Source organism: Cynocephalus volans, chromosome X (genome assembly GCF_027409185.1).
Source record: "Cynocephalus volans isolate mCynVol1 chromosome X, mCynVol1.pri, whole genome shotgun sequence".
Lineage (NCBI taxonomy): Eukaryota > Metazoa > Chordata > Mammalia > Dermoptera > Cynocephalidae > Cynocephalus > Cynocephalus volans.
The window spans coordinates 23,443,381-23,587,559 of record NC_084478.1 but is presented as its reverse complement, the minus strand read 5'-3'; the positions used below and the strand labels follow the sequence as shown (position 1 = coordinate 23,587,559).

Below are 144,179 nucleotides of genomic sequence, written 5' to 3'. Positions count from 1 at the left end.
CAGCACTCTTTACAATAGCCAAGAGTTGGAACCAGCCCAAATGCCCATCATCAGATGAGTGGATACGGAAAATGTGGTACATCTACACAATGGAATACTACTCAGCTATAAAAACAAATGAAATACTGCCATTTGCAACAACATGGATGGACCTTGAGAGAATTATATTAAGTGAAACAAGTCAGGCACAGAAAGAGAAATACCACATGTTCTCACTTATTGGTGGGAGCTAAAAATTAATATATAAATTCACACACACACACACACACACACACAATACCGGGGGGGGGTTGGAAGAAGATATAACAACCACAATTACTTGAAGTTGATACGACAAGCAAACAGAAAGGACATTGTTGGAGGGGAGGGGGGGAGGGAGAAGGGAGGGAGGTTTTGGTGACGGGGAGCAATAATCAGGCACAATGTATATCGACAAAATAAAAATTAAAAAATAAAAAAAATAAAAAATAAAAAAAAGTAAGGTAGATATGTGAGGGTACTCCAAAAAGTTCATGGAAAAATAGAATTGAAAGATAATACAAATCTTTCCATGAACTTTTTGAAGTACCCTTGTATATGGAAGAATATGAAAAGAGCTTCAAGATATATTAGCATGTGAAGAAAAAGCAAGCAATGAAACAATATTTATATTGTTGTCCACATTTATGAAAGAAATAAAAACAAAAAAATATGTCCATGTGTTACTGTATGTAGGTAGAAGAAGAAAAAGAGACTCAGAAGCCTGCATAACACACTTAACACTAGTTAACCCCACGGGCACTCTGCATGTGGGGGTGGAGGGGCCAGGAAGGAGGTTGTGGCATCCAGGGGGACCTTTACATTTGATTTTGTATATTTTTGTACTGTTTGAATCTTTTAAAAAAAAGAACGCTTTTCTATGTCATTATGTAATTAAATGTAAAGATAAAAAGAAAAAATAACTTAATCACCACTTATATTTTTCATTTCCAGGTGTCTTTCATATGCATAGTTTATACCACAAGGACACATTTCCATTTATTACTGCAAGATATAAATTTAAACCAAGTGCTTGAATTTTGCATGTGCCCAAATACCTTTTAACATTGTCTATGGAAGAAGTGTCATTTAAAATATGTTTTGTACTGCTTTTGAAACACATTTAATCTTTCTCCATTAATCTGCTTTCTCTAAACCTTTCCCTAATTCTTCTCAAGGATTTCCCACCTGCTGTGCAGGATGTACAACAGAGTGACTCTAATCATGTTTGGAAATATTTTTATCAATTTAATCCATATTTGGCAGTTATTTCCATTCCAAAGTCTTAGACATTTTAGGCTGTATGCTGATCAATTTCTCAATGTTATGTGACACTGGCAACAAATAAGATAACAAATGCAGAATTATCTTCTGAAAAATAGTAGCACTTCACATTGGTTAAGCGAAGCTTAGATCTATTTACTGAGTATGTTTTAGACCTTCCCACTGTGGAAGTTCTCTCCAGCCAAAAAAAAATACCCTTTTACCAGATTATATGCAAGCTGCATACTTTTTAAAGTCCTTTTCATGCAGGTATGCTTGTGGGTTCATTGTTTTTGCTGGTTTATGGGCTCTGTGATACAAAATCCCGTTTGAGACTTTTAATGGAGGAAAAAGGTCAAGTGGCACAACATTTGAGACTCCACCTCCCCAGATCTGGCCAGGACTCCCTTTTGTCCTCGTGGGGTGGGTGAACCCCTTGGTGGCAGATGTTGGGTTCCACCTTCTCTCTTCCTTGCCACATCAGGAACGTGGGGGGAAGGCATCTGAGAGCACTGGACCAGCACTGTGCATGTTGTTGGATTTTGTTTGTTTGTTTACTATTCTTTTGTCACTGATGGGAGCCATGAAATAACACCCGATAGTTCTGATAGGAAGCTCTGCAATTGGATCGGAGCCACAGGGTTCATTACTAATTTGACTGACTGTGTGATTTGGATACTCTCTGAATGATTCTCTCTGTGCTATGAATTCTGGCCTTCATAAAATTTAAATTATACCCAATAACCTTTTCCTAATGCTGTTGTAAAACACTAAAAATCCTTTCCGTAAGGTAAACCTCACTATAATGAAGTCTTTAGTTACTCTCAGCACCTGAGGACCTATGGGTCCATCCCTTATCCGCTGTGTGACTTTGAGCAAGTAATTTAAGATCCCAAAGGCTCAATTTCTTTATGGCTATGAAGTGAACATCCCTCATGAAATTGTCACAAGAAATAATTGAGATAAAAGTAATCAACCCCTGAACCCACCCTCCCTTTGGACTTCTCATCCTGTGAAATAGTAAATGTCCTCACTGTTTAAAGCACGCTACCTGGGGGTTCTTTTATTTGCCATCAGAAGCTGCCTGGCTAAGCTTGACCTTGCTGCTTCCTGCCCTGAGGTTCATGCCTCATCAGCCACAGTCTGGTCTCTCAGGACTCTTCCCTGCTCTTCTTTCTCTACATCCTGACAACAAACATCTGGTAGAATCTGGAACTTTTCTTTTTACATATTAGGTATCAGGCTCCTGAATTCTTACCCTGTGTTCTCTTTAATTGCTTCAAAGAGACAAACCCTTGTCTCTTCTCTCAACTATTCCACTTGGAATCCAAATCCTGGGACTTACTGAGCACCTCCCATAGGTTTGTGTCTCTGATCTGACATTTGGCCTCAAGTTCCTGTCACCTGGTTCCCTTCAAAGCTGCTACTGTGACTTTCCTGGCGAGCATCTCCTGCCTGACAGACTATCTTTCTCTGCAAGTGGGACTAAACCTCTTGCTGCCAAAACTTCACAATTTCTCCATAGCTCCACATGAGGAACACACTGATAGGGGAAAATTAAACCAACGATTACCTTGGCTCATAGATTCCTATCCCAAGGAGAGGGTCCAGAGGAGGGTCAGAATAGTGCCCCGTACAATATGAGGCACAAGCAAAAAGTTTGAACAGAAATTTCTCCAAAGAAGATAAAGTGGCTAATAAGCACATAAAAATATGCTCAACATCATTGGCCATCAGGGAAATGCAAACCAAAACCACAATGAGATACCACTTCACATCCACTAGCATGTCTATAATCAAAAAGACAGATAATAACAAGTGTTGACAAGAATGTGGAGACGTTTGAACCCTCATACATTACTACCGGAAATGTAGAATGGTACAGTTGCTATGAAAAACAGTTTGCCAGTTCCTCAAATTGTTAAACATGAAGTTACCATATGACCCAAACAAATTCACTTCTAAGCATATATCCAACAGAAATAAAAACATAGGTCTACACAAAACCTTATATACAAGGGTTCATAGCAGCATTATCCATAATAACCAAACAATGGAAACCATCCAAATGAGTGGTTAAATAAGACATGGCATATCCTTGTGTACTGATACTGTATATGAATACTGGTAATATATATAGTTGGTAATACATGTCAGATATTATTTTCCAATAAAAAGGAATGAAGTACTTGGTACATACTACAACATAGATGAACCTTGACAATACTAAGCGAAAAAAAACAGAAGGCCATGTACTGCATGATCTCATTTATTTGAAATGTCCAGAATAGAGACAGAAAGTAGACAGTGACTGTCTAGGGTTTGGGTTTGGGAGAAATGGGGTGACCGCTAATGGATACAGGGTTTCTGACATTGACTGTGGTGACGTGCACAACTATGAATGCACAAGTCACTGATCGTACTCTTCAAATGGCAAATTTTACAGTATATGAATCATACTTCAACAAAGCTATCAAAAAATAAATATATTTTCAAAATTTTATTCAAACTTTGTACCTAAATTTGTCTCTAGGTCAATATGTCTCCTTGTTATCTCAGCTCTGCCTCCGGTCATGCTGGGAGAAACAATATATTTTATGTATATACCACCCTCTGTCTTAAGCTCCACATGGCTCCAAATGCCACGTGGAAACCCAGGACCTGAAATGGCTAGTGAAAAGAAACCTATGCCAAATATCGCATAGGCCCTAGTTAGCATTAACTGATAAGGATTTAGATCTAATATACCAAGTTTTGGGCTGGGAAACCATAAATATGTATTTGGTAAATATAGCTAAAACTCAAACTGTGCTTTGTATAATTTGCTCTGATAAATGGATGCCTATTTACTAACCTGAATGTATAAAAATGTTCTTATCAGCACACATCATTGCCTGGGTTTACTGATCAAACAGGATTACTAAAGTTCTTTTCACTTAACTGCTCTTGATGCAAAGTTGTAAAAGGTTTTCTTTGTCCCTCAGATAACTGGTTCAAGAAACTTATTTCATGATAAGTTCTTGTGCTCTCTGCCTTTAAAACCCTTTGTCACTTTGCTTTTATTTTTTGTAGTAATTTGTGATCTTAAACTAAATGTTTTAAGCCTTTTGTTATTTAACAAAGCTTTCCAACATGAAATTCTGAAACTTTAAAATAACTTTGAGGAATTCCAATGGGCCTGGAGTTTCTCAAAGGATATTTAAAAAATGTATCAAAACTAATTGGCTTATTTAATAAATTAGACTATATGGGAAAGCATTGTCAGTACTGAAGGTGTTATGGATATGTGTTCCAAAATCTTGTAAGGTTCTTAAATATCTGTGTCTTGATATAAATGCTACCAGTCATAATCTTGAATTAATTATAATTTTAAAATGTTATGTCTTCAAATATTCCATGAAAAAACTCTGATAGGTACAGTTTTCCAACAAACTTTGAGTTCATAGCTTTAAACTAAAGTTCCAAAATTTTAATGAAGAAACTGATGGGTTTGTGAAATTGTTCACAAAGGTCAAAACAACAAAAGCTAATTGGTAAATTAATTAAAAAGTATTATGGGTTTTTATAATTTTCTTATTTTAAAACACTGCTGATGTTTTGTTTTCCAAATGTAAGAAAACTCTCTCTCTCTCTCTCTCTTAAGCTATCTATAACTAAGAACAGTTTGGTAAAATGTCATTTAAAACAGAGATAAAAGCACTTGTTTTCTCCCTATTTGATCCCCCCAAATTTAGTGACTTTAAGTATTCTTATGATTATTATGACAATGTGGCTATTTTTATAAGCTCAATGAAAATTAACTCTCTCTCTCTTTATAACAGGATATAATTTAAAACTTTGGATATAAGATAGCATGTCTCACCTCGAAGTTGCCGATCTCTCTTTCATGTTGCCAAAATTTGGCCTAACTGCTGCTTCATCCTGCTGTTCATCTTTCCCTCTGACGTGGGACAGACAGATCTTCACCTGGGAAACAGCATTCCCAGCAGTGTGGGACTTATACAAAGAAACGTAAGACCTTTTCAATCAAGATATTGATCATCAGTGCTTTTATGAGGATTGCCTTGATCATCAAGGGGGAAATAACGTCTTCTCTATAAAAGCAGTTCTCTAAATTTTCCTGGCTTTAAAGAGGGTTTGTAACTTGAATGAGACATCCTGCTCTTAAACAAAAGGCTTGTAATTGATCAAAAATTTTACATAAGACTAGACACTCTGAAAGCAGTAATGTCCTGGACAGATTAACATTAACAAACTCTCTGGATTCAGAATCAACTACTATATAGAGCAGATTCCCATCCTGGAGTTTCAACAATTGGTAATTACACCCAATTCACAGCACCTGGAATGATGCTGCAGCAGCTGCTCTGAGAGACGATGACATTATCGGTCCTCACCTGAAGTAAATTAAAAGGACGTGCCATGCTAAATGATACTAACTTTGCTTTATATGCTTTTGTCTTAACTATGCAAACCTGATCTATATCTCCTGCTTTTTCTTTTAAATAAGTAAAATGAGGGGAGATGTAGAAGATTCTTAAAGCAAATGCACTTCACAGGGCCTGGATTTCCAAAGCTTTGCAGTTTCAAATATTGACCTTGTGGAGGACTGGAAATTTTCCTCAGGCTATAAAGTCTCTGGTGTAAGATAAAGATTTGTGGCACAGCAAGGTTGCTGGCTCAAGGACAGACTAGTTACTGATTGTTATGTAATGATACTGAGAAATTGCTGTAAGAAGGAATGTTTGCTAAGATTAAGCTTTTGTTGATAGGACCACTTAATTGCCTTACTGGAATGTCATCTGGCTTGTTTCACTGAAAGTTACCAGCCTATATTGTTAAACTATAACCCCACCTATGTCTCTTCTTGTAACTTCCTGGTCTAAAAAATAAAAGCAGGAAGAGAACCCCAATTCGGGGTTAATTTCCCAAGGAAGGGATGCCTCTCACTGGAGGGTTCTGGGAAAGTTAACCACTTCGGGGCTTCTCACTGCTCAGAAGAGATGGGCTTTGAGCAATCCTTTGCAGCTCCATCACCCAGGGGAAGTAGGGTGTCAAATCCATGGGGGGCAAAGCAACAATAAGTGAGCTTCTCATGGTCATATAGCTACTAAGAAGCAGCGCCAGGTCTCACATTCAGGTTTCCTAAAAGATCAAGTTTCTTTCCATTAAGGTTGTTCTTTTGAGTCTAGGATAGACTAGAAAGATCTGCATAAGGAGAACGGTATGTAAGAGGAGAGTCCAGAGAGTAGTTTATTCTGGGAAGGATGTTAGGTTCATGTAAACACTGGGACTATATCAAAGTAAAAAGCTTCTGCACAGCAAGGGACACTGTCAACAAAGGGATGAGACAACCTACAAAATGGGAGAAAGTATTTGCAAACTATACATTAGGCAAGGGGCTAATATCCAGAATATATAAGGACTTAAACAATACAGTGGCAAAAAACCAAACAACCCAATTAAGAAAAGGGCAAAGGACCTGAACAGACATTTCTCAAAAGAAGACATACAGGCCAATAAGCACAGGAAAAAATGTTTGACATCACTAATTATCAGGGAAATTATTAATTATCACAAATTAAAACCACAATGAGATATTATCTCACTCCAGTTAAAATGGCTATTATCAACTAGACAGAAAATAACATGTGCTGGTGAAGATGTGAAGAAAGAGGAACTGTCCTACATTGTTGGTGGGAATGCAAATTAATACAGCCATTATAGAAAACAATATGGAGGTTCCTCAAAAAAATAAAAACAGATCTACCTTATGACCTAGCTATCCCATTACTGGGTATATAGCGAAAGGCAATTAAACTAATATATCAAAAAGACACCTGCACTCCCATGTTTATCACAGCGCTATTCACAATAGCCAAGAGAGAGAATCAATCTAAACGTCCATCACTGGATGAATGGATTAAAAAACTGTGGTATATATGCACAACGGAATACTACTTGGCTATAAAAAAAATGATATCCTAGCATTTGCAGCAACATGGATGGAAGTGGAAGCCGTCATGTTAAATGAAGTAAGTCAGGCACGAAAAGACAAATACTGCATGATATCACTCATATGTGGAATCTAAAAAAGAAAAAAAAGTTCTCCTAGAAGTAGAGAGTAGACTAACAGTTACCAGAGGCTAGGGATTGGAGGGAGGAGGAAAAGTGGTGGACTGTTACAAAACTGTGCTGTCTACCCTAAGTGAGTCATTGTGCAGTATATGAACGTATTGAAACAACACACTGTACCCCACACATATGTACAAGTAAATGTTAAAATATTTTGAAAAAAAAAAAGAATGTCCTGGAAAACTCAAGCGAAAAACAACAGCAACAATAAAGACCACTAAACAAAGGAAGTGAAAGGAAGACAGGCAAGAAGAAAACCATAGAGCCAGATGGTGCATCCAAACGGAAGGTGGGGGTGAGCAGGGCTTACATGAGGGATTGGCCACAGACTTGGTAGCCAGGAGGATTGAGTAGAATAAGGATTGAAGAGTGGGTCTGAGGAGTTGAAGAGATTTAGGATCTGACCGTCAAAGACTGGCTTCTGGGCCCTTGTTTTCAGAAAAGACGCAACTTCTTAGGGAAATGTAAGTTACTTATAATAAAAGTAATGATAGTAGTCATTTACTGGGTGCGTAGTGTGTGTCGAGCACTGCTCTAGATGCTTTACAGACGTTCTTTTAGTCGGTCCTCCAAGCAGTCCATTGAGGAAGATGTTTACTTAGAGCCTCAGCTTGTCCTTTTCTCCTTCTATTTGTTTCCAATATTCTCATAAAGTATGTGAAAATTTTCTCGCTTTTTGTGTTTTTTTCCTCACTTCTCCTACTTCCCCGTTTCCTGGTCCCTGCTCTCCCATCATTTACACAGCCAGGTTCTCAGGGCATTATGATACCCTCTGTGAAATTCCACCAGGCTGTCTGCCAATCCCCAACCTCTTTCTGTTAAGCTAACTGCCACTGGGGTTTAAATAACTAGTGGATTTTCACTGGATTTTTACTTCTCCCAAGGACACTACACTAAAGTATTACTGGAGAAATATGTAAGGTATTCTTTTAACTGGGTAAATGAATCTTTAACAATTTTATTTCAGGCAGAGTTGCAAGATATTTTTGAAGGGCAAAAGGAGTTAGTGGACCTTTGAAATTATATCCACACCTAGGTCTTTGCTAACTAGATCTCTTGGAAGATTGATTCCATCTAGGTCTTCTAGCTCCCCCCACTGTTTTCCCTGCACTTCTTTGTTAAAATTCTATGACTATACATGGCCCATGGGCATATACGACCAATTTTCTTTGTATACAGACAGCAGTTCTCTCCACTGGCAACTACTTCTTCCTTGCACCTAGGGGATCCTGAGAAATGAGAAAGCTAAGCTGTTTCCAGGGTGTGGTGAATTAGGGCAGTTGCTCTGTTCCATTTTCTACTGTGGAATGATTAGGATAACTGGGGGGAAAATGGTTAGCTAGGACTCACTTTTAGAATGTCTGTTACACACAGCCCAACAACCATTAGTGATCTTCTGATTAGTTGATTTGCAGTTCATTGGAAGTGCAGTTGGGGTTGGCCTGTGACATGAGTAGCTTTTCCCGCATTGTTTGCTGAGCTTTCAGGAGCTCCATGAAGAGCTTAGGAATGTTTTCCAGGACCCATTTGCTTCTCTAGTAGAAATCTTTTCATTTCCACATGGACTGGGGTTCTTGGTTTCTGAACTGTTGCCTCAGTCCTGGATTGTGCCTCTGGCCTCAGCCCTATGTATCAGCACTTTGGTTGAACTGTCTACTTGGCTTTTGATTTCACTCATGGATGTTGTCTCTTAGACCATCTTTGTTTCTACTCTCTATAGACCCAAAGATCAGTCTCACTGTACCCTCTGGTCATTGCAGGCTCACGGGATTCCTGTGTTCTGGGACTCGACTGGTCTGAAAGGAGAATTTTGACATGACTACTAAATGCTGAATATGGGTCTAAATATGAGGTGTGGTGAGATGATTCCCCTGAGCTGTTGGCATAAAGGTGAATATCATGTGACAAAGAGTGCCCAGAAGCAATCAAAATAAAATGCCAGGCTGCTGGATGACCAAGATGAATGTCTGCATGGCTGGGCCAAGAGGAAGATTCCAGAGACTAAGCAATAAAACCCGAGGATACCTTATAAGAGAAGGCAGAGACTGGAGACCAATCTTGAGCTGCTGAAAAGAATCTCCAAACACCTTTTTCAGGGTGCTTGTAGCCTCAGTCATGGATGTACAGAGAGCTAAGGGGCCAAACTTGTGTAAACAGATATGTGGTTAAGAGATTTGTATGTCGTCATTTTTCAATACTGGATCTTATTAGAAAATATCTTGTTAGGTTCTATTATGAGTGTATCGGTTAGCTATTGTTGTGTAGCAAACCCACTCAATGGCACAGTGGCTTAAAATAATTTATTTTATAAATTTATAAGTAACATTTATTGTTATAACTCATGCTTCTGGGGGTTGGCTGGGGCAGGGGAGTGGAGGAACCTCTGCTCTAGTGTAGGATAGCTCATTTAGGACAGTTCTACTCCACATGTCTCTATCCTCCTCCTGAGACAAGCAAGTTATCCCAGCATGTTCTCACAGTGATGGCAGAAGAGCAAGAGCAGAGCAGAAACCCAGGAGCTCTCTTCAGGCTTCATCTAGGAACTGGCATACTGTCACAATCTGCCTGATTCCATTGGCAAAAAGCATCATGACCAAACACAGGTCAAGAAGCAAGGGAGTACCTCCTGCTGGGAGAGCACTGTAAAGATACACAGCAAAGAGTGTGGATACAGGAAGGGGAAGAAGGTAATAATTCAATCTATACAATGTGCTAGGCACTCATCATAGGTATAATAGGTAGGTATTATCTTGATTCTATAGACAGTTCAAAATGTACATCATTCATTACGGTAACACAACAGTTAAGTGAGAAACATAGATTTCAACCCAGGTTTGTCTGGTTCTACATTCATGATCTTTCCACTACAGGATCAGGATTCACCAAATTATCCTCCTTCATTCCAGTTAATTTTTATACAGAGCATACATACAAACACAAATGTTATATTTGACAAATACTTTAATTCAATAAATAAAATGAAAATGAAATGAAAAAGAATTCTAATTTCATTGCATTGATCTTCCTATTTGCCAGTAATCTCCATGAGTCTGTTAAATTTTTTTCTGTCATTTATTCTTTGCCCTTATAACATTTTAGAAAGTTCAACATCCTGCATTGGTGATAATTTTTCCTGACATTTATTCAATACATTATAACATGGAGCTCATTAGTAAGACAATTCTTTCACAGCAAGAAAAACATTCCATTACTTAAAACAAAATTTTCCAACACCCTAGAGCATTAAGTACAACAATTGGCTATTGAGATGTCCCTTTAAAACATCATCGAGGGTTCATTTAAAGTCCTACTGCCATGGCCAGGCCAGTGGGATGTGCAATGACTAGAGAAGACTTAGAGAAATGATGGCCTGAACTATCATCCTGGGGACCCAGAGGGATTCATCTACTAGTCAAATGAGCTTTCTTTTATGCAAAGTCAAACAATGTAGGTTCTCATGATTATATCCAATACCACTGTCAGAAAGGGGCCTTGCTAGCTCTCAATTACTTAGCAGATATCTTCTGAGTAGCAACATGATGATGAATCTTACTTAACAGCCCCCAACTTACCAAGTCAAGAAACTACAAAGACTCTTTGCTGACCAGGCCTCTCGTTAGAGTGTGAATTCTCCCCAGGTGGGACTCAGTACCACCCATCAGTTGCAGCTAGTCTCATCTCAACTCTCCAGTGACCTTGAGTTAAAGCTTAAGACCAGGATAATCCATTGTCACTTTTGAACATGGGAGAATTATCATGCAATGACAATCCATGGTTGGCTTGTACAAAAGGCAACACAAAGAAGGGGATAGTGAAAACAAGAAACCTGGGTTCAGGCTCTGGTTTACCTACCAGCTAGCACTGAAACATTGAGTGCTTTATTTCCCCTTTCTAAGCTTCAGTATTCTCATCTGTCAAGTCTGAGAATAAAAAGTGAACACTTTAAAAAAAAGTCCTAGGTTCCAGTTCCACATCAACACAAAGAGCTGGAAATTCTTGGGCATGCTACTTAAGCTCTCTGAGCCTGAGTTTTTTCATCTACTAAACAGGAATAATAATCCCTACTTTTTCTTCCTTAGAATACTGAGAAGAGAGGGTACACAATGACTGTTTATTTACTCCCCAACTTTGTCGTCTAACTATAATGTTCTGTAATTCTAAAAACTAGGCTATTGATGATTTGAACAATTTTTTTATTCTATAAGACATGTCCACATAAAAAGTCCCTGGCAATAACATATCACTATGCAGCTCTTTTTAAAGTTTTTTCCCATCATACTCCACTCTGTCAAACTGACAAAAGATTTACATTCTTGTTGGAGACTTTCCCATAGAAATAGTCTCAAACCAATGGGAAGATAAAGTTGAACATTTTTTCAGTCCTTTGATCCCTGTACAGGGTCTTCATATGTTTACCTTTTCATAAAATTGTACAAGATGACAGTAGGTTTCACAGTAGTGAAGCTAAAAGCCACATTGAGCAATGATGCTTTGGTTAGGCTTATCTCCTACTTACCTACCTCATCTTAAAAACAAACAGGAAAGATCACATTTGTAAAAGAAAGCTTAATCTTTATTTTCCCCTTAATTATTAAGTTTCCTAAAAGTTGTAGGGGAAAGGATTATTCTTCATTTTAATTCTGAAAAGTAAAATACATTTATAAAGATGGGCTTTGGTTTGCTTGACTTTTGTCACTTCTGTCAGTCTGGATCCTAGTGGTTTGGTGAGCTGTGGCAGAGAGGCACAAAAGCAACAGAAACACATTGTCTGATGGGCAGGTGCATCAAGCACTGAGCTTTAACATTGTGCAGGTTGCTCTCGGTTTACCAATCCAGAAAGGTATTGCTCAGTGGTATGCAACACGTGGCAGACTATTGATAGCGTTTACACAGAGATTTTACAGATGTTGTCTCATTTCATTCTTACATCTATAGAATTATCATGGTGAGAGAGGAAATAAACAGATATATGATTCTTAATTAATACCTGTCATATATGTACTATTGTTGTTAATACTATTAAATTAATGGTGATAATACTTTCATTGAGAACTTCATGCCAGATACCATGCTAAGACCTTTACTTTTATTATCTTATTTAGTCCTCCCAGGATAGAAGTTATTATCACTTCCATTCAGAGGTGAAGACTTTTTGAAGTTACCCAGCCAATAAATTTGTGAAACCAGTGCTAACACCAAAGATAGAGGGTTTATGAAAGAAAGCATTGAGGTTCAGGGAAACCCTGATATTACACAGAGAGTAAATACTAGAGACGAAAATTGGGCCTTTTAATGTTAATACCATTGCTCATTTAAATACACTGAAGCTTGGCTTACTTTATTGTGACAAAGTACTCTGAAATCCCCTTGCTGGGAGAAGAAAAAAGGAATGTGGGTGGCAGCTATGTGGGCAGGTATTATGCAGTCAGGAATACTCAGTCAACTTTTCAGCGTGATCTTATGCTCTCATGTGGGGCATCACTTAGGTATAAATGTACCATAATTTCTCCCATCCCTTGAAAAGAGATCTTTAAAGTGACATTGAAAAAGAAACATACATAAGGTTGACTCATGAAATTGCCAATTTCCAATCGATGTTTAACCTACAAAAGTGGTAACTTTATATAGCTCAAATATAAAAAAGAAAATATAGCTCTGATAGTTTTGAATACCTACAGTAATTCTACTCCCTCCTAAAATCCCCCTAAAACAAGGCAAATGGATTGTTTTAAGAGATATAAAATAAACGTACAAGAAGGGGGAAACAGGAGAGGTAAAAGCAATTACACAACTTTGGAACCTGAAGAGCAGGCAGATGAGTGACCACTAATTTAGTGGGTGATAAAGGTGAACAGTAAGATGAAGTGAGAAGTGAGAAAATCTAAGAACCAACCCAAGTTGCATTGCAGACTCTTCCAGAGGCTCAGCAGCTGTCAGCCCCAGAACCTCTGGAACTGGGAGTGAAGAGGTGGGAAGCTAGAGCCAAAAGGGTTGGGAAAAGGGACTTTTTTGGAGTTCCCCATCCCCATTTCTTGTTCCTGGGTGACTGTCCCCTCCCTAGCTCATCAAAAGCTTGGAGGTTTATTCTCTGGAGCGGACAAAAAAAAAAAAAAGGGTCTTTGGCTGTAGTGACAACAGGCATAGTTGGTGACAGTGAGTGGCTAATTGCATACCCAGTGCTGAGAATTTCCAACCCTCTTCTGTGCTTCAGCTTCCGGAACGCTCACAGCCAGACTTTTGCCTTCCAGGCAGAGTTTTGGAAGAGTACTCCCTGGAGTATATGATGAGCCTAAGGAGAAGATGTAAAAATAATCACATAAGAGGTTCCCCTAAATAGCTCACCCAGAAAATGCTACAGTGGATCTCAAAGTCAATCAGCCACCACTTGCCTACAATCAGGAAAAAACAAGGATTGCATAACATCTGAGGACAACCTCTAACACAGAAGACAGAGGTCAAAAACCAAAGCAAAAAATGAAAACAAACATGGAAAACAGAACAACAAGCATACAATCAACTACCATACACATCCTCAGAAATAAAAGAAGATAGTATATCTAGTATATCCATGAAACAAGAGTAGAATGTTGTGAAAAAGGAATAGTTAACACACACACACATATACACCCTACTTGCAGAGATTTAAAATATCATAGCAGCAGTGAAAAATCTCAAAAAAAGCATTTTTTAAAAATATTTTTTTAAGTCAGAGAATCAAATGATTTGTTTCAAAATCCAAAAAAATATAGTTCTAGAGAGAATACAATAAATTTAGGAGAGGAAATAATCAATAAAATGATTTGAGAATAGTTCTTACAGTGGAAGAATTTGAGTTTCCAGATGGAAAGGGCCCACTGAGATTGTGGTGGGAGAAAATGGCCCTTCCTCAGTTCACACCATTGTGAAATTTCAAACTGCTTGGCTCAAAGATAACATCCTACAAGATGCCAGTGAGAACAAACAGGTGCACAAAAAGAAGAATCAGGATAACTTTAGATTTCTAAACAGCATCACAAAAAACTAGAGGGCAGGGAATCCAACCCAGGAGAAAACCAATGGAAATTTCTAGCATGGCATTGCTCTGCCAGTGTAGACAGCACTCAGCTGAGAGATAGGAAAGATGGAGGTATTTCAGATGGATATGCCCAAGAAAAAAATGAAAAAGATAAATTTCTTGATGTGGTTGACTGTGTGGAAAATACTGAAAACTTTTGAACAATGTAAGAAAAATTAGCAATATATGCAGACAACTAATAACATGGATGTGCATGTACTACTTTGATAAAATTAATATTGATTTAAAAAATCCAAGTTCAGCTAGTATGATGATACAGTCCTTTATAAACAAGTTTTTCTCATTTTTGACATGGACCTTTTATATTATTGCCAACCCCTAGAGTGCACAAAATTCGCAGAGCAGCTGCATTAAGTGCTGTTTCTAGTCACAAGAATGCATCATTTAAATGTATCCATCTTAGGAATTTCAAAGGTTTGACCTTAAAAGGTCAGTTGAAAAAGAAGGGTCAACACTTCATTGCGTGTTAACCACAGCTGTAAACTCAAGAAGCACTCAGGCTAGAGGACATCATACACGAGAAAGCAAATTTTGGTAAAATGAATATTAATTACTAGATAACTTTAAGAAAAAAATATTAAACTATCTCTTACTACTCTCTGCTGAGCTTTAAATCTTCATTTCTTTCTAAAGTGATCTCTGTGTCTGTGGAACTCTGTTGACAAACCATTTCACGTCCTCTGGGTAGGACTTGGAATATTCTCTTTGTGCTTCCAAGGAGAATAATAATCTTGGCAAGAAGCTGTGCTTGTACAGCATTCTTTCTCTCAGCTCTGGGTGATGTTCCTCCGAAGGCCCCTGCTCTGGGCCAACTTTGGATGGGCGAAGTGTGACATATTCTTATTTTTGCATCTGATTGCTTAGAGGAGCTTGTCTTTGCCCTGTCAGTTTCACGTCCGACAATTCCCTTTCTGGTGGTCTGTTTCTAAAGATTGCTGTTGAGAAAAACCATTAGCATAAATACCAGACACTTTGCTTAACTCTCCCTCACATCTCAGCCTCCTGTTTCTACATTCTTCATCACTGGCCCTGCTGGTCTTGGTTTCCTTTTGCCTACTTGCACAAAGTACACTTCATTCTTTTGCCTAGGTCTCTCATTCTCTTTTGCATTGTATCAATTGTTTGTACAATTTTGTGGAATTTCTGATGAAAAGTCCTCCATTGATGCCTTTGCTTCTATTATCACATTTACAAGTTCCGCGTTGTCTTTTGCTATCCCTGAAAGCTCCTATTTGTAGTACCCTCCCCACCCCCAATTTCTATCAAAGGATCTGGTGTCAGATGATTTCTGCCACCTTTTGGGAGATTGTGCCATTGCTGGTGTCTTCTCTGTTCCATGCGGCTTTCCATTCCTCTTTGGAGTTGTAATATGAGTTGGATTCATCAAAGGCTCCCCTCCCACTTCCCCCAAATTTACACATTGTTTTTGGGAGTTACATTCTGAGTTCTGGTTGGTGCATTTCTTCATTTTAGGTGTTTCATTTGGGTTATTTGTGATGGATTTACTCTCTAAGACTTTGCCTAAGTCTTGAATCAGGAGAGGAGGTCTGGAGGAACCAGAAGTTTAAACACAAGTCATGCTGAGGATAGGGAAAATACCAATAGACCTGGGAAGCCAATGGGGGTATAGAAAAGCTCAGAGAGCTGAAATATCACGTGCTTCCAACTCAGACCCAGGCTCCCAGCAGTTACCAAGACGGTGCTCATTCCAACCCATTCCCTAGCAAAGGTCTCCAAGTTGGTGTCCTAAAGAAAGTTCCTGTCTTGGAAATCCACAGTTAGCAAAACTAAAATAAATTGGAAAAGAATATCTGATTCTCAGAAATCCCTGTTTTCAGTCAATGTGATTAAAATACATTCATTTAATAAAGTAAAGCCGTCTCTTTTTAAAAACAATTTATATATTCAGAAGAAGATTTACATAAATTGCTGATGGCATTTATTCATGTATTCATTAAATATTTATTAAGCACCTACCAAGGTCTAGGTACTATATATTGGCCTATCCTTTTGTATTATAATTCAGCATCACATATTTATAGTCATTACTATTTTTATATATTTTATATCAGTAATCTGACTCTTGAGAATTTGTCCTAAGGTAATAATTCAGATGAAAAAAAATGGTATGTAAAACATATTTACAGCAGCATTATTTAAAATGGTAAAAATCCTAAATGCCCAAACGATAGGGGAATTAAGATAATGGTGGCATATTAATTCTATGAACATTAGTTACTTACTGAAAATGATAGATACAAAGGGTAGAAAATGGGAAAGAGTATATGGAAGTATTAGGAACAAAATTGAGACAAAAATTTTATAAAAGTACAATTGCAACTATGTAAAAACACATACTATATGTATGAAAATTTGTAGAGAACAATGAAAAATGTGAATAGTTATTATGATTGGGTGGTCAGATTATATCCTCATTTTCCTTCTTGAAATATAAATTTTGTCTTAATAGTAAGTAAAAATAATTAATGACACAGATTGAAAAAAATCTTAAAAACACCTAGTTTTTGTGGCATATGGTAATATGCACTTAATGTAGAATTCCAAGGGTCCTTAATATTAGTAGTGTGGTTACATATGGAAACAGTTTGATCTAAGATGTCAAGGGAAAAGATATTCTTAGAAACCAGTAGGGATAACTAATATCATTCCATATACGGAAGCACAAAGATCCCTAGCCCGAGCTAGTTCCTTTCCCTACCCAAACTTCATTGGTTTCTATAATGTTTTAGTACTTTAAGGAGATTTCATCCTCATCCGGTACTTTCAGAGCCTTGAACTCCTTAGAGGTCACTTGGGTTAATGGAGAATTCAAATCAAACTGAGTTCAACTTATTCTATGGCTGAGTTTCTATGTGACGCTAAACAAGTCACTATTTCTGAGTCTTGGTTTCCTCATCTGTACATAGAATGTGGATGATTATAGCTTCCCTCTGACAGGTCTGTAATGATAGGTATACAAAAGTCCTGATACAATAGGGGAACCCAATAAATAGGAGATTACTGCCTCAAGGTTGAAAAGCCAAGTGAGCGTCCAGGAGCCATGTAGTGCAAGAAGGTTGTACAAAGTTTTGCAAATAGCCTCCCCTCACTCAACTAGCACCAAGCATTGCCGTTGCAAGAATGTGACCTCAGCAGCAGGATGGACTGTGTCTCACAGCAAGTCCATTGGACTGCCTATTTTATCATTAAAAAGACAATATAATTTTATTTGCTTACTAAATAGAACTTGGAAAGGAGTGAAAAGAGAAATCCCAGAGTCTCTCCAGTTGAAGAAAATAGTCGTTAACATTTTGCGCTCTTTCCTTCCAGTCTTTCCCTATGTATAGGTTTTGGCTGATTTTTAAACACAATTGTAATTATGCTGCACATAAAATTTCACATCTTGAATTTTTCATTTAAATGTAGCGAATAAGCTATTTTTGTGTCATTCCATAGTTTTCAGGGCCATCATTTTTAATGGCTGTGCAAAACTCCCGTTTGGAAACTTACAAGCAATTTTCACGCTGTCCTTTCTTATGCCAGGAGCTTCTTGCACAGACTTTTCATTTCTAGGAAGACTTCTGCGTTTTCCAGGTGGCCCTAGATCACACAGCCAAAGGCATTTGGAAGCATAAACATTTTCCTGGAAAGATAGGAGAAAAGGGAAGTGGAAAAAGGAACAAACAATAAAAGAGAAAGGCTGAAAGAGGACGGAGAAAGAGATACAGGGAGAAAGGAAGGAAATAAAAGGAAAAGAGGGAAAGAAAAGGAGCAAGAAGATGAAATAGAAAAAAGTTTAAGGAGAAGGGAAGAGACGAGGAAAAGAAGGAAAGAAAACAAGGAGGAGCAGGAGGAGGAAGGGCAGGTGAGAGGACTTGAGAGAATGAAGAGGTAAAATGTCAGGTGTTTTCAGATAGAACATGGGCCACTTTGACTCTCACATAATAGATGCTTTCTAAGGAAGATAATGATTCCCTTGAGTTCTTATCCCATTGGCTGCTTCCAACACTTTGCCAGCCTCTGACATTTTTATTCTCAATAATTCATATTTAATGTTATGGCCATTGGACCTTTCGGCACTTAATAATTCTTGAGTTTGAATCACAAAAACATTTACCTGACATCCTTCTTTCTAAAGACTCATCATTACTCAACTAAATATATGATGGTCTTTGATTAATTCCTTGGATCTCCAAGGGCTGGGTCCTGCACCTGGCACCCCTTGAATTCCTCTTCAAGGGATTCTATTTTGCTCCACTTTGATTCAGTGTCTTTGGATGAAACAAACTCTGTCTTACCAGTATTTTGTTTCTGTCTCCATACTCGAATTTCAAGACTTGTGGTCCATGTGCCACATGCTGGCATTTTTACAGTCTCTGAGTGGGCCCTGGGTCCCATGTGCTGCCTCCTGTTTTGGGGAAAGTAAAGTTCATGGAAGACCCTGAAAGCCCCGTATCCTGCTACCAATTGATCAGTGCTGCTGAAGTGAGGGATCTGAGCCTGGCTCTCCCCAGTCTGCCCAGGGACCATCTGCATCTTGTGAGCCTTGGCGCTGCCATTGCCCATGGGATGAATATGAACATCAGAAGCACTGGTGGGGCCTCCAGTAAAGGCTGGAGCAGGATGTGAACAGCTTGCCTACACGTCCACTCATTCCATTATCTCAGGAAGCCAAATGCTGTACCTCAGTGCCTTGGCAGGAAGACCTTCCTGATCAGTAGGTTTGTAAGGCCCTCTTCATTACCCAAGGCCCAGCCAGCAGGCAGGATCCCCATTTCCACCCCCTCCTCTAACAACTGGACAAGGTAGGGACAGGGCTGTTTCTCCGCTAGGGAGGAGGCATGGTCAGAGAACCTGGGGTTGAAACTCAGCTCTCCCACTTAGGTGCTCTGTGACTTGAGTCAGCAAAATGCCTTTTAGACTCAGTGTCTTCATCTGTAAAATGGGGATGAGAATCCCTGTCCTGCCTACCTGTAGAGTTGTTAGAGTTGTACAGTAAATAACAGAGGGTAAAGTACATGGCGAATGAAATGCCCTTCACAGGTTGAGGGAGACGGTGCTGTAGTGGTGGGAGGAACATTGCTTTGGAACCAGGAGTCCTAGGTTCAAATGACCCCTCTGCAACTGACAACTTGCATTCCCTCATTCTGTAAATGGGGCTAACACTACCCTCTGGCCCTTCTTTATAGACTGTGAACATCAGATGAGATCATGGGAGTAAAACTGGGAAGTGCCTTAAGTGAGATATTGTTGGTGTCATTTGTATTCCTGTTGTTATGGGCGCTATTATCATCCTGGTGTCATGGAGTGAAATGTTTGTGTCCCTTCCAAACTCACATACTGAAGCCCTAATCCTCAAGGTGATGGCATTTGGAGATGGGGCCTAAAGGAGGTAATCAGGGTTAGATGAGGTCATGAGGGTAGAGACCTCATGATGGGTTAGTGCCTCTATAACAAGAGAGCCCAGAGGGTTTGCTTGTTCTCTCTCTCTGCCATGTGAAGACACAGTGAGAAGGTGGTCATCAACAAACCAGGAAGAGACCTCTTGCCAGAATCCAACCATTGGCACCCTATCTTGGACTTCCAGCCTCCAGAATCATGAGAAAATAAATTCTGTTTTTTAAGCCATTCAGTTTATAATATTTTTGTTATGGCAGCCTGAGCAGACTAAGAAACTTGGTGTTAGGCCCTGGCAAGATCCCTTCTCCTGCCCTAGATTGTGGACTTGCTCACATAATCCCTTGGCTGTCTATCACCCGGGGCCAGGACTAGGGTCAGGTAAGTAAGGCTCTTGCCTCTGCAAAATTTAAGGTGGTGCCCAAAACTCTGTCATCAAGATAAGTATTTCAATGCAATAGTAAAAACAGCAACAGCTTAATGCAAAAAAATCTAGGATGAACAAAATACCAGAATTTTAAGTAAAGACAAGGTCAGTAGCAGTGCTGGGCCAAGCCACATTGGAGCCTGAGGCAAAAGGAAAAATTCATAATAGTGATCCTATTTTTATTTAACAATTTTGATAATTTTGTTTACCATGGATTTTTTGCATAAATTTTGATTTTTTAAATATTGCATTAAAATATGATTTATCCTGATCACTGAGTTTTTTGAGCCCTCTGAGGTGCCTTGCCCTCCTAACCCTAGCCCTGACCCTGCCATCATCCATGTTACGTCATTTCACGGAAATTACTGGCCTGACTCTGACTCTACCTCCTTGACAATTGAAATTTACTGTCTACTGCCTCATTTTTCTAGGCCCTGTTCATCTAATCTATATTGAAAATTGACAAAGGATTTATTCTCCTCTCAGAAACTGAATATTGAGCAAAAGTGTCATAAAAACACAATGTCTGAAGCCAGAACAATGAATCTCATGGTGGGCTGTTTCAGCAAATATTTATTCAACACGTTTCATTCAATGAATACTTATTAAATGTCCAGTGATTGTATGCCTTGTGCTGGTACTGAGAATATTAGATAAAAGGACACTGTCCCTGTTCTGGAGAGCTCACAGCCTCAAGAGGAAGCCAGGGAATTACAACACAGTGAGAAAGTGCTCTACGGCAGCCGTGGGTGATGGGAGGACAGGGAGGAGCTCTTAGGTCTTGCCTTTGGAATCATCTCTTCACAGATGAAGAGACGCTTGAATGCTCAAAAGATGTTCACTGTTTCATTCTTACTCTATGTCATACATGCCCATTGTAGAAAGACCAAAAAAGAGAAAACATAAAGAAAATAAAAGTATTTATTCTCATATCCTAGGTATGACTATTGTTAACATTTAGTTTAATTTTCCCCATTTATATCCATATCTGTTTTTGTATCTGTAATAGGTATAAAATATATACTCATAAATAAGATATGTTCAAAATGTAGTCCTATTAAAACTTCCTATAATTGTCTTCACTTTTTTCTGGAGCCCCCATTCCCAGTGACAGAGTTAAAGAAAGAAAAGAAAAAAAGAAAAACTTAGCATTTCCACTAAGGTAATGCTGTGTCTTGAAATAGTTTCCTTTTTAAATAAATGTTCAGACTCAAAGTTCAGACTCCCCATCGGTACTTTTCTCTTCTTTCAAGTAGACCCCTACCTGCTCCTGCTGTGGTGCCAGGGTGCACAAGTTAGAGTGACTGTCCTCCGAAAGGCTGGGATCCCACATCATGCTTGGTCACTGAGGATCTCTTCTGAGTCTATCTGGTCCAGGTGTGCTGACGGCACCACTGGTGGGGAGCAGGAGCCTTGCCATTGTTCAGGTGGCCATGCCCCGGCCCCTCACCTGACCTCTGGCCTCTTCTGGATCACTGGTCCCATCAGTACTGCCATGTCCCCCAACCTGGTATGAAGCAACTTCCCTGACACCACCTAGTTTTATGGCAGGAGAAGTGCTTGGGGAGATGGACATGAACCAGATTATACAGCCTTACATGAAAGGAAAGGAATGTGGATTTTACTCTAAATGCAATGGGAAGCCATGAGGATTTAAGCTGGTAATTGGTATAAAGCAGTTCTCATTAAAAAGTCACATTTATTACTCTGTGAGGGTGGATTGGGATTGGGAGGGACAGAAGTGGAGGCAGGATGACTAGGTAGGAGGCTACTGCATAGTCCAGGCCAGAGATGATGCTGGCATAAATTTAGGTGGTAGCTGTAGAGATTAGAGATAAATGTTGGAGTCTGACTCTGCAGGACTTGCTGATGGGTTGTATGTGGGAAAAATCAAAGTTGATGTGTAGGACAAAAGGCAGAGTGATGGCAGTACCACGACTGAGATAGAGGAACCTGGGTTGGGATAGGTTTTGGGTGGAGGTGGGATCAAGTTTCAGATATTCTTGAGATCTTTAAGGGGAGATACTGAGCAGGAGTTGGATAAGCGAGCTTAGAAAAAAGGCGTGGGGTCATCAGCTCTGAGGGGCATTTAAACCCACGGGAATGAATTCAATCATGTGGTGACAAACTGCAGGGAAGGAAAGAAGAGGCTCCAGTAGAGCACCTCGAAGAGCCTCCACATTTAGAGCTTGAGGAGGAAGGAGCAGGAGTGGGGGGGTGTCAGGGTAGAACAGAGTGCCTCAAGCCAGGGGTGAGGGTTCAAGGACGAGGGGGAAATGGTGGCCCCCACGGACTGCTGAGAGGGTGGCCAAGGTGAGGCCATGCTGGGAAGTGCCCCATCTCCCCTGGCAGTCACAGTGCCTCTCCTCTATGTCCCACCCCCCACAGCCTCCTTCTACACTCACACATCGAATTATAGGTTTTGTTAACATTTCTGCTTCCCTGTCTAGCCTGACAGCAATCCTAACTCATCCGCACATTTCCTCCAGAGGTAGCCCGGTGTCTGGCCAACTCTAAGTTCCCAGTAAATGTTGAGAGAGTTAAAAAGATGAATCACCATCGTGAGTGAGCAGACTGTGTGTAGTATTTGAAGAGATACCCACGAAGGCTACGATGGGGCTGTGACCTGTCTGGGCAGGCAATGAGCAGGCAGACACCACTGTAACAGAGGCATGGATATTGCAGATGACCACCTCAGCGGGGCTGGCTCCTCTGGCCTCCATTAGAGAAGCTCTTCTTTATGGCTGAGAGGGGTTCTGCCTGGGAGTAAGCTCTACTAATCTTTGGCACTTGTGAGAGATTGGGATGGTGGAAGTGAGGCAGACTGAGGGCTCTCTGCTGGCAAACAAGGCCCGGGGATGTGCGATTCTTCCTCAGCCTCATACCAGCTACAGCTTGGGGGCTTCAAAGTGCAGTCATGGGGCAGTGACTTTCTCTCGCTGGGTCTCAGCCTCAGCTCCAGGGGTAGCCTACTGATTGGGGCAGAACAGGTGACTCCCCTGGTGGGTCAGTTATGCAGTGCTCTGGGGATTATGTGGGGAGGCCCTGCCTAGGACCTGCTCCTCCGGCCCTCCCAGCGGTCAGATAAGCAAATTCCCTGTATTAAAAGTCATTCTGATTGAAATACACTGGGAATTTCTGCTTTCTGTTCTCAACCCTGACTGAGAGCACCACTCCCTATCCAGTCTCCTAACCTGCAGCCAGCAAGGAGGAAGGAGCAAGCCTTTAACACGGTGAAGCAATTCCTTCATCGTCTGGCTGCCCACCCAGCTCCTTTGGGGCACGTGACCCACAGGTGCCTTTATCAAGAGTTGGTTCCCTCAAATGGAAAACCATGAAGGATATGGGACTGGGTAATATATGCTGATGTAAGGGTCAAACAAGAACAAACTGGAACTCAGAGATGAGGGTGAATAAGACAGCAAACAATTCTGTGTGGGACATTCTGTACAGGCCTCCAAATTAAATGGCAGTCGTGGGGATTAATGAGCAAGTCAGAGCAGGAATAGTGAAATGGCTCCTGGCAGGGGCCTGGATATGCTCTGCTCTCTATCATAATGCCAATTGTTGGGAAAAATAGGAAAATGGTTAGGGCCCCTCAGATGTTCAGAATCTTGCTGAGCATTTGCTGTAAATATCCGCAGGTGTTCCTTGTTACTACCTAATGTAAATTGCGTATGGGCACCAAGGTGTCCAGGGTTGTGGACTTAAGTATAAAAGACTAACAGCTATGATCCACAGTGCTTCTCAGAACTCTCAGAGAAGCCACTAGGACAGTTGCTCCTGATCTGAATAAAACCCATTCATTTTTCTATACCCATGGCTCCCAGAACCTTTTTTTTTTCTATTACATAGCTCACAGACCTGCATGTGGAGGGTTTGTGACCCAATCTGGGCAACAGACTCGAGGGGTCTGTAAGCCGTAGCTTTATACCATTGTCTGGGACTTATGAATTTTGCTTGTACTAGATTTATTTATTTTTTAAACTACAGAATTGCAAAAGATAGGACAAAACAGGACCCAAAGTTCTTTGTAGAAGCAGTGGCAGCAGGAAAGGGAAGGATTCAAAATGGCACATTGAAGGTGGTAAAACTTGTCTAATGAAAGGAGGAAAGGCTAATAAAGGATTTTCCATGATCTGGCTGCGAGTTTCCATCCTCATCTTCTCTTCTCTTATTGCTCTTTGTACATCTCCTTGTCATTCACACCACCCTCCTGGCTGACTGCCTCCCCTCCCTGTCCTCTCCAGACCAAGTGGCTATCTCCTTGCTTCCTTCCAGCTCACATGACTCAAACTCTGCAAGCCCTGGGTCCAATCCTCCTGCCTTCTTTGAGCCACTGACTTTCTTAGCCTCCTCTACCTGGCAGTGGTCTCACCTTCTCTGAGCTGGCAACACCTTGAGCTTGTATGCCTTTTAGATAGTTTCATCCTGCTGAGTCATGAATCTAGCTGAGTCTTGCTTATTTTGCTTAAAAATTTATGGAATGGAAACCCCAACCCACCTGGAGCCCATTTTACATGCCAAGCACTTTATAGGCCTTAACTCCTTCATTCATCCCATCATCCCCACAAAAGACATCAGGGCTCTTGGAGTTTAAATTTCTCAAGAGCACTCAGCTTGTAATTGGCCAAGCTGGAAATTGGATTTGAGTCTAATTGACTCTCAGACCTTGGTGTTCCCACTATTTCATCCTGCCTCCCCTGATATCAGGCCGTTTTTCACAACTAGACGTTAAGCCTCCTGTGGTCAGGAATTGAGTCCTTTCATACTGGTGCCAACCTCTGCTTATAAGTGTCCTGCACATAATAGTTACTCAGTAAATATTATTTTGCTAATTGGAATTATAAGACGGTTACCTTATAGTTGTATAGTACTTTAACCTTTTAAAAATATGTTTACATTTGGTAATTTATCCCCTGTGATAGGGATGCTGATGAAAAACTTCCCATTATACAGATTTAAAAATGCACACATGCACACACAGGAATAACATTGAGAGTGAATGAATTTCCCAAAGTCAATCTTGGCCTCTGATACTTAATTTAGTATTTCTATTGAAGTACTAGGCAAAAATACTGTAAAGAGATATTTCTGAGATAATTGGGGAAATTTAATTATTGATAATATAATGTTAAGGAATTCCATAGATTTCTATTTCTGGTGTAGCAAATTACCACAAATTTAGTGCCTTAGAAAAATTTATTATCTTACACACTTCTGGAGGTAGAGTTCAAAATGGCTTTCATTGGGTGTCAAGGTGTCAGGAGGGCTGTATTCCTTCTCAGGGATCTAGGAGAGAATCTGTTTTTTTAAAAATTATTTTTCCAGCTTCTAAAGTCCATCTGCATTCTCTGGCTCTTGGCCCCTTCCTCTGTCTTCAAAGCTCTCTCTGTTTTCATTACCCTATCACCTGCTCTTCTGCCTCTCTAAGTACCCTTGTGATTACATTGAACTCACCTGGATAATTGAGGCTAATATGGCCATCTCAAGATCCATAATCATACCTGCAAAGTCTTTTCACCATGTAAGGTAACAGATTTATAGGTTCTAGGGATCATGGTGGGGATATCTTTGATAGGGGAGACCCTTATTCGGTTTACCACAGGAATTATTGATAATTTTGGCAAATATAATAATGGTATAGTGATTACATTTTTAAAATGACTTCATTTGTTACAGATGCTTATTGAAATATGTATGGTGAAATAGCATAATGTTGGATATTCACTTAAAAATTCCAAAAAACTAAATGGATGTGTTTGGAGAGAAAAAGGATGGAATAAGATTGGCAAAGTGTTTATAATTATTAAAGCTGGGTGTTAGGTAGATGGATGTACATTTTACTATTCTTTCTACTTTTCTATACATTTGAAATTTTCTATAATATCTTTTCAAACTACAGATATCATTGAAGATTACTATGTAACTCTCTAATTCCATTCTCCTTTTCTCCCCAGAGGTAACCACCACTCTGAATATAGTGTTTTCACTTCCTTCCAGAATTCTAGTATTACTACACATTTAATTATAGTATTACTACACATACATGTCTTAAACAATATATAGAATTGGTTTGCACATTTTTTTCTGAATTTATGTAAATAGTATTATACTGTAGATTTAAATAGAATGTTTGAGATTTAATTGTGTTGATACATGAATAACTGCAGTTCACTCTTTTTTAGGTAATATAAAGTATTCAACAGTATGGCAATATCTAAATTTATCCCTTATGTTGATGTGTATTAAAGTTGTTTTCATTTTTAATTAACACAAACAATGCTGCAATAGACTTTCTTATAAATATCTCATGTGCATATGTGTGATATTCCCTCTAGTATACTAAGTAATGAAACTGCTAGTTTATAAGGTATATACATCATCATCTTTACTGGATCTTGCTAAATATTAAATAATGATGTGGTGCCAATTTATACTCTTCTGCAGTATATGAGATTTACCATTTATATTCTTATCCTTACCCACACTTAGTATTTTAAGACTTTAAAATTTTGCCAAATAAATAAATGTGAAATAGTATCCCATTGTTTTAATTTGCAAATCCCTGATAACAAGTGAGGTTGAGCATCATTTCATCTGTTTAGTACGCTCTCATTTTTCTCTTTCATTAATTCTTCCTTCAATTGTGTCCAATCTAAAATTTACCTACATTTTTTATTTTAATATTTTTATTTTGAAGATTAAATATATATATTTTTAAATTTCTGCTTTGCTTTGGACATTCCAAACATTCTTACTTTAAAGTCTTGGCAGATTATATGATTAATTTCATCCAGAGTGAAGTCATATCTTGATGACTGACTATTGATTTTGTTGACTCTTTTTTAGATTTCCTTGCTGGTTTTTGCTTATTTATTTTTTATTGAAACATAATTGATTGTACATGTCTGTGAGGTATGGAGTTGTATATCAATACCTATGTGCAATATGTGATGCTCAAATCAGGATAATTAGTATGTTTAATATTATGCAATGTAATCATTTTTTGTGCCATTCTTTTCTTTGTTGATTTTTGAGTTTAAGTGTGTAGGCTCAGTTTGAATGGGGGATTTTGGATAATATTTCTTTCTTCCTCTTTCTTCTGCTGTGCATATCCCTTTCTATCTAGCATTTGCCAGTCGCTCCTCCTTGGATCCTTGGGTTCTCAGTTTAGACACAGGTCTTATTGTGGCATTCTAGGGCTGCTTTCCCAAGGTGATATTAAAATCATTGTATATCCAATCATGGGGCCGGGGAGGGCTTTGGGTCAGATCCTGTTTTTGAACAATATCTGTGCCATCACAACTTCAGAGACTTGTAGCTTGCTAAAGGCAAAAAGCTCCAGGTGGTGGTCAGTAGTATTTTTTTTCAGACTCCTTTCACATGTAAGATTTCCCTACACCAGCCCCAGGCTTCAAGAAAATAGCTTGGCTTTCAGAGCAATCAGAGAAGAGAAGGAAATAAAGGGCATCCAGATTGGAAAAGATGAAGTCAAACTGTCCCTGTTTGCAGATGACATGATCCTATATATCAAACAGCCTAAAGCCTCTACAAAAAACCTCTTGAAGTTGATAAATGATTTCAGCAAAGTAGCAGGATACAAAATCAACACACAAAAATCAGTAGCATTTCCATTCTCCAATAGTGAACATGCAGAAAGAGAAATTAAGAAAGCTTGCCCATTTACAATAGCCACCAAAAAAATAAAATACTTAGATATTGAGTTAACCAAGGATGTGAAAAATCTCTATAATGAGAACTACAAACCAGTGCTGAGAGAAATTAGAGAGGATACAAGAAGATGGAAAGATATCCCATGCTCTTGGATTGGAAGAATCAACATTGTGAAAATGTCCATACTACCCAAAATGATATACAAATTCAATGCAATCCCCATCAAAATTCCAATGACATTTTTCTCAGAAATGGAAAGAACTATCCAGGCATTTATATGGAATAACAAAAGACCACACATAGCCAAAGCAATGCTGAGCAAAAGAAATAAAGCTGGAGGCATAACACTACCTGACTTTAAACTATACCATAATGTCAGGAGCCATATTTAACAATAGCCGCCATTTTTAACAAATAACAGCCATTTTATGTAAGCCTTTCTCTTCCTCCTCAGAAAAGCCCGCGCGCGCCAAGCCAACACCTCTCCCACCTCCTCTTCTCATACCACGCCACTATCACCCCACTGCTTTTCCGCCTATCATAAGCTGCCACACTCTGTGACAGCCCGCCCCTTCTTCACTATGTATATAAGCAATCGCCTGACAATAAAATTTTGAGGCTTGATCAGAATCTTGTCTTGCCTCCATTCTGTGTGTCTCCTGTCCCTTCCTCTTTTCACCAGCTACAGGTAGTCCTCCTCGAGCCCACGTTCTTACCTGTCCCGCAGGACGGGACACCATAAAGCTGTAATAACCAAAACAGCATGGTACTGGCATAAAAACAGACACACTGATCAATGGAATAGAATAGAGAATACAGAAATCAACCCACACATCTACAGCCATCTGATCTTTGACAAAGGCACCAAGCCTGTACACTGGGGAAGAGACTGCCTCTTCAGCAAATGGTGCTGGGATAACTGGACATCAATATGCAGGAGAATGAAACTAGACCCATACCTCTCACCATATACTAAAGTCAACTTGAAATGGATTAAAGAAATATACACCCTGAAACAATAAAACTTCTTAAAGAAAACATGGGAAAAACACTTCAGGAAGTAGGACTGGATACAGACTTCATGAATATGACCCCAAAGGCACAGGCAACCAAAGGAAAAATAAACAAATGGGATTATATCAAACTAAAAAGCTTCTGCCCAGCAAAAGAAACAATAAACAGAGTTAAAAGACAACCAACAGAGTAGGAGAAAACATTTGCAAAATAGACATCTGACAAAGGATTAATATCCAGAATATACAAGGAACTCAAACAACTTTACAAAAACAAAACAAGCAACCCAATTAAAAAATGGGCAAAAGAGCTAAATAGGCATTTCTCAAAGGAAGATATACGAATGGCCAACAGACATATGAAAAAATGCTCAACATCACTCAGCATCCGGGAAATGCAAATCAAAACCACATTGAGATACCATCTAACCCCAGTTAGGATGGCTATTATCCAAAAGACTGAACGATAAGTGCTGGCGAGGTTGCGGAGAAAAAGGAACTCTCATACATTGTTGGTGGGACTGCAAAATGGTGCAGCTTCTATGGAAAATGGTATGGAGGTTCCTCAAACAATTGCAGATAGATCTACCATACGACCCAGCTATCCCACTGTTGAGAATATACCCAGAGGAATGGAAATCATCAAGTCGAAGGTATACCTGTTCTCCAATGTTCACTGCAGCACTCTTTACAATAGCTAAGAGCTGGAACCAGCCCAAATGTCCATCATCGGATGAGTGGATATGGAAAATGTGGTACATCTACACAATGGAATACTACTCTGATATAAAAACGAATGAAATACTGGCATTTGCAACGACATGGATGGACCTAGAGAGAATTATATTAAGTGAAACTAGTCAGGGACAGAAAGAGAAATACCACATGTTCTCACTTATTTGTGGGAGCTAAAAATAAATAAATAAATACACAAAAAAACCAGGGGCGGGGGCGGGGAGGGAAGAAGACACAACAATTACAATTCCTTGAATTTGATAGGACAAGTGAACAGAAAGGACATTGTTGGGAGGGAAGATGCGGGGGAGGAGGGAGGGAGGTTTCGGTAATGGGCCACAATAATCAACCACATTGTATATTGAGAGAAAAAAAAAAAAAAAGCTTGGCTTTTGTCCCCTTCTTTGCATAGAGCAATTTTAGTCTGTCTTACCCCACATATGCAAAAGGCCTGGCAGCCCTCATCTGGCCTGGCTTCAGCTCCACTCTGTTTATCACTTTGATTTTCTTTTCTGTTTCTAGTTTACACAAATGTTTAACCAATTTTAAAATTGGTAAAACTGGATTGGAGCTCTAAAGTGCCCAAATCCAGTTCTGACATTTTAATTTCTTAATTCTTAATTGTATCTGTTATCAATATGTGCCTAGAGCAGAAAGAATGCTGCAGTTTGATTTCCCACAGCCATTGTCGTTAGAGACACAGGCTACTATGTTCTGGGAATTAGCTTTCTGTATCCTGTGTGTGTTCTCAAAGAGTTGTTGTGAGGGTTTGATGAGACAAAATATGCAAAATACTGAAGTCACAATTTTTTTTTCAGGTAGAGAGCTGCTCCAAGACAAGTTTTATTACCTGAGAGTTCTTTTTTATCTGCATAACAAGACAACCTCTATTTACCATACATTTCCTACCCTCATCCTCCCATAACTTGTGTGGCCACAGTCCCCCAGAACCCCAAGCCCCTATTCCTTTCTGTAGCTCAGGATGCTACAAAATCTTCAATCATCTGGCCTTTCTTTGAGTGTCATATTTTGTGGGACTCCTGTGCATACATACTTATTTAAATAGGATTTTTTCCTGTTAATCTGTCTTATGTCAATTCATAGCCCAGCCAAAGAAAGTGGAAGGGTAGAGGGAAGCCATTTTTCCCTCCCCTACACCTGATTTTTTTTTCCTGTAAAATAAATTTTATTTTATTTAATTTATTTTTTTTAAAATTTTATTTTGTCGATATACATTGTGGTTGATTATTGCTGCCCATCACCAAAACCTCCCTCCCTCCTCCCTCTCCTCCCCCCCAACAATGTCCCCTCTGCTTGTCGTATCAACTTCAAGTAATTGTAGTTGTTATATCTTCTTCCCCCCGCCCTGGTTTTTTTTCGTGTGTGTGTCTGTGTGTGAATTTATATACTAATTTTTAGCTCCCACCAATAAGTGAGAACATGTGGTATTTCTCTTTCTGTGCCTGACTTGTTTCACTTAATATAATTCTCTCAAGGTCCATCCATGTGGTTGCAAATGGCAGTATTTCATTCGTTTTTATAGCTGAGTAGTATTCCATTGTGTAGATGTACCACATTTTCCGTATCCACTCGTCTGATGATAGACATTTGGGCTGGTTCCAACTCTTGGCTATTGTAAAGAGTGCTGCGATGAACATTGGGGAACAGGTATACCTTCGACTTGATGATTTCCATTCCTCTGGGTATATTCCCAACAGTGGGATAGCTGGGTCGTATGGTAGATCTATCTGCAATTGTTTGAGGAACCTCCATACCATTTTCCATAGAGGCTGCACCATTTTGCAGTCCCACCAACAATGTATGAGAGTTCCTTTTTTTCCACAACCTCGCCTGCATTTATCGTTCAGAGTCTTTTGGATTTTAGCCATCCTAACTGGGGTGAGATGGTATCTCAGTGTGGTTTTGATTTGCATTTCCCGGATGCTGAGTGATGTTGAGCATTTTTTCATATGTCTGTTGGCCATTTGTATATCTTCCTTAGAGAAATGCCTACTTAGCTCTTTTGCCCATTTTACACCTGATTTTTTAATTTTTAAATTTTTATTTCATTTTTTAATTTTAACTTCTCAATATACATGGTAGTCGATATACAGTTCTATTGTGCTTAGTACTGAATGTTGCTGACAAGCCTGATGTGAATCTGATTCCTGTTCTCTTGTGAGTAACACAGACGAACACACACAGAGAGATGTATGCTTGCATGTATTTATATTTTTGTTTGAAAGTATTTAGGATATCTATGATCTATCTATCTATCCATTATCTATCTATTCTCTCTCTCTCTCTCTCTCTTAATCTGATAGAGTTTGGATATGTTGTCCCCCCAAAACTCATGTGGAAATCTGATCCCCAATGTGTTGGAAGCTGTTTGAGTCGGGGGGTGGATCCCTCATGAGTGGATTAATGCTGTCTCTGGGGGGTGGGGGTCCTGAGTGAGTTCTCGCTCTATTAGTTCCTGTGAGAGCTGGTTGTTTGAAAGACCCTGGCAAAGCTGATTGTCACTCCTGGTGGCATGACGTGAGGGCCAGATTTATACCGGCAGCATACCCATTACCAGAAATTGCATTTGTACCCCGTGTCCCCCACCCAAATATCCCCCCCCTTCCTCCCCCTCCCCCCCACTCCACATTGTATGCCAAGGATCAGCTTTGTATCTCATGAATATTCATAATAAAAGAAAGAAGAAAGCACCACAAATTATCTATTACTTTGATGGGGTGGGAACACTATCCATTGCCACTAGATGGCACTTATATTCAAATTTAAGATGACACTTTTGGAAAGTTATACTACTTGAGGCAAATGCCTTCCTTTGCTTCACGTATATAAAGTATATCCATTTTAACCATTTAATCACTCTATGTCTGATAGCACCTACCTGACCAATCTTAATCAGATATTAATTTGCTTTGTTTTTTAACCCAAAAGCAAATTATAGATGTGTATATGCATATGTGTAAGTCTCTCCTTCTCTCTCTCACCCTATATATATATATATGTATATATATATATATTATTTCTATCCAACATCCAATCTTGCTCATCTGGAGAAAATGGGGATTTCCCATTGTGTGTAGTGGTGATGGGACTCAGAGCTCTGACTCTCACTGTGGAAATCTAAAGTGAACTATCTTTTCTTTCCATCCCTGTTAATGTGGTGAGGCCACATCTCCTAAGCATATTCAAATGGATTCTCTTGCCCTTTACTTTTAACCTGGAATTAGCAAAGTCCAGATGAAGGAAGGTTAGGTCAGAATTCCTTTGTGCTGGAGTCTGTGTGCAGCTATGGCATAGTCCACTTGTGGCAGCTGTGTCCAGTACTGCCCGCCAGCTGGATCTGCAAAACAGCATCTAGTCCTCCCTTTGCATTTTTCTATCCAGCTCATCCAGCTTCCCAATGCCTTCGAAAGACTCTGTGAGGACTCAACCACTTCCAATAAATCTCCTTTTGGCTTGAGACAGCCAGTGTTTGTTTCTCTTGTTTACAACCAACACTCTTGTTTAATACGAGAAATTACTTTTGACTTACTGTGTGGGAACTAGGTTATGACCAGAACAAGCTAATTTTGGACATAATAGATTTGCTATGTGATTAAAGTATTTCTTCTGATTTACTTGAAAAATAATCACTTGACCTCAGAAGTAGCAATCTAAAAGAAAAATAACGAAGCCTGTAAATGTAGAATCCATTTCAATTTTGTTGTTATATTATTTCTTAATTTAGAAAATAGGTGTGATGATTTTGCTTTCCTCTCTTCAATGAGGAATTTGATGTTGTCAACTGGCTAAAATAAAACAAAATTTCAATACTCTAAAATACTTTAAAATTAAAATTTCTTTTAAAGTTATAGTTTTGTTATATTTTGAAATAAAATATTTGTAGTTTTTTATCCTTGGGAAAATCTGGCACATATATGAATGTTGTTATTATGATGAATCTAAATATTAAAAATAAATTGATTAAATAATAATAATAATAATAATAAAAGACCCTGGCACCTCCCCTCTCTTACTCTCTCTTGCTTCCTCTTGCCATGTGATCCGCCATGAGTAGAAGCAGCCTGAGGCCCGTGCCAGAAGCAGCTGTCCCAGAATCGTAAGCCAAATAAACCTCTTTCCTTTATAAGTTAGCCAGTCTCAGGTATTCTGTTACAGCAACACAAAACGGACTAATATGCCATCTGATCATCTACCTGTGTGCATTATGTGTTTATATTTCTGTTTGGACGTATTTATCCCTTTATTGGGATTTTCTTCTTATCCTTAATTCTGAAATTGCACAAGGATGAATCTAGGCATGGGCCTTTTTCATCCTTTTTTACTGATGCTCGGTGAAGCCTTTCATTCTGAAGATTCTCATCTCTCCAGTATTGGGAAAGATTTCCCTATCTTTCTTTTATTATTCCTCCTCCGTTTCTCTGTTCTTTCTTTTGATGGATGTTGACCCCTCTTAATTGATTTTCTGTGCTTCATATTTTCATCTTTCCTTTTCTCATATTTTTGTCTTTTTTTGCTCCATGTTTAGGGAACTCCTCATTTTCTTGGCAAGCATACCTTTTTTTTTTCTTTCCATGAGTTCTTCCTTGTTCTCTGCCTGATTCTTTTTCATAGTAGTCTGTTCTTGCTTTATAGGTGAAATATATTCTCAATTATCTCTAAAGATACTAATAAGAATCTTTAAAAAGTTTGCTTCTCTTCCCCAGATTCTCTCTTTACCTCTTAGGTGGTTGCTGTGAATGTTCACCTTCCTGCTACTGGGTTACCTCAGCTGTCTGGTGGTCCTTGGTCATCCTTCCATGTTTATAAATGAAGAATTCTGCTGGACATCTCACCCTAGAGAGCACTATATGCAGACTGGTTAGCACCAGATTCCAACCTGGGTCTCCAATTTCCCTGGTTCATTAGTTAAGGTGGCTTCATTCCCTTTACAGCCCTCCAGAAATTTCTCAAAATCTCCACTACGGATATACCTCCCCTTTCCCATTTTGATTGAAAAAAATGTGTTTCATTCTGTACGTCCTAAGCCTGATGGGATGTAGCAAGGAGGGAGGTGGCCCATAGCTTAAGGAATACACTCAATTCACCGTCCTGACGCAGAACATCAGCTGAACATCAACTGATGTTTTAAGAAGACCACTCTGGCTGCTGTGTGGAAAGGGGCTTGGATGGGGGCAGAAGTTACAGCTCAGAGTTCAGTTAGGTCCACCCATTTCAAGTGCTACATGCTGGGGCCAGTTCCAAACTGAGGGTGTGGAAAATAAAGACAGAGAGAAAGAAGTAGAAAGATGGAGGATATATTTTGAAAGTAAGACTGAAAGAGGTCTCCTTGGCCCTTCGTCTGAATATTTCTGGACTTGTGAGAGATCCTGGGATAAGAAGATCCCAGATGATGAATCTAAGGAAGTAGCATGGGATGGAGAATAGAGCACTGGGTTGGGACAAAGGCAGACCTGAATCTGAATTACATGAGTGATTTTTATAGACAACCTTGTAGACTCAGCATCCTCATCTATAAAATGGGCCTACTAATAACCACTTCTGTTAGTTAGGGAACAGAACTCCCTTGGGCCACCCTAAGAAAAAGGGAGTTATGGCAAGGATACAAACAGATTAGCCTGAAAGTGGGAAACTACTCATAATCAAGTCCACTGATCTCTCCACACCTCTCTATGGCCCAGAAGATTTCTCTTTCACAGCATTTCCATTTCTGTGCATCTGTTACAGCTCTGTTTTATGAATGCCAATTTGAAGAAGGGGATAGTCTAATTGAATTAGCTCATTATTATTGGCCCAGGTGGAAAAACCCGTCCCAGCAGATCAGTGGCTGCTGACCAGTGACTGAGAGGCCTTTCTCAGTTCAAGTGACCACCCTGTCTTAGGGGCCACTTTGGGTGCAAAAAGCAGTACAGTCCTGCTTTACTGGCCAGAGGGGACTTCACGTGTTAAGGTAACAAAGGAATCAGTAGGTGTAATTACCACGACGAACATGTCCATACCTTATCTCTTATAGTTTATATGAACGGCAAATAAACAAGACATGTAAAATATGTACTGTTTAATAGATTTAGATGTGCCCCACTTCATTAAAAGACAGACAAACAAGAAAACCCCACTTGCATTATGCAAAAGAGTGTTCAGTAATTGTTAGGTTCCCCAGCTTCCCTTATTACGGGGTATACTAATTAGCAAATTTGGCCTAATTATGGAAATGAAACTAGGCTTTGAAATGCATCTAGAAATAAAGACTGGAGAAATAAAGGAGCCCAGAAATTTGGGAAAATTACTTTGTTTCCTTGGTTTTGTTTCTTTTTGAAAATCTCTATAGTAGATTTGGTGGGTTGAGTTAATTATGCCAGCTACATGCCTTCCTCTCTTTATTTTTCTTAAAACTCCAAGTCAAAATATGATTTCTATTTTCAGCACCATGACTGTTCGATATCTATTTCTAAATCTGTCTGGTTAAAAATGTATATGAAAATGCAACCTGTTATACTGTCATTTAATTAATAAAGGCAGAATTCTCACTTTTTCCACCACATGCATTCTTTTGTTCGTCTGCAAGGTAGGTGCTATTTTCTGTGATCCTTTTTAACCTTTAGTAAACTTCCTTTCTGTAAAGTGTGGATAATGTTGTAAAAGAGTAGCTAAAACATATTTTCAAAAGAAAAACAATCCTTATCTGAAAAATGATCCAAAAGAATAGGGAAAAAGGAAAACCACCATGACCTATTCACATACACTTAACAATCCTTGTGAGTTGCTTATTTGACAGACAGAGTGGAAAAGACCCACTTTCTTTTTTCTGATTTTGCATGTTTGTCACTCAGGTCTTTTGATACTGCCTCATTAGTGTTTGTGCTTCTGTAGGAAAGTGGAGGCATGTGGGAGAGAAAACAGGCTGTGGGGTCTGAACACCAGGAACTGGGTACCAGCCCTATACTGACCAAGTAGGGGACACCCTGAAAGGCATTCCTCCCTTGTCCTTTGACCCATCATCTGAGGAATAATTGGGTTTGAACCAGGCCAGGGCTTCCCAAAAGGACAGGCTAACACTGCTAATCTTGGATTTATGAACATGTGGTAACATTGAACCACATAATAAAATGTTAACTCTGCTTTTGATTTTCTTTCAGTACTTTTCTTACATTATGTCATGGAGAAGGCCTCAGTTTGCTGCTGGTGTGTCTTTAATGCCTCTCTCAACCCTTAAAGATTGTCCTTTTTTGCAGAGCAAGCCTCAGGCTTTGAGACAGGCAGCAGTATTGAGCTAGAATTTAGAAACCAACTGACTCCTCCCATGGTATTTGATTTAAAGGTTATGTCCTAATTATGGCAAGAGAACCTGCTATTCCTTTTATAGAAATAATGCAATGTTTTCTTTTAAAATGAATGGAATTAAAATTTAAAAATATGTCTAATGAGTACTGTTGTGTGTACAAAGGCAGATGGACATGGCTAAATGGTCAAGCATTAGGACTAAAGGCCCTGGCAGCTCTGGAGTCTAAGCACTCTCCCTTTCATGCTCATCGATCGCTACTTCTGTTGATAATGCAAACGTATTTTCAGAGAAGAACAAAACACCCTGCTCTACCTCCTTATACAACAATGCACCTAGCTCTGTGGCCCCCCAAATCTTTATATAATAAACACAGGAAAAACCTATAGTTCATGACACTAGGTTGTCAAAAGAAAGTGAGAAGATAGCTCTTTAAGAGTTTCAGGAAGGCCGTAGACTCCGGGTTAAATGTGACAGATCTAGCACATATTTATTTTGGCTCTCTCAAAATGCAAGTTAAAAGGCAGTAAAGGAATAAAACAGGTTTAAGCGTACAAAGACAAGGAGAATGAAACAGGAGACGACAGTGGATCAGAGAGCCTAAAAAATTATTTTGGCTGGTGCTGCTGCCAGCTGCTTCCAGCGGGCTCACCTGAGCGGTGCTAGTTCGGGGCGTGGGGGTAGGGCCTGGAGCTCAGAGGTGGCAGGGTGAGGGGGCCGTGTGGAGCTGCATGGTCCAATACATGAAAAAATTCTCGACATCACTTTCATCAGGGAAATGCAAATTAAAACCACATTGAGATACCACCTCACCCCAGTTGGACTGGCTATAATCAAAAAGATGGTGAATAACAAATGCTGGCAAGGGTGTGGAGAGAAGGGAACATTACTGCACTGTTGGTGGGAATGTAAATTAGTACAACCACTCTGGAAAACAATTTGGAGGTTTCTCAAACAACTACACATAGATATTCCATATGATCCAGCAACCCCTCTTCTGGGTATATATCCAGAGGAATGGAAATCATCATGTCGAAGAGATACCTGCACTCCCATGTTTATTGCAGCTCTGTTTACAATAGCCAAGATATGGAACCAACCTAAATGTCCATCAACAGATGATTGGATAAGGAAACTGTGGTATGTATACACCATGGAATACTACTCTGCCATAAAAAAGAATGAAATACTCCCATTTGCAACAACATGGATGAACCTGGAGAAACTCATGTTAAGTGAAACAAGCAAAGCACAGAGGGATAAGTACCGCATGTGCTCACTCATATGTGGGAGCTAAGAGAGAAAGGAAGGCAGAAAAGAAAGACCACAGTAGTGCTGTGATCCAACAGAGGGAGGGAACATCCTAGGGCTACAAATTGGAGTGGAGGGGAGGGGAGAGGAGGAGGGAGGTTGGGGGATAAATGGGAGGGAACGAGGGGTACAAAAGTAATTTCTCGTAATGAGTATGCCCCCGGTATGAAACTGGCCCTCACATCATGGGCAGGAGGGGGGACAATCAGCTTTGTATCTCATGAATAGTCATAATAAGTAAGTAAGTAAGTAAATAAATAAATAAATAATTTTGGAAGGTGGAAAACTGGTGCACAACGGACAATTGGAACATAAGTGAGGTACCAGTGAAAGCAAGCTGATTCATGCTTTGGCACCTTAGAAAAGCTCAGGAATTAGAGACACCTGGTTCCTTTGAAGGCAGCGGAAGAGCTGCAAACAGGAAGCCTGCTGGAAATTCTGTCTAAAGCAGAGTTGATCACCCTCAGCAGTATTGACACTTGGGACTGGATAATTCTTGGTTTTGGTGGTCCCGTATTGCAGGAGGTTAGGCAGCATCCCTACCTAAGCCTCTACCTACTAGAAACCAGTAGCACCTGCTCCCCAGCGTGACAACAAAAAAAGCCTCCAGACATTGCCAGACATCCTTCAGGTGCAAAATTTCCTCCAGTTGAGAACGACTATTCTAAAGATCCTTCACCCCTCTCTAAGCCAATGCAGCCAAGTCTCTATTGCATTTTCACTCAGACAAGGAAGCAGAGGTTTATTCTATGGATGCACTGGACCAGAGAAGCGGCAGACCTGGGAACAGGAAGCACAGAGAAGGCAGATGTAAGGCAACATCCTAAAAGTCAGGGGTAAGGTAAGGTCTATACAGAGACCCCAGCCCAGCCCTCTTATCCTACTCAGCTGCTAGAACACTGCCAGCCAGCAGATTACCATCCAGGAAAAGGATGGGGAAGGCTTCTCTGGAGAGATTGTGTGCCTAAAGGAGACTTAATATTTGAGGGCACCCTCATGATAACAGCTAGGTCCTGTCCAATCTCCCTGTAGAAGGTCCCCAAGCCTCAACCATACACAGACCCTCCCAGCACACGTACACACACATGCACGTACGCACAGAGAGCTTCCAATCAGTCTTTCAATGCATTATTCTCAAATACAAACTGATAGTCAAGGGTTATTTGTCGGATTTTATGGTGACAACAAACAAATCCTAAATCGCAGCTGTTTGTGGCAATATTTATTTTTTGCTAACTGGTCTGAATTTGTCTGTGGCTTGGCTTTGATTGAGCTGTGGTTCTGTTGTGCTCAGCTCCACACTGTAGGACCTAAATTTCCACACAAGAGCCCACTGAGTACCCAGAGCAATGAATTTTAAAGACCCACCAAGGCATGCATCAACCTCAATTTTCAGAATGCTAGAATGAAAAAAAGGTCCCAAAAGATTTGAGAATGGGGATTATGTACAAAATAACAGCTATGAAAATGGCCCATGACTGCTCACTAGCAAGAGTGGAAGCTAGAGGCCAATGAAAGAGTGCCTCCAAAATTCAGAGGGAAAAGGTTCGCTGTCCTAGAATTTATGCCAACCAAGTTATTGACCTAAGCATAGAATAACTCTCTTTTCAGGCATGGAAAGTTTCAAGAATATTCCTGACGTGGGCCTTTCTTAGAAAATTACTTGTGGATGACCTCCTCCAAAATTACAGAGTAAACTAAGAAAGGGGGAGATGCAGAACCAGGAGAGACGAGAAGGGATTCACCTGGTGCTGGGAGAGGGCACCGCCTGCCTGACAGCTGGTACCTACAGGGCAGCCAGTCCAGGCTGGAGCAGAGGATGAAGGGCTCTAGACAGAGTGTGTGTGGAGGAAAAGTAAGTACAATTTGAGGATACCAGGTAGTTTTACGTGTTGTCAGAGGCAAGTTTCCCTAGGCCCTAAGCAAGAGGGGCCCCTGCTCTGGGTCCTCCTCCTGCCTTGCTCCTCCCCATTGGATAAGACATCTTCAGGATCAGACAGTGCTTACCTGCACTCTGCACCCTCTCTCCTTACAGGTGAGACTTGGGACACTGAAATTCCCTGCCCAAATGGCCCCAAGCTTCTTCTGGGCACTTGCAAGCCTTTTCCAGACCCACCCTCCTGAGAGTGAACAGAGCGAAGGTTTGGCCAATAGTGACTGTTTGCAAGGGGGTGTGGGTGGAGGTCAGACACTTAGGCTGGTGGGTCGGAGCCCCTCTGGGTGCAGGGCAGAGCTGTGGGTGGGAAGAGAAGGGGTGACCACAGGCTGAGGACCATCGCTGGGCATCCCCACCAGCCCAGTCCCCAGCTCCTCGGTCTTCTGTCCTGACCACTGAGGAGTAAGGGAATTCTACATTGAAACGTGACCTTCCACACTCATGTTCTTTGGGGAACTTAATAGGGTGATAGTGGTGGGGGTGGTGGCGTGGGCGTGGAGAGGGCGAGCTGGGGCACCTGTGAGAAGATATGGCCAGACTCAGACTGGGTGGTGTGAGAGGTAACCTTATGGACACTGAGCTGGCTCGGTGCTTCCCACGGTGTCACGGATGGAGGGAGTGCTGGAGGGAGCTGGATGGGGGGTGGGGGGCGAGCAGCCACGCTGCCAGGGAAAGGAAAAAGAGAAAACAGACATTGACCCTGTAGATCTCCCAAGCGTTGGAAGAGGACACGTGGGAATCCACTCAAGTAGAGCAGCAAGTGAGGAGAAACCCTTTCCACCCCCTCCTCCAACCCTGGGTGTGGTGGCCACCTCTGCTGCTCTTGGACAGAAAATAAAACTAATTACGATTTGCATTATTGTTTAGTTATGCATCATGAACAGGTTACTTTACACATAGTTTTATTTTGATGTATTTCTCAAGGCAGGAGAAGGTCATAACAAAGTATATAACAGTTTACTGGCTTCATTTATAACTTTCAACTATATAGACATGGTATGAGGGCTTCCATTTCTAGTCTTGCCCTGGGCCTGCTGAGAGTAGATGCTCATGTCTGTCAGAGGTTTAGTGATAGAACACAGCTAAAGGCAGTCATTAGTTCCAGGAAAAATAAGCAGGTGAATGTGAAACTAAACATAATCATAGTATACTACATGAATAAGCTTGGAATGTGTATATATATGTGTGTATATATACACACGAACACATGAGGGTACTTCAAAAAGTTCATGAAAAAATTTCTATTGTTTTTTAATTCTATTTTTCTATGAACTTTTTAAAGTACCCTCGTATACATGCACATCTATCAATCTGCTTACATACCTACATACATATGTTTAACTCAGTGTTTATAATAACACAGAGATTGAACATTACTCTTTTCAAAATTGTGCTATAGAGTTTCAAGATGGCGGCGGCTGCGGCGGCTGGCGCGGAGTAGCTGAGGTGGAAAAGGTGGCCACTGGGCCTCAGGCAGCCGGGAAACTTGTGGACCTTCCTCTGGCCATCTCTTAAGGGAGGACTGCTGCCGCTGACCGGTCGTGGGGGGGTGACCGCCACTTTGCCCCCGGCAGGAGAGGCTGCCTCATTTACCGGCAACAGCTTTGAAGTGTGGAGCAGGAAAAGAACTGATTCTTAGCTGCAAAAGCGAGTCTTGAAACAGGGAACACGGCGCCAGGGCTGCTGTGGATGCAGCCAGGATCCCAGAGGCTGGGGCCGCACTGAAGGCGGCCAGCTGCCCTATTCAGGATTCGAGGTTTCAGGCCGGCATTAAAGAAGATTCCTGGGAGCGCCCGAGCGGCGCCGCGACTGAACAGCCCAAGGCGGCAGCGCCGAGAACACGGAAGGCAACAAAACAGAGACAGAGCGAGCGCCCGACCTGGCACAGCACTGTGAGTGATCCCTGGCACAGCTCTGTTCGGGGGGTGGTTGCCCACCCGGCTCCCGCCTGCACCACCAGGCCGCTCACTGCCCCGGTGCTGCCTCCATTTTCCCAGGTGCGGGCAGCTCCGCCCTGATCGGCCATCACTGAGCCCATTTGCTTGGCCTGGCGCGGGGCTTTCCGGACCCTGCTGGCCGGCCTCCTCTCCCACTCCCTCCGCGGTTCTCTGGCGGGGCTGGGGGTGTGGGGTGTCCCGACCAGTGTTGGGAGGGCTAGGAAATACGGGCAGGCCGACGGTCACTCCACCACACCCTGGACTCCGGCCCGGTAAACTTCCTGTTACTGGGAGGCAGATACCATCTCTGCGACCACCAGTTTGGAAAAAAGCCTAACGAATTTCTGGTTGGGAATAGTGTGGTAGGAGAGTTCCCAGGTCCACTAGAACCTGCCGGAGAGCAGGCTGCAGGCGGGCACTAGACTCGGTTTATACCGGGGGGATACAAAGGTGAACAAGACCCGAGAAAGATCTACACAGTGCTACAAAGGCACCCAGAGAGACCGGTCGTCTGTGCCTAGCAGAAACCTGGTAGACTTCCTGGGCGAGGCGGTGCTGAGCAGGGTCTTGAAGGCCCAGCTGATAGACGAGGGGTGCAGAAGACACACCCCAGCCCAGCACAGTGTGCACAGAGGGGGGAGACGTGCGGCCAGGGAGGCGGAGACTCGACAGAAACCACACACCCGGTGCGGTCGCCACTGCACGATCTAACAGCCTGGGCCAGAGCACACGGAACGGGGAGAAGTCCTGTACAGAAAGTGAAAGCTCAACAGAGATCACACACCCTGTGGTGCGTGATCCACCAGCCCAGCAGAGTACAAGCTGACCAGAAAGGTGGATCCCCGGAGAAGCCCAAGACCCGAGGCAACCACACACACAAGACACTAGAGGCCAACTGAGCAGTCACGGCGGGAGCCATACCAAATTGGCAACCACAGCAACATCCTAGTTAGTCATTAGTCTCAAACCGGTGAACTGTGAAACCCCCTGCCACAATGAATAAACACCAAAAAAAAGACACCAGAAATACAAAAAATCAAGAAAGTACACCACCAAAAGTTAATAAATCTCATACTCTAGATCCTATAGAACAAGAAGCCCTTGAAATAACTGACAAGGAATTTCGAGTGATAATTCTAAGGAAACTGAGTGAGATACAAGAAAACTCAGCTAGACATCATGATGAAATGAGGAAAAGTATACAGGATCTGAAAGAGGAAATATACAAGGAAATCAATGTCCTGAAAAAAAATGTAGCAGAACTTGCTGAACTGAAGAAGTTATTCAGCGAAATAAAAAACACAATGGAGAGTTTAACCAGCAGGCTTGTCGAAGTTGAAGAGAGAACCTCTGAACTTGAAGATGGGCTGTTTGAAATAACACAAGCAGACAAAAAGAAAGAAAAAAGAATCAAGGACATGGAAGAAAATCTGAGAGAGATATCAGACAACCTCAAGCGCTCAAATATCCGAGTCATGGGTATTCCAGAAGGGGAGGAAAATGGAGATTCCATTGAAAACATATTCAACAAAATAGTGGCAGAAAACTTCCCAGGTATAGGAAAAATCACAGATCTTCAGATCCAGGAAGCTCAACGATCTCCAAATGTATTCAACCCAAAAAGGCCTTCTCCAAGACATGTCATAGTCAAATTGGCAAAACTCAGAGACAAAGAGAGAATCTTAAAAGCTGCAAGAGAGAAGCGTCAAATCACCTATAAGGGAGCCCCAATCAGGTTAACATCAGACTTTTCATCACAAACCCTAAAAGCTAGAAAGGAATGGGATGATATTTTCAAAATACTAAAAGACAAAGATTGCCAGCCAAGAATACTCTACCCTGCAAGGCTATCCTTCCGAAATGAGGGGCAAATAGTATATTTCTCAGACAAACAAAAACTGCGGGATTTCACTACCACACGACCACCCCTACAAGAAATCCTCAAGGGAGTACTGGGTTTGGTTCCTGAAAAATAACTACCACTGCCATAAAAACCTAAGAAAAATCTAAACCCGCTAGTACAATAAAAATGGCATTCATGAAGAGAAAACAAGCTAACAAAAACACTATCTACAACCTAAGGAACCAACAAACAAAGAAACCAAACAGTAAATCAGAAAGCAAGGAACAAAAGACACCTAAGACAACCAAACAACCAATAAAATGCTAGGAATAAATCAACACCTTTCAATAACAACTCTTAATGTTAAAGGCTTAAATTCCCCAATTAAAAGACACAGACTGGCTGACTGGATCAAAAAGCAGGACCCAACTATATGCTGCCTACAAGAGACCCACCTCACCCATAAAGATTCACACAGACTAAGAGTGAAAGGATGGAAAAAGATTTACCATGCAAACAGAAAAGAAAAACGAGCTGGAGTGGCTATTCTTATATCTGACAAAATAGACTTTAAACTAAAAACCATAAAAAGAGACAATGAGGGACACTACTTAATGATAAAAGGACTGATCCATCAAGAAGACATAACAATCATAAATATGTACGCACCCAATGTTGGAGCAGCCAGATTTATAAAACAAACTCTATTAGACCTAAAGAAGGAAATAGACACTAATACCATAATAGCAGGGGACCTGAACACTCCACTGTCAATATTAGACAGATCATCTAGGCAAAGAATCAGTAGAGAAACACAAGATCTAAACAAGACTCTAGACCAATTGGAATTGGCAGATATCTACAGAACATTCCACCCAACAACCTCAGAATATTCATTCTTCTCATCAGCACATGGATCATTCTCCAGGATAGATCACATATTAGGTCACAAATCAAGTCTCAATAAATTCAAAAAAATTGGAATTATCCCATGTATCTTCTCAGACCACAATGGATTAAAACTAGAAATTAATAACAAACAAAACTTTGGAAACTATACAAACACATGGAAATTAAACAGCATTCTACTTAATGACATATGGGTCCAAGAAGAAATCAAGCAGGAAATCAAAAAGTTTATTGAAACTAATGAAAACAATGATACATCATACCAAAACCTGTGGGATACTGCAAAAGCAGTATTGAGGGGAAAATTTATTGCATTAAATGCTCACTTCAGAAGAATGGAAAGATGGCAAGTGAACAACCTAACAGTTCACCTTAAAGAACTAGAAAAACAAGAACAATCCAATCCTAAAGTTAGCAGACGGAAAGAAATCATTAAGATCAGAGCAGAACTGAATGAAATTGAAAACCAAAAAACAATTCAAAAGATCAACGAATCAAAAAGTTGGTTTTTTGAAAAGATAAATAAAATTGACAAACCATTAGCATGGCTAACAAAAAAAAGAAGAGAGAAGACTCAAATAACAAAAATTAGAAATGAAAAAGGCGATATTACAACTGATTCATCTGAAATACAAGGAATCATTCGAGACTACTATAAACAACTATACGCCAACAAATTTGAAAATCTGGAGGAAATGGATAAATTTCTGGACACACACAAGCTCCCAAAACTGAACCGTGAAGACGTAGAAAATTTGAACAGACCAATAACAATAAAGGAGATTGAAGCTGTTATCAGAAGGCTCCCAACAAAGAAAAGCCCAGGACCAGATGGATTCACAGCAGAATTTTACCAAACATTCAAAGAGGAATTGACACCGATTCTTTACAAACTATTCCAAAAGATTGAAACGGACGCAAATCTCCCAAACTCATTCTATGAAGCAAACATCATCCTGATACCAAAACCAGGTAAAGATATAACCAAAAAAGAAAACTACAGGCCGATATCCTTGATGAATATAGATGCAAAAATCCTCACTAAAATACTAGCAAACAGAATACAGCAACACATACGAAAAATTATTCATCACGATCAAGTGGGATTCATCCCAGGGATGCAAGGTTGGTTCAACATACGCAAATCAATAAATGTGATACACCATATTAATAAACTCAAACACAAGGACCATATGATCATCTCTATAGATGCTGAAAAAGCATTTGATAAAGTTCAGCACTCATTCATGACAAAGACCCTCTATAAGTTAGGTATAGAGGGAAAGTATCTCAACATAATTAAAGCCATATATGCCAAACCCACTGCCAATATCATCCTGAATGGGGAAAAGCTGAAAGCTTTTCCTTTAAGAACAGGCACTAGACAAGGATGCCCACTCTCACCACTTCTATTCAACATAGTGTTGGAAGTACTAGCCAGAGCAATCAGAGAAGAGAAGGAAATAAAGGGCATCCAGATTGGAAAAGATGAAGTCAAACTGTTCCTGTTTGCAGATGACATGATCCTATATATCGGACAGCCTAAAACCTCTACAAAAAAACTGTTGGAATTGATAAATGATTTCAGCACAGTAGCAGGATACAAAATCAACACACAAAAATCAGTAGCATTTCTTTTCTCCAATAGTGAACATGCAGAACGAGAAATCAAGAAAGCCTGCCCATTTACAATAGCCACCAAAAAAATAAAATACTTAGGAATTGAGTTAACCAAGGATGTGAAAAATCTCTATAATGAGAACTACAAACCACTGCTGAGAGAAATTAGAGAGGATACAAGAAGATGGAAAGATATTCCATGCTCTTGGATTGGAAGAATCAACATAGTGAAAATGTCCATACTACCCAAAGTGATATACAAATTCAATGCAATCCCCATCAAAATTCCAAAGACATTTTTCTCAGAAATGGAAAAAACTATTCAGACATTTATATGGAACAATAAAAGACCACGAATAGCCAAAGCAATGCTCAGCAAAAAAAATAAAGCTGGAGGCATAACACTACCTGACTTTAAGCTATACTACAAAGCTATAATAACCAAAACAGTATGGTACTGGCATAAAAACAGACACACTGACCAATGGAATAGAATAGAGAATCCAGAAATCAACCCACACACTTACTGCCATCTGATCTTTGACAAAGGCACCAAGCCTATTCAGTGGCGAAGGGACTGCCTCTTCAGCAAGTGGTGCTGGGATAACTGGATATCGATATGCAGGAGAATGAAACTAGATCCATACCTCTCACCGTATACTAAAATCAACTCAAAATGGATTAAGGATTTAAATATACACCCTGAGACAATAAAACTTCTTAAAGAAAACATAGGAGAAACACTTCAGGAAATAGGACTGGGCACAGACTTCATGAATACGACCCCAAAAGCACGGGCAACCAAAGGAAAAATAAACAAATGGGATTATATCAAACTAAAAAGCTTCTGCACAGCAAAAGAAACAATTAAAAGAGTTAAAAGACAACCAACAGAGTGGGAGAAAATATTTGCAAAATATACATCTGACAAAGGATTAATATCCAGAATATATAAGGAACTCAAACAACTTTACAAGAAGAAAACAAGCAACCCAATTAAAAAATGGGCAAAAGAGCTAAGTAGGCATTTCTCTAAGGAAGATATCCAAATGGCCAACAGACATATGAAAAAATGCTCAACATCACTCAGCATCCGGGAAATGCAAATCAAAACCACATTGAGATACCATCTAACCCCAGTTAGGATGGCTAAAATCCAAAAGACTCTGAACGATAAATGCTGGCGAGGCTGCGGAGAAAAAGGAACTCTCATACATTGTTGGTGGGACTGCAAAATGGTGCAGCCTCTATGGAAAATGGTATGGAGGTTCCTTAAACAATTGCAAATAGATCTACCATACGACCCAGCCATCCCACTGTTGGGAATATACCCAGAGGAATGGAAATCATCAAGTCGAAGGTATACCTGTTCCCCAATGTTCATCGCAGCACTCTTTACAATAGCCAAGAGTTGGAACCAGCCCAAATGCCCATCATCAGATGAGTGGATACGGAAAATGTGGTACATCTACACAATGGAATACTACTCAGCTATAAAAACGAATGAAATACTGCCATTTGCAACAACATGGATGGACCTTGAGAGAATTATATTAAGTGAAACAAGTCAGGCACAGAAAGAGAAATACCACATGTTCTCACTTATTGGAGGGAGCTAAAAATTAAGATATAAATTCACACACACACATACACACACACACACAAACCGGGGGGGGGGAAGAAGATATAACAACCACAATTATTTGAAGTTGATACAACAAGCAAACAGAAAGGACATTGTCGGGGGGGAGGGGGGGAGGGAGAAGGGAGGGAGGTTTTGGTGATGGGAAGCAATAATCAGCTACAATGTATATCGACAAAATAAAATTTAAAAAAAAAAAATTGTGCTATAATTAAAATACAAGGATATTAAATTAAAATATAAGGACAGTTGTGTATGTCAGCGGGAGGATGGTGGTGGTGATTTGTTTAATCCCCATCTTCCATGATAAGATGTCAATAGAAATATTATATTTCAATTTTCAAAAATTAAAAAATCAACATGTAGAAAATATGTATATTATTCAAAAATATAAAAGTAAATTCTGAAAAAACAAAAACAAAACAAAGACTAAAAGGGTTGAAAGTGGCTTCCTCCAAAGAGCAGAATTTGAATGTGGGGCAGGTATGGATTTTTCAAAATAAACCTTAAAGGGCACACTTATGAATGTTTGATGCATGAATGAAAGATTAGAAGAAATGCAGGCTATGAGGTTGCCCAGGCACCTGGCACGGAGCTGTGGAGCGAGGCTGAGAAGAACTGGGACTCAGGTACATTCCGGCAGCTGGCCACCTGCGCGGCCCTCGGAGGGTACGCCACAGTTGTGCTTTGGGCTCTGGCCCCTCTGAGCCAGGTCAGAGAAGAACAGAAACCATCACATTCCCAGAGCACGGCTGGACTCACACAGAACCCCTGGTTTGCCTCATGGCAGTGCCCGGGCATGTGCCTGCTCAGCTCCTTGTGATGGGGGCTGGGTCCTTAACTGACAAGCATTTCTATCCCTTGTGTAGAAATAGCTGAACTTGACATATGGTGCTCCTTTTAGTTTAACGACAACTTCAGTTTACAAAAAAGTAATGCCAGGTCCAGGCTCAGACATTGTTGTTTGTGTAATGGCAACATCTAAATGATGCCAAACACAATCCAGAATCCTGTTCCTTCATGGATTACATTTGTCATGGTGGAAGAAAAGAAGGAAGTGGTATTTATTGAGCACCTACCAGGGGTCAGGAATTTCACATGCATTTCTCATTTAATCCTGTGAGGGAGATGCTGTTATCCTGATTTTAAAAAGATAAGAAAACTGAGACCTGGAAAGGTGACCTCACTTGATCAAGGTCACTGGTCAGTGAGTGGTGGATGTAGGGTGCAAACCCAGATCAGCTCTCACAGTGGACTCTGTCCAAACCCCAAGATACACCTTATGGCTCACATGCCTAAAGAGAACCTGGGAGTGTTGAGAAGGGATTAGGAAATGCTGAACTGAGGAAGACTGAGAAGAAAGGTCAGTGTCCCATAATGTCATAGAGCTACTAAGTTCTGAGCCAGGAGCTGTGCAGAATGGTCTGCATTCTGTGCTAATGCTGTGTCGCTATGGGAAAGTGGCTTCACCACTCCTGGCCTTAGTTTACTTACCCACGAGGGACAGGGCAGGGATAGTGGTGTGAGACTTTCTCTACCCTTCTTCCCCCCGACTACTGGGAGAATCCTCCTCCTTTTCAAGAAAGAGTTGTAGATGAGGAGCTCCGGTGTCCATAGTACTTATGGCTAAGCTATTTCCCTAGGAAAACGTAAAGCTTCTTCACATCTGCTTGGTCCCTATACCATTGGCCATCGATGGGTCCAGCTTCAGCGCCACCCGTGGAGGACGGCGGTAGCAACAAAGGCGGCAGGACTGAAGAAAAGGAGGCTGCAGGCCCAGGCTGTTCTGACGGGTGGAGTCGGGTAGAGACGCCAAAGGTCTTTGCTGGCAGGTCTTTCCATTTACCTGCCTGAGGTGGGGGCTCATGTGATGGGTCCAGAGCCTTGGGCATGGTCCAAGCGAGATGTGAGGTATCTCACCATAAGAAATCTGTCCTCTGCACATCCCACGACACACCACTTCATCACCCCTTCCCTTTTCTTCTAGTAAAAGTCCAACTAATTTTCCCTAAGTGAGAGGAGGGGAACTTGTCCACACCTAGGAGATGGCACCTCTGAGCTTTCTTGCTTTCTGCTCCTTAGAAGGTTATGGGCAAAACTCTTTTAAAATCTCATCCCGACTTTGAAATAACATTGCATTGTATTTGACACTATGGTTTTGGCCAACTCACATCTCTGCATTGGAAATTTTCCACTCAGCCTCCAAAAAGCAAAAAAGATAAGGTCTTAAAAATCTGGCCAGCTGCTTTCCTTCCAAGCACATCTGAAGGAACTTGAGATGAGGCATTACCTTGTCACTGGCCTTCTGCCAAGAGAAGCTGACTGAGGGAGCAAATCAGACATCCCTCTGAAAAGGCTGCACTCCAGCGGGCACGCGCTCTGCTCCTAATGCCCAGGACTCTCGTTCAGGAAAAGCATCCTCTGAGGAGACGCTTCCCCTGGATTCCCTGGAGCTTCAGGGGATTGTACTGCCCCATGACTGGATTTCCCTTCCAGCGCATGAAGGGTGTCTTCTGCTGAGCCAGGAGAGCTGATTATTTCTCCATAAAACATGAGATTTGTGGAGAGGGTGGTAAAGAGGCAGAACAGGGGGAGGAGGGGAACATTGGTGAGAGGGAACATAAATAGTTAATCTGATGATGATTTAGAATGACTCTAGTTCCTGCTTGAGATAAAAAACCTGCAGTAAGTTCAGCATATACTAAAATAGGGCCTCATACAGGCATTTCATTTAGATTTAATAAGACTGATTATTAAGAGCATATTTCATGACAAATAAGAAATCTGACAGTCTCCCATCCACCAACTTTAATGTGCACCACAAAATTAAAGTACTTATTTATACAACCAAAGTGCTAATAAGTTCATTTTGAGATATTCTCTGAATTTGCACATGCCTTAAGTTTTTACAGAGGAAAGAGAAAGGCTCTGAGATGGTAGGATCTAGAAACCAGAGGGAAACTTGGGAGAAATTGCAGTTAAAGTCCCTTACCCCTACCCGGGTTACTAAAGAGAACCAAGTCTCTATCTCCCTCCGACCCCAATGAACACACATGTACACACATGCATACACATAAATGTACACACATATGCACACCCACACGTGCACACACACAAACATACTTGTGCCTGTCAGCTGTCACCTCATCTCCTCCACTTTCTCTAGCTTCTCAGGGCTGGGTGCACTGTTACCCACACCCAGCCCATTCTCTTGCCTCCAGCCTGCTCTTAAGCTGGTCTTGGCTGGAAGCAAGAAGAACCAAAATAACCCACCAGCTACTTTAGGAAACTCCTAGAAGAGAGACAGTCTCTTCACACCCAATCACTGGGCTACTTTTTTTGCAAGAAAACATGTCTTGCTTACACCACTATTCCACGCATAAGGAGCAAGCCCTGGGCCCATGTAAGCCCTTATGCACAGCTCTTTCTATTTCCCGGGCTAGCCCATACCCAAGTCTACAGGACAGGCTTCTGCCTTAGTCCCTGCCCAGTGGGCTGGTGGCTTCCTTGACTAATTCCCAGCTTGAGGCTCCAGCCCACACCCCTGCCTTGCTTCTTTGACTGAGGCCCTAGTTTTTGATGTTGCCCCTCTCCCAGGGGCTGACTCAGTGTCTTCCTGTACTCCTAGGCACTGGCTGGGCCCTGACAGACATGGGCAGATCTCCACCCACATGTTTGGTCAGAGACTAAAGTGAGGGACTCTAAACTCATATAACCCAGAATTTGAATACCAGCCCAGGCCCCAACTGGCTGTGAGATTTAGATAAGTTCTTGAACCTCTCTGACTCTTGAATTCTCCTTCAAAAATAATTCTCCTTGCCTGTCTCAAGAACTGTTGTGAGACTTAAAGGAGATAATGCCGGTATGGATGTTTAGCACAGAGCCTCCTGATACACAGTGAGCACTCAGTGAATGGTAGCTATTAATACTACTAATGATGTTATTTATCAGTGATTAATCCAGTATCTGGCCTGCCTTGCTTGTTTTATCCTTGGCTGCACTGTATTTTGGATTTGAGACCATTTCTCCAGCCACCGTCCAGCCCCATCCTAGTTTCCTGCCAGCTTTCACCATTGTGTTGTTACCAAGGTCCCAGCATGCTTCGTATCCTGAGCTCCCTGAGTTATTATCACAAAAGGGCTCCTTCCCCTTAGTTATTCCTGTCCCCAGTCTGCAAACCCTGGGCTTCAGCATTGGCTCAAACATCTTGCCTTCTGTTTTAGTCCATTTTGTGTTGCTATAACAGAAATACCTGAGACTGGTAATTTATAAAGGAAAGAGGTTTATTTGGCTTACGATTCTGGGACAGCGGCATCTGACACAGGCCTCAGGCTGCTTCTACTCATGACGGAAAAGTGGCAGGCAGCTGGCAGTTACAAGCAGATCACATGGCGAGAGGAAGCAAGAGAGAGAAAGAGAAGGTGCCAGGGTCCTATAAACAACCAGCTCTCACGGGAACTAGTAGAGCAAGAACTCACTTACTAATCCCCTTCTCCCCCATGGAGAGCATTAATCCATTCATGAGGGATCTACCCCCATGACTCAATCAGTTTCCAACACTGCCACATTGGGGATCAAATTTCCACATGAGTTTTGGAGGGGACAACAAATCCAAACTCCATCAGCCTCTCTTATAGGACCTCACAGAGTAGAAACTCAATACATGTACGCTGTTGACAATGAGTATCTTGATTTGGGCTTCTGTGCCATGGCCCTGGCCCCTGGTGTGTCAACTGCTGCAGCTCTCTGCACTAAATGTTCCCCTCCTTCTCCACATCCATCTCCTGCTCCTTCTCTGCACACTGTGTTTCTTCCCTAAGTTACTTTTGCCCTCATCTATGCCTTTGTACACCCAGTGATATCCTTAGGCCTGGCTGAGCCCAGGTGGTGGCATCCAGAACTATAGTGGGTTAAATGGTGGCCCCCCAAAGATATATTTATGTCCTATCTCCCAGAACCTATAAACGTGACCCTATTTGGAAAAGAGTCTTTGCTGATGTTAAGTGTAGGGGAGACCAAAATTAATAAAGCAAATGTAATTCACAGGGCCTAATTTATAGCTCAGTGGAGCCACAGCCTTATAGTTTTAGCAAGGCCAAAGCCCTTTACTTTAAGGAATCGCCTAACTTTTTCGTATTGCACATAGAAATGCTAAGCTTGGGAAAAACAGAAAACTTTCCCAGGACTAAAGTCTCTGTTTTAGATAAAAAAAAGTTGTAACACAGTAAAAATGCTGGCTCTAAGGGCAGTCATCCTTGGTGCAGCTAAACCTAATGATTTGACAATACGTGAGCTAAAAACTTCAAGCTTAATTATTGGGGAATGTTCCACATCTTGCCTCTGGCTGTTTCTTTAAGTTTCTTAGGAAACTAAGAGTTGCCATGATGATAGTCTTACTCTTTTTGTAACCACCTGTGTTCCTTTTCTTTAACTTTCTTGCCTAGACAATAAAAAATGAGAGAAAACCTTGTTCGGGATTACTCCTAGGAATTCTCCTCGCTTAAAGAAATTGCTCCTGGGATTAACCTCTTCTGGGCCTCTCGCTGCTCTGGAAAAATGGGCTTTGAGTAATCCTTTTTGTCTCTGTCACCCTGGGAGAGGTGACATTAAGGAGCTTGAGATGAGATCATCCTGGATTTAGGCCCTAAATCCCATGACAGGTATCTTTATAAGAGAAAGGTAGAGGGATATCTGAGACTCAGACATAGAGGGGAGAAGGCCATATGGAGACAGAGGCAGAGGTTTGAGATGTGCAGCCCCAAGCCAAGCAACACCTGGAGCCACCAGAAGCTGGAAGAGGCAAGGGCGGATTCTCCCCTAGAGCAGTAGGAGGGAGTGTGACCCTGCCAACATCTTGACATTGGACTTGTGGACTCCACAAATGTAGGAGAATAAAATCGTGTTATTTTAAGCCACCCAGCTTATGACTATTTGTGATAGCAGCACTAGGAATCTAACATAAGAGTTAAGGAAATGCTGGCCATTAGTCAGAAGGTATGGTTACATGCAGCTATGAAATGCCCATTTTTTCAGCTCACGAAAGGCGGATGAAGGAAAGCTTATGGAAAACAGGTGAGCAAGGTCAGAGGGCAGGGAACTCTGCTATTAACCTTGACTCTGGGGTGTAGAGTCTGGTGATCCACATCTGTGCATCTTGTAAAGACAGCCCCCACATGGAAAAAATGAAGCATAAGTTTTAAATATGTGGATATATAGCCTCCATGTACACTCTTCTCCAATATTATTATTATGTTCAGGGATAGCAAGACTTATCAATTCCTATACTCCTTTTTTTCTTGCTCCTTCCAAAGAAAAACTAGAGAGGACAGTAATTGAAAGAGTGATAAAGTATTAATTCTCCATGAGGCATTTAAGAGGGAGGCCTTTGTGGACTTCATCATGGACATTATCAAGAGCCATAGAATCATGCAAAGCTGGCGTCAGAAGGGTCTTCAGTAACCATCTAATTCAAGCTCCTTACTGTGCATATGGGGAAACTGAGACTCGGGGGAAAGTTGCCAAGTCATTCAGTGCATCTGTTAGTAATTAAGCTGGTGGTAGCAACTTGGCCTCCTGATCCCCTGCCTTAACCTCATTTTATTTCATCAGACTGAGAGACCAAGTGTTGTGCATGGCTGTCTCTCCCGAGGACCAAGGGAGCCTCTGTCTGGTATGGTTAAGACCATGTTAACATAAAAATTCAGCTGTGCAAACCAATGTCCAAAATCCATTTAAGACTTGCCTCATATTGCAGTGAAGAGGAAAGATAAAAATTGCTTCTGAAGCATACCTACTGATGGAGTTTGGATGTGTTGTCCCCTCCAAAACTCATGTGGAAATTTGATTCCCAATGTGGCAGTGTTGGAAACTGATTGAGTCATGGGGCAGATCCCTCATGAATGGATTAATGCTCTGCCTGGGGGAGGGGAGATTAATGAGTGAGTTCTTGAATAAAGAAAATGACTATAGTCATATAGATATACATCATTTTTCTTATCCAAAAAGAGAAGAGAAGTATGTTATCATTTTAAACATACGTATCTTTATATGCTCCCTTTCCACAACCCTTTTTTCCACACTAGCTTCCTTATTATCCCCTGTAGTTTAGATGGTGGAAAAAGTCATTTGGACCTTTAAATTTTTAGGAAAATACGGCGGTCATTTGTATTCTCTTTTCCTACCTCACTTATGAAAGAGTCTCGACTCTTTTCCCAATGCCACCCTAACTTCTTATTTTGAATAGAAGTAAAGAACTTTTGAATTTTGGGTGCACTGGGATTGAGGAGATTTAGAGCTCCCTAGACTGATTCACTTGTTTCCATTCTTTTCATTTTCTTTCTTTTTAATATTTTTTATTTTTAAGTCCTAGAAACTAGATCGTGCCTGGTTGTATGTAGGCAATTTGATTTATGTAGGGAATTTGATTTGAAATGCCTGGAGAGGCAGGACTTAAAACACATCAGTCTTGTAGCAAATGAAGGAACCACTGTGAATGATTTCTACACCCACCTGGAGCAGGAGACCCACCTAAGAGCTGTGCCAAAGGAGTGATCAGTATCACAGCCGATGAGTCCATTGTTAAATGACTAAATCGTAATGCTAATTCCAACCAACCTCTAATATCACCTTTTGTTAGTTGTTTATAGGAAGAAAGGGAACTGCCATTTAACAGTCATCATGTGGGAAGACTTGTGAAGTAATTTCCTAAACATTTTCATAGAAATAAATAGCTCTGGCATGTGGATGGCCACCAGCCCTTTGTGATGCACCTGGCTGCTGCATTACCCCTGCCCTGCCCTTCTTAGTCCCTTCTTGGCCAGGATCCCCTGACCTTTTATTAAGTATTTATTAATATTATTTTTTTACATTCTATGATGTTGTGGTGGATTAGTTGGGGGGAGGGAGAAAGGGAAAGGGGAAGAAAATAGGGCGGGAGGAGAAAGAAGGAGGAGGAGCGGGGTTGAGGCCTGTGGCACCCCCTCATTCCTGCATGGGAGACCACAGAGCTTCCAGTGGTGTCTTGGTAATTGCTGGGCTGGTTATGGGTGTTGGGGGAGGGTATGGCCAAGGCCCTTGGACCCCCACCACCCTGACTCAGGAGAGCCTGGAGCACTTTATGTAGTGGCTCAGTGGTCATTGCTGGGCTGGTTGTGGGTGTCAGGTGGTGTGGCTGAGGCTGAAGGCCCCCCACTTCCCTGACTCAGGAGAGCCTGGGGCACTTCCTGCAGTGGCTCGATGGTCATTGCTGGGCTCGTTGCAGGTGTCAGGGGGACGTAGGTGTGGCCTCCAGCCCTCTCCCCTCCCTTGCTTGGTAGCCCAGAAGATTTCTGATCCTTCTAGTTTTTATAGGTGTTCTTTGGTGATGTGAAACCTTTACTAGTTCATATCAAACATTGTTTCTGGTCTGTGGGTATTTTGTTTTTTCTTCCAGTTCTGTGTTAGATTATTTGCTCTTCCTACCACTTAAACTCTGCACTGGAGCTAATTTGTTATCCTTGGCTTACTTCTAAAATGGTGGAACCTCCTGCAGGGAACTGCACCTGAGCTCAGTGGCTGAGCTAAATTTCCACGTTGCTGCTGATGCCCTGGGGAAGGCTTTTTGTGCAGCTCAGGGTTTAATGGTTGACTTTATAGGTACTTCTGACTCTAATGAGATCCGGTAAACATGGGTTCTATAGAAACTCTGGTCTGGGCCTGAGGTTTTTCAGCAAACTGCACCCCATGCAGTTCTATATTCCTGACCAGTCTCCACTCAGTGGTCCTGCACAGATTGGGGGGCAGATCAGCTGTCTTTGCTGTGCCCCAATATACTCCTGGTGGCCCGTCTCCCCCACTGCCTGCACTCCAAACACATCCCATGGGATGGGCCGTGTGCCAGTCCCTTGTGATGACTCACCAGCCTCTGAGTGGTTCCTTTTTTTCAGTTGTTTTGGCTCCTCGTTCCTATGTGGGTCCAGGGGAACCCTATTAGTAGTCTTGCTGGCCTGGGGGCCACCAAGGCCCCCTTCTCCCCTGAAGCCTCCAAGCAACTTCATCCAAAGGGCACAGCTCAGCTTTTGCCAGCTCCTGTTCCATGTGCTCACCAGCTCCAGCCTTGAAGCAGCTGGGGCTCAAAACGGTTGGAGCAGTTCTTTCTTTCTCTCATTGTGGCTTCTCCTGCCTTCATGAACTCCGTAGGTGTCTCCTCCTCTTCCCCTGAGCCTTAGCAGCCCCAGCTTTGTTGCCCTCACTTTTTAGTAGTTGTAAATTGGTTGATTTGTGGGAGAGAGTGATGCTGGGGACTGCCTATTCCATCATCTTGACTGGAAGCTGGATCCCCTGATCTTGACTGGTGGCCTTGGATTGTCCTTTTCCATTCACTGTGAGAAGAAAAGACAGAAAGGATGGGCTTGTGACAAAAGCAAGTCACATAAGGCATGTGTGGGTCCCAGGTGGTAATGGGCCTGCTTTCCCCAGAGCTGAGCATTGGGTAGTGCCATATCTGCCTCGAGACCAGCTATCTGATTAGGGTACATTCACCAGTGAGTGAACATATCCTTCAGTCTCCCCAGTGTACTTGGTCACACATTTATGGACTTTCTGAGGGACAGTGGAGATTACTGCCAGGCCCGGCCCAACCTCTACCCAGACTCGTGAACTCCAGAAAGTCGTTAATATTTGAGAAGTTCCCATGAGAATGAATAACTGGGACACCGAATAGCTAAACTCAATGGCCAAACATTATACAGAACCAGGATTGGGTAAAACTGAGTGCACTTATTATCTGTTGATTCAGTATTACTTGATTGAAACCGTGATGCTTTTTGGTTGGAGGTTCATTTCATTTCCTATTACTCCTAACTTTGTATTCAACTGGACTATTTTGTAGTAGAAGTCTGTTATTTTAAAATCTTTCTGTGTTTTTTAAAAATTTAATTACATCAACAAAGCTGGAATGAACCGCCCGGCTCCTGTTGAGACTGTATACAGGAATATGAGATTTCATGTTATGCACAACTCAACCAATGCCCAACATATTCTTACAGGAACTTCAGAAGGATGGAGCCACCACTATAGTAAGAGTATGTGAATTGACTTACGACCCTGTCATTTTGGAGAAAGAAGACACGGAGGTTCTGACTGGCCTTTTGGTGATGGTGCACCACTATCCAGCCAGATTGTTTATATGTGGGCAAAACTTATTAAAAAAAAAAAAAAAGAAAGAAATTTCGTGAAGATCCTGGTTTTTGAATTGCGGTTTCCCATGCTGCGGGTCTTGGGAGAGCTCCAATGCTGGGTGCCCTAGCGTTAATTGAAGGCGGAATGAAATATGAAGATGTGGTACAGTTCATAAGACAAAAGCAAGGTGGGTCTTTTACCAGCAGACAACTTTTGTACTTGGAGAAATATCATCCTAAAATGTCCATGCCCTCAGAAATGCCAGATAGAACTGTTTCATTCAGTAAAAGGGGGCTGCATGATTCTACAGCCTTGGAAGTAAAACTTGTGAAGGATCTGATTTATTTTTTATATTAGCCCATAGGAGACCTGGTGAATACCACTCTAATGTGGCTTACATAGGAACATTCAAAAGCAGTTTTAGCAGGTCACGAGCTTGCCAGAATTGGAGCCTCTGTGTTTGATGTTATTTTGACACTTACTAAAAGATTCTAGATCTTTAATATTTAAAAGGTATTTTTTGATAGGTATCAATTGTATCTTATCAATATATAAGGAATTTAGATAAATGAGATGCCAAAACACCAGGCACAATACTTGTATGATTTTAGTGTCATACAGATCTTAGGTGGTTTATTTCTTTAGCCATTTTAAACTTTGAAGGGAGGACCTACGTGGTCACCTGTTCACTGTGCTTTTATATATTAGACATTCAAACTGATGTACAGAAGGGCTTGCACAACCACTGACTTTGACGGATTTGTACAAAGTCTTAGGTGATTATTTCTTTTTATAAATTACATTTCTGTGTTGTTAGAAAAATCTCCATTTTGCAAAATCACACACACAAATTTCTGGCTGACAGTTCAATGTACATGGCACTAATCCAGCTCTATTTAAAGTCGCCAGACAAAAAAGAGTTATAGTTCATTTTAAGTTTGCACTTTAGTGTGCAACTTAACAAAAGGGGCATGAGAAAATAATGAGAGGGTACTATTAAGTATTTCTAGTAAAATATTTCCTTTGTCTTATGTGGGATATATAGCAAATATTTCAGTAAATGCTTTTACATTTACCAGATATTTTTAAAGGTAGAAAAACTGTGTTATTGTAGCTATAAATCTTTTAATAAATGTTCTGAAAATCCTGTAATGTTTTGTTTCATACCTATTTGAAAATATTTACCAACTACTATTATTATATGGAAGCATATTAACATGTATGTATTTCTTTAATGTAATAGAAAGGAATAGTAAATTAATATTACACAGATTTTGTCTAATAAATATCAATATTCATAATAATTTTCTATAAAGTGATATCAAATGCTGTTACTACTGATGTTAACAGGTGTACTGGATTGAATTATGTCCCCCAAAACTCACTGAAGCTTGAATTGTGTCCCCCAAGTTTTATTTATTGGAAATTTAGCCCCCACTGTGACTGTTAAGAGGGTGGGAAATCCTATTACGGTAATTGAAAGGCAGAGCTTTGAAGAGGTGTTTGTATTGCAGGACCTTACAGTAGTGAATGTATTAAAAATGGTGTTTGGGGCATGGTTCTGTGGGCTGTAAAAGAACAGAGAGGAGAGTCTATCTCTCTCTCTCTCTCTGCTTCCACCATCTTGCAACGTGAGACCCTTGGGTCACTGTCGTCCCCACCAAATGGACTTTGGACTTACCAGCCTCAAACTGTAAGCAATAAATTTCGTTTTCTTTATGAATCACCGAGTTTCAGGTATTTTATTACGGGCAACAAAAACAGATGAACACAGAAAATTGGGCAAGTCCTATGTGGTAGAGAAGCAGAGAGCATGTAATGGTGCAGCTCAGAGACCCTTAGTTAAGATTAGTGCAAAAGAAAGGGATTATCAAGAGAAGGGGAAAAGGCCCAGAAGGCATTGCAGAAGCCTCTGGAGCCAACCCTTCCATTTCGGACCCAAAGACCTGGGGAAACAAAATGGTCTTAGAGAAAAAGCCTGAGGTGCCCTCCACGGGCTTGCTGCCCAAGGCCAACTTGGGGTCCCCACACCAGCACCCCAGCTGCTTTGGCTGCTCCAGCTGTGGCTAATCTGGCCCCAGATGTGGCTGGATCCACAGTTTTGGAAAATACAATCCAGAAGCCTTGGCATAGTCCACGTGGTGTTAGGTGTGCAGGCTTGCAGAATGCCAGAGCTGGGATGGCTTGGGAGCCTCCAACACAATTTCAGAGGATGTATGGAAAAGTCTGGCCCAGAAAGAGATCTGTAGCAGAGGCGGACTTACCCCAGACAACCTTCACGAGAGCAATGCCAAGTGGAAATGTGGGGTTGGAGTTGCAGCAGTGAAACCCCAACAATGCCATGTCTAGTGGAGCCGTGAGAGCAGGACCGCCACAGCAACCCCAGATTTGTGGAGCTACCAGAGTGGAATACCAGCTGGGGAGAGCTGAGATGTGGCCTGAGACCAGGAAAGACATAGGAGCAGAGCTGCCCAAGGACTTGGGGATGCAACCCCCACATAAGCTTGCAGAGGAGGTTGAACATGGAGTAAAAGTACCCGATTCACCAGCTTTGAGATTTGATGCTTGCCCTACTAGGTTTTGGACTTGTTTGAGTCCAGTTACACCTTCCTGTTGGCCTATATCTCCCTTTTGGAACGAGAATATGTACCCTATGTTTGTCCCACCAATGTATCTTGGAAGTAGATAACTTATATTGATTTCACAGATGGGACTTTGAACCTTGAATTTTTGAGTTGAAACAAGTCAAGACTTTGGCAATGAAATGAATGTATTTGCTTGTGAAAAGGACATGAGTTTTGCGGTGCCAGGGGCCAAGTATAGTGGATTGAATTATGTCCCTCCAAAACTCATTGAAGCTTGAACTGTGTCCCCTAAATTTTGTGTATTAGAAACTTAACCCCCACCATGCCTGTTAAGAGGGTGGGAAATCCTATTATGGTAATTGAAAGGTGGAGACTTGAATAGGTGATTGGATTGTAGGACAATGCTGTAGTGAATGGATTAAAAATGGTGGTTAGGGAAGTGGTTCTGAGGGCTTTAAAAGAAGATGAGAGTCTTGTCTTTCTCTCTGCTCTCTCTGCTTCCACCATCTTACAATGTGAGACCCCTGGGTCACTGTTGCTACCACCAGATGCACTTCGGACTTCCCAGCCTCAGAAACTGTAAGCAATATATTTTGTTTTCTTTATAAATCACCCAGATGTGTATATTTTGTTATTAGCAACAAAAACAGACTAATACAGTAGGGCAGCAAATGAAATAACATTCAACAAATATATGAGCATTTTTTGTAAAAAGTTATAGTCTCATTTTTCTAGTTGAAATATTCTTTATGTTTTGAATACTTTATAAACCCTATACCAAAATAAAAGCCCTGGGCCCCATGTGAGGATGTGATCATGTAACGACCTTCACAAAGTAACAATACTGTAAAGATTAATACAACTTAGTGAAAATACAAGTACCGCAATAGATATAAACCTCAGGGCGTAAAGGTGAAACTTCAACGTCATCGCTAATGTTAAAAAGAGTGACCAGACAATGTTTACAGAACAGGGCAATACCAAGAAGGGATTATTGTGGTATATTGAATCATTGGTTGCATTTCTAACTTTCCTTTAGTATAAATATTCTTCCATCCTATTACCAGCGCCTCACAGTAGTTGATGTGCATTTCTTTGATTAACGAATTTGTACTTGGCTATGTGTTTTGCTTTGGCCAATGGAGTATTAGCTGATGTGATGTATGCAAAGGCTTAAAATACTCTATCACAATTTGGCTTGTCCCTCTTGGCACTTCTGTCAACCCCTCCAGAAAAAAAGAACTAAGTATCCACTACCCCTTCAGCTTGGGTTGCAGAATGAGACACATGGAGCATATTTAAAATTGGTTTATTATCTGGAGCAAAGTCCAGATGAGCTACTAGCTACTAGCTAAGCAAAGCATAGATCAGCCAAACCTTAAGCTACTGAAAATTGACACTTTTTATTAAAAATCATTATTGTAGCAATAGCTACGTAGTACAGGCTTTCAGCAGGTTGAAAAAAAGTGTGAAATGCAGAAACCATTTGTGAACACAATGAAAATCCCAGATTTTTAGATGCATTAATTGTACTTCATTACTACTGTAATATAAGGTATGAAGGAATTAGTGTGCTTTAAAAACACAGTTTGAGTTTATTTGAGTGTATTTAAAATTGTTTCCTAAAGGACAAGGATTATATCTAAGTTTTCATTGTATGTCAACACTTCACAAGGTGCCTGACACAGAGCAATTACTCAAACTTCATTGAAATAAAATAATCTAGACTCTCTAAAATAATGATCTATAATTGTTGTAAAGATCATTCCACCTAATCCAGTGTAAAATCACTGGATTGTAAAACTTCATAGTTGTGGCCCATACTATGGTGAGCAGGATTTGGTTAGTTTTGTTTTAATATCGGGACCAAAATTCTTGACAAATTACAATGTCTGAAGACTCAAATTGTATTACTATCTTTACTCAAATTAAGAACATGCTTATCCCTGGTGCAAAATTTTAAAAATTCTCTTCCCTCCCACCTGAATCCAAAGTGACACATTTTCCAACTAATATATTCTAATATATTCTTGTATATTCTTATATACAAACTTGAAAAATGCTAATGTATTTTCATTTTTGGAGGCAATGAGCAATGTAAAGTAGTAGTAATTCCCAATGAATTCTGATGCTGATGAATATGGCCATATTTGAAAATGCTATTTTTGTCATCTGAATTGACATCAAGACTACAAGTTAACAACAACACAATAAAAAACTTGTCCCAAATACAGATTATATGAGTTTATTGTAAATGCATTCTTGCTCTGATAGACTTAGCTGTAGTACATTTACCATTGCTATTTTTAAATAAATTGACTAAAAAATGACACAATTCCTCAGTTTTAATTTTGATATCAGAAGCATATCAATAATAATATATATAATCCATATAAGTAAAATGCTTTGTGGGTATCCAGTAATTTTTGAGTGTAAAAATTACTGAGAATAAATCGGTTAAGAACTGCTGTTAGGTTATGGCAAAGGCATCAGAGTTCTGGAAACAGCAGCTGTAGCAGTGATTTCCAGGTTATGGCAGAGGAAGCATGGCTTGAGAACTGGCAGACATACAGAGTTCTAGCTTCCCGTTTGACAGGAAGCTTCCTCATTCTGGGTGCCTGACCTTGGCAGTGTCTGAAGTCTCCTTGTTGGCCCGTTTCTGCTTTGTGGCTTTGAGATTCAGCCATTTCCTATATTTCACCCCTTCCAGTTATTCAGTAATACATTTAATGTTGTGTCACTAATCTGATTCCTCTTATAATAGCTACAGAGAACTAGAGACCACATCTACGTAACAGAGCAGCTTCTTAAAAGAACCAAATAGAAATTCTAAAACCAAACAAAAGTGAAAGAAAGAACCTTGGAGAGACAAAAAAATAATTGATAAATACGGAAGAAAGGGTAAGATAAATAGCATGCAAGAAAAAATCCCACCATTATTGTAATCAGAGCTCTAAAGGAGAAAAAAATAAATATTAGATCAAAAAAATTTTGAAGAGGCAATAGCAGGGAAGTTTCAAAAATCACCTTAAAAATAGGTGCTTACATCCAACTGATTTTGTTTGACAAATTGGGAAGTTTTCAGGCATTATTTTTAAAAGTATTTTCAGTACTATACTCTGTCCACTCTTTATGGGATTCTAATGACAGGAATGTTAGAACCTTTGTCATTGACCCACAGGTCTCTGAGACTTTGTTCTCCTACCCACCCCTTATTCGTATTTCCTTTCTGTTTCCTGTCTGGGTAATTACTCTTTTTCTGCCTTCAGGATCAATGATTATTTCCTTTGCACCACATGAGCAGGGGGAAAGTGAAGGCACGGCCTCTGTTGCCAGGTGATTGTAGAAGTCCAGATTCAACCCTTGGCCTCCATTGACTCCTGAGTGGGGGATGTTCCTCGTTACTCCTGGGAAGGGTTGGAAGTTCTGTCCCCCACTAGGCTTCCACTGAGAGTGGCAGGTCACAGCTCCTCTTGTGCATACTACTCACACCATATAGAGTGACTTCTTTACCATGGGCTGTGGTGAAAACTGTTACTCTTCTCTGAGCTTCCTCTGACAGCACTTCAGCAAGAAGGGGAGCAGCATATCATTAATTCCCAGAGAGTAGAAGTCCAAACTTTCTACCTGCTCTCCATTACCACTGTGGTGTGGTGGAGGGTGCACTCTTTACTAACAGCAAGTATGAACGTACCAGCTTCCAACTGCACCACTATGGATGCCGTGTGATGGTGATTTGAGTTAACTAGCTACATACAGCCTGGTCAGGGTGGACCTTTGGTAACATGGTTGAAGATGGGATCTTTATATTTTTGTGATATTTGGCTCGAACAGAGTAGTTAGATGTAGTCAGTTATTATTTAAAGAAATAGTAGAAAATAATCGTGTATTTATTCCCATATTTTACTTAATCAGAGCTTTTCACTTCTTCCTGCAGTTCTTAGTTTCCATCAGGAGAGATAACTCTACCCTCACCCTGAATGACTTCCTTTAGCATTACTTCTTTTCCAGTTTTCCCAGTGGTAAGGTGTCTCAAGTTTGGTTGTTTCTTATTTCACTCTCAGAGAAAGCATAATTTTTCTGCATATGGAATTGTCAATTGACAGTTGATGGAGTTTGGATGTGTTGTCCCCTCTGAAACTCACGTGGAAATTTGATCCCCAATGTGGCAGTGTTGGAAACTGATTGAGTCATGGGGCAGATCCCTCATGAATGGATTAATACTCTCCCTGGGGGAGGAGGGAATTAATGAGTGAGTTCTAGCTCTATTAGTTCCCACCAAAGCTGATTGTTTAAATAGACCCTTGCACCTCCTCTCTGTCTCTCTCTGCTTCCTCTCGCCATGTGATCTGCTTGTACCCGCTGGCTGCCTGCCATTTTCTGCCATGAGTAGAAGCAGCCTGAGGCCCATGCCAGGTGCAGCTGTCCCAGAATCGTAAGCCAAATAAACCTCTGTTCTTTATAAATTATCCAGTCTCAGGTATTCTTTTATAGCATCACCAAACGGACTAATACAACAGTTTTATTTTCTTCATTCAACATTGGAAAGATGATGTTATATTTCTCCAGTTCTCCACTATAACCACTGATTTTATTTTCTTATCTTTTTTATACTATTGATTTAGTGTAAAGTTTATACCAGTCTCATAATATAATTGAGAAGCATTTCTTTTATCTGGAAAAAATTGTGCAAGATTGGGGTTCTTTCTCATTGTATGGAAAACAGCAAGTATTCAGGCACCAGGGTGTAGAATAGAATCACTGGGAGGAAAGATTTAATTACAGATGCAATTTTTCAAAAAGATATAGGATTATTGAGATTTTCTAAATTTTTCTCTAAGTTCATTTTTTAAAAGAATTTACTGATTTCATGTTAACTTCAATTTTATCAATGTATCTTTGCTTAAAATATTATGTGTATGTCTCAAGGATCTGGACAGATAATTTTCCGTTCCTGGTAATAACGTCTGGTTTTTGTGTTGATAAGTGTCTCAAGGGTTTATCATTTTTTAACCTATTACAAAAAAGAAAAACAACAATAGTAACATCTAAATACAACTTATGGAATTGTGGATTTTTCTTTCTATAATTGAAAAAATTTCATCCATTGATCTTAATTTTGTTTCTCATCTTTTTTTTTTTTTAATTAAATTACCGGGAATTTTTACAATTTATTGAGGTTGATTATCAGATTTACAAATTTTAGTACTTCCTTTTTTAAATTTAATGATCCGAAATTTCTTTGAGACACATATTTGGTGCATACTGCACATTTTGAACAATTTTTGAGGTATAGTTAATTTAAAATAAACCGCACAACATTAAAGTCAACATAAAAGTTTTAAGACTTTTATGTATTAATGAAACTGTCATCACAATCAAGATAACATTAATATCCTCTCCTCTTCCACCAAGGTTCCTTATGAACCTCATATTGCTCCCCTGTCATCCTGCCCAAGCCCTCCGCCCTTTCCTGTGTTATGGACATTCTTGAAGGAGTCTTTGTATGGACATAAAATTTTATATGTTTTTTGAAAATTTTCAAGGAACAGAATGGCTAGATCACATGATAGTTGTGCCTTTTAGATACTTTAGAATTTGTGTAAATGTTCTGCAGTGAATATCCTGTTTTAAACCCTATCTGCAGTGTGAAAGAGTCACCTTTAATTAAGTACTTCTCAGCACTTGGTTATTATTTTTCATTGTTTCTCATTTAGCAGGTGTGTAGTGGTATCTCACTGTTGCTGTAAATTGTGTGGGAATCACCAAGTCTTAGTTCTTTCTGTTCCAGACATCCTCATTATATGGAGAAAATGGATCCCAATCCTGATGCTAGTCCTTTCCCACCCCATTCGCTTTCTGCATGTGTGGGTACTTTAGATTGCAGGCTGGATTTTCTGTATGAAATAGTGTAGAAGTAACTGGAGTTTCTGGGTGATTTTATCATTCTCTGGCATACGTTTGCATTTGACAGGCAGTTAGGGTGGAGACAGTTAATCGCACTGCAGTCAGAAATTGAGTCCTTTTAAAGCTGGATCTCGAGCTTTGTGTGGAGTTTTCTATTTTAGGTTTATATTGACCTTAGGACATAAGCCCTTGGGGATGCCAAATGAACCCTTGGTTTGTTTTCTGTGATTCGTTTCGTCTGTGAACTGTCAGGTTTAACCTGTGTCCTCTTGGTTGGGTGAGACTGCCAGAAGTCTTTCTCAGCTGCTTAGCTGCTCAGCTCCAACTTTCTGCTGAAGCCTCCTGGATCGTCACTCACATCCTTGGAATCAGCAAAAGCCTTCAAGGGAGAAGCGGTAACAAATGTGAGTGGTTCTCATGACAAAGGCTTCTCTCCTAATTGAGATTCTGTCTTTTTGAATGCTTTCTTCCTTTGATTTGTGGTGCCTTCAAACAATATCTTTAATATCTTCCAGCTTTCCTAGTTTTTCTCAGTAGGACGGTTGAGCTGAAACGGCTGGTGTGCTATTAAGCAAGAGTTTATCTCTACAAATACTAGTTATTGAAATAGTTTTGAATCTGTACATTTTATTTCTTTTATAGAAAGTTAATTCAGTCTATATTTCCATAAGATAAACAATTGCTGTTAAGGCAAATGATCTTCCTGAAGAGTGCTTTTTCTCTGTTTCATTATACATAATTATTTCAAGTTAAATATTTCATAGATTTAATAAATTATTCTTTAGTTTTTAACATGCACAAGGTATGAGCCATATGATGCAAGTGCTTTTATTGAGGTACAGTTTGTTAGGAAACAAAAACTGTAAATAATGAGTATACTAAACAGATTAGTTTGGGGGAATGAATTATACAGCCACAGTCACCAGATTACTACCTACATCATGTCGAATTGTTGCTCTAGGGAGTGGCATATCAACCTTTATCTTGCCCTGGTGTACTGAAAGTTATGTTTGTACCACTCGACGTAAATGTACCCTCATGACATGGGACTTTGTGGTCTTGGTGTCATATATTTTCCATATACGATACTATTTTTTTTCATGTTTTGCTTTATACATTGAAATGCATTTTAAAAACAATAGAAAAATTTTCTTATATTTCCCCATACATTTTATTTATTTATTTTTTTTTGAGTAGTAGACTTTAGTTTATAGCTGTTTTAGGTTTGCAGGAAAATCGAGCAGAAAATACCCCCCTACACACACACAGAGTTTATCCTATTATTAATATCCTGCATTGCTGTGGTACATTTGTTACAGTTATGAACCAATATTGATACACTATTATAAAGTAAAGTTTACATTAGGATTCCCTCTCTGTGTTGTATAGTTCTATGGGTTTTGCTAAACGCATAATGTCATGTATTCACTATTACAGTATCATACACAATAGTTTCACTGCCCTAATAAGCCTCTGTTCTCCACCTATTCTTCTGTGCATCTGTCTCTTTTCCCTGGTACCCTGCTAGCCACTGGTATTTTTTTTTTTCCTGTTACCTCAAACATTTATTGTTTCTTTGTGTTGGGTGCATTCAAGATCCTCTTTTCCAGATGTTTGAATTTATACAATAAATTGTTGTTAATCATAGTCACCCTACAGTGCTATAGAACACTAAATCCTATTCCTCCTACTTAGCTGTAATTTTGTGTTTGTTAATCAACTCTCACTCTCCCCTACCCCTTTACCCTTCTGGTAAAAATTTGTTGCTTTTCCCTCCATGGACTTGTCACCCCACTTCCCCTGGTTGACGGAGCCACAAAGGATTACCCAAAGCCCATCTCTTCTGAGCAGTTAGAAGACCCAAAGTGGTTAACTTTCCCGGAACTCTCCAGTGAGAGGCATCCCTTCCTTTGGAAATTAACCCCGAATAGAGGTTCTCTTCCTGCTTTTGTTTTCCAGAACAGGAAGTTACAGGAAGAGAACATAGGCGGGGTTATACTTTAACAATATAGGCTGGTAACTTTCAGTGAAACAAGTCAGATGACATTCCATTAGACAATTAAGTGATCCACCAACAAAAGCTTGATCTTAGCAAACAGTCCTTCTCCTTCCAGCAATTTTCCAGTATCTTCACATATCAATCAGTAACCTGTCTGTCCATGAGCCAGCAACCTTGCTGTGCCACAAATCTTTATCTTCCACCAGAGACTTTATAGCCCGAGGAAAATTTCCAGTCCTCTGAAGGTCAGTATTCGAAACTGCATGGCTTTGGAAAACCATGTCCTGTGAAGTACATTTGCTTTAAGAATCCTCTCCAAAAATTCAACATGGTAATCTCTGGTAAGCACCATTCTTATCTCTACTTACCCATGATCAACTTTGTTTGCTTCCACATATGAGTGGGAACATGTAGTGTTCCTCTTTCTCCTCCTGGCTTATTTTATTTAACATAATATCCATCAAGCTCACACATGTTACTGCAAATGGCAGGATGACATTCTTTTTAATGGCTAAATAGTATTGTGTGTTTACATACCACATTTTCATTATCCATTAATCTGTGGATAGATACTTAGGTTGATTCCATATTTTTGTTATTATAAATAGTGCTGCAATAAACATGAGCTTGCACACATCTCTTCAATATACTGATTTCCTTTCTTTGTTTAAACATATATCCAGTAGTGGGACTGTTGGATCACATTGTAATTCTATTCTTAGCTTTTTGAGAAACCTCCATCTTGTTTTCCATAATGGCTATATTAATTTGCATTCCCACCAACAATGTGTAAGAATTCCACTTTCCGTGCATCCTTGTCTGCCTTTGGTATTTTCTGTCTTTTTAATGTTAGCCATTCTAACTGGAATGACACGATATTGCATTGTAGCTTTGATTTGCATTTCCCTGATGATTAGTGATGTTGAGCATTGTTTCCTATACTTCTTGGCCATTTATATGTCTTCTTTTGAAGCATGCCTGTTCAGCTCATGTGCCCATATTTTAACTGGATTATTCGTTTGCTTGTTTTTTGCTGTTAAGTTGTTTGAGTTCTTTTGATATTCTGGATATTAATCCTTTGTCAGATGCATAGTTAACAAATATTTTCCCCCATTCTGCAGGTTGTCTCCATTGATTTCTTTTCTCTGCTGTGCAGAAGCTATTTAGTTTGACATAATCCCATTTGTCTGTTTTTCTTTTTGCTTTTATTGCCTGTACATTTGAGGTCTTCTTCATAAAGTCTTTTCCCAGACCAATATTCTGAAGCATTTCCTCCATGTTTTCTACTACTAGTTTCATAGTCTTAGGTCTTACATTTAAGCCTTTAATTCATTTTGAGTTGATTTTGTATATGGTGAGAGATATGGTCTAATCTCATTCTTCTGCATATGGGTATCCAGTTTTCACAGTGCCATTTATTGAAGTGACTGTCCTTTCCCTAATGAATATTCTTAGTGTGTTTGTCCAAAATCAGTTTTGATTTGATCATCACACACCATACACAAATACTGGTAGTCAACTCTGAACCCCATAAATATGTATAAATAAAAATAATAATAAGATGAGATCATTTCTAGGACATATATAATTTGTGATGTGCAGCAGAAAAAAAATTACTCAAGATTTAAAAAAATTATCAATAAATTTTTTTATAATCTGAAAAAGGAAAAGAGAAAACCAGTTGTCTGTAAATATGTGGCTTTATTTCTGGGTTCTCTATTCTGTTCCTTTAGTTTCTAGTCTTTTTTTTTATGCCAGTATCATGCTGTTTTGGTTACTATAGCTTTGCAGTATATTTTGAAGTCACGTAAAGTGGTGCTTCCAGCTTTGTTCCTTTTGCTCAGGATTAATTCGGCTATTAGGGTTTTTGTGTGGTTTCAAAACAATTATAGTATTGTTTTTTTCTATTTTGGGTGAATAATGTCACTGGCACTTTGATAGAGATTGAACTGAATCTATAGACAGCTTTTGGTAGTGTGGAATTTTTCACATTATTGATTCTTCCAACCTGTGAATGTGGAATGTCTATGTCTTACCATTTCTTCATGTCTTCCATTTCTTTAATCAGTGTTTTATAGTTTTTCTTGTATAGATCTGTCATCCCCTTGGTAAAATTTATTTTTAGGTAATTTATGTTTTTTTGTAGCTGTTTTAAATGGGATTGCTTTCTTGATTTCTTTTTCAGCTTGCTCGTTATTGGTGTATAGAAACTGTACTGATTTTTGTATGTTCATTTTGTATCCTGCAACTTTACTGAATTAATTTATCAGTACTAAGAGTTTTGGGTGGAACTTTTAGGATTTTCTACATGTAAGATCATGTCATCTGCAAGCAGAGACAATTTGGCTTCCTCCTTTACAATTTGGATGACCTTTATTTCTTTCTTTTGCCTAATTGCTCGAGTACTGTGTTAAGTAAAAGCAGTGAGAGTGTGCGTCCTTATGTTTTTCCTGTTCTTAGAGGAAAACCTTTCAGCTTTCCACATTGGTATGAAATTAGTTGTGGGTTTGTCATATGTGGCCTTTATTGTGTTGAAGTATGTTCTTTCTATACCCAGTTTGTTGTGGTTTTTTGTCATAATGGGATATTGAATTTTATAAAATACATTTTCTGCATTAGTTGAGATGATCATTTGGTTTTTGTCCTTCATTCTGTTGCTGTAATGTTTCAAGTTTGTTGATTTGCATTTGTTGAACCCCTGTTTTGTTTTTTAACTGAAGCATAATTGATTATACACATTTTGGGGATACAATCTCACTTCTGGGAATATACCCAAAGGAATGGAAACCATCATGTTGAAGGGATACCTACACTCCCATGTTCATCACAGCTTTATTAACAATAGCCAAAATGTGGAACCAACCTAAATGTTGAACCATTCTTGCATCCCTGGGATAATTTCTAAAACAGACAAGAACAAAAACAGGAAAGGGAAACTATAGGCCAATATCCTGATGAACAAAGATGCAAAAATTTCCAACAAAATACTAGCAAACTGAATCAAGCAGCCCTTTAAAAAGATCACTCCGCACATATTTTCACATCTTCTCTTTTGCGTGTGTGCTCTTCACTTTTTCTTTTAATTTCTAATTTCCATGAAGTGTTGTTTCACTTTAGTCTGAAGAACTTGCAACAGTATTACTTACATTACAGGTTATCCAGCAACAAATTGTCTCAGGTTTGATTGTGTGGATGTTTCTTATGTCATTCTGAGTTTGGAAAGATAATTTTGCTGGATATAGTATTCTGAGTGGACAATCTTATTTTTTCTTCCAGCATTGGAAAGATGCTGATTCGTTTTTCACCAGCTCTCCGTGGATACTCTTGAGAAAGCAGCCATTATTCACCTCATTTTTCCCAGATAGGTAGTCAATTCATTTGTACTTCTCTGGCATGTTTAATTTTATTATTTGGCTTTTAGCTGCTTAAGTATGATGTACCACATGCATATCTATTTTGATTTTTTGGTTCCACTAATCTTGGTTCTGTACTTAGAACATACTTTTGAAAAGTTGGGAATTTTGGACCTCTTTTCTACAAATCATATGTTTTTTTTCCTGATCCATTAGTCTTCTTACTCATATTGGGCTCAGATTATGTATAAGTTTGATGATTGAATATTATCTAACAGGTTGCTATAGGTTTCGGTACTCTTCCCACAGTCAATGGGCACTGCAAGACCTCTGTTATTTCCACTCCTCTCTTAGCCTCACATCCACTTTCTGCTATGCCTTGATGATTCTTGGGCACATGTTCAGCCCAGGTCCTGACCAAGGACCTATTGTAAACTTCCACACAGACTTCTGCCTTGGTCCTGTGAACAGCTCCCTCATCTAGAGTGTCATAACAGGTAAATCTCAGCTGCACAGCAGCCTCGACTTTTAATATCTGTTTCATCAGCTTAACAACTCCGCCATGCTCTACCTGTTTCAAACTCCCTGCCATAGGTGAATTTGCCTCATCCAGAGGGCCTGGGCAAACATAAATCTCTCACCTTGACAATAGCTTGTGTCAGTGAGGAACTCTCATACATAGTTTGTGGAAGGGGAAATTAGAGCCAGGACTCTGGCACAATTTTGGCAGATTCTATTAAGCTGAATAGACACATACAAAATGACTCAGTAGGTTTTCAAGATGGCGGTGGCTGCGGTGGTTGGTGCGGAGTAGCTGAGGTGGAAAAGGCGGCCACTGGGCCTCAGGCAGACGGGAAACTTGTGGACCTTCCTCTTGCCATCTCTTAAGGGAGGACCACAGCTGCTGGCCGGTCGTGGGAGGTGACCGCCACTTTGCCCCCGGCAGGAGAGGCTGCCTCATTTACAGGCAACAGCTTTGAAGTGTGGAGCAGGAAAAGAACTGTTTCTTAGCTGCAAAAGCGAGTCTCGAAACAGGGAACACGGCGCCAGGGCTGCTGTGGATGCAGACAGGATCCCGGAGGCTGGGGCCATGCTGAAGGCGACCAGCTGCCCTATTCAGGATTCGAGGTTTCAGGCCGGCATTAAAGAAGATTCTTGGGAGCGCCCAAGCCGCGCCGCAACTGAACAGCCCGAGGCGGCAGCGGCTGAGAACAGGGAAGGCAACAAACCAGAGACAGAGAGTGAACACCTGACCTGGCACAACCCTGTGAGTGACCCCTGGCCCAGATCTGTTCGGGGGGATTATGCCCACCCAGCTCCTGCCTGCACCACCAGGCCACTCACCGCCCCGGGGCTGCCTCCATTTTCCCAGGTGCTCGCAGCCCCGCCCGGCTTGGCCATCACTGAGCCTTCCCACTTGCTTGGCCCGGCGGGGGGCTTTCTGGAGCCTGCGGGCCGGCCTCCCCTCCCACTCCCTCCGCGGTTCTCTGGCGGGGCTGGAGGCGAGGGAGTCTCCGGCCAGTGTCGGGAGGGCAAGGAAGTACGGGCGGGCCGACTGTCATTCCACCACACCCTGGACTTTGGCCCCCAGTAAACTTCCTGTTACTGGGAGGCAGATACCATCTCTGCAGCCACCAGTTCGGAAAAAAAGCCTAACCAATTTCCGGTTGGGAATAGTATGGTAGGAGAGTTCCCAGGTCCACTTGAACCTGCTGGAGAGCAGGCTGCAGGTGGGCGCTAGATTCGGTCTATGCCATGGGGATATAAAGGTGAACAAGCCCCGAGAAAGATCTACACAGTGCTACAAAGGCACCCAGAGAGACCGGTCGTCTGTGCCTAGCAGAAACCTGGTAGACTTCCAGGGCGAGGTGGTGCCGAGCAGGGTCTTGAAGGCCCAGCTGATAGAAGAGGGCCGCAGAAGACACACCCCAGCCCAGCACAGTACGCACAGAGTAGGGAGACGTGCGACCTGGGAGGCGGAGACTTGACAGAAACCACACACCCGGTGGGGGCGCCACTGCATGATCCAACAGCCTGGGCCAGAGCACAGGTAACAGGGAGAAGTCCTGCACAAGAAGTGAAAGCTCAACAGAGATCACACACCCTGTGGTACGTAATCCACCAGCCCAGCAGAGTCCAAGCTGACCAGAAAGGTGGCTCCCCGGAGAAGCCCAAGACCCGAGGCAACCACACACACAAGACACTAGAGGCCAACTGAGCAGTCACGGAGGGAGCCATACGAAATTGGCAACCACAGCAACATCCTAGTTAGTCATTAGTCTCAAACCGGTGGTCTGTGAAACCCCCTGCCACAATGAATAAACACCAAAAAAAAAGATACCAGAAATACAAAATATCAAGAAAGTACACCACCAAAAGTTAATAAATTTCAAACTCTAGATCCTATAGAACAAGAAGCCCTTGAAATGACTGACAAGGAATTTTGAGTGATAATTCTAAGGAAACTGAATGAGATACAAGAAAACTCAGCTAGACATCATGATGAAATGAGGAAAAGTATACAGGATCTGAAAGAGGAAATGTACAAGGAAATCAATGTCCTGAAAAAGAATGTAGCAGTATTTGCTGAACTGAAGAAGTTATTCAGCGAAATAAAAAACACAACGGAGAGTTTAACCAGCAGGCTTGTCGAAGTTGAAGAGAGAACCTCTGAACTTGAAGATGGGCTGTTTGAAATAACACAAGCAGACAAGAAGAAAGAAAAAAGAATCAAGGACATTGAAGAAAATCTGAGAGAGATATCAGACAACCTCAAGCGCTCAAATATCCGAGTCATGGGTATTCCAGAAGGGGAGGAAAATGGAGATTCCATTGAAAACATATTCAACAAAATAGTGGCAGAAAACTTCCCAGGTATAGGAAAAATCACAGATCTTCAGATCCAGGAAGCTCAATGATCTCCAAACGTATTCAACCCAAAAAGGCCTTCTCCAAGACATGTTATAGTCAAATTGGCAAAACTCAGAGACAAAGAGAGAATCTTAAAAGCTGCAAGAGAGAAGCGTCAAATCACCTATAAGGGAGCCCCAATCAGGCTAACATCAGACTTCTCATCACAAACACTAAAAGCTAGAAAGGAATGGGATGATATTTTCAAAATACTAAAAGACAAAGATTGCCAGCCAAGAATACTCTACCCTGCAAGGCTATCCTTCCGAAATGAAGGGCAAATAGTATATTTCTCAGACAAACAAAAACTGCGGGAGTTCACTACCACATGACCACCCTTACAAGAAATTCTCAAGGGAGTATTGGGTTTGGATCCTGAAAAATAACTACCACTGCCATAAAAACCCAAGAAAAATCAATACCCACTAGTATAATAAAAATGGCATCCATGAAGAGAAAACAAGCAAACAAAAACACTATCTACAACCTAAGGAACCAACAAACACAGAAACCAAACAGTAAATCAGAAAGCAAGGAACAAAAGACACCTAAGACAACCAAACAACCAATAAAATGCTAGGAATAAATCAACACCTTTCAATAACAACTCTTAATGTAAAAGGCTTAAATTCCCCAATCAAACGACACAGATTGGCTGACTGGATCAAAAAGGAGGACCCAACTATATGCTGCCTACAAGAGACCCACCTCACCCATAAAGATTCACACAGACTAAGAGTGAAAGGATGGAAAAAGATTTACCATGCTAACAGAAAAGAAAAACGAGCAGGAGTAGCTATTCTTATATCTGACAAAATAGACTTTAAACTAAAAACCATAAAAAGAGACAATGAGGGACACTACTTAATGATAAAAGGACTGATCCATCAAGAAGTCATAACAATCATAAATATGTACGCACCCAATGTTGGAGCAGCCAGATTTATAAAACAAACGCTATTAGACCTAAAGAAGGAAATAGACACTAATACCATAATAGCAGGGGACCTGAACACCCCACTGTCAATATTAGACAGATCATCTAGGCAAAGAATCAGTAGAGAAACACAAGATCTAAACAAGACTCTAGACCAATTGGAATTGGCAGATATCTACAGAACATTCCACCCAACAACCTCAGAATATTCATTCTTCTCATCAGCACATGGATCATTCTCCAGGATAGATCACATATTAGGTCACAAATCAAGTCTCCATAAATTGAAAAAAATTGGAATTATCCCATGTATCTTCTCAGACCACAATGGATTAAAACTAGAAATTAATAACAAACGAAACTCTGAAAACTATCCAAACACATGAAAATTAAACAGCATTCTACTTAATGACATATGGGTCCAAGAAGAAATCAAGCAGGAAATCAAAAAATTTATTGAAACTAATGAAAACAATGATACATCATACCAAAACATGTGGGATCCTGCAAAAGCAGTATTGAGGGGAAAATTTATCACATTAAAAGCTCACTTCAGAAGAATGGAAAGATGGCAAGTGAACAACCTAACACTTCACCTTAAAGAACTAGGAAAACAAGAACAATCCAAACCTAAAGTTAGCAGACGGAAAGAAATCATTAAGATCAGAGCAGAACTGAATGAAATTGAAAACCAAAAAACAATTCAAAAGATCAACGAATCAAAAAGTTGGTTTTTTGAAAAGATAAATAAAATTGACAAACCATTAGCATGGCTAACAAAAAAAAAGAAGAGAAAAGACTCAAATAACCAAAATTAGAAATGAAAAAGGCGATATTACAACTGATTCATCTGAAATACAAGGAATCATTCGAGACTACTATAAACAACTATACACCAACAAATTTGAAAATCTGGAGGAAATGGATAAATTTCTGGACACACACAAGCTCCCAAAACTGAACCATGAAGACGTAGAAAATTTGAACAGACCAATAACAATAAAGGAGATTGAAGCTGTTATCAGAAGGCTCCCAACAAAGAAAAGCCCAGGACCAGATGGATTCACAGCAGAATTTTACCAAACATTCAAAGAGGAATTGATACCAATTCTTTACAAACTATTCCAAAAGATTGAAACGGACGCAAATCTCCCAAACTCATTCTATGAAGCAAACATCATCCTGATACCAAAACCAGGTAAAGATATAGCCAAAAAAGAAAACTACAGGCCGATATCCTTGATGAATATAGATGCAAAAATCCTCACTAAAATACTAGCAAACAGAATACAGCAACACATACGTAAAATTATTCATCACGATCAAGTGGGATTCATCCCAGGGATGCAAGGTTGGTTCAACATACGCAAATCAATAAATGTGATACACCATATTAATAAACTCAAACACAAGAACCATATGATCATCTCTATAGATGCTGAAAAAGCATTTGATAAAGTTCAGCACTCATTCATGACAAAGACTCTCTATAAGTTAGGTATACAGGGAAAATATCTCAACATAATTAAAGCCATATATGCCAAACCCACTGCCAATATCATCCTGAATGGGCAAAAGCTGAAAGCTTTCCTTTAAGACCAGGAACTAGACAAGGATGCCCACTCTCACCACTCCTATTCAACATAGTGTTGGAAGTACTAGCCAGAGCAATCAGAGAAGAGAAGGAAATAAAGGGCATCCAGATTGGAAAAGATGAAGTCAAACTGTCCCTGTTTGCAGATGACATGATCCTATATATCGAACAGCCTAAAACCTCTACAAAAAAACTCTTGGAATTGATAAATGATTTCAGCACAGTAGCAGGATACAAAATCAACACACAAAAATCAGTAGCATTTCTTTTCTCCAATAGTGTACATGCAGAAGGAGAAATCAAGAAAGCCTGCCCATTTACAATAGCCACCAAAAAAATAAAATACTTAGGAATTGAGTTAACCAAGGAGATGAAAAATCTCTATAATGAGAACTACAAACCACTGCTGAGAGATATTAGAGAGGATACAAGAAGATGGAAAGATATCCCATGCTCTTGGATTGGAAGAATCAACATAGTGAAAATGTCCATACTACCCAAAGTGATATACAAATTTAATGCAATCCCCATCAAAATTCCAAAGACATTTTTCTCAGAAATGGAAAAAACTATCCAGACATTTATATGGAACAATAAAAGACCACGCATAGCCAAAGCAATGCTGAGCAAAAAAAAATAAAGCTGCAGGCATAACACTACCTGAGTTTAAGCTATACTACAAAGCTATAATAACCAAAACAGTATGGTACTGGCATAAAAACAGACACACTGACCAATGGAATAGAATAGAGAATCCAGAAATCAACCCACACACTTACTGCCATCTGATCTTTGACAAAGGCACCAAGCCTATTCACTGGGGAAGGGACTGCCTCTTCAGCAAACGGTGCTGGGATAACTGGATATCCATATGCAGGAGAATGAAACTAGATCCATACCTCTCACCGTATACTAAAATCAACTCAAAATGGATTAAGGATTTAAATATACACCCTTAGACAATAAAACTTCTTAAAGAAAACATAGGAGAAACACTTCAGGAAATAGGACTGGGCACAGACTTCATGAATACGACCCCAAAAGCACGGGCAACCAAAGGAAAAATAAAGAAATGGGATTATATCAAACTAAAAAGCTTCTGCACATCAAAAGAAACAATTAACAGAGTTAAAAGACAACCAACAGAGTGGGAGAAAATATTTGCAAAATATACATCTGACAAAGGACTAATATCCAGAATATATAAGGAACTCAAACAACTTTACAAGAAGAAAACAAGCAACCCAATTAAAAAATGGGCAAAAGAGCTAAGTAGGCATTTCTCTAAGGAAGATATCCAAATGGCCAACAGACATATGAAAAAATGCTCAACATCACTCAGCATCCGGGAAATGCAAATCAAAAGCACATTGAGATATCATCTAACCCCAGTTAGGATGGCTAAAATCCAAAAGACTCTGAACGATAAATGCTGGCGAGGTTGTGGAGAAAAAGGAACTCTCATACATTGTTGGTGGGACTGCAAAATGGTGCAGCCTCTATGGAAAATGGTATGGAGGTTCCTCAAACAATTGCAGATAGATCTACCATACGACCCAGCTATCCCACTGTTGGGAATATACCCAGAGGAATGGTAATCATCAAGTCGAAGTTATACCTGTTCCCCAATGTTCATCGCAGCACTCTTTACAATAGCCAAGAGTTGGAACCAGCCCAAATGTCCATCATCAGATTAGTGGATATGGAAAATGTGGTACATCTACACAATGGAATACTACTCAGCTATAAAAATGAATGAAATACTGCCATTTGCAACAACATGGATGGACCTTGAGGGAATTATATTAAGTGAAACAAGTCAGGCACAGAAAGAGAAATACCACATGTTCTCACTGATTGGTGGGAGCTAAAAATTAATATATAAATTCACACACACACACACACACACACACACACACACACACACAAAAATACCGGGGGGGGGGGAAGAAGATATAACAACCACAACTACTTGAAGTTGATACGACAAGGAAACAGAAAGGACATTGTTGGGGGGGGGAGGGAGAAGGGAGGGAGGTTTTGGTGATGGGGAGCAATAATCAGCCACAATGTATATCGACAAAATAAAACTTAAAAAAAAAAATGACTCAGTAATTCCACCCTGACTTACATAGTTATCCTAAAAATGCACTTCTGTGCCAAAAAAGTGTATAGAAACAGTAATACTTAGTAGCCCAAACTGGACACAACCTAATAGTTCACCATTTCTAAGAATGTGTAAAATAAGGTATATCACACAATGTAATGCCACTCACCAATGAATATGAACAGACTTCTTCTACATACAAACTGTTGTTGTGACGTGATCCCTGCCAGCGCATCCTGCCATGCACTGAATGGAGCAGGGTCTCAGGTCAAGTTGGGAAGGCTAGCACATTCCTTGGCTCTTTATTGTCATCAGTATTTCCAATAACACCTCTCTTTCTGATTCTATCTGGCTAGTCTGGCGATTTGGGCAGAATTATTCTTGGATCCAGGGGAGAAACGAGCCTGTAGGGGCCAAACTATGTTGCTGTGCTGGGTTTTGAGAAATACTAGGTCTAGGTCACCTTCTTTTGTAGGGTGGGTGGTCATCAAATGCCTGCTGCTCTGTTATTCCGTCACTTTGCCCTCCACTTAGAAGCCTGCCCTCTTCTGACCACTGTTCAGAGTTTCTTTTTAGTTGTGTTTTGTATTCTTTCCAGGGTTTTTGGCTGTATCTAGTGGAAAGGAGCAAGGAGAGACAGGTACACACAGTTTTGTGCAGAGAATAACTTCAGCCTATTTTTTTTGAGTTTTACCAAGGTTCACAATGATGAGTATTTCGGGTTTCTTAATGGCAAACATACTCCATCATATGGGTCTATCACATTCTGTTTGTTCATTCATCAGTTGAGAGACATTTGGGTTGTTTTTACTTTTTGCTGTTATGAGTAGTGGTGCTATGAACAATCAGATATAATTTTTGTATGGATATATGTTTTTAGTTATCTGAAGTGGACAGGTAAGTTTGGAAATTCTGGGTCATATACTAACTGTTTGTCTAACTTGTTGAAGAATTACCAAACTGTAGAGCTATATATGAGGGTTTCAATTTCTTCTCACCAATACTTGTTATCTGTCTTTTTGATTATACTAATTCTTTTGGATGTGAAGTAGTATACCATTGTGAGTTTGATTTGCGTTTCCCTAAGGACTAATGATGTTTGGCGTCTTTTCATGTGATTATTGACCATTTGTATATCTTCTTTGGAGAAGCGCCTATTGGAATTTTTTGCCAATTTAAAAAAATTGGATTGTCCTTTTCTTATTGAGGAAGTTCTTTTCATATTATGTATACAGATCGCTTATCAAGTACATGATTTTTAAAGATTTTGTGTCATTCTCTGAATTCTCTTTTCATTTTCTTAATGATGTTCTTTGAAACAAAAACATTTTCAGTTTTGATGAATTAGAACTTATCAGTCTTCTCTTTTATTGCTTGTGCTTTGCTGTCATAATTACGAAATCATTGCTTAACCTAAGGTAACACATGTTCATTCCTGTACTTTCTTCCAGGAGCCTTTTGGTTGTAACAGTTACATTTAGATCTATGATCCACCTGAGTTCCTTTTTCTGTGTGATGTGAGGTAAGGGTCCAACTTCTTTCTTTTGCATGTAGATATCTAGTTGTCACAGTACCACATGTTGAAAATATTTTTTGCCATTGGTGTATTTCCATCATAAAAATATTTACTCTTGCAATCTATAAATATGGCTAGTTCTCATTTATTTAACTCTTTAATCATGTCTCTCTACATGGTTCTGTGATTTTTGATCTGTAAGTCTTGCATCTGGTTAACTGAATATATTACTAAGTAATATCTTCTGATGTAAACAATTGTTTTTCTTAATTTCAGTTTTGGCTTATTCATTGACTGTATGGAAATACAATTGATTTTGTGTATTTCCTCGTATTTTGCAACCTTGGTGAAATTGATTATTGTTCTAATTATTAGTGGATTTCTTAGAATTTTTTTATATACTGTTTAATGTTATCTGCAAATGGAGATATTTTTGCTTCTTTCTTTCCAATCCGTATACCTTATTTGTCTGTTTCTTGCTAATGCATATTGAATAAAATTGGTCAGAGTGGACATATTTATCTTGTTCTTGATATTAGGTAGAAAACATACAGTGTCTCATTGAGTGTGATGTTAGCTGTAGGTTTTTTGTTGATGCATTTTGTCAGGTTGAGGAAGTTCTCTTTTATTCCTAGTTTGTTGTCTCTTATGAAAGTGTGTTGGATACTGTCATGTGTTTTCTCTGCATATCTTGAAATGATTGTATGATTTTTGTTTTTCTTGTAATATGGTGTTTTACAATGATTGATTTTTGGATATTGAAGCAATCTTGTATTCTTAGCATAAATCCTACTTGGTCATAGTGTATAATCCTTTCATATGTTGCTGGATTTACTTTGCTGGTATACTGTCAAGGATTTTTGCACCTGTATTCATAAGAGATACTTGTCTATACTTTTCTTGTGATATCTTTGTCTGGTTTTGGTATCAGGGTAATACTGGCAATAAAGAATGAGTAGGGAAGTGTTCTCTCCTCTTAAATTTTCTGGAACATTTTGTGAAGAATCGCTGTTATTTATTGTTAAAGTGTTCTTTAAAATTTTCCAGTGAAGCCATTTGGGTATGGGCTCTTCTTCATGGGAAGAAATTACTTTCAAGTTACTAACTCAATATCTTTACTTTTTGTAGGTCTATCCAGAATTTCTTTTCTTTTCTTTCTTTTTCTTTCTTTCTTTCTTTCTTTCTTTTTTTTTTTTTTTTTTTGCGCAGTTGATTAGTTAATGCCATTCTAGGAACTGGTCCATTTTATGTAAGTTATCTAATTTTTTAGCATGTAGTTATTTATAGTAATCTCTTATTAGCCTTTCATTTATTTGTGCAAATTTGAGAGTGATGTCCTTTGTTTAATCCCTGACCTTAGTTATTTTAGCATTTTTTTTTCAGCATTTTTTCTTTTGCATTTAATGTCGGAACTTTTCTATAGATGCATGCTGAGGTTCATTCCACACATTTGAAAATGGACTTATTGAATTATAATTGACATAAAAAATGCAATTTTTAAATGTGCAATGTGATACGATTTATAATATGCCTACACTCATGAAATTATCAGTACAATCAAGATAATAAACATAACTGTTATCTGCCAAATTTCTGTATGGAGTTATAAAATCACCCCTCCTGAACCTCTCTTTTCAAATTCAGTGTTATTGTTAATATAGTTAGTTTTAAAGTTGACCATCTTGCCATTTGTTTTCTGTTTTTCCCATCACTTTTTATTTTTCTGTTCTTTTTTTTATTCCTACTTTTGTGTTTGTTACATTTTTAAATTATTCGATTTCAATTTCTCTCTTGGATTTTTACCTGTGGTGGTTTAAAAACATGCCCACACATTCTTAGACATACATTCCACCAAGAGATGGGGTTTGGAGATGGCCATTAGCTCAGTTGGTTAGAGTGGAGCCCTATAACACCAAGGTCATGGGGCCAGATCGCAGTACCCACAAAAACAAAACCAAACCAGACAAACAAAGAAAAGTCATGAAAAGAGAAAGGAGATGGAGCTATGGCTCCTGCTTGGATTCTGGACCAAGTTTAGTGACTCTCTCAAGACCAGTAATACAGTGCAGCAGTTGGGATGCTACATAAATTCTTAGATTCCAGCCAACTGCCATTACCAACTGCTGTCAGCAGAGGGCGGAATCTCAGTCTTTCTGCCCAGGGCTTTTCTGGCATATGGGATAATCTCGGTTTTCATCACGTGCCACTTCCTGCAGCCTGTAGAACTTCCTGTAGCAACAGAAATTACTGACAATTCCGTGACAAACTGTCTCAGGTTTGTGTATGTGGATATGTCTTATTTCTTAGTTTGGAAAGAAAATTTTGCTGGATATAGAATTCTGTGGACTGTTTCATTTGTTCTTTCAGCACTGGAAATATTGTGCTCATTATTTCTGGTACTCCATGGATTCTGTTGTGAAGGCAGCCATCTTTAAATCGTCATTCCTGGACAGGTGATGTATCTTTAGTTCTCAGAGAGTTTCCTTTTGAATTGAATTGCTTTCACCCTTCCTGACCTGCTCCTTCTAATGTCAATGTTACTATTAATATAGTTTGTTTTATAATTGACCATCTTGCCATTTGTTTTCTATTTTTCCCCTCACTTTTTTCTGTCCCTCTTTTTGTACCTCCTTTTGTGTTTATTGGATTTTTTTATTATTAAAATTAAATTGGTCTTTTAGATTTTTATCTGGCAGCTTAATATTTTAAAATTTCAATAGCTATTTTCAATAGCAATTCAATTCAAATTTTGCCATTTGTGTAAATAAAAGGATAAGTTATTTGATTGACAATAGCAACAAAACAAAAGCCAACAAAACTTCACATGTAGAAAAAAACAAAAGCCAAAAGTCTCGTTTTTTATTTCTCATTAAAATACATTAGAATATCTGTATAGATTATATGCAGACACATTAAAAGAATGTAAGCACATTCACAAGCGTATATTAAAGTCAATCGATATAATTGTTGATCTGATGTTAATGTTGAACAGTATGAGAAACTGTAAGATAGCACAACACTTGTGTTACCCATAGCAAAATAATTTAAATTACTTTAATTATATAATATATAATAACTTTATGCTTTGGAAAACATGTTCTATTAGTGAAATGATTTATGTAAACAGAGTGCATATCAGAACCAATTCAGTAACAAGGAATGTACAGAATGTAAGTGAAAGTAACAATTTATGCATATATTTATGTACATAATATGTAATAATTTTGGTAATCAAATAATTATAAAATGACATACTGTGACATATGATATTAGTAAAATTCATATATGATGTATACAATAATAAGTATTAGTTGGCTATTAGTATTAAAATCCTTAATAATTAGTGTAAATTAAATAACAAGGTATCACATTATTATCCATTGATACCATATTTTGGAGAGAGCATAAATAGAATTGTTTTTGGAAGTTAATTCGGTATTTTTAAAGAATATTTTAAATTCACCTATCCTATTCCACAGTAGTTGTCTTTCTATGATTGTATTTGATAGAACTTTTCAAAAGTGTATAAAAATATGGATATAAAAAGGCAAAACTACTATTTTTAATAAAATAAGCTGGGTTCATACCATAAGTACTATGCAGATTTTACACCCAATCAGGTAAATCTTTAATAATTATAGAAGATATCTCCATGATATATTGTTAGTGAAAAAACAAGCAAACTAATTTATTCACATGCGTTCCCATGTGCATGTTTGGTATTCTTTCTTTCTGAAATGTATGGCTAAGTTCAGAAAATCAGGCATTAGGCTGTGGAAACTTTGTAGGAAGGATTTTCACTATGGGCTTCAATTAATACACATAAGTATCATTGAGACTTTCTGCATTTCTTATTTTGTTAAGATATTTTTTTTGGAATTTTGTCATTTTGTATAACTTCATATATTATATAACCATCACCAGCATCTTTAATGATGATCTACTCTACATTTCTGGAATTGAAATGTATGTCTTCCTTTTTTTTTCCCCATCAGTCTTGTCAGGATTTATAATTTTTGAACCTTTTCGAAAAGAAAGCAATTAAAAATAAACTGACTTTTGGATTTGTTAATTTTAACTTATTCTTCTGAGTTTCATTACCTAATTCTAATTTTATTATTTTATTTCAGTTATCTTTTGGTTTACACCAGCTCTTCTGTTCCCAAATTTTGAGGTTCTTGTCAGACCTTAAATTTTCAGGATTTCTTGTTTTCCTTTTAATGCTGAAATGTTTCTTTAGACACATATTTTGATGGGTACTACACATTTTTAGCAACTTTATTTTGTTATAGTTGACATAAAATTAACTACATAACTTTGAAATAGTATTATGTTTTGAGATAAGTACATATTTGTGAAACCATCATTGTAATTAATAGAATGAACATATTCATTCTTCACCCAGGTTTCCAGGTGCACCTTTGGATTTACCCCTTCTGGTCCTGCCCGGGCCCTTCCCCATTTTTCATGCTATGAATATTTTAATACAATTCTTACGTGCACAGACACTTTCATTTTTCTTGGAAAAGCATCAAGGAATAGAATGGCTGGGTCCCATGATATTTGTATGTTTAAGATATTTTAGAAAATGTCAACCCTTTATAAACAGAAATTTTCCTTCAAGACTACAGTCAACAAAGCTACTCAGAAATGTTCATAAAAGTTTGGTTAAAAAATGACAAAAGATCTATTTTTAAGTAAATTATATTGTGTTCAAAGCATGACTATTATGGTTTACAGCTTTGCAACCAATCAGGTGGTTCTTATATATTTGCAGAAGATATCTCCTAGTTATATTACTAACGAAAAAATAAAGTAAATTGTAGTTTGATTCACACGTGTGTGCATGTATATGACTACGTCATATGTGCAAGTGAATGTGTGTGTGTATATCTGTTCATATAAAACTTCACTGCTGATCATTATTACCTCTGTGAAGAGATATGATCTGCAGTTTTGGAAATTTTACACTGTGCACCTGCCAAATTTGTAATTCGTAAAAGGAAATCAAAGAAATAGTCACATGAAGGGATATCACTAATGATGAAATATTTTCCTTTTTAAAGTAGTACAGAACAGATGAGATGTTATGCTTAAAGACAGAACTAGAAGTGAGACAGAGTAAATCTCTAATTAATAAATGAGGTCAATAAACTGAAGGCCGTAAGTAAACTTGTCAAAAAGAATGCCTTTTTCATTTCCCTTGATTTAAACGTCAAGTGTATTATCAAGTTCATTTTATATTCTGAGGCATCCATTCACATGGTATCAGAAAATATGACAACAATAATCAGGGTTATAATGACTCTAAATATTATCTAATAAGTATATTGGAAAAATATTTAAATGTAACCTTGTTGTGTAGGTTTTTGTGCCATTTCTTAAAATGTGTATAAAAAAGAAAGAATTGCTGTTGTCAGAAAAATGTGTTTATGTTTAATTGTATAGTATCCACCAAGCTTGATAAATTCATTTATCAATTGTAATATATTACCTACAAATTGCTTTTAGATAGTCTGGAAACATAAACATGCTATGAATGAGTAATGGTGGATTAATTTCTTCTTTTCCAATTGCTACGCCTTTCCCCCATCCTTTTGTTGCATTATTGCCCTGGCTATGACATCCAGAAAATGTTGAATAGATCTGGTGACAGTAGGCATTCTTCTGTCTTCTGATCTCAGGGGGAGGTTTTCCATATTTCACCAATAGTTATGATATTTGCTGCAGCTTTCTAAGTTTTTAAAAATCATAAATTAGTAGTAAATTATGTCCAAAGGTTTCTCTTTATCATTTGTTGTGATAGTGATATGATTTTACTCCTTTGTTTGCCAAACTAGTTTGAGTTCAAAATGATAAGACAACAAAAATCTTCTCTTGAATGAAACACATTTTGTTTATAGGGTATTTTAGTTGAGGTATCTTTGATCTGTTTGTAAAACAAAAGTTTTATATTTTATTTATTTATTTTTGTTTTTTGACATGAGGCATAACAACCTTTGTAATTCCCTATGTAAAATGTCTTTATCAGCCTAGTCCAAACTTCATAGGGGTCTCATAGAACATTTTGGGAGTGTTTTGACGTTATTTTTCTGTGGAAGAGGTTGTGCAAAATTGGTGGTTACATCTTTCTCAGTTACAAGGAGAAGATAGGAATTCAGGCATCAGGACATGGAATTCATTTGTAAGAAGGTTCTCAGTACAGATGCATTTTATCTAATAAATACAGAATTACTGACATTTCCTAGTTTATCTGTTTGTTAAGTGATGTTTTTATTTTTTGTGATATTTCATGTAATTAACATTTTATTGGCATAAATTTGATTGTAATATAATTTATGTGTTTCCAGAATCTACAGTGATGATCCCTTCTGTATTTCTGTTGGTGATGCTGGTGGTGCAGGTGGTGGTGTTCTTTTTTGATCAGTCTTGCCAGGGTTTATCTAACATATTTATTTTTTTTTCTTTTTTTTTTTTAATTTATTTTAATTTTATTATGTCGATATACATTGTAGCTGATTATTGCTCCCCATCACCAAAACCTCCCTCCCTTCTCCCTCCCCCTCTCCCCCCCAACAATGTCCTTTCTGTTTGCTTGTTGTATCAACTTCAAATAATTGTGGTTGTTATATCTTCTTCCCCCCCCCCCGGTTTGTGTGTGTGTGTGTGTATGTGTGTGTGTGAATTTATATATTAATTTTTAGCTCCCTCCAATAAGTGAGAACATGTGGTATTTCTCTTTCTGTGCCTGACTTGTTTCACTTAATATAATTCTCTCAAGGTCCATCCATATACTGATTTTTAAAACAGTGTGTACTGATAAGAGAAGAAGCTCTGCATGTTTTTATTTTTTTGATATTCATTGAAATTTGTTTTATGATCATATGGCCAACTTTTGTAAGTTTATAATATGTGCTTGACAAGACCACGTGCTCTATAATTCTTCCTCAAGGTCAAAAAGCAAACGGAAGAAAACCTAATTTTTACAATGGGCAAGGAGTGGAAAAGTCACTTCACAAAAAAGGAGACACGAAGAGCCAATAAAAGAATATGGTTTCTAAAAATTAATATAAGTGGGATGCTTCTAAATACTTAAACACTCAACTGAATGGTATAAATTTAAATTCCATTGTGTTCAAGTTTCCACTGTTTCTGTTAAAATAATAGTTTTTTGTCTAACTGGTGCTCTTTTCTATGTATCTATCCTCCTTGGATTTTTATAGACATTCTCTATCTTTTTTTTTATTTATACGTATTTATGGGGTACAGAGTTGACTATCTGTATTTGTGTACAGCGTGTGATGATTAAATCAATATTATTAGCATGTTCATCATTACAAATAGTAATGGTTCTTTGTGTCCCCAACCCAATTACTCCCTAATCCCCCTTTCCCTCTCCCTCTCACACCTCTGGGTCTGCTCAATGTTTTATTGTGGTCTTTCTTTCCTTCTTTCTTTGTTTCTTAGCTCCCACTTATAAGTGACATATTTCTCTTTCTGTGCCTGACTTATTTCACTTAACATTTTCTCCAAGCTCATCCACGTTGCTGTGAATGGCAGAATTTCATTTTTTTTTATGGCTGATAGAATTCTACTGTGTACATATACCACATTTTCCTTACCTGGTTGTCCATTGATGGGCATATAGGTTGGTTCCATATGTTGGTTATTGTAAATAGAGCTGCAGTGAAAATGGGACTGCAGGTATCCCTTCAAAGGTGATGATTTCCACTCCTTTGGATGAATACCCAACAGTGGAATTGCTGCATGGTATGCAGTTCTATCTGTAGTTGTTTGAGAAACCTCCATGCTATTTTCCATAGTGGCTGCATTAATTAAGTGACTGTCCGACCACCAGTGTAGAAGAGTTGCCTTTTCTCTACATCCTCTCCAGCATTTGCTGTTCTCAGTATTTTTGATAATAGCCAGTCTATCCGGGGTGAAATGATATCTCAATGTGGTTTTGATTTGCATTTCCCAGATGATTAGTGATGTCGAGCATTTTTTCATGTACCTGTTAGCCATTTGTATGTCTTCCTTTGAAAAATGTCCATTCAACTCCTTAGCCCATTTTTTCAATTGGATTATTAATTTTTTTTTTTTTTTTTTTTTTTTTACCGTGAAGTTGTTTGAGTTCCTTGTATATTCTGGATATTAATCCCTTGTTGGATGTGTAGTTTGCAAATATATTCTTCCATTCTGTAAGATGTCTTTTTGCTCTGGTAACTGTTTCTTTGCTCTCCAGAACGTAGTTTGATATAATCCCACTTGTTTATTTTTTGTTGTTCTTCTTGCCTGTGCTTTTTGGGTCTTATTCATGAAATCTTTGCTCAATCCAACTTCCAGAAGTGTTTCCCCTATGTTTTCTTCTAGGAGTTTTAAAGTTTCAAGTCTTATACTTAAGTCTGTAATCCATTTTCAGTTTGCTTCGCTATATGGTGAGAGGTATTGGTCTAGTTTCATTCTTCTATATATGGATATCCAGGTTTCCCAGCACCAGTTACTGAAGAGGCTGTCTTTTCCCCAGTGTATTTCTTTTTTCTTTTTTCTTTCTTTTTTTTTTTTTTTGTCTTTTTTGTGACCGGCCGCACCGCGCTCAGCCAGTGAGCACACTGGCCGTCCCTATATAGGATCCGAACCCATGGCGGGAGCGCTGCTGCGCTCCCAGCGCTGCACTCTCCCGAGTGTGCCACGGGGTCGGCCCCCCCAATGTATTTCCTTTGTGCCTTTGTCAAAGATCACTTGGATGTAAGCACCTATTTTTAAGTTGATTTCTGAAAGTTCCCTGCCACTGCATCTTCAAAATTTTTTTGGTTTAATATTTATTTTTTCTCCTTTGGAGCTCCGATTACAATAATGGTGGGATTTTTTCTTGCATACTATTTATCTTACCCTTTCTTCTGTATTTTTCAATTATGCTTTGTCTCTCCAAGGTTCTTTGTTTCAGTTTTGTTTGGTTTTAGAATTTCTATTTGGTTCTTTTAAGAAGCTGCTCTGTTACTTAGATGTGGTCTCTAGTTCTCTGCCAGACAACAGAATACTCTGTAACTATTATAAGAGGAATCAGATTAGTGACACAACATTAAATGTATTACTGAATAACTGGAAGGGCTGAAATATTGGAAATGGCTGAATCTCAAAGCCACAAGGCAGAAATGGGCCAACAAGGAGACTTCAGACCCTGCCAAGGTCAGGCACCCAGAATGAGGAAGCTTCCTATCAAATGGGAAGCTAGAACTCCATATGACTGCCAGTTCTCAAGCCATGCTTCCTCTGCCGTAACCTGGAAATCACTGCTACAGCTGCTGTTTCCAGAACTCTGATGCCTTTGCCATAACCTATCAGCAGTTCTTAACCGTTTTATTCTCGGTACTTTTTTACACTCAAAAATTACTGGATACCCACAAAGTACTTTATTTATATGGATTATATCTATTATTATTGATATACTATACAAAACAAAACAATATGTGAAAATATTTTTCTTAAACCAAAATATTTTGTTAAGTTGAGATTTTTTCCTCCATGAACATTTGTTTGCCATCTGTATTCATTCCAACGAAACTGTTCATTTCTTTTAAGGAAACTTGGATAGTGGATACCCTACCCTTTGCAACTATTGAATTATGACAGTTGCTAATATATTAAAAACCTGATACTCAACTTAATATTTTATGTATTCTGAGAAGTTTATTACTTTCAAAGAAACATTAGTCCCAAATAGCAAATAGGTGTATTGATAGTATCAACACAATCCAAAGAATCTGTAATACAATTTTTCAACAAGAAACATTGCTTAATGTTTTTTATTTTTTATTACAGATATCAGTGATTCCACTGTTAGTAGTACTAAATGACAAACTGCATTAAAGATGGCATTAGGCAGTGTTCAATTGCTAAGGAAGACTCACGGAACCAACTTCGACAAGCTTTACAAATCTACAGTCCATTGCATTAAAAGGCTACAATAAGGCAACAGCATGAAGTCAGGATAAATATCATAGCAAAAAGCTCCCTCATAGAAAGGGTCTAAAGAATCCAAAGATGAGCTCCCAGTGTCCTCCCTTTGCAAAGGCCACACCAGGATGTATCGTTTTTGTCAGATCAGGAACAGAATTTTCTCTCATATCAGTGACTCAGAAAATTGCAGTCCAAGGTGGAGTCTCAGCCAGGATTTCTTATACCATGATGATCATGTAGGCATATTGCTGCTGCATAACTAGCCCTAATGGCACAGCTCTCCAGGTCTCTCACCAAGACCAGGTGCAAATCGTCAGTCTTCCTTATCTATAAATAATATTGACATGCAAATCGCCCCAGAACTCCTCAGACCTATAGTTGCACAGCAACACTAGTAGTCAGTGTAGTTTATGTCAGTGCTATCCAAGTACTCTTATTTCAGTAAAAGAACTCAGAACAATTCCACATCTGTGGGAATTAAGTCTCACCTCATAGAAACCAAACAGTAGGAGCTATTTCTTGCAACACATAAATGTGACAAAGGATTATATACACAAAATAAATGAGGGACGCATGTACATTAAAAATACAAAGACAACCCAATGAAAAGGAGGCAAAATCCCAAATATCAAACACACAGACATACCCCCCCCAACACACCACCCTCACTAATAATTTAGGAACAGCATAAAAAAATACAACACTCATTAGATTGCCAAATTTTCCAATGTCTGATAGAAAAGTATCCGTAAGAATCTGGGACATCAAAAACCCTTGTATGTTGCCATGGAAGTATAAGATAGTAAAAGAGCAATTTGTCAAGCTTTCCAATAATTAGGGATGTTTATACTTTAAGACAAGCTATTTAACCTACAAAAACATACCCTAGAGGAACTAGAAAACATAACATGGAGGAACATTTGCACAATTATTTAATGCAATGTTATTTGTAATGTCGAAAATTTAGAAACAACATATTGTCTTTGCATAGTAGAATAGATCAAAAAATTATACACTTCTTCAGTGAAGCACTGGGCAGAGGTTAAGATAAATGAGTAAGTACTCGTGTATCATGTTACGGTTGTAATGTTATACAACTCCTGAATTGTGTATGTGCTATTAACATTAAATTTAAGCACATAAAGTTGAGATACACAAATAAAATTTTGGAAAGATATGCATCACTTATATAAAGTTTGAAAACAGAAAAATACATACAATGTTATTTTTGAATCCATGCATATGTCATGAAATAGAAAACTTATTTAAGATAAACACCACTTTCTGGATAGTGGGTACCTCAGGGGAGAAACTAAAGAAATGCTCTCAGTGAGGGATCCACCATGATTTATTTCTCCAAAAAGACTTGTTCTAAGTGTGGCTCAATGGTAACTAAACCATTTGGAAAATCAAACCTGTGCTTCTTAGAATTTGGGTTGTGAAGCGACAGTGATAGGCTCACATCTGAAAAGAATTCTACCAAAATAGACAGGGAGGCCATGGAAGTCAAACTGCCCACACACCAAAAGTAAAAATAAATAGTAAAAATTAAAAAAGAAAAGATCTCAGATGGATTGTGTGGACTTTATGTGAGGAAGCCTGCCTGGGTTCCTTCCTAAAATTACTGTGTCCATTCAAAAATTACTGCCTGGTTGTAGAATATGACCCCAGCCTAAGAACAGGAATTGAGGACAGTTCTAAGCTGCCAGCCAGATATTTTCAAAGTCAAGGGCAATGAGCTTTGATGGCTGCAGATGGAATACTTGTCAATAATTCTCACAAACACACAAAAAAGCACGTTAGGAAGCAATAATTGGCATTAGGAATGTACCATATCCAGAGGGAATCGTCAAGGAAATACATCTGTCATTCAAGTAAAACTCTTCTTGACCATATAGGCTGCCGATTTGAGGAAAGAGAGTGAAGGAAATAAAACAAAAAAAGAAAGAAACTTAAGGTGAGACAGAGATGATGAAGATGAAGAACCAGATAATGCCCCAAGGGTGATGCAGGACTGTACTGAAAGAGCCAGCTCATAACTGAATAAAACTGTGGAATTTTCATAGTTATAATGAGCCAACTATTTTAATTATGAAAACGAGACTGTTCTTCGAACTGAACGTGGCCAAAGATCTTTTCGTTTTCTAAGAGTGATTGGAAATGTTATGGAATCTGCATTTAATTTTATCCTAGGCAGTGAAAAAAGTTAGCCCTACAGCTTAAAGAAAGGGTCAGTTAGAGGAACACCATTTTATATTTGTGCCTTAAATGATGCTATTTGCACAATAAACAGATTATATGGTTATTTTATGGGAAACAAACGCAGGGCACAAAGGAACATGTATCTTCCATACAGCAGTTGCAATATAGACCCTAATCTTCTCCTCGATGACATGCAAGTGTCATTTTGATAAACTAGAAGACGGAGTTTGAATTTGGTGAATAAATACATTATCGACTACTTGACAGCTCTGATATAATTAGAACTTCCAGAGATTTTCATATTATTGCACTCATTACTAGTAAGTACACATTCTAATCCTATGTATTTGTTTTGAGATAAACAGCCAGAAAATGCAATATTAAAAACATGAAGGACAATGGGAGGGTCATTTATATAGCATAGGAACAAAACATGTGTTGGCTGAGCTTAATTTTTTTTTTCCTAAATCATTTAGATAAACTCCTCCATCCCCAATGTTTGGGACTCCTTAAGTGAAAAAACTATAATATTTAGTGCAACAATTCTCAGGGTAAACTTCCATGATTATCACACAGCCCTAAAGCAGAGATAATGTTTATTTGAGTTATTTCGTTGATGCAATATTTACTGCAAAAGGGCCTATTATGTAATATAACATTAGGTGATATCTAAGTGGTCTCTACAAAACTTGGAAACACGAAGACCACAAGGTCGTATTGATAACTATTAACATGCTATGACATATCAACTAGTCAGTAAAGCCAGAAAGTATGTTCTGCCCATAATATTGAATGATTAGCAGTGGAGGGATCTATATCAAATATCAAATGGGTTCTCAAACTAGGGTCCAGTAAACACTATACATCCTGTATTGCTACATGTACTGCCCTGTTTCTGGCCTTCTAGAGACATGAACTGTCCCCCTGAAGACATTTGACGGTTTATCCAGCACTCTAAGTGACTTTGCCAACCTTTAAAATAGACTGATCACGCATGCTAGTCTGGAACAGTTTTCTGAGTGTGCATCATACATATACACATACATATTTATTTAAATTTTACACCTGTACTGATGTTCTAATAGATCGTGTTCATTACAAAACCTATACAAATAGAAATGTAAAATTTTGGAGCTGGCTGCTTAGCTCAGTTGGTTAGAGCATGGCGCTGATAACACCATGGTCCAGGGTTTGTTCCTTGAACCCGCAAGCTGCCAAAAATAAAAAGAAAAGAAGAAAGAAATGTAATTTTTTTTTCTTGCTGGCTGGTATGGGGATCGGAACCCTGGACCTTGTTGTTGTATATAACACCACACTCTACCCTAGAAATGTAAATTTTTTGATATAAAGATTAAATAAGCAGTATTTCCACAAAGATATTTACAAGTGTGTTCAGTCAGACTAAACACAATTAAATTCTGGCTTTGAAACTTTGAACTTCTGTTTGAAGTGAAAACGATTGACAGAATGCTATTAGTGCTCTATACGACAAGCAAACAGAAAGGACATTGTTGGGGGGGAGGGGGGGAGGGAGAAGGGAGGGAGGTTTTGGTGATGGGGAGCAATAATCAGCCACAATGTATATCGACAAAATAAAATTAAAAAAAAAAAAAAAAAAAACTTCTAATATTTCAGTGACCTATCACACTTTTTGAAAGAATTGTTTTATTTTCTAAATATTGTACTTCATATTGTGTATATCAATAAGAAGTAAATTTAATATTTTGCTTCGATTGAATAAAATTTGATTTCAATGTGTTTTAAAAAAAAAATAATAATAAAATAAAATGCTATTAGTGCTTCCGGCGCGACATGGCGTAGGCGGAGCGAAGAGCCGTGCTCGAAACGCGGAGGCGGGGCTTTGCCGCGCTCAGGGGCGTGTCAAAGATGGTGGAGCCCGCGGAGGGCAGGGGCGTGGGCAAGTTAGCGCGCAGGCGCGTGGCCGCATCTGGAGGCCAGTGGCGGTGTCAGGCGATATGCAGCCAGGGCGGAGAACAGCTGCGGATCCGGGCGCGGGCGGCGTGGAGAGCGCGGCCAGGACAGAACTCCAGGCTTTGCCGGGGACTGAGGCCTGACTGACGGGGCGTGGCCTGAATCAACGAAATGACGTCTCCAGCGTGTGGGCGTGGCGACGCATAAGGGGCGTGGCCAAGGTGGCCGCGCGCAGGAAACACGGGGACCGGAAGCGAACGAGGGTGTTCCGACTCAGCGAAGTCGTTCTGGTAAGGGCAGGGGGCCATGTGGAGCGCGGGCAGCAGGGGTCGTGGCCTGGCAGAGAGCTCTTGGCCCCGTGAGGATGGCCGGGGTCCCGGCGGAGCTTCTCTGAGGAAGGGGGTGGTAGGTGGCGGCGGGGAATAGTCCCTTACTCACTTTAGCCCTTCGCTTCCACTGCGAGCGTCACCAGACACTCTTCTGTCCATTGAAGTGTAGAACAGCTGTCCAGAGACTTTGCAGGATGAGGGGTGCAGTTCCAGATACCGAGGCGCCGCCAGCTGGGACTCCCTCGGGTCTGCATTGTTGATCTTCCTCCTCTGACTATGCCAGGGGTTCTGGAAAGACCCAGGGTAGGGCATCAACAGTACAGGTGTGGCCCGTGGACCATCTGAGCTTTCTCCACTCCTCAGTTCCTTCTGTCCTTTAGTGTCCCGCCCCAGAGCTGGAGGAGAGGAACCTCCAAAACTACAAACGTTATTGGTGGCTGGGATTCTATATGACATTCAGCGTTAAATGCTACTGCTCCAAGGCTGCTGGGAACACGTTACTGTCAGGATAATTCCCTCTCTTTTGTTTTTGCTGGAAAACTTGAGAAATAGAGGGGTTAGTGAAGATGCTTACATCTTAATTTGGATAGAATTTGTTCTGTGTCAGCCACTGAAAACCACATTGTTTTCTGCTTCCCCTTCTTTCTTTACTGATGATCTGTCCATCTTCGCTCTGCTATTTAAAACTCTTGTTGCAGTGTGGAGAGTAGTGAGAAGTCTGATGAGAGAAGCTTCCTCTTCACATCTCTCAGAGCAGTCACTATTCACAGCCGGCCTCACAGCCCCACTGAACCAAAGGTCATCCCACCCACCGTCTCTTTAGGGACCTGGTGAAGAGATGCACTGTTCTCGAATGTTTTGGAAATGAAAACTCTTCTGTCGGGCTTTCCTCCTTTACTCAGATTTTTTAAAGTCAATCCCTGGGCTCGAATACACCCAAAGTCTAAAAGCAACAAGGGCGTGGTTCTCTGTGCACACCTGCCCTGTTTTCCCTGCACCCCGGCAAAATGCTGCAATGGCTCACAGTTGGAATGCAATAAAGTTTGAGTAAATTGTGAGTGAAGATGAATATTAGGGAAATAATCTGATAGAAAGAGGGAAGTGCATTGCATTTCATTGGCCACACTAGAGTGGTTAGTTGCAACACACAAATCAGGTATGAAAAACATGGTGTGAAACCTTTGGCAACACTACATTGGGATCATGCTCTCAGGGAAGAAATGGGAGAGAGGAGGAAGCAAAGATTTCTTAAGACATGACAACATAATGTCTAATTTTAATTTCAAGGAATTGCAAAAGGTTGGCTTCCTTTTGAAATCAGGAGGTGAAAAAAATGAAGGATCAATCTGATGACAATCAAGGAATTTTTTAATGTAATTATAACCTTTTGTCAGTACTTTTGCTGTCTGTTTTGCGTCAATATATATGTTTTAATTAGGCAGAGCTCAAGCTAGGAGGCATTTCATATGCAGTTATCAATGATTTAAAGAGACTTTTTGAATCTTTTCTTTTTTCACCCATTTCTGAGTCTGCAAACAGCAGATAAAGAACGTGTTAGTAAAATCCAATGCCTACATAGATATTGAGTGATGGCATCCCACCATAAATTGATAATGGTTCCAAGGGAGTACGAGGGGTCTTGAAAAAGTCCATGGAAAGATTTGTATTATCTTTTTATTTTTTCACAAACTTTTTGAAATACTCTTGTATTGGATATACAGGTGATTTGTTATTCTCACTACGTTTGTATAAGTTTGAAGTTTTCCCTAATAACAAGTTAAGAGGGAAAATAAAAGCATAATCAGATTCTAAATTCAGATGACCCATGGTCTATTGCTCTTTAAACCTGCTGGGTGAATTCAGGTAATGAAGGTACAATTGGCTCTCTCTATCCATAGATTCTGTATCTGTGGATTGAACAAATCCGGATTGAAAATATTTGAAAAGAATAATTGCATCTGTACTGAACATGTGTTGGGAAAATATAGGAGAATGGTCAGGGTCCCTCAGATGTTCAGAATCTTGCAGAGCATTTGATGTAAATAGGCACGTGTGCCCAGGTGTTCCTTGGTTATTGTCTAATGTAATTGTGCATGTGCATCCAGGTGTCCTGGATTATGACGAGTAGATAGGACGAGTGGCTCTGGTCCACACCCCTCCCCCCCCCCGATGTCCCCAGGGGGGCCACAGGGAGGCCACTACTGCTGCTGGAGGCTGTTGCTGCCAGTGTGTGTGGGACCTTCTGAGAGGCCACTGCCGCTGGATCCGCTGTAAGCTGCTGCTGCTGCTGCTGCTGAGGACTGAACTCGTGTAATCTGCCAATGGCTCCCAGGATCTTTCCCAATTACCTAGCATGGACCTGAGTTTGAGGGGTCTGGGGACCAGTCTGTACAATGGGTTTGAAGGGTCTGTGGGGCCCAGGCTGGACAATACAAATGGAAAAGTTAGTGTAACTAAAATAATGAAAATTTTGGGTTTAGGTATGAATTGCCCTAGGCATACAATTGACGTAGCAATTGCCTCCACCCCAGAACATGTACAGACTTTTATTTTATGTCATCATTCCCTAAACAATACAGCATAACAACAACATAGCATATACATTATATTAGGTATTGTAAGTAATCTAGAGATGATTTAAAGTATATGGAAGGATGTGCATAGGTTGTATGAAAATATAAAATTTTATATTAGGGATTTGAGCATCCACAGACTGTGGTATCCACGGGAGGTCCTGGAACAAATACCACATGGATATGGAGAGACAACTGTATTTAAAAACCAGGTACTATTATCTGGTTCCAGGTAGTATCGATGTCATGTACTGAAAGTTCATTTGTAGTCTCTTTTAAATCCTGAGCCAGACTTTGACATGGCTTAAACAAGGTGATTTCTCATCTGCTCAGACATTTTGACATACCTACTCCCTCTAAAAAACGTGTTTATACAAACACACACATATAAAGCTGAATAAAAGTAATTTTAACTTTGACTTGAGGATTTCCAACACCTTTTCGGCGATGCTGACATACTTTAGGTGTGACTGGTTGTTATAAATGAATTATCCACAACCCCCCCCCCCCCACATTCATATACTCAAATCTTAGGTCCCAGTAAGTATCTCAGAATGTGACCTTATATGGAGATTGGGTCTTTACAGAGTTAATCAAATTAAAATGAGGTCATTAGGGTGGTTCCTACTGCAGTATGACTGGTGTCCCTAATTAGAGGGGAAATTTGTACACAGAACACAGAGTGCTCTGTGAAGATTGGTGTTAACACCGTCACAAGCCAAGGAACTACTGGAAGCCAGGTGTATTAGTCAGTGTTCTTCAGAGACACAATCAGTAGGTGTGTGTGTGTGTGTGTGTGTGTGTGTGTGTATGTATAGAGAGATTTATTTTAAGGAACTGGCTCATGTGAGCATGGAGGCTGGCAAGTCTGAAATCTGTAGTACAGGCCAGCAGGCTGGAGGATCAGGGAAGAGTTGATGTTGCAGCTTGTCTTAGTCCATGTTATGATATTGTAACAGAAAACCTGAGACTGGGTAATTTATAATAAACAGAAATTTATTTTGCTCACATTTTCTGGAGGCTGGGATGTCAAGGGCATGGCACCAGCATCTGCTCAGCATCTGGTGAGGGCCTTCTTGCTGTGTTATCCCATGGCAAGAGGTGGAAGGGCAAGAGAGCAAGTGCGTGCTGGGGGGGGTGAGGGGTAGGAGAGCTGAACTCAGCTTTTTATCAGGAACCCACTCCCACAATAATGGCATTAATCCATTCATGAGGACAGAGCCATTCAAACCATAGCATAGCTCAAGCTCAGAGGCAGTCAGGAGGGAGAATTTCCTCTTCTTCAGGTGACCTCCAGTCTTTTTTCACTTAAGGCTTTCAGCAGATTGGATGTGGCCCACCCACATGGAGGGTCATGTGCTTTACTCAAAGTCTACTGACTTAAATGTTAATCTCATCTAAAAAATGCCTTCACAGTGACATTTAGCCTGGTATTTGACCAAATATGTAGGTACCGTGGCCTAGCCAAGTTGGCACGTAAAACTAACCATCCAAGTAGGGATGCCAGAAACAGATCCTCCACAGCCCTCAGAAGGAAACAACCCTGCCGACAACTTGGATCTCAGACTTCAGGCCTCCAGACCGTAAAACAATAAATTTCTTTTGTTTAAGCCATCCAGTCTGTGGTACCTTATTACAAGCTATTATGCCATCCTAAAGATGCCAGGTAGGGAGTTAGGCCTGGAGGTGAGGAGCTGCTGTGGGATACATGAACTTCCTACCACTCCTCTTTCACATGATGGCCCATCTGAGTTCAGTGTGTGTTACACTTCCCTCTGTGTAACAGACAAAAAAAAAGAAAGAAACACCCAAAGTAACATGAATGAGGCCTAGAGGGACTGCACCCATCAGGGGAGCAGCGCCGATTCAAAATCCGCCTTTCTTTTTATTGACAAGACAAGGAAGTTCCATAAGAAAAATCAGTTGATTCAATCGTCAAAGAAGGACCTAAAAACAGGCAGTGTAAAACTAGTAACAGCAGTAAATTAACATTGTGGCATTCCAGAATGCAATTTGTAAAATGCTAAGTCCATCCACCAACAAACAGCTTGTCCTTATGAAACATTTTCTTCTCCACATACTTCCTACACCGATTTTCTCAGCATATTTTAACAGCATTCAAGCAGTTTCCTTAACATATCTTAAGAACAATCGGTAAGTTAAATAGTCAATAGTCCTTCAAGCCAGAATCAAACCAGGGACCTAAAACAGTTAAAATACACAATCCAATCCCTAAACAGTGATTAGAGTTGATTAGATGGCTTTTGCCAAGCTATCTGTGGACTTTTGTCCTCCACTCGAGAGCCTTTTAGCTCTATTCACGTATTTACCTAAAGATCTTATTCTAAGATCAAAGGAGAATCAAGATTTCTAACCCACTACAAGTGTGTAACATTCCCAAAGTGATGCACGCACAAAGTGCAAGGCACTCAGCCAAATGACTGGCTTCCAGCCCTGCTGTGCTGCATTCTGTGATACACGTAGAGGTGATTTTCTTGCTTTTCACTTAGGTGTAGCCTTCTCCCCTGTAGCTCAGGTGCAGCAGGGTCAAGGACAGCAGTACAGAGAGAAGAGCTAGTTCACAGCCAACTAGTAGCAGGGACATGCATGAAGAGAGATGGGTGAAATCACAATGTTGGCCTGCTTGCTTAGCATGGCTGCGGATCACGTGGGTTTTGTTTCTTACATTCTTCTTGGAAAGATGATGTGAAGAAATAAAGTTCAGGTCTGTGGGTGAAATGTCTTTAATGGCCCCAATCTTCTCTTTTTCTGGTGTTTGGCACCCCCGCCCCCCATGGCTGTACCACTAAGAGCCCTCTTTTTGGCAAGACAAGGCAGAATCTTAGGCGGCACAAACACCCTCCTGTGACCTGGTTTGCTGTGGCTTTCCCTTTCCATACTGTGTGCATTTCAAGAGACTCATAGGAGGAGAAAAATTACACCCTTGGAAAGTAGAGCTTAAGCCTTGTTCACTTTTGCATCACAGCACCCGACGCAGTGCCTGCAGCAGAGGAAATGCAGTAGATGTTGGGGTGGAAATGCTAACTGACAGAGTTCCCATCCCTGTGAGGCTAGGTCAGGTTCATGTTCGGCTATGTCCCTCTTATAGATCAGGCAGGACTTTGGGGGTCCTTAAGATCTGACAGGTAGGGATATGAGACCCTCCTTTTAAAGGACAAGCATTTAAAAGTTTTGAAAGTATAAACAGCCCTACAATTGGGGGGTGGCATTTGAGAAAGGGAAGGCCCCTCAGTACTGTGATGTCATGCTGGCTGTCATGTCACGGTTCTCAATTCTTGACGTTAAAATCTCTGTCACCAAGGAAGCCTCCTCAGGTCTTTCAGCTAGTACTTCTCGAACACCTGTGGGGAATCAGGTCCTGAGAGACGCAGCTGTGATGGAGACAGACACAGTCCCCACCACCGTGGGGTCTAGGTGCTGGGGAGGATGAAGTAGTAAAGGACATTCCTGGTCAGGTGCTTCCTCCAGCTGCCGCAAGTGCTGGGCCAAGAAGAGGGTGCTGGGCCAACCCGGTGAGCAGGTGCTCAGGGAGCCTTTGAGGGATCACGCAGGAGTCAGTCACCTGAACGGGGGGCAGGAGTGACCAAAGCCCAGATGGAGGGCGGGTGGTCCAGGGAAGCAAGAGCATCAGCACAGGCTGGAGAAGGGCAGGACATGGAGAAGCGAAGTCTGCGGATCCAGGGGCTGGCAGTGGATATGACGAAAAGTAAATGTCGCTGTGAGGGACTAATGGGTTTGGGGAAAAAGTGAATAAACCCTGGCCCTCCCCACCCCTCAGGGTGTGTACTGCTGCTCTGAATGTTGTTATCCTACCTAGAGGTTTCCTCCTCCTTAGCATCTCAAATCTCTAGTGTTTACATCTTTCCTCCTCTGCCTTCCTCCCTCTAGGGTATTCGTTCCTGCAAGTTATTTGGGAACAGATAGAATTCAAGCTAAGGATGGTGGTGAGGAATAGCCTGAGGGTCATTCTTCAAGTGTCTCCATGCAAATTAGTATGGAGAAGGTTCCAGCTTCAGAGGTTCATTCTAGTGAGGCCCTGCAGCCTCCATACCTGCACTTAACAAAACCCAGAACCGAGTCCACTTATACCTCAAAGAGAACAATCACATGTGTTAAGCATTTGTGGCTATGGGTCATTGGCATTCCAGTGTGGGTTTATATGATTTAAGATTATATGTGAGAATGACTGTTTCTCTACTGATCTATTAAAGTAAATGTGGAAAGTTCTTTCTTGACCATTTTTTTTTTAAAGATTACCCATAAGGGGATCTTAACTCTTGACTTGGTGTTGTCAGCACCATGCTCTCCCAAGTGAGCTAACTGGCCATCCCTACATAGGGATCCGGACCCGTAGCCTTGGTGTTACCAGCACCACACTCTCCCAAGTGAGCCACGGGCCGGCCCCTTTTGACCAATTTTAAAATGTCAAAATGATGTCATACAGAAACTGGCCAAGAGAAATGAGATGTCCAGTTTCAAATATTTTGGAACGTATTGTTTATTGTTCTTGTTAGCCATTGTCTTTTCACTAAGTGTGGTCCACAGACTGCAAATTATTTCTGTGACTCTTAAGTTTCTGGAAGTTATTTATTAAAGTTTGCAAGCAGTTCAGTAGCTTCACATTCTGGAATATTCTGTCCCAAATTTGAATTGCTGAGTAACCCTAGCTGACCTGCTTGCACGGGTGTGCTCTGTTGTAAACATGGAACATTAAGTGAGGCAGCAGATGGTCTTCCTCAAACCTCTTCCACCTCATTCCCCTCCTGGAAAGACAGGTGCTCATCCATGTCTGGATGTTGCAGGGATTTTCCACTGTACCATATTGACATGGGGGGTGTGGATCATTCTTTGTTGTTGGGGGCTGTCCTGTGCTCCAGGTGTTGAATGGCATCACTGCCCTCTTACCAGTACCACACTCCCCCCATCCTAAATGACCACATTGAAAAATATCTGAAGATATTACCAAAAGTCTGGGTGGATCACAGCAACCTTGGTAGAGAGTCACTGAGATGACAGGAGAGGATGTGTGCGATGGTGGAGAGGTGACTTTAATCAACTGGCTAAGTATATCTTTTAAATTATTATTGTATATATTTCCACTATTCACAATGAGTTAACATAGTTTTCAAAGAATGTCTTGCCTCAAGATTCAAGGTTTCTCACATTTTCCTCTTAGAACCTATATGCAGATAAGAAAAAGAATTCATTAGTAATGCTAATCCAGCTAAATCTGTTCCCTTGAAACTGCTTTATAAATATGTTATTAGCGTAAGTTTATTTTCTCCAATGCTGACTGTTCTCATTGAAATGGACTTGCCGGGGTCACCATACATTTCCGACTGCTGGGTGAACGTCCATCCTGCCAGACTGGCTTATTGCAAACACTGGCACTTGGCAGTCTAAGGCTAAAATGGAAAAAAATTAATCACACTGATCCAGTTATTAATGTTTTGTGTGAGTGGTGTTTTTGTCCTAGATGTTTATTTTGTTTGTTTTTATTTATGGAAATTTGAAAGTTAAAGATCTAAACTCCAATATGCTTATGTCTTTAGGATAGTTCGCTGCTTCTCAGCACTGACAAAAGCCGCATCGCACTGGCCTGAGGAAGTGGGGCTTCCCTTGATTGGTTTCTCACATTAGTTTCATGTTTCTAAGTGACTGGGAGAAACAGGATGCCGTCGTCATTTGATTTTGATTTTGCCATGTTAAACTGTCCTGACGTGTTTTCACCCAGTAGAATATTATGGTCTCTGCTGACCTGAGCCACTGAGCACGTCCTATTGCTATATTCTGGACCCTCACCTGCTTAGTTATAAAGACACTAGTCATTGTTTCTGGCAGCTCAATACATGAATAGAAGGGCCACTGTACACTAGTGACCAAGCACGACCCGAATTCGTGAGGGTTAGAAAAGAGAACGTGCTGAGTCCTTAGATAGTGCCTGCCACACAGGGTTGGCAGCTAGTGCTGGTGAGACAATTGTCATCGTCATCATCATCTTTATCTCTTCACAGGTGCAGTGCTTGCCTCAGATGTATGAATGTGACCATTTTAAGAAGATGTGAAGCAGAAGAAGGATTAATGGAAGGAGGAAGTGGTGGCAAATTCGGAAAGCAGCACTTTAGGACAGCCCCACGCTCTGCCCTTGTGCCTTTGCTGCCCACGCTCCCCGCAGATAATCTTTGGCTGTCAATGAGATTGCTGTTTGCTGTTATCTCAAGTAATGGACAGGAACTGTTGACAGTCCTAACTTTGGGGACTTGTCATCTAATAAAATGAAGATCAAATCCTATACCTGTTGCCCAAGATGAAAATAAAATCAGTTTCACACAGTGTGTATCATCTACTGAAATTTAGTCTGTCACATTAAAAAAACCATTTAGGTATGAGACCCTAGATCATAGGAAAATAAACTTAATTATGTTAATTATTAGCTTAATGAAATATAAAGTATATCAGCTTGAATGGAAATACTACAAATTTGGTATTATTCCAATGGTTCTCAATGTTCACGATCTCCCTATTTTTATAAAGAAGAAAAACATTGTAGGACAACTCGGTCTAGAGTGGCGCTGTCTAAGATGTAGTCACCAGCCACTTGTGGTTATTTACATACAAATTTAAATCCATTAAAATTTTATAGTCACGTGCCTACCGCTTACCATATCAGATGTTTCTATCTTCAGAGAAGGTTGTGTTTAACAGCGCTGATCTATATTATAACTGAACTGTGTTACAAAGTTGTTCTATGATTTGTCCAATTAATTTTGAAGAACACAAAGCCTGGAGAACAATAGCATTAAAAGGCTTGTTTTGTGGTGTCTTCAGGAGGAACTCATATAGGTTGGGGTGCCCCAGACTGTTATCTTTCATTAGCTTTCGAATAATCTTGAGAAACAATGGGTGGATTAGGAGCCCCTGGGAATTGCATTAATGGTCTCAGTGATATCTTCACCCACCTGGGACTGACAAATAGACCTGGAACTGACCAGCAGGAAGTGTGGGCTTCATTCTGCTCTGCTGATTACCGCACATGTATCCTCTGGTTAATGGACACGACATCAAAGTGTCTTTTGCAGCCCTGATGCTCCAACAAGGCACTTTGTGATTCTGTGAACGTCCTCCACAAAGTCAGATGGAGGGTCCCTGTGTATCCTGCCACTGTGCTCAGGCACAGCTAGTTCTACTAAAATGAGCTTCAGTTACATGAGGAAATAGCACATTCCTCATGGAAAGGGCAGTACAAAGCAAGGCGCAGGATAAAGAGCAAATGAGGGTACAGAGGAATGCTGTCCAACAGGTACAGAATGCAAGCCACATAGGCAAATCTAGATTTCCTACTAGTCGCGTTAGAAAAGGCAAAAAGAAACAGGTGAAATTAATTTTAGTAATATATTGACCTATATGCAGTATCACTTTAATATGGAATTAATGGAAGAGTTATTGAGAGAGTTTGCATTCTTTCCTTTGTACCAAGTCTTCAAACCCTGGTGGGTGGTCTACATTTACGGCACCTCTTATTTGGCCTGATCAAGGGGAGCAGCACGGGAGGACCAGAGTTTGGGAAGAATGAGGAGAAATGAGACTGGATAAGTGGGTGGGTTCCTAGCAGGAAAGCTGGGCACTTAGACACAGAAGTCACAACTTGATGGACAGTCTTTAGCACAAGCACATGATGAAGGTGGTAGTTGAGGAAAACTGCTGAGCTGCAGAACAGGTGTGGAGGGGCGTGGTGCAGGAGGAAAGGCGCCAACTAGGTGGTCATGGGCAAGGCAAGGAAGAGATGAGCCCGAAAGATTCTTAACGAAGGAATCATGTGGTAATCAGCGGGGTAAGAGGATTTAGAGCAAAGAGGAGACTCCAACCTTGTCCGCGATGCGCTTTATCTTCCTTGTTCCATGCACAGGTAGTGGTGTGCAGAGCAGTGGGGAGGCAGATCATTAAGCACATGTGCATATAATTGTAAACATACCAAGTAATAACGTGGAAGACGAATTGGAGTCCTGTGATTACAAAATAGTGATGCGAGGGCTCATGTTATATGAGGATAGTCAGAGAGGTGAGGAGGTGATGGGTAAGCCCATAACAGGGGCAAGCACCGAGTGAAATGAGGGGAAATTTAAGCAAAGGAGGAGGATCAGGAACCAGGGGGCTAAGGTAGGAATGAGTTGTCCACATTTGAAGAGCTGAGGCTGGAGAAATAGGTGGTGCAAACATAAAATAAATCCAACCAAGGGCCGGTCATATAAATCAGAACTAAAACCGAACGCACCCTCACCCTGAAATCTAAAGGTCGTTTGTCGCTTATCAGTCATGGCTTACTGACGCCTTACCAATGGCAGAGTGCTCACTTAAACCATGGTTGATAAAATCTCTCTGTTTATTTCATTTTCTAAATAGAAGAAAAACCTGAAAATGAAGCCTTTGGTAGAACACTTAATCATCTTCCTGTTTTGAGGGACGGTTTGACAACTACCAAGAAATCATTTTAATCTGTATAAGGAAGAGGAGGGGAGGGGAGAATAGAAATATGAGTTTATCTTTAGCAAAATAAGCTCTGGGCAAAAAGGTGCCTCCACTACGGGGAGAGGGACCAACCGCCCCTACTTGGGGGATGCTTTGGGCTAATAAAGGAGTAGGTGGGTAGGGGGGACGAAAACCTTCTGGAAGCTGAACTTGTAGCATTAAGGTCATGCAAGAGCAACTGAGGGAATAGGCCCGGTTTTCTTGGGCTGGTGTTTGCACGGGTGTGAGAGATGCTACTTTCCATTTCCTGCATGAAGTGTGGACACTTAAGGGGACCCGATCATTAGTTCACTTCTTGCCTAGTCTTCACAGGAGACCCTCATTAATTGGCTTTAAAAAGTGTGAATTCTCAAATATCAGCCAGTTGGAGTATCTCAGTGGGGAAGATGTGGTCTCTCTGTGCCAGGAATCTTTGAACCAACATCAGATCCATTCAAGGGCTTTCCAGAAGGCATCTGCATCCTGGTAAGATATTTCCCCAGTCCAAATGCATTTCCTATTTTAAGTTTGTGAAACAAAAATTTCTTCTCTTAGGGACAAATTCTTTTATACTAAGAAAAATAAAAACAAACATTGGGTTTGGATCTCTCCAGAGATAAGACAGGAATGTGTTATAGGAAGAAATAGGAAAATAAAAAAAGAATACTCTCAATTTCCCTCGATCAGGATTTCAGAACTTTGGCACTGTTGACATTTGGGCCAGATAATTCTCTGCAGCAGGGGCCCTACCTGTGTGTGCATTGTAGGACGTTAAGCAGCATCACTGGCCTCTACATACTAGATGGCACTAGCACCCTCCTCTGTCACTGTCCTCTCAGCGCCCAAATGCTTGAAAGCGATGAGAGGCCCAGAGGGACTACACCAAGCTAACTCCTGCAAGAGAGGAGAAAGTCGGTGCAGCCCCGAGCTCAGGCTTGTCTCATCTTTTATTGTGGTACCATGACCTTGGCCAAGTAACAAGCTGAGTATACTTTCAAAAGAAGTACAGAAAGGAGTGTGTGAACAGGACAGAAACGATCTCAGTCTTCCCTACTACTGAATCTGAACATCTTCGCTGTTCAGAATGTGCTGTTTTCAGCACGTAATGTTCCCATTCTGTGCACTCAAGGCTTTTGCCCTCTGTGAATGCTTTTGCCCTCTGTGTATTTCCTGTACTAAACAGGCCCCCGTGTTCCTGTATCTCCTCTAGTTGTGACAAGCAAAAGTCTCTGCAGAGGTTGTCAAATGTCCCCTGGGGGAAGAATCAGTTCCTCTGTTGAGAACCACTGGTCCAGACACTCCCAGGGGAGCTTGACGTCCATACCCCTAGGATGCTTTTGCGCCCCACCCCCCAAAAAACAAGTCTACGATTTTGAAATTCCATCTTTGGGCAGCTACTGAAGCAAGAGGAACGTCTCCTGTTTTAGAGTAAACTAGAGGCAGCTTTCTGGGTTTTATGGAAATAGGAGGATGCCCTGCCATAGGTGGGGATTTGACTGAGTAGCAGCTGCCTTGTCACTTTCTCAAATCCTTAGATTCATTCTTAGCAGAGGGGGCGAGGTGCAGGGAGTCGTTGGTAATGATTTCTCTCGGTCACGTTTCTTCTAGTTTTCCTCCTCGTCTTGATTATACCTGTCCGTGGTGCAGATCTGAAGGGCAGAGAAGTGGACCACCTCTAACTGATACACGTGGCTTCCATTCCTCATGCATGGATGTCACAACAGGTCTATCTGTGTTATCAGGAACTCTGCTGATATTTTTCAGGGAATGCTACAAAGACCTGGTGCTTGACTCTGGAAGAAAAGCAGCATCAGCGATGTCGTTAGTGCCTGTGTAAATGAATTGTCTGTGTACACCTTAATAGTTCATATTCGTGTGACTGCGAACTCCCGGGACCTTCACAGTGCTGATATTCTACCCAGGTGTGGCAGGGTGGCTGCCTAGTCCTCAAAGTTTGCTCACATAAGAGGTGAATTCAGCACGCACACTAGGTGGGGTGCGCCTTTCACGGGCTGCAGGCTCCATGGGCCTTTACGTCCACTACCCAAGCAACTAAACACTGACAGTACTTGATAGAAATTTGCTGCCCAATAATTCTTCCTCCATTTCTTTTGTTGAAAAGTCTGTTATTGAAATTAAATTAATTTGTCTTTGCATTTAAAGCTAGTTTGGGCAGGGCATTGGGGCCCAGGAAACTATCAACAAAGACAAGAAACTCATTCGTGAATACCCTGTTTCCCGATGGACTAATCTCAGGAGTGATCACACTTGCTTTAGGTGAAGTTAGTAGACAGACTGCGACGCGTTGGTTTTCCAAGCTGACAGAATGCTCTGCAAGGTGCTGTCTGACCTGCCTTTATCCTCTGCTGTAGTCAGTTGACGAAGGCCCTAAGTGGCTATTTCCTAAGACTTTTAGTTTCAATTAGCCTGCACAGGGTCCCCACCTGTGAAATTGTCTCATGTGTGATGCTAGACAGTGGACGGTCTTGCTAATAGCTCCAACCTGCTTTCTCCTAGTGCATCCACTCAGGGAGAGCCTGGACCTGGTTGCCAGGGGTGATCGACAGTCGCCCATCAACATCCAGTGGAGGGACAGTGTTTATGATCCTGCCCTAAAACCCCTCACCATCTCTTATGACCTGACCACTTGCCTCCACGTCTGGAATAACGGGTCTTCTTTCCTCGTGGAATTTGACAATTCTACAGATAAATCAGGTGAGGGTAAGATCCGGTGGTCTTGCCTGGAGTTAAAGGAACAGTGTCATGTCAAAAGAGGACAGGTCCAACTCCCTCCATGGTAGTACTGATGTCTTTGTTAGCAGTGGCATGGAATTCATTGGAATTTTTTTTCTAATTGTGGAAAAATGCACATAACATGAAACTTACCGTTTTAACCATTTTTAGGAATACAGTTAAGTATTAAGTACATTCACATTATTGTGCAACCATCACCACCGTCTGTCTCCAGAAATCTTTTCGTCTTGAAAACCTGAAACTCTACCCATTCACGAGCTCGCCTTTTCCCAGCTAACAGCCCCTGACAACCACCAATCTACTTTCTGTCTCTGTGGATCTCACTACTCTAGGTACCTCATTTGAGTGGAATCATACGGTATTTGTGTATTAGTCCATTTTTGTGTGACTATAACAGAATATCTGAGACTGGGTAATTTATAAAGAACAGAGGTTTATTTGGCTTCCAGTTCTGGGACAGCTGCATCTGGTGTGGGCCTCAGGCTGCTTCTACTCTTAGCCGAAAGTGGCAGGCAGCCGGCGGGTACACATTGCCACTCCAAAAGGGAGGAATAGGCCAAAAGAAAGGAGAAACAGGACCCAAACAAGTCCAAAACCCAGCAGGGCAGACATTTAATCTTACAGCTCCAAAATAATCTTCTTTGACTCCAAGTCATGCATCCTGGGCACAGTGGGTGGTCTGGGTAACCCACCCAGACTTGGGCAGCCCCAACCCAACAGCTCTGCCAGGCTCAGCGCTGGTGCCTATGGCTTTTTGAGGGCAGCGTTGCACGTTGCCCTGGCCCTACAGTTCTGGGGTCCTGGCGGCAGACCCACTCCCTTGGCTGTACAAGACATTTCCCTGGTGGGGACTCCCTGTGGGGCTTCCATCCCCACTTTCCTGCTCAGCATTACTCTAGTAGATGGCCTTTGCCATGTCTCCGCCCCTGTGGCAGGTCTCTGCCTGGGCCCCAGGCTTTTCCATATATCCTCTGAAATCTGGGTGGAGGCTGCCACGATTTGTTTTTCTGTGGCTGGCTTATTACACTTAGCATAATGTCTTCCAGGTTCATCCATGTTGTAGCATGTGAGAGAATTTCCTCCCTTTTTAAGGTTGAGTGATAATCCATTGTGTGGATATAAGACTTTTCTTTTATCCATTCCTCACCTTTTCACTATTGTGAGTAGTACTGCTATGAACATGGGTGTATAAATGTCTCTTCGAGACATTGTTTTTAGTTCTTTTGGGTACATGCCCAGAAGTGGAATTGCTGTATCATCATTACACTAACTTCTGAGAATATGAAAAAATTCCCTTCTATTTTTTCTGCATGTTTCCTTCTACTACTATAGGTAATATTTTCTATTAATAAATACATGTATCTCTGCATAGATTTTATAATTGCTATAGACATAAAATGAAATGAACACTTTGCCAGAAATCTATTTTCTGTGTGGGTGCTGAATATGTGCTAATTTTCCTCTGCTTGCTGACTTTTCAAATAACTTCTATGTTAAATACTGATACAATTTAATCTGATTTTAAATGATAAGATTGCAACATAGAGCAAAAGGATAATTAGGCAAGAAAAACATTTTATATTTTTGGTCACCTGATAACATGTATGTATTTTGTCACTCATTTATTCATTCAACATTTACTGAGTGCCAACCATGCACCAAGCACTGCACGAAGTGCCAGGAATACAAACCCAATTCCTGACTCCGTAGAGTTTAAAATCTAGAGAGAGGCGCGCCCTTGAAGTTAGAATTATAAAGCAAGTGTGACTTAAAAAGGTTTCTAAATGTGCTCTGGGATCACAGAGTAGGGCATGTGATGTAGACTGCTCAGAGGAGTTTAGGGTGATTTCACTGAGGAGGGGACATCTACATTGGGTATTGAAGGATGAATAGGAGTTTGCCAAGAGAACTAGAAGGGCATCTTAGACTGAGGGAAAATCGTGTTCAAAGGCAGATATGATAGTATGTTCCGGAAATGGCCAAAAAACAAAGTGATATGGCCAGAGTGAAGAATGTCTGATGTAGGAGAGGCAGGGACAATGGTGGTCATTGAAGCCGACAAGAGCAGGTGGAGGGCAGGCTCATCAGACACTCTTATTGTTAAACAGGACAGTGGCATGGCATGATTTCATTTAATTCATTAGTCAATTAGTTTACTGTTTTTACATTAACCCAGGCAACAGAGCAGGGCCGCAAGGTCAGATAAATCTAAGTGAGAGATGGTAGGAGCCAAAACAGAGGCTGTGGCAATAGAAATAAGAGAAAGAGCAAGTTTAGAAAGCATTTGTGAAATATAAACAACAGAACTTGAAGGTGCAGTCCTCTGAAATAGAACTGAAGGCAAAGTTGACCATGACCTTGAAGATGCCTCACTTGGGAGGCTTGGGGAATGCTGGTTCCAGAAAGAAAGCTCATGAGTGATGGATGATGAGTGACTTGGAGGGAAAAGTAGGGAGATCATAAGGAAATGGAATATCTGCTCACAACTTTTTTCTGTAATTTAGTTGTAAATGTTGCATCAAAAATAAAAAGCAGCACATTTTAAGTGGTCATCCCTGAAAGAAGAAATGTATCTTCAATGATTGTCACATTGGAAAACTTTTAAGGAATCTGTTTCTCTCAAGATAAGCATCTTCTCTGCTTTAGATGCAAATAAATTTGCATCCTTGCTATATAAATTTTTCTTTCCCCGAATAAATCTCTCTATTCCAAAATAGTATTAATTGCTGCTCTTGCCTAAATTTCTTCCTGTTGTTTATTACTATTTCATTTTGCAGCAGATTGTCATATGCTTTTCTCAGTGGCTTTAATTTGGGTGAGGAAACATGTTTAAATATCATCTGTGGAATGAGGCTCAGTTTATTTTGGAGCGATTTTGTATGGTCATGTGTTAAAACCTCTTTAATGGTATTTCAGCTGCACTTGGTGTGTTGAAATGCAGTCAAATTTGAAAGCTTCGAGGATGCAGCACTGGAAGAAGATGTTCGGCTGCAACAGGAGTATTTTTAAAGGTAATGAAATCTCGCCAACTTTAAATGATGTTTTGTATCCTAGCATGAAAAGATACATTACAATATTGTTATTCACTTTAAGAATACTGGGATCAATACATTGGTTAGATAATCAATGCTTGAAATACAGGATTGTTAAGAATATATTTTATATCTTTTAAATGGTCTAAAATTGCACTATCCAATATGGCAGCCACAAGCCATGTGGGGCTACTGAACACTTGAAAGGTGGCTAGTGCCATTGAGGAAATGAAATTTTAATTTTATTTAATTTTAATTCATATACGTTTCATTTAAGAACTGATAATTAATTTAGGTATTGTAAAACAAGAATGTTCGGAACCACTTGAGTATGTGTATGTACGTTTTGAGGTGTAAATGTTTAAAAATATAAATACAGATCAACTATTTGTGATGAAAACTTAGCATCCAAATTGATGTGGGCTGTAAGTGTAAAATACGCAACAGATTCTCAAAACTTAGTATGGAAAAAAATGTAAACTTAGCTCAATAATTTTTTCACATTGATTACATGTTGAAGTGATAACATTTTAAATATATTTGGTAAAATAAAATACGTAATGAGATGAATTTTACCTGTTTCTTACTTTTTAAATGTGGCTACTAAAAAGTTTAAATTACCTCTATGGCTTGCATTCTATTTCTATTTTTAAGTACTGGTATAGAAGGATAAAAGCATATAACTAAGAAAAGAATGGTTAAAATGTGCAATTAGTTAAAAATATATTTTAAACAGAATAAAAAGATAAAGGCAAACAACTATAGGAAATGATTATAACAGGAACTAATATTTGCGAGTGCTCTGTGACTCTGTATTTGCTAAGTGCTTAGTTTATCTTCCCAAGAGCTCTTGGTGCCAGTACTATTGTCTCCATTTTTCATATGAAGAAAGTGGAGCTTAACAAGGTTAAGTGCTTTCCTGCCGGGTCACACAGCTAGCTAATGGATAACGGGTGGTACATTCCTATACCACACTCATGGGTCCTCTGAGTTCCTGAAGGTTTAGCAGCTGCAGGTCTCCCACAAGTTTCTTGCTTTAGTCCACTCTGGAGGCTGAGTGTTTAAAGGAGGCCCAGGATTTGTTTTAATCAGGTGTGGTAAGATGTTCAGACATGGGAATGACTGTCGTGAAGGAAGAAGTTTGTTATATACACAGACCACTTGAAGCAGGAGGCACAGCACATGTATAGCTACACAACTACGCCAACTGTCGGGATAGGGCCATTGCTATGCTAATTGTATGGCCAGGGCAATTCATAACTCAAGCCAAAATGTTTCATTATTTTAGTTATACTAAGTTTCCATTGGTATTGTCAGGGCTAGGGCTCAGATCTTTCAAACCCATTGTACAGACTGGGTCACCAGAACCCTCACACTCAGGTCCATTCTAGGTAATTGGAAAAAATCCCGGGAGCCACTGGCAGACATCAGTCCTCAGCTTCATCAGCAGCAGCAGCTTACAGGTCTGGCAGCAGTAGCCTCTCGGAAGGTCCCAGGGACACTTGCAGCAACAGCTTCCAGCAGCAGTAGCAGCATCCTGGGGACAGAGGAGGGAGCGGCTGTGGAGCACAGCTGCTTGTCCTTTATACTTAAGTCCGTAACCCAGGACACCTGGGTGCCCACGCGTATCTACATCAGACAATAGCCAAGGAACACCTGGGCGCATGTGCATATTTACATCAAATGCTCCACAGGATTCTGAACATCTGAAGGGCCCTGACCATTTTCCTTCACTTTCCCTACAGCACACCATGCAGGGCTACTTGATGACGCACCAGGGTTGGTGACAAGGCAGAGGGAGCCAGGGGAAAGTGTGGGCAGGAGACTTCACTGTGGGTTTCTTGGGAAGGAAAAGCACGGCAGGGTAAGCAGCTGAGGATCTGGCTACTTTGAATAAATTCAGCGTGCTCTGGGGTGGAGGGGCAGTCCCTAGTTGTCTCATACCTGACCCTGGGGTGGTTAGAGCAGGAGAGTCGTGGCCCCATGTGTAAGAGCCCCATAAGGAGAAGGTTGGGGTTGTGGGCTGTGGATTGCTTGGCTGGCATATGAAACGTGCTCCCCCAATTGTTTGTGCACTATAGGAATTAGCCAGCCTTGGGGGGGACAATCCCTTCAGTGTCAGTAAGGCCCCAGATGTCCAAGCATCAGATACAGAAGCTAGAAAACGTGGTTATTATACAGAGGCTCCTGGAGCATGCCCTTGAGGCCTCGGGCTTGCGCTGAAAGCTGGGCCTTCCTGTGCTCTGGTTTGCTCTAGAGCTTCAGCCTCCAGAGCCCCTGTGGTCCGCGGCCTGGTGAGTCCCAGTGGCAAGCGAATGGAACCAAGGCCACTTTCCCTGCAGACCGCAGGCACATCTGCAAACAGCCTGCTCATCTGCTCTGTATCTCATTTAATTCAGCAGTGTTCGTCACATTCTAAATTGACAGTTTAAGTGAGTTTCAGACTGTCATTTGTTTTTAGGTAATCACCAGGTGGTTGATTTTAATTTTCATTCCATTCACTTCTGTAGTCGATGTCAATTGTTTTTAAACCTTGCATTTTCTCATTTGTTTTTCTTTAGCTGCACAAACATCATAAAGAGCTACAGAAGTTGGTGGATACTTTGCCATCAGTTAAGCATAAAGTAATATTTTTTCCTAAATCATTTGAAGTATATCTTGTGTTTCAATCTCAGAGTGGAGACATTACCAAGGCACTTTGAATCGGGAAGTGTAATTAACTGAACTGTATTCAGGTTCTCTTTGAACGTTCCCTTAGAAGGAGACTTGCCATTTATGATGCTGTGCTGGGAAAGCCCCTGGCCCTGGGTTACTTTGCAGGGGACAGAAGTGATTGCGTTAGTGGGCACTGAGCTTTCTGGCTTTACTGCCATGCCTCTGAGGACTTGAGGACTCAGGAACATACTGCTGCCTCCTGTTCTGTTCCTGATCAGTTCTTGTGAAAACACTCAGTGCAGCCTTCTTTTCTCTAGTTACCCTCCCAAGTTAGGGAGCAGAGAAAAGTTTTACAGAAACTTGACTTTTCCAGCTGGAAAGAAAAATGATCCCTCTCCTTCAGGTTGGAAACCTTTGTCCAACCCCCAAGATTAATTCTTCCATATTCAGAATCCCAAAGGGGCCTCTCCCTGGAAGTCCATATATTCTCCCTTCCGTCTGTCCCCCTACCTTTTCCCCTCTCCTTTCTTCTTCATTTTTCTCTTTTTCCCTCTCTCCCTAGTTTAGGACCCTGGCGTCTCCTAATCTGCACTGCATTTTAGAAAGGAGAAATGCTCAGTTAGTCCCTCCTGAGAAAAAGAAGCCTTGTTTCTGCACCAGCCACTGTCTAATACCTCCCAACGATACTCAGAGGACAGCACCTGCTGTAAACTCACTAGAATTGAGGGAGAACACGGTTTTGGCTGTTTTCCCACTGAGGAGGTTCAGAAATGCAGAGTTGATTGCAGAAACAAAGCCTGGGCATGATTCTGTCCTAAGCAGTGACTCTTCAGGGAGCTGCCCAGAGGTACCTGGAGCTCCCTGGACCACTGCTGGTCCCTGGGCACCCCAGAGAATTATCATTTCATCATGCGATTCCTGAGTGTTTCACCACTAAATAGTGACTCGGTGACCCCCATCTCTTGGCCAGGACAGCTTTGTGGAATTTGTGTCATTCAACCCTTCCTGCCTGATGCCCACTTGCCGGGATTACTGGACCTGCTCAGGGTCTCTGACTACCCTGCCCCTCTCTGTGTCTGTCACCTGGATCATTAAGAAGCAGCCAGTCAAGGTTGATCATGATCAGGAACGTTCTTCCTACAATTTCCACCTAAGGAAATCCTAATCTGCCCATTTAAAACAAAGCTGGGTCAAACTTTGGCATCAGTTATAATGTCTTGTAATGTTTGTACATTTTTATTAAAATGTGCTAACATCTTGTCTCAGTTTGCAGATGAATTTGGGGATGTGTTGGGAAAATATAGGAAAATAGGGCCCCTCAGCTGTTCCGAATCTTGCCGAGCACTTGATGTAAATCTGCACGTGCACCCAGGTGTCCCTTGGTTATTGTATGTAATTGCGCATGTGCACCCAGGTGTCCTGGGTTATGGACTTAAGTATGAAGGATGAGTGGCTCTAATCCACAGGGCCGTCTCCCCCACCCCGCGCCCCTGTCCCCGGGATGTCCCCAGTGGGCCACGGGGAGGCCACTACTGCTGCTGGAGGCTGCTGCTGCAGTTGCTGAGGACTGAGCTCGTGTCACCTGCCAATGGCTCCTGGAATCTTTCCCAATTACCTTGCGTGGACCTGCGTGTGAGGGGTCTGGTGAGCCATTCTGTGGAATGGGTGTGAAAGGTCTGAGCACTAGCCCTGACAATATGAGTGGAAACTTAGTATAACTAAAATAATGAAACATGCTGGCTTTAGTTATGAATTGCTTTAACAATACAATTGGCGTGGCTATTAGCTATTGCCTCAACCGACAACTGGAGTAGCCGTGTAGCTTTACAGGATGCTTCAAATTAACTAGAGAGAAGAGCTAAATCAGAGAAGAACATAAGCTTTTTACTTCTATACTGGACAATGCCGTGATTTATTATACATGTATTGGTAGATTATAAAAAGGAACACCCTTTTTTCCACTGACATTTATTATAATCTGTTGGTAGCACACAAACCCATATTAATTAAACCAGAACTATGCCTACATAGAAGTGGGCAATCCCATGTGCCATTCTATGGGAACTGTGTGTCCTTAATCATCATTTCTTAGTGTTTTGATCTTCTGCTTATGCTGCTCAATTTCTTTCTGCAGACGCTCAGTCTCCTTGTGATGAGCGATTTCCTCTTCATGGTGCTTTCTCAAGGCTGCCAGTCGTTCTTTAGTCGGCACTTAGGACGAGCCTTCCTCTTCGGCCTGCTCTCCCTTTCCGAAGGCTCCACCAGCTTTCCGATGCAGGTGCAAGCTGGAGCCTCGGCGTGCATGGCCCTCACATCCACACACGGGAGGCCAGTGTGCAGCTGCCATGTTTGTTAGTGCTGCACCTCTCCTCAGACCCTCTTCAGTGCAGAGATGATGTCTGGAAATGGATGTGCTCAAAACCCTTTAAAGTCCTGAAGGGAGTTTTGCTATAGAATCTCAGGATAAAGACAGAATCCAACAATCTCTATCCAGAAATTTTAATGAGGTCGGTTGTTTTGAACTTGGGATTTATTTTTCCCTTGGAGACTAAGATTATGTGTTGATTACTACATCAACACAAAAATCCTGTTTAATACATAAATTAACAAACCTATAGTAATAACTGCTTTTACTTGTTTGTATTGGATTTTTATTGATGAAAAATTTTTCACAAGAACAAAAGCTTCCAAACTCTTTTTTTATGAAGCCGGAATAACAGTGATACCAAAACCCATCAAAGATTGGAACTCCTCCCTAGTCCCCTAAAGTAACAATAGGCCAATATCTCTGAAAAATATTTAGCAGAAAACGAAAGCTAATAAAATATGAGAAACAGAATCCAGCAGTACATTAGAAGAAATATATACTTTGTCCAGGTAGGATGTATTCCAGAAGTGCAAGGATGGTTCAGTACTAGGAATGATATACTCATGTTGACTACATTTCATCCCATCAGCAAATCCAAAGAGAAAAATCATAATCATTTCCATAGGTTCCTAAAATACATCTGACAAAACTCACCAACCCTTTATAAAAAAAAAAAAAAGAAAGAAAGAAAATTAGTAAAACAAACCAAGTGAGGATTCCCTAACTTGGTGAAGTAGATGAATCTCAGTTCAAAAATGAATAGTATGTTTGAATTGAAAAAGATATGTACTAACTGCACTGTTCTTAGCATAGTTAACATTATTCAGGTCGGAACTAATACAGTTAGACCAAAAAAGATAAAGAACATTAGAGGAACAAAAACTACTAAAAAAAAAATAGATAATTTGGCAATTAATGGAGGACCATATTAATTTATAGAAATCAATTTTTTTGACACATATAACTCAATTAATTAGAAGACATAATGAAAGAAGGAAGTTTACTTATAACAGAAGCTAAAAAACTAAAATACTTTTTGATAAACTCAAGATGAAGTGTTAAGAAAACTGTAGTTTCCCTGAGTAGAAAGACCATAGAGACCTTTGATGTCAACTCCCATTATGTTGTGAACTCCACAAATTTAACGTGGTCTTAATAAAAATACCAACAGAATTTTTAAAGTGGATATACTACTACTTCTAGGGTTTATGTGGAAAAGAAAACAAGCAAGAATAGTGAGAAAAAATTCTTAAAGACAAAATGAGTGATGATTAGACACACAATAAAGCCAAAATAATTAAATAGTATGGTATTGGCACATCAATAAAATTATCAATCAGGGGAAAGAAATAGTTCAGACATATGCAGAATGCATGAGAATTTAGTTTATGAAAAAGATAGCATGGCAGTTCAGTGTGGGAAAAGGTAAATTTAATAAATGGTGTTGGAGGACAACTGAGCAGGCATTTGGGAGAAAAAGTTGGATCATCAGTCCTTACAAAAATATATTCCAGATGGAACAAATCTTTAAAAATAATGTCATAAAAGGCTTCCAGTCAAGATGGCAGAATAGACAGTCCCCAGTTTCACTCTCTCTCACAAATCAACAAATTTACAACTATAAAAAATCAACAACAGACAAGCTGGGGCCGCTAGAGCTCAGGGGAAGAGGAGGAGAGACCTACAGAGTGCGTGAAGGCAGGAGAAGCCACGATGAGATAAAGAAAAAACCTCACCGACCATTTTATGCCACGGCTGCTTTAAGGCTGGAGCTGCTGAGTGCATGGAGCAGGAGCCGGCAAAAGCCACAGCTGTGCCCTTTGGATGAAGTTACTTAGAGGCGGCAGGGGAGAAGAGGGCTGTGGTGGCTCACAGGCCAGCAAGGCCACTAATAGGGTTCCCGTGGACCCACACAGGATAGAGGAGTCACAACTGAAAAAAAGGAGCCACTCAGAGGCTGGTGAGTCATTGCAAGGGATGGCACACATCCTGTGCCATGGGAAGTGTTTCCCACATGGGCAGTGGGGGAGACAGGCCCACCAGGGGAACCGTGGGGCACAGCAAGGACAGCTGATCTGCCCCCCAGTCAGTGTAGGACCACTCAGAGGAGACTGGTCAGGAATATAGAATTGCATGGGGTGCAGTTTGATGAAAAGACTCAGGCCCAGATCAAACTTTCTACACAACCCAGGTGCACCAGGTCTCCGGAGAGCTGGAAGTACCTATAAGTTCAACTGTAAAAACCTAAGCTGCACAAGAAGCCTTCCCTAGGGAATCAGAAGCAAAGCAGCAATTTAGCTCAACCACACAGCTCAAGTACTGGTCCCCACAGGAAGTTTCCCATTTTAGAAGTAAGCAAAGGACAAAAAGTTAGTTTCAGCCCAGGCATACCACCAGTGCCTCAGGGCCCACCCAGGGACTGAGTTATGGAGCTGGGCACTGGACTCCCCCTCCCACAACCAGGCACACCACCAGCACCAAGGAGCATGCCAGAAACATCACCTCCATGTGGGTGGCCCACCACAGCCACCACAATAACCACTGCTTCCACGGAAGAGGCTAGATGCCACAACCACCATGCATATGATCCGCCAGCCACTGGAGTGCATTGACACGAGGAAAATCACCAGCAGAGACCAAAGAAAAGAAGAGGATGTCTCTCTCCACAAAGCCCATTTCAGAGCGACAGAAGAAGCATCTGCTCTATGATAATATTATGGGACCTGAACACATCTATCAGCATTGGACAGATCATCTAGGCAACAAATCAACAGAGTAACCATTACTCTTTCAGAAGGAAAGAAGAAATCTAGCGTTATCAGAGGTGGGAGGGAGAGAGGGATGGGAGAGATTGGATAAGGGGTATAAAGAATAAGTATGATTTGTAACAATGTCTATGCTAGTAATATTGATTGTTGAACCCCAAAAATATGTATAACCAATTATGATTCAATAAAAATTTTTTAAAAATATCATGTAAGTGGAATAAAAACAATGTTTGGCTTTGAAAAGTGTACAGATTTGGTAGGAGATAAAGATAATACATTAAATAGTGAATTATTGAGGGCTAAAATTGTACTAATAGTATTCCAAAATTAGAGGTAATAAATGTAAGTGGATGTAATTAAGGATGAATTGCTTCAATAGTTCACTTATCTAGTATTTGAATTCATTCAACTAACAATTAGTTATCTCCTCTATACTGATTACTATGCTATCTACTTTATATAGCTTATGTAAAATTCAAGACAACCTCATTTTATAGAACATAAATCTGGGGCCCAGATATATCAAAAATCTTGTCTAAAATTGTATTTAGATACGTATTTGATTGATCAAAGTTTATAATCACCTTATATGTTTGATTTTATACAATTGCCTTTTCGAGGTTCTACATGAAAAATTGGGTTTCTTCCAACTGAATTGGATGTACCTGGGTTATGAGCCACATAATTTAACAGCTGTTCTTTTTTAGAAATAAATTATACACAGTAATTTTAAACAGCAAAAAAAAAAAAAAAAGATAAGAAAAGAAAAATAAATAAATAAATAGAAAATAATGCCATAAGTACTTGGGTAAGGATAGGAAGATTGTTTTGTATCTCCACATGGAGGAAGCTTTTCTAACTATAAATCAAAATGCAGAAGCCACCAAGAAAACAACTACCTAATTAAACTACATATTATTTTTTTTTAATCCTGCATGATGAAGATCACTATAAACCAAAGACAGATGACTAAGAAAACCTTTGCAATTGTGTCCACTCACTCAGCCATTATTTAGAGAGTGCCAGCTATTCTTCTCGATGTTTGGGACACGATAGTGAACCAAACAGAGAAAGAGCTAATTGCCTTCATATATATAAAGTTTCTAGAAGTTAATTTTTAAATGATCAAAACAGCAAATGGTATTAACAGACTGTTTACAATTAAGGAAACAAGAAGCTCATAAACATGAAAAAAATTTCAACCTAATTCATAAAAAGAGATGAAACAAGATGAAACTACTACACAGAAATACACCTGTCAAATTAGCAGAGAACCCAAAATTTGATCACCTCAGTGTGGGTACAAGTGTGAAGAAGGGGCAGCTTCACGCATTGCTGGTGAGTGGTAATGGCACATGAATAAAGATATAAATCAATGAAACAATAGGCTAAAAAGTATTTTGATTCACTAGCAATTACAGTATTGAAGGAAGGTAAAATGCTAAATTGGTACCATTATAGTAGCTATCAAAGCGCAAATGCACATAACCTTTGCTGAGGAATTTATCCTGCACATAAATTGCACACCTAAACTGTGATACATGTGCATGGTTATTCTTTGCACCACTGTTTGTGGACATCCTAAATACCAGTCACCTGTATGGTATTCCTTTCCCACAATGTGTATCCTTAGTCTAAATCATGAGAAAACACAAGATAAAAGTTGATGGAGGAAGAACTTCTACTATACTTAATGTGCCCTCTTCAAAAGCATCAAGGTCACAACAAACGAGGCAGAAAAAGTCAGAGTGGAGGAGACCGAGGAGCAGTGGATCTTGGAACAGAGAAAGCACACTAGCAAAAAAACTAGGGAGATCTGAATAAAGCCTGGGGTTTACATAACAGTACTGACCCAGTGTTAATTTCTGAGATTAATGAGTACATCGTGATTATATACAATAACATTAGGGGAAGCTGAGTAAAGGGTCTCAACTTCTGCACTGTTGGCATGTGGGGCTGGATCATTCTTTGTTGTGGGTGTCTGTCCAGGGCACTGCGGGATGTTCAGTTCAGCAAGCCTGGCCTCTACCTACTAGATGCCTATAGTACCACCCTCCCTAAGTTAGTGACAACCGTAAAACTCTCCAGACATTCTCTAATGTCCATTTGCAAACTCACCTGGTTGAACAGAACTGATAGACTCTAATGATACTCTGATATCAACTAACTAATGAAATCCTTTACCTCTTGATGCATGAGAAGGAGAAGAAAAAAACGTCTTCCCTATGAGAATGGCTTTTAATTGACACGTTGATTTACCATAGAAGGCGTATCTAGCAGTGACTCACTTAATGACTGCCTGTAGCTCACCAGGAGAAAGTTGCAGTTTGTCAGAGGGTCTTTAGCCACAAACCTGAGATATGACACCCTGGGTTATATTACAAAAAAGACATGGGAAATTCTGTAGACATCGGAAAGAAAAATACATTTGTAAGAGTCCATACCCAGTGGGTTTAGACTGTCCACTCTGATGCCATTGCTATGGTGAGAGATATCTTAGCAAAGTCATTTCTATCATTGTGAAAACTCTCTTCAGAAGAAAACTATAGCATAGGAATATCGCTGTGTTTTCAAAATCGTATACGTGGGGATTATTCCTTAAATAAGGGATCAGCGAAAAAAAGAACTCATGAGTGAATGGAGAGTGTTAGGGGTCTCATTCCCTGCACCCCCTGGGTCACCCACCCTGCATCCCAAAACGCTTGGCCCCCTCTGACCTCAGAAACGTTTTGGTGCTTCCTCATTAAGCTCTATTAAGTGTTATCATCATTGGGCCCTCTGTCTGAGATTTGAGCCAAATCTGTTGCCCGATCCTGAATTCGTTGCCGGCTTCTACTTTGTCTCCCCCGCACTGCAGCTTTCCCACGGGCTCGACAGCTTCCTTCTGCACGTGCTTTTGAGGGAAATGACTTCAGGAATAGATTGTGTCACACCAACGTGAACAGACTTTCTAACTTAAGCACTACAGTCAATTACCCAGCAGCCTTTGGACACTGGTTTTGAAGTTAGATGTTTTCAACTATTAGAGGAAAAGGCCTCATTTTACTCCAAGATACCAGTAGAAATGAAAGGACAGAAATGGCATTAGGATTCAGAGAGAAGACAGGGACGTATGATGGGTGAAAATTACAGGAGCGTCCACATCAACTCAGCGCTATCAGGGCTAAAACAGAAACCCTAGGTGGCTTTCGCCATTTCCTTAAGAGCTAAATTGCAGAAAGTGACATTACCATCCGTCCTAGAAGAAGGAAACGTGCGTCGCCGTTACTTATGGCAGTGAATCAGTTACTCGATTTTCTGTGTTATGGTCGTTCTCACAGTGATGAGAGCGAGCACCCTTCTGTCAATAGCTATCTGCAGTTTTCCGGACCAGGCCGAAATTCTCGCATTTTCTCCGTTTAACTGTCAGCTACAAAAGCAGAGGCAGCTGTTAGGCCCTCGTGCCCGAGCCAAGGGCCTGGGGCCAGCAGTGGGAAGGACAGGGGCCCGAGCTTCCCTTGTCCTCCGGATGGCACGGGGTCCCCGGGCTGCCGAGCGGTCCCCTCGTGCATATTCGCTGAATACCTATTGTCTTCTAGGCAGCGCGACACAGGAGAGAATAAGACTGTCCAGGATCCATCTTTGCCTCTGGTGGGGTCGGGGCAGAATAAGACCATAAAAGTAAGCAAATGATGTGGTGACTTCAGATTGAGAAAGTTCTATTGATAAGCTAAAATAAGGCAACGTCAGAGAAGAGAAGGGGTTGCTCTCTCAGATTGTGGGCAGAGAGGTATTTTTCAGGAACTGATTTTGGAGACAAAATGTGAAAGATGATGAGGGGGGGGATATGTGAAAATATAGTTGCACGGAATTCTGGCCAGTGGAAGCAGCAAGAACAGAGGCCTGAGACAGGAACGAGATATGCAAGAAAGCCAGTGAGCAAGATGAGCAGTAAGCTGAGGAGAAAGGGGTTGGAGATGAGTGTGAGGAGGTGAGACCTGCTAGAATGCTAGACTGTGGATTTGTAGAAACTGTGAAAGCTCTTGCTGCTGCAGGGAAAGACCTGCAGGACATCAGAAGGGGAGTTGTGTTTTGAATCAACTCCTTGAATTTCATTATTAACTTATTTGGTAGCTACTGTCCCCAGCAGACACCAGAGGTCCACACATGAGTCTCCTGGGGGTGGAGGGTTGCTGCATGGGCAGGGCAGCCTCAGTGTCAGGGGTCAAATTGCTGCAGGGCTTCAATGACACAACCACAATATAAAACTTTAAGAGTTTTTAGTACTTATGGAACCTGGGGGGTACAAGGCATGCCTGGAGGAGGCCACATATACAGGGAGGTCAGGGAGGGAGTGCAGGTGGGCTGAGTGGGGACCCTTGGGCCAAAACTTTTATAACCAAACAGGTTTTCTGCAGGGAGTTTCAATTATTGGGTTTGAAGCAAGCAGGAACTAGTTCCAGGAGCTCATGCTGTGACTGAAGGGTGGTCACTCTAAGTTTTCAGGCAGATGTCTGAATGGTCCCTTTAAAGGAAGCAGTGGGAAAGCAGGTAGCCCAGCCTGCTAGGTAGAGGACATGCCCCTAAGTCTTTATCTCTGGCCACCAGCTGAAGCCATCCAGGCAGGGCATAGAACTGGAAACTGTGTCAAGGGTGACTGAACTTTTTTTCTGGTATAAAAAGTTAAACTTATATTCAAAAACGGATGCCAAAGCAACATAAAACTATAAGCACTCACTACACATTACTAAAACAAATTCACTTTTTAATTATTTTCCTGCAGAAAGACCTGAAAATAAATGAAACTGTTTTATTATAAATGTGCAGAGATCCTGGTTAATGGAAATCTTGGACAACAAAAGTTCAAATAAGCTGGTTTTACTATATCAGACATGAAATAAGAACTGTAAAATTTGAGTTTTTAAAACTGTTTTTAACATTTTTAAATCATAGTAAATGACAAGAACTGAAAATTATTAATAGCAGTATTTCTCAACTTGGAGTAATTTAGCTTCCGCCCACCCACCCAAGAGAGATGTTGGGCAGTGTGTGGAGATACTTTTGGTTGTAAAAACTGGGGGATTGGGTGCTAATGGCATCTAGTGTACAAAGAAGAACTACCCTACTCAACCTACTCTCAATAATCAACCAACCAGCCAATGTAGGCATTTTCAAGGCCTGAGATCTTTATCAAAATTCACTTTATAGGGTCCTGTTTCATGGGAAATATAACGCCTAAGAATAGTCTAAGATGTAGGAATACAGTTTTTGTAGTTATGTAGTTATGCAGTACACATTCAGTACAAAAAACCATGATACTCTATGCATCGCCTATAAATCTGATAAGCCTCTTAAAATACACTTTTAAGTAACCATAAACCAAAATGTGATATTTTTTGAGTGATTTTAGTGTATAACTTAAAAATTCATTCCTACACCACCATACTAGCACTCCTGCCCAAGAAAATGATAGCAGATCACCTGGACGTAACAAAACACAAAAGGTTATTTTTCAGGAAGAATGAACCAGATCTTCACACACGTAGCAATGCATCCAAAATCAATACTAGGCAAGATGTTTAGGATTTTTCCTTATTTATCATCAAAACGTTTTTTTGTGTGTCTGACTCAGTCCAATTCTCTCACAAAATATCAAATATATTATATTCAAGGCACTCTTTTAAATGATAATGGAATTAAATATTAAGTTGAAATCAACTGCTACCTATAAAATGAAAATTTATATTTTATGGCATAATATGTTTTGTGTTATTTTGAAGCAATGGAGATTATTTCTATCTGTAAGTAAAAGTTGAGCAGTTTTTAACTCCAAATTAGGCTCCTTGCTGTTATTTATACGAAATGGTTATAGGATAATTAGTAAGAAGACAGCTAATGTTATTCCCAGTGATCCAGGTGGGAAAAGGAAGCAGCCTGGTCTATCCAGACAAAGAAGAAGAGAAGATCTATGAATTATGTAATTTAAGACAAAATTCAAAATGAGTGTAGAAGTAAGTATTTGAACAGTAGGAAGAGGAGAGGATGGCACTGAAAGTGAGATTCTAAAATTTACATGAGGCCAAGACAACATTTTTCTCCTTTTCAGTCCTCTCCTAAGTTTCTGAGGTGTGAGCAGAAGATTATGGAGCTTCCACAGAAGCCAAGCACACAACTGAGAATGTGCTAGTGCTGACACAAACTGCCTGTAGATCCGAGAAAATACTTAAGACTGAGTCTCACTTCTGATACTATGGGAGATGTGGGCCAGTACTGCTGCAGTGCACACACAACAGGATGACGCTTTCAGCTGAGAATAAAAGGTTTTAAGTGTTCACACACTCTAATACTCTATGTATACAGGGACCATACATCACTCTTGGCCCAGAAAAGTTCTGGGTTATACTTGTTGTCCAAGTTTGTGGAAGATTGCATCAATGTACCCAATTCTTCACCCTTCCCTCTCCCCATGTCCTTTGCTACATAACTTTGCTATGTTCCCGCACTCTAGGGGCACCATACTTTTTATCCCTTGATTCTGGTCTTGGCCATGAATTTTGTTTGGACAAGATATGACTCAAACAGAAGCTTGAAAGAGACTGAACATTTTAATACTAGAATTAAGGTGCTTTCAGTACTTGAGAGTGGATGGAAAAGCCGCAATCTCCATCTGAAATCTCGAAGTTACGGAAGAAATATTTGACAGAATATGGAGGAAAACATCCATCTGATTCAATTCACTAGCTTTTCATGCAACTAAAAGCTGAAAACAGGAGAATATTCTTTCCCTGCTCACTATCAATAAGAAGTAGACTATCCAAAAGGGTGGAATTGGGGCAGCAGAGAAAATGCCAAGTGTTCCTTGTAAATTAAAAATATCTCCTGATACAACCATCAAACTATTCCAAAATAGGACTGGACATAAAAGTTCAAATTCACTGTTTTGTCCCCAGTGCCTGGTATAGGGCCTCTACATAGGGGCTGCTCAATGACTATGTGAGAAATAAATAAATGGATTATTGGAAATTATCCTAGAAAAAAGGTTTATTTATGTATGTGTGTATGTATGTATGTATGTATGTATTTATTTATTTGTACCATAAATAATTGTTGAGAAAATACAATAAGCCATGCCTACAGCAAGTGCTAGAAACACAGAACTGAGCAAAATAAAACAATAAAAAAATAAAATCACAGCCCTTATACAGCTGATAGTCTCGTTTAAAAAACAGAATAAGAGAAGTACAAAGTGATCAAATGATACTAAGTTCTGTGGAGGAAAAAAAAAATATATATATATAAGGGATGGGCAGGTTGGGATGGGAGGACATTACAATTTTCAAGAGGTGATTAGGGAAGGTCTCACTGGAGGGGGGGACATTTGAATAAATTTTTGAAGGAGGTGAGGGTGTGCCACGTAGATACAATTCTGAGAAGTAGAGTGTTCTGGGTGGAAAGAAGGGCAGGTGCAAAGGCCCTGAAGCAAGAGTGTGCCTGATGTACTTCAGACACAGCAAGGTGGCTAGTGTGGCTGGCGTAGAATATGTGAAAGAGAGTCTATCAGGTGAAGAGCTTGCATAGTTCAAGGGGCCAGATCTTGTTAGGCTGTACATACCGTAGGTAGAACTTTGGCTTTTATTCTAAGTAGGGTAGAAACACATTTGAGCAAAGAAGTGGGAGGGTATGACTTCTGTTTTAAAAGTCCCCACTCCCGTTATTGTGCTGAGAATGTACTACTAGGGCAAAAAGGTAGAAGCCAGGGGAAGAGAATATTAGAAATTTCCAAATGAAAGATGATGGTGCTTTGACACTGGTGGTAGTGGTGAGAAGCAGTAGGATATTGAATACGTTGTGATAGTCAGACAGACAGCATATACTAGAAAACTAAACGTAAAGAGTCAGAAAGAGAAAAGTCAAGAATGACCCCATATTGTTTAGAAGAACAAAAGGAAGGATGGAGTTGACACTGCTTGCCTTGTGTTTCGACTATGAAATGCTCTTTCTTCCTACAAATAGAATATTTAGACGTCTAAATATTCTATCTGTATATAGTTGCTTGGGTTACCTATATCTAAACTTCAGAAATATGTGACACACTTCTTTAATGTCTTCTAAAACAACTCAGGAAGTATACAAATTAAGCTCTTAGTAGTCATAAGATGTGGATGAATTGCAAAACCCTTGTGTAAAAGTATTTTTTTTTTCAGAGCAGAGTCATCAAAACTATACCATTTACTACCCTAACTTCTGGGGGAAGAAGTGTGAGGAAGGCAGACGTCCAATATGGAAGAAGCCTCCTGAGTCTTAAGATTGATACCACCCGGTTGGATTTTGAACTGCTCTTAAGTTTTTCCTTCACAAAACAAAATGGAGAAATATCAAATAACAGTGATCGTTGGGATAAAAATCGCATTGTTGTAAACATCTGCTGTAACCATTTATTCATAGTCTGGGAAAGAGCATTACATATTGGGAACAGCAAAGTGGGGAGTCAGAACTACTCTATAAAACGCCTGGGTTCAAATACTGGCGTCATCACTAACTGTGAGGGTTTAAACCAAATACTTGACTGAGTTTGCAGTTTCAAGGTTTTTTCTCTCCAATAGGACAGTAATAACATCTTCCTAATGCCATTAGTGAATGAAGGTTAAGTGAAAAAGTAAATAATGCATACAAAAAAATGGTTTACACAGCTCCTAGGCTATGGCAATTACTTACTGGTATTACTTTGCTCCCTGTCAAACAATAGCAGCAAAAACAACAAAATAATAATCTTTGGTAGGTATAAGAGAGGAGGTAAAAAAAGGCATTACTCTACTTTTCAAACCAAATAAGACAGGAACTGAAAAACACTACTGCAGAAATAGCAATAAGAAATACAGACTTGAGGCTCTTTTAGGTTGTAAAGAGACTCTGTGAACCCAGTTAAGATAAAGAGACCTTAACTGGCCTAAGGGAAACTCTCAGTGATAAAATTATGAGAACACACAGATTTGTGCTGAATGCCTCTCAAAGAATACAACCTGAGGGCACATTCACAGAATTGACAGTATTATAATTGATTCTAATAGACACTTTAATATGAACACAGCAGAGAAAAAAATTGGGCCATTAGCATCCATGTCATTATACTTACTGTGTATTTGCACGTCCTGTCATTTAAATTTGTTTTTCACTAATACATGTATTAGTTTTTCTGTTAGTCATTTATTAATTCTTATGTTTAAATATTATTTATGATTTGTAAATGTTACTAAACCAGCAGTATCCTGGCATTGATTTGGATTTTATCATGAAATGACTGTCTAACAGAAAACCAAATAAAATAAACAAACAAATAAAAAAGGGGGCTGGCTGGTTAGCTCGCTCAATAGAGTGTGGTGCTAATAACACTGGGGTCAATAATTCAGATCCCATACTAGCCAGCCACCAGAAAAAAGAAAAAAAAAGAAAAGAAAAAAAATGATTGTAATTCACATTCAACTCCCATGTGCCCCATCTATACAGTCCCAGGGAACATTCTCTGTGCTAGAATATTCTGGAGGCAACACTGCCAGAGAGGTGTGTGGAAGTTTTTCTGTGTTTTACTTGAGAATTGTCATATACCTCCAATGCTATGTAAAATGAAGTGATTGTTACAAATAGGACTCTTCAAGTCCAAATGTGCTTAGTGTGGCCCACTTCACAGATTTTCCCTTGCAATAACAAACAGGGTTAAGGTTTTGGAGAAATATTTTTTAAAAGAACACTGCAGGAGTTGCAGCTACATCAAAAATCAACTTGGTTACTGTTGAAATTATATTTAACAGACTTGCCACATTCAAGCTTCTATTTTTCAGTTGGCCATACACAGTTGTGCATCTAAAGGAAGAAGTGCGTGACTTTCATCTTGTCTTGATAATTTTATGTTATTACAAATTATATAGATGGAAGGAATGTGAAATAAAGTGTGATGAAAGCCAAGAAAAGAAGGGGATATCACAGTTCAATAGCTGAGAAAAACAATTTTGGAATCAGAAAGACATGTTTTCAAATCAGAGTTACTCAATTTCTTAGCTGTGTGATCTTTGGCAGTTTCCTTAACTTCCCTAAGTCTGTTTCCTGATTCTAAAAGGATTCTTAATACTCCTGTATCACTGGACTATTAGGAAAATTAAGTAAGAAAATATGTATAACATTCTTTTCACAGTGTCTTGAACATTGTAAGCACTTAAATATTACACTTGGTCAATTATGATATTACCTTCTTCATAATAATAATAAGAACTAATTATTATTATTTGTTGTGCTCATTGTGATTATCATCACTAAGAAAAGAAGTAAAATAATTTATCTGTAATTGTCAGTATCCACTCTTGGCTAATTTCAACTCACAGTTTCTCTTTGGCTCAGTCCTTCCCTAAGAATAAGGAGCGAACTTATGGATTGGAAAATGTAAGAAAATGTGTGCTGGAAGACAGAGCTTCAGGCCTAAGTGAACAGAGGAAAGGGGCTGCCCAATTCCCTCTTGGAACAATATCTTCTCTCTAAGATGGATTAAGAGAGGGATCCAGGCTTAGGCCAAGTCTTATGGAGGAGACCCAAGCCTATTCCTCTGATTCTTGCTAATGGTCTACAGGTCACTTGCTCCTGCTTCTTATTTGGTCCAGCCTTTTCTTGTCGTACAACGTCAGATGTGGACTTGGTCAGGACATAGGGATTAAGCTTCCCTTTTGTCAAAGTTCCTAAGTCTCCATCCCCACACACGAGATGAGTAAAAATGTTTCCGAGGGACAACAATCCTTTATGCAAGAACATCCTCTAACTTCTAAGCTTCCATGCGTGCATTTAGCAGCAGCTCCCTGTGGCAAGTATAGTTACTGTCACATAAGCACATTCTTGGGGCAGAATCCTGTGGGGATCACAAGATTCCTTCGGGATCGAGGCTATTTCAGACAGCCGAGAGCAGGCCCAGAGACTCCCTTTTTAGGAGATCGTAGGTAAGGAGGGCAGAAGGCAGGGATGGAGGTTGGGGAGATTGAAGTGGGGACAGTGGAAGACAGCAGGGCCGCCGGGAACCCTGCTGACCTGTGGCCTCCCAGGAGCCGCTGCTGCCCCTGTGACCACTGCCGGCCCGAACTGCCACCTCGGCCACCGTAGCTGTCCTAGTCGCCGCAGCTACCGTTGCCAGGATACGCAAAGTGGCGGCCGGAGCCAACCCCGGGTCTGGTGCGGTGAGGCCGGAGGTGGACATGGCGAGCAGACGGCGCCACGTCAGAGTCTGTGTTCGGGATGAAGACCAGCGCTGGGACCAAGTAGGTCCCGGGGACGTGTCCTGGGCTTCCACTGAGCTGGTCCAGCTGCCTAACTGTGAACTCGATGGGCTTGAACAAATCGCTGCTTTGGTTACCTCGGTTCTCCCCTCGCCTACCGGCAAGGAAAGGCTGGCTCTGGTCCTGGAAAGTGAGGATTATATTCAAAAACTCCTGCAGCTGTTCCGCACTTGTGAAAATCTAGACAACACCGAAGGCTTACACCGTTTCCATGCAATTATTAAAGGCCTGTTCTCCTTCGACAGCAAACCTCTGTTTAAGATCATGCTTTCTGATGAGTGTATCATGGATGCGATGGGATGCCTTGAATACGATCCTGCTTTGGCTCAGCCAAGACGGCATAGGGAATTCTTGAGCCAAACTGCCAAGTTCCAGGAATTTATACCAATAACAGACTCTGAACTTAGGCAAAAAATATGTCAGATGTACAGAGTGCAGTACATATATGACGTTCTGGTGCCTCAGCCACCCACATCTGCAGATAATCTTTCTACTCTTCAACATTTTATTTTCCTCAAGAAGGTTGAGATAGCCAGCATGCTGCAGCGAGATCGCAAGTGTTTGTCTGAAGTTTTGGCAAAGTTAACGGATAAGACTCAAGATGATGACAAATGGCGTGAATTGGTGCTTTTTTTCAAGGACTTCTGTGCATTTTCTAAGACATTACGGCCTCAAAGCAAGTATAAGTTATTCCAAAAGTTGACACAATTGGAAATTCTTCCGGCTCTTAAAATCATAGTGAGTGCTGATGATGTGCTAATAAGATCGGCTGCTACAGATATATTTACTTATCTAGTTGAGTACAATCCATCGAAGATCCGAGAACCTGTAATGGAGGAAGCAGAGAAGACTGAAGGTGATGACCTTTTCATTAATGTAGTGATTAAACAAATGACCTGTGATACTGATCCTGAGCTGGGAGGTGCTCTGCACGTGATGGAACATCTGCGCACTTTGCTTGATCTGGACAACATGCTGTCAGTATCCAATAAAAACGTAAGATGCGATTTTCTAAGTTTCTTCTATAAACATTGTGTGCATAACGTGATAGCACCACTTTTGGCCACCACTTCAGAAGACATACGTGAAGGATGTAATATATCCACCGAAAGCAAAAATTGCCCCAATAATTATCAAACAGCACAGCTGCTTGCTATAATTTTAGACCTACTCACATTTTGCTTACAACAACACACACATTACATAAAAAGCTCTATTTTGAGCAATGATTTGCTAAGAAGGGTCTTGATTTTGATGAATTCAAAGCACACTTTCCTGGTCTTGTGTGCTGTTCGCTTTATGAGAAGGATGATTGGCCTTAAAGATGAACTTTATAATAGTTACATCATCAGGGGAAATCTGTTTGACCCAGTTGTAAATGCTTTTCTGCATAATGGAACCAGGTACAATATGTTGAATTCAGCTATTATTGAGCTGTTTGAATACATAAGAGTGGAAAATATCCCGTCTCTTGTTGCACATATAGTCGAAAAGTTTTATAAGGCACTTGAATCGATTGAATATGTCCAGACATTCAAAGGATTGAAGATTAAATATGACGATCAGAAGGACAGGGAAAGTCGAATACAGAATTATTTGCGTTCCATCCCATATGGTAACATACCTCAAGGAGGTGCCAAAGTCTCGGAGGTAAAGGAAGAAATGTGTTTTAAAGAAGATATGGGAGTAGCAGTCATGCCATCATTGGAAAATAACTTTCCAGATTCTTATGGTCAATTCATGGAGACGAAAAGACCAAAAGAAGATTGGAACCAGGTAGGCCTTCCCAAAAGAACATCACCTGGTGACTTAAAATTTTGTTCTTCTCCTTCTGCTGCTGCTGCTAATGGAACAAGGAGTCCAAATGGTAGCAGCGTAGTTCGTTTATTGGATTATCCAGATGATGACGATGAAGAAGAAAATAAAGAAGAAGAAACATCCCCCAGGGAAAGACCTTATCTCAGCAAATAAAATCTTTATGGAAGACCCTCAACATGTGCTTCAACTAAAATTCTACAAATTTCAATGAGCTGAAAAGTCTGATTCCAAAAGCTTTCTTGTGTGAGATATACAATAGCATATATGATGAGTTTAAGAGGGTTCAATTCTGTAAAAAACAAGATTTTCCATAATCTTAAAAAAAAAAAAAGTAACCAGACTTGCTTGATAACTTGTTAGCAAGAAAGTTTTAGTTTGGGGGAAGACACAGGCTGATAAAGTAATATTAATGTAGTTTTGTTTCAGGGGTTTATATTAGAAACAACTTCGACAGTTCTTGAAAGTCTACTTGCACAATGGTTCTAGCCATGGTGTTCTTCCCTTCAGTTGCCTTTTTGAAATGAATGTTTATGTTTATATGGAAAACAAAGTTAACTAGAGTAAAAAATAAAGTTATGCTGTCCAGATCTTTGTGCAAATATTTAACAAAAATTCAGCCTGATGGGTAGAGGGAAGGAACTTCCATAATATATTTCTTTTTTTTAAAAAATTTTATTTTGTCGATATACAATGTGGTTGATTATTGTGGCCCATTACCAAAACTTCCCTCCCTCCTACCTCTTCCCACCTAACAATGTCCTTTCTGTATGCTTGTCATGTCAACTTCAAGGAATTTTAATTGTTGTGTCTTCTCCCCCCCCCCCGGTTTATTTTTTTGCACGCACGCGTGTGTGTGTGAATTTATTTGTTTATTTTTAGCTCCCACCAATAAGTGAGAACATGTGGTATTTCTCTTTCTGTGCCTGACTTGTTTCACTTAATATAATTCTCTCTAAGTCCATCCATGTCATTGCAAATGGCAGTATTTCATTCTTTTTTATAGCTGGGTAGTATTCCATTGTGTAGATAAATGCTGGCGAGGTTGCGGAGAAAAAGGAACTGTCCTACTTTGTTGGTGGGACCGCAAAATGGTGCAGCCTCTATGGAAAATGGTATGGAGGTTCCTCAAACAATTGCAGATAGATGTACAATATGACCCAGCTATCCCACTGCTGGGAATATACCCTGAGGGATGGAAATCATCACGTCAAAGGTATACCTGCTCCCCAATGTTCATCGCAGCACTCTTTACAATAGCCAAGAGTTGGATCCAGCCCAAATGTCCTTCATCGGATGAGTGGAAACAGCAAATGTGGTATATCTACACAGAGTATATTTCCCTGAATAAAAAAGGCAAGCTGGGTTCAAAATGTGCAGTGGTTGATCTAGTTTTTTTCTTAGACAATAGATGGCAAGGAACAGTTTGGTATTATTCCCACAGGGTTTTCTCCAGGACTTTGGGGGTGAGTAGAACTGAGTACTTTTAACTGTCTAGATTGAAAAGATATTTTTAAGTCATTTCCTGATTCATTAATGAAATTTATCCTTCTTTCTAGGGCAGAGGTAAGATTTAAAGTGTAATTTATAAAGACGAACATACAGAAAAAATAAAAAAACCCGTGCTGAATAAAAAGGCATTTCATATGTAGAAGCCATTTTGGGCCAAGAAAAAGTTACTTAAGTGTCAAAGTCAGCATACTGCACGTGAAGTTCTTTTCTGTAAACAAGTAAAAGTATACTATAAAAAAATACTTTATTAAAGAGTTTATGCAGTTGAATCTCTAAAAAACAGATGTAGCAAAGAGTTAACAGGATTTATTTCTAGAGGAACAAGTTAACTTATTCTATTTTTCCTGGAATTTCTTCAACTGAAAAGCAGTTTCTCGTGTTTTGAAGATTTCAGAGTTAATGTTAATTTGTGCTGTCTATGTAGATTAAAGTATAGTTTTCCATAAAACAGATATTTATTTTGTATATTAAAAGTACCACTGTACATTTTTGTACCATTTGGTGATATTCGTGCTGAACTATAAAATTTGGGAGTTAAAATGTTACCTGTAATTCCAAAAATAAAAGAGACTATATTAAATTTCCTATTGTGCCAACAGGAGACACAGCTTATGCAAAACTAAGAGCCTAGTGGAGAAGCTACAAAGAGACTATATTCCTAAGAACAACAAGCAATAATTTCATCAGATATAGCATCTACTAAAGTGTGGACATGACCTCAGGAGATATAATTACACATTGCAGAGGACACAACACAGTAGGGAAACTGCGTTTTTACACTTCTTAAGCCATCCTAGTTAAATCAAATGTTGTAACGGGATTATTCACATTGTGATTGTATGTCAAAAAAGATAGTTTGTTAGAAAGGAATTTCATGATTTCCTTCTGGCTAGACTGTCATGGGGGTGATTTTCTATAGTACACATGTACACAGAGTTGTGCTTTGAAAAAATATGTTTAAGTCTTTATTGTGGTGGGTGTAGCCGAAGGTCCCTAGCAGAGCAGCTATTCACGACTGGACAGAGAAGAAAATCTCTGTTTTGACATTATTTCTGTTTATTCTCTTCCTATCAGCTAGTTTTAATCTGCCATGAAAAGAAAAAAAAAAAAAGAGGACAATAGGATTAAAAGAAAAAAAGAATACTGGCATTTCTTGCTGTATTTTTCACAGTGAATTTGTAAGGAAAGATGAAAGAGGGCTTAGAACAATGGGAAGCAAAAATAAATACATAAATAAATAAATAAAATGTACAAAAGAAAAACAGGACAGGCGTTCTATTGAGTTGAGTAACTTCTGTGAGCCCTTTTCTAGTCTCAGCTTCCTAATGTTAGTGGAACCAGTGTGACAAGCAAAATGGTGCAAAGGCAAATTCCCCATCAGATGGCAGAGAACATCCAAGTGGGCAACGAAACACAGAAGAGCAATCCTTACTGTGTACACACTGAGTGAAACATTGATCAGAATGTCCCGTGTGTCTAGCTGTGGTGTGTGAGAAGAGAACCATGTCAAGAATGTGTAATTTCCTAGTTAAGTTTTTGAGAAGTAATTTCGAAAGGACCGTTAAGAGGGTCATTAATGATATGAAAAGAAGCAGTTCGACAGGGCACTGTATGTACTATAAACTCCGGGCAGGCATTTTGGAGAGGTGCCCTGGACTCATCAAGGTCTGGGATTTAAACACACAACTTCCGGTAGTTTGTATGTCTTGGTGACTTTCTAAACCCACCAGAAAGGGAGGGTGACATAACAGATAAAGCAAAAGCTTCGTATTGAGACGGACTTTGATGATAATGCAGGCTCGGATGCTTACCAATTCCATGACCTTAGTCCACTTGTTTCTTCTCTGGGTAGTTTCTCTATCTTGTCTTAAAATTAGAAACTATGTATAAATCACCCAGAACATAGTAAATACTCAAGAAATAGATTTTCAAACTCATTTTCAACAACGGCAGCCGTATAATCATTCCTAAGTAGATGGGGGACAAAGCCAGCTATAAGCACTTACATCACAAATTATGCCTAAAAATTCATAATCTTATATTCTGGATCAGATTGACAGCAACATAATAGATTAAGAATTAATGAGTTCAGTTCCGGTTGGCGGAGACGTCTATGTGTATGCGATGGGCCCTGCTGAGGTGCAGCTGAAATAAAGAAAAGAAAAAAGAAAAATGACCTCATGTGGCAGTGAGGACACTTGGTAGCGTTGTGTGTGGCATGTTGAACAAGGAATGAGAGGTGACAGGAGTGAAGAGTGAAACGGAAATTAGGGGAGTCGGAGGGGACGTGGGAAGCGAATGGAAGGTTTGTAGAGGTGACAAGAGTCACTCAGCCTTCTTCCCTCCATGCCTCACCCCAGCAGGCAGAGCAGTCACCTAGAACGTGTCCCTAATAACAGACCACAGGTCCTTCCCCTAAAGCAATTGAAATAACAGGCCAGGTGGTCCTGGGGGTGGCGGGGAGGGGAACGAGGGGGATTAGGATGGACAGACACCACGAGAGTGGCTCCGACAGAGGCTCTGAGGACAGGAGGGGGACGAGGGGGACCAGGACGGACAGACACCCCGAGAGTGGCTCCAACAGTGGCTCTGAGGATGTGAGGGGGACGAGGGGACCAGGGTGACGTGCAGGAGGCGGTGCAGACGCGGAAGGCGGAGCGCGGGAGAAAAGGCGGGAAGACAGAGTCCCTTTTACAGGAGAAGAAGAGAGGAGTGGAAACGTGCAGGATGGGGACACGGCCCCAACCACTGTGCTCTGAAATCATTGCCGTGTTTCCTCCCAGGCTGTGCTTCCGAAGGGAGGCTCCCAGACAGGGATTAGTATTGCAGGGATGCTAAGTCAGGCTCATGCCTGGGAGATGAGGGCCTCCCGTGACTGCAGACTTTTGCTTAAGGGCTTTCTGAAGGTCTTCCTGAACTTTCTTTCGACTGCACGTTAAGCGAGGATGTTTCCATCATAGCTTTATTCCCTCTCTTCGGCACTTGGACTCAGGTGTACCTGGTGGCTCTTCTCACCTCCTGCTGCTCACTCTCCATTGTCTCTCATTGGCATTTCCCCTAAGAAAACCCCTGCACACTAAATCTTCACATGCTGACTGCTTCCTGGAAAACTTGGACCAACACAGTACATCACTCTATTTTTTATAAGAAACAGAGGCACAGAACTACTATTAGTGAGCCTGTATTTAGGTATAAGTTCGTCTGAATCCATAAACTGAGTTCTTTCCCCAACATATAATGTGTCTCAAAATCTATAGTGAAAATACGTTAAGTATTAAAACGATTAAATGCAGCTGCTGTGTATATTTATTAACACTCATATAGAAATATGGAAACAATATATAAGGTCTATGAACAATCTAAGCACATACACAGTAACAGTGTCTTTCTGTCTGCTTTGCCCATGCTTCCAAAGGTCATGTTAAGTTGAATTCTCCCCCCAAAAATGACAGTACTCTGCAGACTATTGTCATCACACTCACCACCGTAGTTGCTAAAGAGGTAGCTAGTAAAATTCTCACTGTTACCTTTGAAATGAAGAGAGGTAAAACAGCTAACTTATACCGTGTGCCAAGCTCCGTGCTAAGCACAGGACTTTATATGTATGGTGGGATACTTCAGTAGTAACAATGTGCCCCCATACTGGAATTTAGTGATAATTTAAGAAAAACGTTGGGAAAGAAAACGTAAGTTACTGTGAGTAAGCTTCAGATCCACTAAACAATGGTGGCTTGAAACAGAATTTATGTCCAACTTTATAAAACTCGGAATTAAATAACTTGCACGTCTGAGTGCATGAACTGAGTGCCCCGGGCACTCGTGTTCCTTTCCAGCTTTCCGTTGGTTTGTTTGAGTGTTTGTTTCCCTTTTCCTCTCTACTCTTTTGGAAGTTATTCTTTCTATTCTGATCTGGTTAGTTACCTGTAAATTGTAACATGCATACTTCATTTTACACAGGCTAAATTTAATCCGTCAGTATATCCTTCCCTTTTATAATTAAGGAAATTATTTTATATCCATCAGTCCTTTCGAGTATTGCATGCGATTGCTGTTTTAACATATCTGACACATTTAACTGTTTTTACTGGCCCAGGTTTTTGGTTTCCAAACTTTTGGAATCAGAAGCAAACCGAATTTCAGAGACATAATTTCCTGCCCCACTGCAATGAAAAAATTGAGAAGTTATGTGGGCACTATTTAGAGAAAACTGTGGAAAACTACTTCTGTTGGACCTTTGCTAAGGCAACACTCTGGACAAGAAAGACAAACTCGTATGAATGGGCTGAGGAGCCTGTTTAGCCACCCAATAACACAGGAATGTTTCTGCTGTACACATTTTCAGAGATACTCCACAAAATCCGAAGCGTGCGTTAGTCTATCACACTTGACAGTGGAGAGTGTACTGTATTTTAGCATATTTCCAAACATTGTGAAATATCAAAGAATGGTACATTTAATTCACGACTAATACAAGATGTGCTGTTTTAGGAAAGCTATTCGCAGGTTTTTTTTCAGATTTATGGATTTCTCTTTAAATGTTATAAAATTCTGTATAATTTTTACTGATCCTAAATACTAAGATGTTTTAAATGCATAATAGATTATATATTATGAGGAAAGTTACACTATGTTACAGTTTAGAAAATAACATTTATATTTAGAAAATAACATTTCCTTGTTATATATATATATATATATTTTTTTTTTTTCCACTGGTAAGGGGATTGTAATCCCAGGCTCGGTGTTTTCTGCACCACGCTCAGCCAGTGAGCGCACCGGCCACCCCTACATAGGATCTGAACCCGCAGCCTCAGTGCTACCAGCGCTGCACTCTCCCGAGTGAGCCACGGGGCCGGCCTGATAAATACATTTTTTATAATTGGATTATGTATGATTGTTTTGCATATCTTTACTAATATATTAGACATGGGTGAAAAGTTTTTTGTACTGGATATGGATTTAGTATGGTTGGGATTTTGTCATCATTGAAGTACTTTCTACCAATTGGGCTTCATTCAGATCACTCGTTTAACCTCTCTGAGTCTCAGGTTACTTACCTATAAAATGATTCTGATGCTATAAATAATAATCTAGATAAATTTTTAAATACGACAGAGATGTTGATGATTAGTATATACTTAGTTAATCTCACATTATAACAGTTTGTCTTTTATACCTAACAACTAATGCAGTTCATTATTATTTCTCAAATCAAATATTATATCTCAGTACTCAGAGATGTAACCACATGTTGATTCCCTGAAATTAGACTGTAAGCAATAATTTACAGCAAACTCATTTTTTTCTTTTATAAGGTATTTTACTCAAATGTAAGAGGACTGGCAGATTTTTCTCTCTTTTTTTTTCTGTCTTCCTTTGTAATTTATAAAGTGATACTTCAAACACGAATATATTATTCTTGTAAAAAATACCTACTACAATTACTTGAAGTTGACACGACAAGCAAACAGAAAGGACATTGTTGGCGGGGAGGGAGGAGAGGGAAGAGGGAGGGTGGTTTTGGTAAGGGGCAACAATAATCAACCACAATGTATATCGACAAAATAAAATTTTTTTAAAAAGTACCTACTCATAAGATTTAAATCTCCTTTTACCATCATGTGTAATCTAAAATCTGTCAAGCCTACATATTGCTCAGGATCCCATCTTTATCAGTCTGATGTACATGAATTTGGTGTCCCATGGATTTCTATAAATGGTATACTTATATCAAGTTCACATTATAGCTATGTGAGTATTTACATAAAATGTATATATGTTGTTATGTAACATTAGTAGATTTTGCTTTTTGTCTTATCCATTATCCCTCGCCTTCCTTGAGAAGTATTCTAAATTTCTAATAGGAAATTTAACTCCTAGTCTTTTTTTTTCTTTCTTTTTTATGACCGGTAAATGGATCATAACCCTTGGCTGGGTTTCATCTGCACCGCGCTCAGCTAGTGAGCGCACCGGCCATCCCTATATAGGATCCGAACCCGCGGCCTCAGTGCTACCAGCACCGCTGTGCTCCCAGCGCCGCACTCTCCCGAGTGAGCCACGGGGTTCAGCCCTTAACTCCCAGTCTTAATGAAGCAGTCTGGCTCTGTGCCAGGCTGAAAAAGATAGCGCTCCAAGTGATAAACATCTCCAAATCCATGTAACTGGTGAATATAACCTGAAATGGCCAAGTCTTTGTAGGTGTGATTTAGTGATGCCTTTAAGATGAGGATATTACTCTACATTATACTCGTTGGCCCTAAATGAAACCACATGTATCCTTATAAAAGGAAGGCAGAGGGAGATTTGAAATACACATAAAGAAGAAGACAATATGAAGACTGAAGATAGAGAAAGATTTGAAGTCCTGCCTTGAAGATTAGAGTGTGGCCACAACCCAAAGAATGTTGGCAGCCATCAGAAGCTGGAAGAAGCAAGAAGCAGATTCTCCCCTGGAGTCTCTGGAGTCCTGCTGACATCCTGATTTCCACCCAGTGATAGTGACTTTTGGACTTTTGGTCTCTAGAACTGTGAAAGAATATTTCGTTGTTAGAAGCCATCCAGTCTGTGCATACAGTAAACTAATACATATACACTCTGGAAAAATTAAATATATAAATTAGAATAAAAATGACTTGTTATTCTGCAATGATCTCATAGGTAGATAGTTATAATGTTGATTAAATACGGTGATGGAAGGAATGGGGGTACTTTTATTCCATTCCACTGCAATTTCGAAGTATGCATAGAAATAAACACTAACCTTTGATTCATATATTATCTTTTTAGAATTTTTCCTACTAACATATTTAAAAATTGTGAAGAGAGAAATATACTTTGATATTTAATTGCAGTGTTGCTTAGAGTAGCAAAGTCTGGAAACAACCTAAGTGTCCATCACCGAGTGATGAAAATTACACATTGTAGTACAGCATAGTATAGTATACATACATGTAAAATAATTTCAAAATGAGATTTTTTTTCTCTGCTTCAGCAAAGGTCCCAAAGTTGGAAAACAGAACAAAATAGTTGTTGTTAAAGTAAGGCCCTAGTCCACTTTGGCAGTTCGTATAAAGAAGTCGTATAGAGAAATGTTGCCTGCCCTTTAGCCCACACCTGAGACTGTGAATGGGGTTTAAATTGAAGTGAGGTCAAGAGAGTATTTTTTGGAGATGTTTTCCGTAGTGCTCTGGTACTTCCTCTTATCTAACAATCACACTTACCTCTTGGAAGGGGCCAGGGTGTGGCCAGTGGTGCTTTTCATTACTAGCCTAGTGAGAGGAACTTTATGTAAAAAAACCATCTGGAGATTTTGAATTTTCTGATTTTGTGTTGCTTGAAGTTTGAGGGACACAGTGTTCTGGTGTTTGACTCTTACCCGAGACTTCTTAAGAGGCCTTGGAATTATCCAGAGATAAACAGGGTCATTTTAGGAACAAACTGCACTTCCACCCACAGAATGAGCAAGGCTATGAGTGTGTTTTGCACAAATTGGTATGTTAATATGGGAGCAGAGAAATAGAAAATAGCTTGAAGCCACTTGACAGTAACTTGGCCAAAATAGCTCCCTGAAAGAGAGATGGGGCTTCAGTCTTGAAAGTCTGCTGACTAACCTACCAGACACCAAGGAACGTGAGAGCCATCACACACATCATGTGGACGAAATTCTCAGAAATCACTAAAATAGCCCTATGGGAGAACAAGCTATCTTTGAAGAGCTGCCAACCCCAGAGATTGCTGGCTGATAAGCACACACAGTAAATCCCTTCTGAAATTGTCAGAAACCATCAATAGTCAGGAAAATAAGAGAAAAGAGAGAGAGATTGAAAAGGGTGGTGGGGGAGGGTGGATGGTGCTGATTCTCCCCACAGGTGTCCCCCCGAGACAGGATCAAGCTGGACTAAGACAGCACTTTTGAAATTCGTCTCCAGAGGTTCATCACACTAAACGATTTGTTATTCGAAGAAGATGGGTGCGTTGTTTAAAGATACAAGATTATTACCGCTATTATCCCTGACTTTAAATGATATTACAAAGCTACAGTAACCAAAACAGCATGGTACTACTGGTATAAAAACAGACATGAAGGCCAACAGAACAGAATAGAGAACCCAGAAATCAACCCATGTATTTATAGCAAACTGATCTATGAAAAGGGCACCAAGAAGATGCAATGGGGAAAGGAGAACCTCTTTGATAAATGGTGCTGGGAAACTGGATAACCATACGTAGAAAAGTGAAACTGGATCTGTACCTCTCACCATATGCCCCCCCAAAACTCAAAATTGATTAAAGACTTAAATATAAGACTTGAAACATTAAAACTGCTAGAAAAAAACATAGGGGAACCCTCCAGGATGTAGGACTGGGCAAAGACTTTATGAATAAGACCCCATAAGAACAGACAACAACAAAAATAAACAAAGGGACTGCATCAAACTAAAGAGCTTCTGTACAGAAAAGGAAACAATGAACAGAGTGAAAAGACATCCTACAGAATGGGAGAAAATATTTGCAAATTATGCATCCAACAAGGGATTAATATTCAGGATATACAAGGAGCTCAAACAACTTTATGGTAAAAAAATCCAATTAAAAAAAGGGCAAAGGAGCCAAACAGACATTTCTCAATGGAGGATATGCAAATGGCCAACAGGTATATGACAAATGCTCAACATCACTAATCATCAGGGAAATGGAAATTATATACTGGCTATTATCAAAACTACAGAAAACAACAAATGCTGGGAAGGATGTGGAGAAAAGGGAACCTTTCTGCACTGTTGCTGGGACTGCAATTTAGCACAATTATTATGGAGAACACTATGGAGGTTCCTTAAACAACTACAGATGGATCTACCATATGATCCAGTAATCCAACATTTGGGTATATATCCAAAGAATGGAAATCACCATGTCAAAGGGATACCTGCACTCCATGTTTATTCCAGCTCTGTTTACAATGGCCAGGTTATGGAACCCATCTGAATGTCTAACCATGGGTGACTGGATAAGGAAAATGTATATATGCACAATGGAATACTACTCAGCCATAAAAAAGAATGAAATTCTGCCCTTTTCAGCAACATGGATGAGTCAGGAGAAAATTATGCTAAGTGAAACAAATATGTATAAACGGTTCAAAATTGGCATTCTAATTTCACATT

The 144,179-nt window shown here is 40.1% G+C and overlaps 1 protein-coding gene, 1 long non-coding RNA gene and 1 pseudogene across 2 annotated transcripts; all 3 read left to right on the top strand.

The window, feature by feature from the left end:
• Nucleotides 1–58,169: 58,169 nt before the first annotated feature.
• LOC134367813 (protein tyrosine phosphatase type IVA 1-like) lies at nt 58,170–58,750 on the top strand (annotated as a pseudogene).
• Nucleotides 58,751–95,602: 36,852 nt separating this feature from the next.
• Nucleotides 95,603–104,653, top strand: LOC134367692 (uncharacterized). The gene is made up of 2 exons (XR_010022432.1): nt 95,603–95,685; nt 104,333–104,653. It is a non-coding gene; the product is annotated as an uncharacterized LOC134367692 (long non-coding RNA).
• A 26,954-nt stretch (nt 104,654–131,607) lies between these two features.
• LOC134367812 (serine/threonine-protein phosphatase 4 regulatory subunit 3B-like) lies at nt 131,608–133,659 on the top strand. The gene is made up of 2 exons (XM_063084506.1): nt 131,608–132,814; nt 132,974–133,659. The coding sequence occupies exons 1-2, from the start codon at nt 131,608–131,610 to the stop codon at nt 133,657–133,659; spliced, it is 1,893 nt and encodes a 630-aa protein (XP_062940576.1).
• Nucleotides 133,660–144,179: the final 10,520 nt, after the last annotated feature.

What these genes read in the sequence shown, in the direction of transcription:
- LOC134367812 (XM_063084506.1), top strand. Translation starts at nt 131,608, where the DNA reads ATGGCGAGCAGACGGCGCCACGTCAGAGTCTGTGTTCGGGATGAAGAC. An exon ending in CGAAAGCAAAAATTGCCCCA is followed by an intron (nt 132,815 to 132,973) that starts ATAATTATCAAA and finishes TCCTGGTCTTGT; the next exon opens with GTGCTGTTCGCTTTATGAGA.